The following is a 144,179-nucleotide window of genomic DNA, read 5'->3' as shown; positions in this document are numbered from 1 at the left end:
ATATTTTTAATGTAGTGTAAATATATAATTATAGATGTGTTCAATTTTTCTATAACTATTTTGTATTTTTGTGTGTAAAAATAATTCTAATATGTCACACTTATTTTTTTGTTTAATATAATAAATATATGATATTATACATGTGACTAAATGTTTTTTTTTTGCAAAATTTGTGTATTTTTTCATTTTTATATTTTTATATATTATTAAATTTATTATTTATTCATGACATTAAAGGTTAACATGTTTGACCCAAAATTTGAACTATTGGTCTTTTCCAAATTGTAAAATAATTTCATTTTTGGTCAGTTCTAAATTATGTATTTCATTTTCATTACTAATAAAAATAATTGTTGTTTATTGCACTTATTTTTTTAATTTGAGTAATAAAAATATCATAAATGTGTCTAATTTTTTTACATTTTTTGTAAGTTTCTATATTTATTTCTATTTTAAAAACTTTATTACCTAACTGTGACTTCGTAGGTTGATCAATTTGGTTCGAATGGTTGAATTGTTTAGTCACCACTTAGATTAAAATTGGTTTTGTTTTTGAGTCAATTTTAAAATATATGGGTTTATATTGTTAAAAATATTGACACAAATCTAATTTAGAGGGTGTTTGGTTCTGTTTACGTTTATTGAGTAAACATTTTATACTTGTGTGGTTGCAAAACCGAGAAAAGCAATTAATGAGGGTGTTTATGACACAGATGCCATTAGGCACCACATCAGCAAAGTGCCAATAAACGCCTAACCATTTTAGGAAGCTCCAAAATGAAGCTTCTTGAAACGGGAGAGACGCACAGAAATTGTTGTTTGCTTTTAATGAGGCATTTGCTAACGGGGTGCCTGTGTGGCAGTGTTTACTCAATAAACGTAAACGAAACCAAACACATACTTAATAAGAGAAAAAACATCAAAAAAATTTAATAAGATAAAATGGGAGTTAATAATTCAAGTATAAGACTTAATGAGAAGGGATTAAATGATATGGAAAGTAATAATTGAAGTTACATTTTCAACCTTACCATTAGAGATGGACTAAATACATAATTATGGGCATTTTAGTAGCCATAAAAAATGACATTAAAGATGTAATAAAATGACTTTCATACCCTTTCTCAAACAAAGAAGTAGAGGATAATTTTAGTCCAAACAAAATTTCACAGTGCATTCACATATATATATATATGCATGTATATGTGTGTATGTATGTATGTATGTATGTATGTATGTATGTATGTATGTATGTATGTATGTTGCATGTATAGTATATAGCATATAAGTATAGATATAAATTTTACAAGTGGCAGATTTTGATTCTGTGCGGTGGGTACTCAGAGGATAGGCAGCCTAAGTAATCTCTTTAGTGGAAAATTATTCAAAAAGCCCAAAGATATTGTCATTCAGCTAAAAAATAACTTTCCAATAACATCTTTTGGTAGCTTCATTGTTGAACATGGTTCAGTTGAAATTGCTCGATCAAAGTTTCAACCTTACCAAACACCCTTAATACAAAGGCCTATATTAAAATATCGATATAATACATCCTTTATAAAATTATAAACGATCTCACACTTCATGTAAAACCCTCTAAAGAAAGAATATCAACCATTTCAATACACATATGTATCCATAATTTAATCCTGTTTGTGTAAGAAAGAATTCAATCTATTGCACACCACTATTAAGGAGAATATGCTATTTAATTATTACATGGGGCAGTGGACCATGACCTACTTATATAATGTAGAAACTAATAGCAAGTTGCAATGGCAGTAGTAGAAAAGATCCCTGAAAGATAGCAAGTTGCAATGGCAAGTTGCAATCCAGTTTTGAAGGGAAGCACACAGACAAGCAGATTTTTATTTTATTTATTAAAATAAAAATCAAGCATCTGGTGGTCTCCCATCTCGACTATAGACATTCAATTTCTATCTGTGGATGGATGAGAAAAGGCCGAAATTGTTGAAAGATACAGAGGCTGCCTCTTTTTCATACTTAAACACGACATGAATCCAAGCATACAGAGTGGCAGAGAGCAAGTCAAAACCAATGAATTCCCGTCACTACCTCCATAAATTAATGACTGATCCCTTCCATGTATCTCAGATCCAAACTGGAATAGTCTCATTCCATCCACAGAGGAGAATTGAATATGGAACTTCGCAATAGTGCCTCGTCAAATTCTCTTTTCCACTTTCTCCTCCTCTTCCTCATTTCATCTTCTCTCCCATCTCTCACTCTCTCAGCCACCGTTCGCTGCAACCCACATGACAAATATGCTCTCCTAGCATTCAAGAAATCCCTGAACAATCCCAGCGACCTCGCTTCCTGGATTCCCAACACCGACTGCTGTAACTGGACCTACATTGAGTGCGACCCCAACACCAATCGCGTTACCCAGGTCTCCATCAATCGAGCTAGCATCTCCGGCGAAATACCAGCAGCCATCGGCGACCTCCCCTACCTCGATACCCTCGTCTTAAACAATATGAACCTCACCGGTTCAATCCCCTACTCCATTACCAAGCTTCAACACCTCAGACGTCTCACTATCAGCGAGACCACTCTATCGACCCGCATCCCTCAATTCCTCGGCCAAGTCAAAAGCCTACAGTATCTCATTCTCTCCGTCAACCAACTCTACGGTCCGATCCCGGCTTCCCTTGCAAACCTCAACAAATTGGTAAGTCTTCAACTGCAAGGAAACAAACTCTCGGGCAAGATTCCCAAGTCGCTAGGCAAGTTGAATCTCGACTCGATTATTCTGCTCAATAACAAGTTCGTTGGGGATGCATCCATGTTTCTTAGAGCCGACGCAGCAACAACGTGGATCAATTTGTCGAGGAACCGGCTCGATTTTGATCTGTCAAAAGTGGGGTTTCCATTGAACTTGACGTTCTTGGATTTGTCACATAACAGGATCCGAGGAAGCATTCCGAAGCAGATAACGGAGTTGGATTCGATACTGGTGATGGACTTCAGCAATAACCGGCTCTGCGGAAAGATTCCGTTCGGTGGAAAGATGCAGGATCAAGGTGAATACCCGTTTCTCCATAACCGGTGTTTGTGTGGCCCGCCTCTCCCCAACAGCTGTAAGTAGCCCGGCCAGCTTGACTGGGAGTTCGAATTTTCCGGTCCAGAAGTCATGACGCTGAAATTGAGATCCCAAAAGTGGCCAGTTAATCATTTTGATGTGATCTGTGCATTGGTTAGTCAGGGAAAGTTCGACTTTATATATCAGTTTGCAATATTCCATTCCCAATTTTCCCATCGAGTATTCCTGAGGCTTCCTATAATTGTTTAAAAGTATTTGAATTCGTCCAAATTGATTTTGGTTGGGACGGGGTCCAATTCAAAACCGGTTCGTTGACAGTTGACATCTTAAAACTGCAGTAAAAAAAATAAAATAAATGAAAAATTACTTATAAAGTGGGGACACAACTTTCAAGGATGACAACTAAGTAACTTGGTAGCTATAGTAGCGAGGGGCTCGTGTGAAAAGAAAAAGGGATTAGGGGAAAAATGGATAAATAAAATAGTAATATCCAATTCAATATAATGAAGAGAGATGCAAATGGAGTTATTATGGGAAGAAAAAAAATGTAAATGTTAATGAATAAAATACAACAATAAAATTGAATTACTCAAATTTAGATATGTTTGGTATGGCTTTTGTTTATTAAATAAATGTTTGTATTTGTTTTGTTTATAAAATGGAGAGAAAATGGTTGATAAATGTTTTTCTAGGATTTACTGACAACTAAACATCACTAGGCGCCACATCAGTGGAACAATAAATAAAAGTTTTTGCATTGGGGGAAGAGTTAAAAAGAATCTTCCCCAAACGGTTGGCTTGCATGTAAGTCAAGACAAAAATTTATCAACAAATATGTGTACGAAATAGTATGATGGAATAAATACTAATTTAATGATGACATGACACCGTTTATCAAATAAATGAAAGCCATACCAAGCACCCTGATAGTTTACAAAAAAAAAAAAAAAAATTCTACCAATAGTAGGCTCAAAAGCATCCCTTAACCTCGCTATCTACAGCTTCAATTCAAAGTTCTTGGCTATCAACCGCTGAACCAATTGCAATTTCTCGCATCTCAAACAATAACACTTGTACTCATCATAGTTTGAATCACCTACATGCACTTGAAAAATAGTTCTAATTGTATTAATAGCCTCTTTAGAAGCCACTTTAATAGATTCATCAACAATTTGCTAGCGTCCTCTACTGAAAGTGAAATTATCTCTGCCCGAAGTTGAGAACAATGATCGAGATAAAGTGCATAGTCTTTTGTTTGAAGCATTTGAAGTGAAATTATCCCTACCATTTCAACATCCTCTTCTCCCTCTTATTTTATCAAGCTGACAACACCTTCAAAAAGTCAAAAATACAAAGAGGAGTTGGGTCGAGAAGGATGATGACCTGTTCATGGGTCGAGTAGCCCAAGGGGCCAGCCAAGCCCGACTCGACTATTTTTCCGGCCAGGCTTGGGACTTGTCAAAAAAAGCTCAGCCCTGAGCCTAGCTTGGCCCAACTTTCTATAGTTTCTTCTAAACCCTAAATTCCTAGCCGACTAACCCTTTCCCATTTCCCTCTTTTCATCTTCCATCTTCTCAGTTCTCCTCACTCTCAGACTCTCAGGAACTAGCGACGAACTCAAGCACCATTCTCACTCTCAGAGGCGAACTCAGGCACCAGCACTAACAGTGAACTAGGTCGTTTCTCTCTCCAGCGGTGAGTCCTCTCTCTCTCTCGTTAAGTTTGCTCGCCTTTCCCATTTCCCTCTTGGCATCATTCTATCTTCTCAGTTCTCATTCTCACTCTCAGACTCTCAGGAACCGGCGAACTCAGGCACCATTCTCACTCTCAAAGGCGAACTCAAGCACTGGTAGACTCAGGCACTGGTGCCACCAATAAACTAGGCCATCTCCCTCTCCAATGATGAGTCCTCTCTCTCTCTCTCTCTCGTTAAGTTTTCCCACCGTTCCCATTTCCCTCTTTGCATCGTTCTATCTTCTTAGTTCTCATTCTCACTCTTAGACTCTTAGGAACTAACGAACTCAGGCACTGTTCTCACTCTCTTAGGCAAACTCAGGCACCGATGAACTCGGGCTTCGGGCTTTTTATGAGGGTTGGGCTCAAGCCCAAGTTGTAGGCCCATTGGTCAGGCCAGGTTCGGGCTCGGGCCTAAAAAAATTCTGTTAATGAAGCACATGCTCGAAGCATAGGAACTTCCAAAAGACAAGAATAGAAACCCTCCTAATTAGTAGCTACTCTTCCTCATCGCCCTTTTGACCATTGCTGACCTCCCCCGCGTCCTCATCTTCCGCCCCATCACCGCCCTCGCTAGACTCTTCCTTCAAAGTCGAGTCTCCTTGTCAACCTGCACAACCAATTCATTCGGTACTAATCTAATCGATATAGGGCTGAAGTCAAGTTGGGATGCAAGGACTTGAGGAAGCAATGACATATTTTAAATCCCCTCTTCATAGAGGGAACTACGAACCCGACCTTCTCTTGTTCAAATTGCGACAACAAACGAAATGCTTGACTGCAGCAACCTCAACACGATGGATGTCTCCACTATTCTTAGTCCACTACTCTTCTAGCTAACGTTCCTACGTTTGCACCTCGTCAGTCAGGGTGGTCATAGTCTCTTTAGCCTCCTCCAGCTCGTGTTGTATACTGGTACCGAGGTCACAAAAGCACTTATGATCCTCCTCCGTGCTGTGGTGAGCTACCTTACCGCTCAGGCGGGCTCCCTCTAGTTGAGCCTATAGGGCCTCTATATCCTCTTGCATCTCCTACTTCTTGCACTTCGACATGTCAACCTAATTCAACAAGACATGGCCCATAGAGTTTGTCTGCGAGCAACTAAAACAAGGGTAGTAAAGCTCGAATAAGATAGGAGCAAACATCAGAAACAACGACTACATACCTATAGAATGCATTGAGTCATTCTTGTGCTGATGTCGACGGGGTCAAGACCATTGTAGTATTAGAGGTCTTCAGGAAGGAGGATCCCCTCCCCCTCTGTAGAGCTATGAGAGGATCGATAAGGTAGTCAGTAATTGAGACGTCAATGTTGAGGAAAAATCGAGGTATTTCAGAGTTCAAAGGGCTAGCGGTGCATTCATCCGAGGAAACTTGGGATGATGAGATGGTTGAACCCAAGAAGACCTGGGCAAGCTCTACAAATTGAAGATGGTCGAACCCGACCACCTCGAGCATATTCTCAATAGGCCTAACCTCAGCATCGACCGATGAACCCTCCATCGATGACCAAATCGAAGAATCTGTTACCCTCCTCTTCTTGTTCAAGGGCCTCTTAGCAGCTGCCAAAAGGGAAACAATACTTTCCATCTCTGAGGAAACATGCAAGAAAACATAAGTGAGCCAATTCAAAGAATATCCTTCAACAAGCAACAACCAAGCCAACCTACCTATAGGACTCAAGCCAGCCCGAACAAGCATAGGCTTGATTAAGAACTGATCTATCATTAACCACCGACGTATAAAGTGCTGAACCTCACAACATAACTCTTCATCGAACTCAATGTTAGAAACCTTTCTCATCTCATGTTGCCAAATGGTGTCCGTGGGCCAACCGATGTCTCGAGAGATGAAGAAGTACCTATTCTTCCAATGCCTCAACTTTGTTCGGAAGCCCCCTAGAAGTTTATATCCACACCGGTAATAGGGCTCATTGGGAACTCTTTTTATATGTCATAGCTTTGAGAAGATGTCAATATCCAAAGGGAAATCAAGATGGTAACTAAGAGAGAGATGATCCCCACAATGGTCTAAATGGAGTTCGGGTGGAGTTGCCCCAAGTTGATGCCATCGTGTGAGAGCACGTCAACAAAAAAAGGGTGCAAAGGAAATTGGAGGCCGGTGACCAATGCCTCCTCAAAGACACAGGCCTTAGATTGGCTATGACTCCAGGGAATTTGATACAAGTCAGGCATAATATAGTTGAAGTCATTTGGAATATGGAAAGAAGATACTAGATTGACAATTGCTTTCCCACTCAGCTTGGTGGGACCAAAATGAAAGCCCAACTGTGAATCTTGTTGAGAAGTTGAGGTCCCTGTATGGGAACCTCGTCCCTCTCACACTGAAGTTCCTTCCTTGGCCCAAGTAGAGTAGGAAGAGCCCCCCCCCCCCCCCCCCCCCCCCCCTCCCCACCCCACCAACCCTTAGACTCACTTGAAGAAATGACTAAACAAGAAGGAAAAGGACTCACCAGCTTCTTAGGAAAAAAAGAGTGACTTCGCCTAATTGGATTAAGCTTACCGAACTGACTATGACCTCCCAACAAATCTCTCCTCTAATATCTCGTCCCACTCCTTTGCAAGAAAACTCAAAACAATATGAATGGGAACCCTACAGGGACCACCTATTTATAGCCAGGGGCATGGAAAATCGTCGGTCGAGAGAAATATGCTGCTTCAATAATTTGCGGGTGAATTTGAATTTCGAATTTGCGCACCCGACTTAAAATTCAAAATTGTTGTGCATGCCAGCCTACCCTTAGGCCAAGTCAAGTGAACAGATCGAGAAAACTACGAACCCACCAGACGAGTCACCCTGGGTCAAGGATTGACAGCGAGCTACTCCCTTCGCCGAACCATCATCAATTTGGGAGTGGGGAGCAATTGATGAGGGGTGATTTGGCTGTCTAGTGACATCATGACACGTGGTTCCACAAAACCGTCAGATGACAACTCAACTCCATGTAAGTAGATTTCGCGAGCATGACAGACACCTCTCATTCGTTGTGGACTCCTCAGCCCTACTGCGGCGAGTAGATCCTCGGCCCTACCTTGGTAGGTTAGATTGTAGATAAGCCTATCGGTGTCAGGTCAGTGTAAGAGGCGACCTACCTCTGTCAACCTAGTAGAGAATTAGCTAGTGGCTTGCATGGCATGACAGGTGACCTCCTCGTACGAGTTGTCGCCTCTAGTTTCCCTGGGATCATGACGCCACGTTGATGGAGTTAACTAATGCCCTGCCTGTTTCGAGTGTAACTAGATAAGCACTACCCGCTTACAAGAAACCTATCTCCGGGCGTGAAACCACCTCCGAACCAAATGGTCCAGAGATCTTGAACGCGCTTTGTGGAGTTCACAGTTGTTAGCCTATAACAAGGCATCCCCTTCCTCAGAAAAGGTAGGCATGATTCAGCACTAATAACTCTCTTGCTCTCAAGCTTTCCAATTCTCACAACTCATCGCTAAGTTAAGCATCAGAGTGTCCACCCTGAGTAAAGTAACATCTATAACTATTCCAAAAAAAATTAAAGAATAATTAACCACTAATTATTCAAATATAAATATTATGATTAATATTTGGGTATTTTTTATTGGACAATAAAAACCTAAAACTAATATTTGGTTATCATATTTTTAGTACTTAGTTATTGATATTTATTATTTTCAGAAATTTATAATTTTCAGAAATTAGTTATTCATATTTATTATTTATTTCAATATTTTCATTAATTAGTTAGTAATTTTTAAAATTACTGAAAATTTTCAGCAATTTATTAAAACCTTTCAACAATAATTGAAAAAACATTCAGATATTTATTAAAAGCTTTCAGTAATATCAAATTACTTTAATATGTACAGTAATTAGTTATTGATATTTTTCAAAATATTGAAAACTAATGTTTCAGTAATTATTGAAAATTTTCAATAACTTTTAGTGGAGATTAATTTCAGTAAAAATCAATTACCAAAAATTAATAATTAAAGAATATTGAGCATTTACTGATTAATTGTCGTTAAAAACTATTTTTTTTCAAAAATTTTAACAATTGTTCCTAAAATATCTCTTTTGCAATACATAATTGTTGCCAAATATTTTTTAACCACGGCTTTGTTAGAAACAATTGGTCCAGTTGTAATTAAAACATTTGACAACAGTTTTCTAGCTTTTGATAACAATTTTTTATTGTTGCCAAAAGTCGATTTTGTTGTAGTGATGTTTAGTAATTATTGGAGATACTTTACAATATCAATTCATATTTATTAGATATATTCAGTAAAAATCAATGATTCATATTTATTAGAGATATATTATTAATTATTCAATTCAGTAATTTACCTAAAATTAAATTATTCGTATTTAGCACTATATTATTATTATTATTATTATTATTATTATTATTATTATTATTATTATTATTATTATTATTATTATTAGTATTAGTATTAGTATTATTATTACTTTTATTGTTATTATTATTATTATTATTTAACGATAAATTTTCAGTAGTTTACCTAAAATTAACTTAATGTATTTTTGAAATTTAGTTATTGATTTTTAATTATTTAATTTATGTATTTTTATGAAATGATCAGTCAATATTTATCAAGTGTTAATTAATTATTTGGATTAATAATTACTGAAAATAATAATTAAAATTGATTGAATAATTACTGATTATGGTCCATTTATGTATTTAGTGATATCACTTGATTGTGGTGCTTAAATTGTGTTGAATTTATCCCTTGATTTTGAATTATTTGTGTATTTTGTTGTTTATTTTGTTTAGTGATATTTAGTGTTTAAATTATGGTGAATTATAGTAATTTAGTGATTTTTAGTGCTTAAATTGTACTGCATTTTCTGGGTAATTTACTAAAAATTGGAAATCCTGGGCCACAACCCAGTCTGCCATAACCCTAGCCCAGACCACTCCGCCTTGGTCCAGCCCATGCATAGGCCACTACCTAATCCACCCGAGCCAGGCCCAAACACAAGTCATACAATTTATATAAATTTGTCATGTTATTAACACTCCATACATCCTTTTGATCCTTTTTATATCAAATTGGACATTGCGTTTGGATTTTTCCATGCATCACATGGGTCCCACTAGTTTATACTAAAATAATTCAGGTCACGTCAAATTAGCAAGGCTTGTCTTCCTTTTCCCTCTTCTTTTCATTAGGAAACTAATAAAATCCATATAGTTAACACCTATTTTTTAGAAAAGATAGAAGCTAAGAGTCTTTTGTAAATCCAATACTTACTCCAATTTGTTCCTATCACCCACTATTCACCTATCTATTCACCCACTATTTATCCTCTCCCCCACCATTCACCTATAAAATTATGTAATTACTTTAAAATATTCATTAAAAGCACAAAACATAATTATAATATATTTATATAATTCATAATGTAACTATGTAATAACAATATAAATTATAATTTTATGAACTATTCAATTTAATAACTAAATCATATTTTACAAATCTCTGGGTTTTAGTCGTTAAACATGACCAAAGGATCTTAGAGGGGCAAAGTTGAGATTTAAAGAAAAACTTAATGTCACATTCATATCGATCTTATAGGAGAGGAGGTCTTTGTCTGATGACATCAATCAATAATGGTACGTTAGTTTCCGAGATAGGGAAGGGATGGGAAACATGTTGGTGGAATATTCCACCTTTCTAGTGTTTGATTGGCAAGAAACACTAGAAAGTGAGGGGGATGCGAGTTATCAAACGTTAAAATGTGGGGTCGCACCAAAACAGTAAGACCCCATTGAGAAGAGAAAATAGAATGTTTCAAGTGGGAAAATTTTGTCGTGCCAATCAAAGCACTAAACTTGTGCCTTCGTCTTCCAAATTCTGACTGTACATCCTCCAACGGTTAGTTTTCCGATGATGTTTCTGGCAGTTTCGTGCAGCATTAAGTACAGATTCGACATCCTCTCGCGTTTTACCTCTATTTTTGTATCATTTTTATGAGGTTTCGTTAATTTCTTCTCCTTCCACAATCCATTGATTCACCCTTCCAACCATTGTCGACCCGACTAGTTTTTCATCGCCGGAGAACTAAAACATGACACCAATGTTTCAGATATACTGCTATTACCCTCTGGTTTAACACCGGCACTCAAGATCTGGCAAGGAACATGTGTTTGTTCTATATCTGTTGTTTTTTCCATGGATTTGTTCCAAATCTGGTGAATTTCATATGTGTTTGTTCCATATATGTTACGGATTTTTTCCTCTTGATTATTATTTATTAAATGTGTCGTATTACTTATTCGATTAGTATTTGATGGGTTCAGTTGTGTTGCTTTATTTGGTTTCATGGATTTTTGTTTTAGTTTCTGTGTGACTAAATACTAGGACATACTTCATGAATCTTTAGTTTCGATTCCATTGTTTTGAGGGTTTTAAAGAGCATGAAGTTTGTTAAATTAAGCCAATGGTTTTTTGTACTATTTACATGAAAAATCAAGGGAGGTTTAAGTCTATTACCCTAAGAGAAAAAATAGATAATACAATAACACAAATCAGAAAAGTAAAGTAAAAATTTAATTAACTATGTGGATTTAGTTACTCTAAAATAATTAATATTATCCATTAAATACTTAATTAATTATATTTAATTAAATAGAGTTAGTAATTAATTACATAATTAATTAATGTTAAAATTTTCTCTTAAAAATTGATGAGTAATTATAAGTAATTAAATAACAAACTTTTTAAAAGATAATTTAATAGTAAATTACCTTATTTAATGAATTATTGAAAATTATAATAATTTTTATTTTAATTACTGCAAAATTATTTTACAATAATTATAATTTTATTATTGATAATTACTTCAATTATTAAGTATAGATATAATTAATAATTAAAATAGTTTCACATTTATTTATTTCGTAAGGTAAAATAATTTTACAATAATTAAAATAGCAGTAATTAAGCTCAACCCAGGCCCAACACTTAGAATTGGGTTTAAGGCCCAAGCCCAATGTCAAGCCAAATCTATCCAACTTGAGTCAAGCCTACACTAAAACTTGATGCACTTGGGTTGGGCTCGAAACTGTGTGTACAAATGTATATAGTTCAACTAGGCTTGAGTTGGGATAAGGTTGGGCTAGGCTCATGTTGCCCAAGGGCTTAGGCTTGGCCCCAAAAATTAAGAAAATCCAAATATTTAGGCCCACACAGAATCCAAGGACTAAAAATCCAAGCCCAGCCCATCTAAATTTGTGGGACCTAGCTGGGCTCACCAAAGTTGCATCTTCATGTGTAAGGGTATTATGACCCAATGGGTGGGGGTTACCCAAACCTAAACCGATTTGGATTAAATAAACCAGAATTCTAACCTAGCCTACACCCATTTAGTTTAAAAGAAAACATTAAAAGAAATTGTTAGGAGTTAGAAGTTAGACCAAATTAAAAGAATACTCTTTATATGTGTAGAGGTGTCAATTGGATTGGATTTGGTCCAAACCGATCCAATCCAATGTGAGTCCACTTACAAATGGACTAGACTCAATCTAGTCCAAATCCAATACAAATCGAATCCAATCTAATCCATTAAAATGTAAATGGACTAGATTGGATCCCAATCCAAACCGAATGAAATATCAAAAATTATATAAAAAGCCATAACACATAAAAAATTACGAAAATATATTAAAATGAAGAAAATATGAAAATTATAAAAATATACCCTTTGAAAAAGCACTTTTGTAAAAGATTTTTCATAAAAGAACTTTTATGAAGGTACTTCCGTAGAAGTGTTCATAAAAGTACTTTCGTATAAGTGCTTTAAAAGTATTTTTATAAAAGTACTTTCGTGGAAGTGCTTTTGTAAAAATGCTTTCGTAAAAGTATTTTCATAGAAGTGCTTTTACAAAAGTACTTTCATAAAAGTGCTTTCATAAAAGTTCTTTCATAAAAGTGCTTTTATTATAAAGGTACTTCCATAAAAGTGCTTTTGTAAAAGTACTTCCATAAAGGTACTTTTATAAAAGTACTTCAGTAAAAGTTATTTTGTAAAAGTGATTTCACAAAAGTGCTTTCATAAAAGTACTTTTGTAAAAGTACTTTTATAAAAATGCTTTCATAAAAGTACTTTTGTAAAAGTGCTTTTATTAAAGTGGTTTCGCAAAAGTGCTTTTTTAAAACTGCTTCTATAAAAGTACTTTCATAAAAGTACCTTTGTAAAAGTACTTTTCATAAAATTACTTTTAAAAAAGTTTTTTCATAAAAGTGATTTTATGTCGGCTTCAATTCGGTTTCAAATTGGACAAGGGTTTGGCCTCATGATCGGATTATTGGAAATTTGGTTTAGGTCCAATTTAGACCAATAAGAATATGGACCAATTTATTTTGGATTATCCCAATCCAATAATTATAATGGATCATCCAAATCGAATTTGATAAGGTTTGGATCGAATTAAATCCAATCCACAACTAATTGATTGACACCCCTATATATGTGTAAGAGTATTATGACCTAATGCCTTAGGTTAAACAAACCTACACTGGGGTTGGGTGGAATAATCAAAACTCTAATCTAACCCTACACTCATATAAGCCTAACCTTAACCTAACCTAACTATGTAGGGGTGAATCAAGTGGAATTTACCATTAAGGCGGAGTCTTTTTCATTTTTTTTTTTTTTTGGATTTTGAGAGGGGGAAAAGTTGGTCAATGGGATTTTGGTCCCCATTGAACAAGAATCTCATGTTCTTTTTTCAGATTTATGTGGGGACCAGGGAAAGTTTATTTTCTTGGGTATCACTTACACCCATCTCCTAGGTGGGTAAATAACTTTCCCACCTAGGGGGAAGTTGCCAACACTTGAATGGGACAAAAATATCATTTTCAATAATGATTTTTTAAGACTAAAATGATCATTGCCTTATTTACATGAGAAATAAAAGAACATAAGTAAATGTACTTATCAGGGTAAATGTTTCATAGAAAAAACTTACTCAATTAACTGCATTTACCCGGGTAAATAACTTACTAAAAAAACAAATGGGGCCTAAACTTCATCTATTGACATCATTATACAAGATTAACCACTCCCACTAATAGGGTTTCAATTCGGATTCTCATCAGAACAATTAAACATAACTCAAACCAAGGATTAATGTATCGATACGATACTCCCGATACGGGGAATACCGTATACATATCCATGATCATGGATACAGGATATGCTACGATTGGATACATATCCTATGAGTCATGCGTATCGATATGATACGCCTCCATATTGGTCTGTATCGCACCATATTGGTGGAATAGTCTAATACTCACCGATATAGAGGTGTATTCGTGTCTAGTTTGACAAAATTGTGCATTGAGTACTTTTGGATTGTTTTTCATTTTTAATACAAGTTAAAACATAGTATTATGAAAACTGAAATAAATAATTTAAGATTTAATTTTTCTAAAAAATAATAAAAACTAAAAATTATAAAAATAATATATTTCATCTACCTTAGATGATTTATATATTTTATCTTAAACATAATTATATGTTAAAAATGAAAACATAGTTATTATTTGAAAAAATAGAATTATTATATAAAAATACTAAATAAATAAAATTTCCCAAAAAATGAAAACATATTTATTATTTAAAAATAATTGTTATTTAAATAAATTAATAAATTAATAAATATTCCCAAAAATTAATAAAAATTGAAAATTATAATTATAAAATTAAAAGAGTGATAATTATTGTACAATGTTTGAATGCTCTAAGGTCTCGGTATTGTTTATTGTAATATTTCTCTTCATATAACCTATTGAAGTATGCATTTCTCATGTGTTTATATCTTATTCATAGTTAATTCAGCTTTTTGTTTAGCATGATTAATGTATTTATGTGATTTGTATGCGTTTCACTAGAGTATCCAATTGTTTCTATATCTTTTGTTCGTATCCATGCATTTCCAAAGCATATCTGTATCCGTATTCAACTTATCCAATACGATACCCAATACCGATAATTTGATCTTTAACTCAAACATATATTTATTTGAGCCGGATTGGATTGACTTGTCTAAATTAAAAATGTCAAAAGTAGGGGTGATCATTTTAGCCCGACTTGGCCTAGAAATTCCGGGTTGGGCCTGGGTTTTGTGTTCAGGCCTGGCCCTGGCCCGAGCCCACATCAGGCCCACAAATTTTAGGGCCGGGCTTGGGCTTAATACTTCAAGCCCGGCTCGGCCCACATATATTTAAACATACACATTTTGTGTATAATGTATACATATGTAACATGTTATTTTACATTATATTATATTTTTATATATAAATATTATAACATGACATGTATAATTTATATTATATGTAATATTTTATATTATATAATGTATAAAATAAGTTTATGTGCATGTAATGTCATTTAATATATAGATATATAATATTTTATATATGAGTGACATTAGCTCGAAATCAAGCCTATCCTGGCCCGGGCCCGTATAAACCTAAGGTAGGGGTTATGTTTCAGGCCCAGAACCCGGACCAATCTGGGCCCGAGCCTAACGGCCCATGATTACCTCTAGTCAAAAGCCTCTTTCTACTTCAATTCTTCCTAACAAGTTCGTGTATCGCAATGATTCAGAATAAAGAAATACTTAAACTAATAGAAGGTATCTAGGTAAATGACCCAATTGTTTATTTGTCTTATTTGACAAATAGCACCACTAGATTGACTTACTTTCTTTAGTCAACTGTCTGAACCCGTAAGACCGTAAAATTAAAAAATTGAAATTGACCGAATTTGCATCTTTCTAATTATTCAATTTCCTTGGATTTTGTTTAGGTTCAGTTTCGAAAAAGTATAAATATAAATATAAATACAAATATGTACAGTATAAATACATACAAATTAATACAAAATGTAAATATTTGTACTTCATCCAAACTGAGCCTTCAGGATATTTTTCAAGTAGCGGGTCTTCTGAGACTAGCTGCTAGCGTGGTTTCAAATTCTTGGTACAACAGTTGAAAACTGTTTTGGTTCGAGGGAGCTTCTTGTGGTGGAGGTGTTAACCGGAGAGAAAGAGATATTAGTCAAATGGATAAGCAAATTAATAATAACAAATCGACAATAATGAATCTCTCTCCACCGACTGATCAAACTGGAGATCGGGAAGTCGTAACGCGGCAAGCTTCCATCATTCTATAAATAGGACTCATCACCACGTCTCTGTTTTATTGTCTAAAGAGACAAAAGGAGTTCCACCAAGTATTCCATCATGGGCTCTCTCGTTTCACTCTCTCCACTGCTTCTCTGTGTCCTCTTCCTCTTATCTTCTCTCCCATCACCCATTCTCTCTGCTTCCGTTCGTTGCAACCCTGAAGACTACAAGACCCTCATGAGAATCAAGAAATCCCTCAACAATCCCTATCACCTTGCCTCCTGGATTCCCAACACCGACTGCTGCAACTGGTACTGCGTCGAGTGCGATGACAACACCAACCGCATTACCCAGTTCACCATCTTTCAAAGCAACCTCTCAGGCCAAATCCCTGCCGCCGTCGGTGACCTCCCCTACCTCGACACCGTTGTTTTCCGTAAGCTCCCCAACCTCTATGGTTCCATCCCGTCATCCATCACCAAACTCCAGAACCTGAAGATGCTCCGTCTAAGTTGGAACAACCTCTCCGGTCCAATCCCTGGGTTCCTGGGCCAACTCAAGAACCTCGAGTATCTCGATCTTGCTTTCAACCGGTTCTCCGGTCAAATCCCAGCTTCCCTCGCCGATCTCTCAAAACTGGCAGCTCTTCACCTCGACCGAAACAGACTCACTGGAGCCATACCCGATTCATTCGGGAGATTTAAAGTCGATACTCAAAAGAGTTTATATTCGGGTTTCTACCTCTATCTATCTCACAATCAGCTCTCTGGCGTGATCCCCAAATCGTTGGGAGAGGTGAACTTGATTACCGTTGACGTCTCGAGGAACAAGCTCGTGGGGGACGCATCGGTGTTGTTCAACCCGAACGGTACGACGCAGACGATCGATTTGTCAAGAAACCAGTTCGACTTCGACCTCTCGGGAGTGAAATTCCCCAAAACATTGATTGATTTGGAATTGTCGCACAACATTATCAGAGGGAGTATACCCGAAGAGATCACGGGATTGGAGCTGCTGCAGGGGCTTAATGTGAGTTACAATCGACTGTGCGGACAGATTCCGGTTGGTGGGAACATGAATCGGTTCGGTTATGATTCGTTCTTCCATAATCGGTGCTTGTGCGGTCAGCCACTCCCAAACTGTAAATAGTCTCTCCAGTGTAAACGGTGAGGAATGAGAATTTTTCGGTGGGCTCCCGTCTCCTTAAGCTAGAATTTCCCGGTGTGCTTTCCGATACCGTGTCTTCACTTTGTAAGCTGTACTTTCCAATGAATCTGTTAATCACAAAATAAGTGCATTTTGTACGTTTATCTTCTTTGTAATATTGAATGGATCGCAATGTTTTATTAATCCCTTATCAGCTATAATCCCTTAATTTATTAGCGGGGATTAGCGATCCGTGCGATGTACGGGCTAAACAATAGAAATATCTAAGCATATATAATTATTTTTATATTTTAATATTTTAATAATCAATCGAATTAAATTCGATCTATTTAGTTAATTTTCTAGTATTTTTAATTGACTTTGGTTCAGTAATTTCCAACTCGATTAATTATGTAAGTTTCATTTGACCAACATTGAATCGACTCCATCATAGATATATATTAATATTTTATATTTTAAATATAAATTTTTAATATAGGAAAGCTGAAAGTTTTCATATTTTTTAATCTAAAATCTTTTATATCATAAATTTAATTTTTTAATTTATTTTTTAATAATATAACTTTAACTTTATAAATATAAATTTAATTATTAAAGTTAACTCTTTTGAACAAACAAACCAAACCAAACCAAAAATATACCCAAATCGATATAACCCAAGTTGATGGGTTTTCATTAATGATCAATCGATTTTCAAGTGACAAACGCCCAACCTGACCAAGTCGACTTGGTTGGCGAAACAACTTGCAAGTGAGTTGAACTTATCTTTGAACATTCCTAATTTTAGCTAAATTAATAATCTAATCTCTAATATTCATAAAAAAAATAATCTAATCTCTAATAAATAACAATAGTTTAATATCCAATAATTATTGAAAATTTATACAAAAATATACAATTATAAAAAATAAATTTATAATGAAAATACGATAGATATCTAATAAAAATACAATAAATATTGAAAATATATTAAATTAGTCAATAAATAGTGTAATCTCAAATAATGGTTTATAATAAATATTAATCAATAAATTATTAAATTATAAGAAATAAATAATTACTAAAGATAAATTTATAACAAAAATACAATAAATTAAATTTCAAAAGTTAATTAATAGTTGTTTAGTCTCTAATAGTTATTGATAATTTTCTATTAAATAAAAAACAAAAATAGATTTATAAATAATTATTGAAAACATATTTATCAAAAAATACAATAAATACTAATTTTAGCATATATTAATATATAATGCATATACACTATTATTGTGAAATTATTACTAATATACATTAATTTAGAGGTATTGAAGCTTTCAAATAACAAAATTAGGTAATAACTTTTTTAAAAAAATTAATAGATACTAAAAAATAGAATAATAATTGCAATTTTTAATGTTCTAATAATAAAAACATTATTTAACTTATATCAACTAATAATTCTAGAAAATAACTTTCAGAAAATTGATATTTATTAATAATAATTTTAAAATCTTAATCTATATATATTATATATTTATATATACTAAAATTTATATTTATTGTATTTTTTGTAATTATTTGTTGTATTTTTGTGATAAATATATTTTCAATATTTATGTATAAATCAATATATATATATATATATATATATATATATATATATATATATATATATATATATATATATACACTAATGAAGAGCTTGCCATATAAGACCTAGAAGTTGTAAAGAGGGTGCAAGATTCCCTCTAGAAGCATTAGGAGTTGCCATGTCTGTGTGGTATTCTCCCCTTTTTCCCCAATAACTTAGAAAGGAAAACAAGAAAACAGGGCCAACTCAGCATCCAAATTTTATCACGACTCAACCCAAGCCCTTATAATCCTAATATCCCATAATTCCATTTATAAAATACCCCCAAATTGTCATAATCCAATTCCTAAAGTACCCCCCCAAATTCCCATAATCCTATTTGTAAAATATCTGCAAATTAAATTATTTTTAGGTGGTTGCCTTGGGGTAGGGAAAATTTAGAGATTCTCCATCCCTGATTGGGAATGGGTGTCTCACCTTGAACCCGCCCCACCACTGAGGACGAGGTGGGGAAGCAGTAGAGTGTCTTGGATATGGGAGTAGGGTACAAGGAGGAGTGCCACATCCCATGCATTGCATGGGCCCTGCTAGTATATATACTAAAGTAGAAACATGCCACATCATGGCTTGAGCTTTCTCCCTTACTCCAATCTAGAACTCTCAGACACTCTTCATTTTAGCCTTTTTGCTCTCTTATGAAGCCACAACATCACTCTCTTCTCCCTCTCTCATAATGAATTACTTAACTTATTTAATTAATTATTAGTATTAATTAACATTATTTTATGATATTTCTTTAACTATTTACTTTATTTAATTAATTAGCAGTATTAGCAATACACTATTTAATAGTATTTATTAATTAACTATGGTATTTATTTAATTAAATACCATAACTAATAAAAAATTTTGTTACACAAAACACATATGATATTGTTAAATCATTAAATAAATACAATAATTAATAAAAATATTGTTAATTAATGAATTACTAATTAATTATATCAAAATATTGTTAATTAATTAATAGTATTTTTATAAATACTATTTATTAATTAATTAAATACCATAATTAATAACAAAAGTATCATTAAAAAATACCGTAATTAATTATGGTATTTATTTAATTTATGTATTTTGGTACGTTTAGGGGGTATTTTAGTCAATTTGGGTCTAAGAAGGCCAAAACAAAATTCTAATCTAATGGTGGGTATTTTGGGTTAAAAATGAAGGGTGGAGATGGATTTGAGTATATACCATGGTTTTGCATATATGGGCCAATGAGATTGTCCAAAATGGAATCTTTTTATATGAAGGGCAAACAAGGGTGTTTTTGATTGAAAGTTTATAGGGTGGGGTTTTTATGCATTTTGAATCAAATTGGCCTAAATAGGCTTGGATTGGGCAGATCTAGAGGGGTAGTGATTCAGTTAATTTATTAAGTTTGAAACAGAATTTTGGTGTGATGGAGGAAAAAATGAAGGATTTTTTGTTGAAATTTGGAAGGGTGGTGTTTTTGAGCATTATGGGTTGATAGGTAGGGTTAGATTGGCCCAATTATGCCAAGATCGGGAAGATTTGGAAAGGACTTGATCTAGTCAATACAAAGCTTTGAAATGGAATTATTCTTGGTGTAATGAAGGGGAAAAGAAAGGTATTTTGGTCTGAATTTTTGTGGGTAGGTTTTTAAGGGTGTCTAGGGTCTTATGGAAACATCTTATTGATTTTGGAGGGACAAAATCACGAAAATTTGGGTCAACGAGAGCATCTGAAATGGAATATTTGTTCGATGATGGGGCAAATGAGATAATTTTAGGTTGAAAAAAGTATGGGTAAATGTTTTTGGTGTGTCTAGGGTTCAATTGTATGGTCTAAATGATTTAGAGGTGTTAGGATCAAGGAGATTTGGGTTGTTGGTGCTTCAGGCTAACGAGAGGGTTCGAAAGGGAATCTTGGTTTAGTAAAAGAATAAATGAAGGGGAATCTTGGGTTAAAGCTTCAGGGGTAGATATTTTAGGAGGTCCTAGGTCTAATGATGGTGTACGGGGATTTTTAGGTACTTCAGAAGGATCATAATGGTTTAATAAGGTGTTCGAGGTAAATTGGGGTTTCGACGATGAATTGAGCAAAAATCAGGTGTTAACAAATGGGATTTCTAAAGGTATTGGTCTCTTAGATCATTTGGTGGGGTTTGATTGGTCCATAAATGGTATGATCAGGGGCATTTAAGAATTGAATATCTTGTCCAATGAGATAGCCGAAATTAAAATCATAGTGTGATAAAGGTTAAATGGGGGATACTTATGATGAAATTAATTCAACAAGTAATTAATATTTTAAAATTTAAGTAATGATATTATTTAAATAAATAAATAATATTGTAAATAACTAATTTCATTTATACCAAGTAATAATTCTAGAATAACTTTCAAAAAAGTTATTGTTTATTAATAATAATTTTAAAAACTTAATCTTTATTTATTATATATTTATCTATGCTAAAATTAATATCTATTTTATTTCTATAATTATTTATTGTTTTTTGTGATAAATATATTTTCAATAATTATGTATAAATCTATTTTTGTTTTGTTATTCAATAGAAAATTTTCAATAATTATTGGAGATTAAACTACTATTATTTAGATTTTATATTTAATTTATTGTGTATCTGTGCTATAAATTTTTAATATTTATTCGATATTAAACTATAGTTCACAAGTTGGTTCAGTTCAGTTGTAGGTTGTTTGGCCAGTCAAATCGACTTGGTCAAGTTGGGGGGTTGGTCACTTAGGTTATTTGGTTTGGGTCAATTTTCAGTTTGGTTAGTCGGTTCAAGAGATTTAAACTTAAAAATTTTAATTTAAAAATTAAGTTTAAATTTTAAAAAATTACAATGGAATTATTAAAAAAATAAATTTCAAAATTAAATTTGTGATATATATATATATATATATGTATTGCTCAATTTTAGTCAGTTTATAAATGGCCAAAGCAAAACTAATCCAACCCAGTTGGGTTGGGAAATTGTTGAACCAAAGCCAACTGGAAATACTAGAAATTGGGTTGGTTAGTTTCATTAGTTTGAATCGAAATAGAAACAATCTCCCACAAAAATCCCCATCCATGTCCCCGTTCCCATCCTCGTCTCCACGAGAATCCCCACTCCCCGTGATTCTTTATAATGTCAACTATTATGTTTTTATTTTTTATTTTATTTAAAAAAATAAAATAATTAAAATTTACAATCCTATTAGAAAAGATTCAAACATATTCAACCATATTTTTAAAAATTTTAACATATAGACGTATGTGTACATATATACATATATAAGTGTATGCGTATATATACATATATATTAGCGGGGATCCCGTGGGGTGGGGATCGAGGCCCATGTGGGGTAGGGAGTGCTCTCCCCATCCCTGCCCCATTCAGGGAAAATCCCCATAAAAATAGGTGGAATGGGAAAAATTTCCATCCCTAAGTTTAATAAAAACCCTATCTAAAATTAATTATTATTATTATTATTTTTGTATTTTAAAAAATATTAAAAGTATTATATAAATATAAATTATTATTGTTATTATATAAAACAATTTTATATTCTTACATGTTTCTATTGTTTATCTTTAACTTAACAAATCCCATGCATCACATAGGTTCTCGCTAGTACAAATGTATAATAGTATACAATTGCTAACTCTTTGGTGGGCTGGTCTTAGTTATTTAGTTCAGGGTTGCCTAGTTCTTATTATTATTATTTTTTTCAGCTGGGTATCTTTAGTTTTGTAGTGATCTTTTCTTTTCTTTATAAATTTTTTATTTACTATGGAAGATTATTACTATTATTATTAACAAGTTATTGAAACACATTCCACACGAGTGAAACGGGTATTTATATGCGCATGTGGAATGCAGGTATTGTTGTAAAAAAACAAGGGCAAAATGGAAATTGAATTTTATAATTTGTTGTCTTACTATATCAGAGTATACAGCCTTTTGAACAACTAAATCCCTGAAATGCCAACTTTTTTGTACCAATTGATTTCAGCATAAAGATCTAATAAGAGAAAACAATGGGGGAATTGGGTGACGGGATCTACTCCTTAGGCGCCTCACACACACATCCACCGAGTAGTGGGAATATCTCTTGATGGTGCGTAATCCAGTCGATCCTAGTTGCCGGTTACCTCGCCTCTGATGGAATTGGTGGTGCCTGAAACAAGGAAGAACTTGGAGACTTCCGGGGAGGAACCCGGTTAGAACACTCCGAAGCTCAAGTTAGTGCTCTTGAGAAGGCAAGGGAAATGAAGAACTTCAAGAGCAGAAAGCGCAAGAATCACATACCTCCTTCTTTGAGAGGTGGGGGCTTTTTATAATCACCTTGTACACTTACTTCCATACCTCTGCCAGTTCGGGTATCATTACCTCTGCTAGATCGGGTGTCATTTCCCTTGCCAGATCGGGTGTCATAACCTCTGCCAATTGCTAGTTCGGGTGTCATAACCTCCATTTTTCCTTGTCAGGGCCATCTCTGCCACGTTTGAGATGGCGGTGGCAGGTGGCCGTTGGACGACGGCTGTCATGTGTCGGACCCCTAATCAGTCAGGTGCGCCGCCTCCGTGTACGGGCTTCCTAGGCGTCAGGTACGGTTGTTCAGTCAGACGACTTGGAGCCGAAGTGGTGTGCGAGGTGAAGTCTTGAGTTCGGATAGAAGCATGGCCCGAATTGCCCCTGGGTGGGCAATTCGGGTTTTGCCTTTTGTACTCCTCGTAAGGCTCAGGACCTCGAAGGGAGAGCTCGGGTTCCTCCTTGGGGAGCTCGGGACTCTTTAGCTCGGGGCTCGGGTTGTAGGTTCCTTCTTTGGGGGAGCTCGAGACTCTTTTTCGGTTTGGTTAGTCGGTTTAAGAGATTTAAACTTAAAAAATTAAATTTAAAAATTAAGTTTAAGTTTAAATTTAAAAAAATTACAATGGCATTATTAAGAAAATAAATTTCAAAATTAAATTTATGACATATATATATATATATGTATATATATTGCTCAATTTTAGTTAGTTTACAAATGGTCAAAGCAAAACTAATCCACCCCAGTTGGATTGGGAAATTGTTGAACCAAAGCCAACTGGAAATACTAGAAATTGGGTTGGTTAGTTTCATTAGTTTGATTCGGAATAGAAACAATCTCCCACAAAAATCTCCATCCATGTCCCCGTTCCCATCATCATCTCCACGAGAATCCCCACTCCCCGTGATTCTTTATAATGTCAACTATTATGTTTTTATTTTTTATTTTATTTAAAAAATAAAAATAAAAATAAAATAATTAAAATTTACAATCCTATTAGAAAAGATTCAAACATATTCAACCATAGTTTTAAAAATTTTAACATATAGGCATATGTGTACATATATACATATATAAGTGTATGCGTATATATACATATATATTAGCGGGGATCCCATGGGGTGGGGATCCAAGTCCATATGGGGTAGGGAGTGCACTCCCCATCCCCGCACTGTCCCTTCCAACGGGATGAAAATTTTCCCATCTCCATAATCGCGGGGAGAAAATAATCTCCATCCCCGCCCCATTTAGGGCAAATCCCCATGGGAATCGGGGAAATGGGAAAAATTTTCATCCCTAAGTTTGATAAAAACCCTATCTAAAAATAATTATTGTTATTTTTGTATTTTAAAAAAAATATTAAAAGTACTATATAAATATAAATGATTATTAATTATTATATAAAATAATTTTATATTCTTACATGTTTCTATTGTTTATCTTTAACTTAACAAATCCCGTGCATCACATAGGTTCCCGCTAGTACAAATGTATAATAGTATACAATTGTTTTATATTTTAACTATCAGGGACCCTAACATCTTTAAAAGATTGAATAATTTTATATACTATTAATTAATTCATAAATGAATAATAAAATTTTGTTGTTAATTAACTAAAAATATTCAAAATTAATGTTAATATTTAAAATATTAATAATTGTATTTTTATTTGATGTTTGTTTACAAAAATTAATTATTGTTAATTTAATAGGAATAAACATTTTTTAATAAATTTAATTTTATTAATCATCTGTATTAATTTTAATAATAGTTATTATTTTCATTATTTTTAAATGAAATTTTGATTTACTTTAAATAAATAAAAATAATTATAAAAGAAAACATTTAATTTTATTAATTTCACTAATAATGAATAATTATATAGGAATGGCAATAGGGCCAGTTCGGGGCGGGGCACCCCATCTTTGCCCCGTCCCTATTGTTGGGTGAGTTCAAGACAAGGAACCCACTCCCTATTAGGGATAGGGAATCCTCGAATTTCCCCACCGCATCCCCAGTGTTGGGCGAGTTTAGGGAATGGCACCCACTCATTGTTAGGGATAGGGAATCCTTGAATTTCCCCGCCCCGTCCTTGGTATTGGGCGGGTTCAAGGAAAGGTACCCACTCCTCATTAGGGATGGGGAATCCCTCGAATTTCCATGCCTTGTCCCTGATGTCGGGCGGGTATGGGGCAATGTACCCACTTCCTATTAGGGATGGGGAATCCATGAATTCTTCCCTTGAAATAAAAAAGAAAAAAATCATTTTTTGAAATAAATGTGTATTAGTGAATTTGATAGATTTAATTTAATATTATATTCTTCAATATTTTGTAAACAATATTTTTATTTTTTATAAATAAAAAATATGTTGTTATGAATTATTAATGTAAATTAAAATATTAATTAATAATTTTTACAAATATATAAAAAATTTAAAATGCATATCATGTGCAACTTAAATATTAAAATAATTATTTTATTATTAACATTTTATTTATATAATTTTATTGATATTAAAAATCATCTTTTAATATAAATATGGACTTAATAGATTATTTGTTCTATTAATTTATAAAATACTATTTTTGAATATTATTGTTTAGAATAGTTAGAATTGTTAAATATAAACAAGTCCTTTTTGTTTAAATTGTATACTGACACAAAAGAGTAATAAAATTTATTTGATTCTATTTAATAACACAAGAACAAGATAAAGCCTGACTTGATGGTTGAGGGTGTGGAGAAAGATAGCGCATCTGAATGAATTGGGTTTGAATTGGCATACTTATATTTTTTATGAAGTAGAGATTTGGCGTTTGTGCATATATCATCTCGTACCAGTGCATATCGTCCAATAGAATACGATACATACCGATACGGATTCGTATTAATACAATACGAATGACTTAAAAAATACATTTCTATTCGTTGCGTATCCTGTACCGTTGTGGTTTTTTTTGGCTTTAACTATTTATTTATTGTTTTTTAGTCAAGTCTCAGCTACATTGTATCAACGGTTCAACCATTGGTTTGGAAGCTTGGACAATCTGATCTATTCTGGTTAAACGGTCTGTTTTATTCCAACCCGATCTATTCGTTGATCATGTTTTCCTTGACAAGCACTCTATTAAATTTGCCTAGTAAGAGAAAAATCCAAACGCGTAGTTGTATTGGATAAGGCGTAGACTCAATTGTCAACATCTTTTGGTTTTAGTGGAAAACGCGTAATTAAGCTTCACAATGTCATTGTCGCCCTTTAACTTTAACTTTACCAACAAGAATGGCATTTTGTTTTATATCATATTGTCCTTGCAACTTTTAATATATAATGCACAATTGGACATTCCTCAAGTCTTAATGGCATTCTGTTTTTCTTTTCCTTTTTTGAAAAAGAGAAATCTTTATTTATACAAAAGGATAAAGCGGTGACCTTAACCCTCACAAGTACATCAGAGCAAAATTGCTAGAGTGAAGACCTTGTAGTCATTCATTAATTTTAATCTTCATATCATCAATGCATGCTCCCTCTAGATTGAATGGCACCACATTTACAGACAAAATGATATTCACCAATGTAGATTTTAAGAGCCTACATATGTCAATGGACCGGTTTTGGATTGGACCCTGTCCAGTCTAAAATTAATTTGGATGGACTAATAAGATATATTGAATTGGACCAATTCGGTTCAAAATATTTATTAGATTGGATTGCAACTGGTTCGTTCGTGACAAATTTATATTGGATTGGGTTAGATTAAGCCAATATCTAGTCCATTGATATAAGATAAGAACATATGTGTCAATGGACCGAGTTTGGGTTGAAATCAATCTAAATCAAAATGAATTTGAACAGATTGGACAGTCCAGACATTGAATCAGACCGGCTCAAATTAGAACAAAACATTCATTGAATTAGACTGGACCTGGTCCATTTATAATGGGCTCACATTGGACTGGATCGAATTGGACCAAATCCAGTCCAATTGACACCCCTAGTTTGAAGGAAGTGGACTTTGGCTACATTTGACCTTCCTTATTTTAAGGACTTATCTCCTTTTAATTTGTAGTTAAAAACCCAACGTCCATAGAGACATTTTAACAACAAAAAAGGAGATAAATCCTTAAAATAAGAAATTCCAAATGCAGCCTATAATTCAATGTTAATAAGGGAGCATTTTAGAAATGGAGACTTAGAGGTGGAAACCATAAAATTCAATATCGGTGAGCCTCCGGCTGGGAGGTATAAAGTTAAGAAGATCGGTAAACTTATATGAGTTCACATCTGCGCCCCACAAGGGGGTGTCCCACAACACATCCTCTCCGTGTATTGGGAACATCTCCCGATGATAGCAACAGAATTAATGATGACATCATCCAAAAATATTCCCAATATACGGCGGGGATGTGTTGTAGGACGTTGTGGAGTGCAGATCTGAACTCGACGACTTATATGTAGACATTTTGGTTATTGTGGCCCACGTGGCTCTAAAACTAAAAGTGTTGGGGGAAGTGGTAGAGGAAGAGGAAACACACTCGCAATTGTTGAATCTGAGATTGTTTAGTGAGGGTTGTCTTCTTTTTATCTGACTTTTGTTCTGCTGGGCTGTATGGTAGTTCTTTGGTGGGTTGGTGATGTAACCGTTTTTGGTCACGTACCAATTTTTGTGATGTATCAATTTTTTTAGCTAAGTACCTCGTCATTTGACCTACTCCTAGGAGAGGATGGTGGAGCTCCCTGGTGGTGAACTGCCTGGGGGAGGGCTATGCCGAGGTACCCGAGCTATGCCGAGCTGGGGAGAGCTATGTCGAGCTGCCTGAGCTATGCCGAGCTGGGGAGAACTATGCCGAGCTCCCTGAGCTATGCCAAGCTGGGGAGAACTATGCCAAGCTCCCTGATGGTGAACTGCCTGGGGGAGAGCTATGTCGAACTCCCTAATGGTGAGCTACCTTGGTGGACTTGTCATTTGACCTGCTCCTAGGCGGCCTGTAACTCAAAGGGTGGTGAAGCTCCCTGGTGTAGCGCAACCCAACTACCCTCTGCATGAGGTGATCTCCTCTCCTTCTCCCTGGTGGTGAGCTACCTTGATGGACTCGTCATTTGACCTGCTCCTAGACGGCCTGTAACTCAGAGGATGGTGGAGCTCCCTGGTGCAGCGCAACCCGACTACCCTTTGCATGAGGTGATCTCCTCTCCTTTGCAGGTGGCGGGAGCTGAGGGACCTACGAGAACTCCATCTTTTCCTCCTCTTTGTAGGCAGCGGGAGCTGAGGAACCTGGGAGAACTTAATCAGAGGACCCGGGGGTATTTACCCGGCGGGGACTCTCCGATGCCTAAGTTAGCATTCTGATTGTAGAGAGCTTGGAGAGAAATGAGAGAGCTAGAGAGCAGGGATTACCTCCATTTTTCCATTCTCTCCCCCCTTTGTCTTTGGGGGTCGGAGTCCTTATATAGCGGTGTCCAGTCAAATCAGGCGTAACCGCCTCTGTCAAGTTAGGCATAACCGCCTCTGTCTCTCTGCTGCAGCCATTACTGACAGAGCTGAGGTGGCGGGTGCAGGCAGCTGTTGCAGGGTATGGCTTTGCCAGGCAAGGGACAACTCTTAGGGTTGGCAGGCACGGCGCCGCCTGGCGAGAGACGTGGTCGCAGGTCTCCGGATCTGTCAGGTATGGTTGTCAGGCAGGAGATCTTCCTGCGATACGCTGAGCTGCCCCTAAGTGGCGAGCTACCTATGCCGAGCTGCCTGTAAGTGTCGAGCTCTTCGTAAGACGCCAGACTGCTTGTGGAGTGGCCGATTGCCTGTGGCGAGCTGCCTATGCCGAGCTGCCCCTAAGTGGCGAGCTACCTATGCCGAGCTGCCCCTAAGTGGCGAGCTACCTATGTCGAGCTGCCTGTAGGTGCCGAGCTGCCCCTAAGTGGCGAGCTCTTCGTAAGACGCCAGGCTGCTTGTAAGTGCCGAACTACCCCTAAGTGGCGAGCTACCTATGCTGAGCTGCCTGTAGGTGCCGAGCAGCCCCTAAGTGGCTAGCTCTTCGTAAGACACCAGGCTACTTGTAAGTGCCAAGCAGCCCCTAAGTGGCAAGCTCTTCGTAAGACGCTAGGCTGCCTGTAAGTGCCGAGCTGCCTGTAGGTGCCGAGCTGCCCCTAAGTGGCGAGCTCTTCGTAAGATGCCAGACTGCTTGTAAGTGCCGAACTGCCCCCAAGTGGCGAGCTACCTATGCCGAGCTGCCTGTAGGTGCCGAGCTGCCCGTAAGTGGCGAGCTCTTCGTAAGACGCCAGGCTACTTGTAAGTGTCGAAATGCCCCTAAGTGGCGAGCTCTTCATAAGACGCTAGGCTGCCTGTAAGTGCCGAGCAGCCCCTAAGTGGCGAGCTCTTCGTAAGACGCCAGGCTGCATGTAAGTGCCGAACTGCCCCTAAGTGGCGAGTTACCTAGTTGTCAAGAGGCTACACTTAATTGGCATGAGGTGCCAAATGTCATATTTTCACTGGAGGGCCAAATCCACCCTCATCAATTGGGCCTGACTATTTGCTCTCTTTAGTGGGCTGGTCTTAGTTATTTAGTTTGAGGGTTGCCCAATTCTTCTTCTTATTTTTTTTTCTGGCTGGGCATCTATAGTTTTGTAGTGATCTTTTCTTTTCTTTATAAAATTTTTATTTACTATAGAAGATTATTACTATTGTTATTAACAAGTTATTGAAACACATTCCACACGAGTGAAACGGGTATTTATATGCGCATGTGGAATGCAGGTATTGTTGTACAAAAACAAGGGCAAAATGGAAATTGAATTCTATAATTTGTTATCTTACTATATCAGAGTATACAGCCTTTTGAACAACTAAATCCCTGAAATATCTTCCACACGAGTGAAACGGGTATTTATATGCGCATGTGGAATGCAGGTATTGTTGTAAAAAAACAAGGGCAAAATGGCAATTGATTTTTATAATTTATTGTCATATTATATCAGAGTATACAGCCTTTTGAACAACTAAATCCCTGAAATGTCAACCTTTTTGTACCAATTGATTTCGGCATAAAGATCTAATAAGAGAAAACAGAGGGGGAATTGGGTGACGGGATCTGATCTCACAAATGGGCGCTTCACACGCACATCCACCGAATATTGGAAACATCTCTCGTGAATATTGATTAATAAGTACGGGAAATGTTTCGAAGGGTGTGAGTGTAAGATTCGGTCTCGGGAATTGGTGGTTGTGAGGCCTTCTTCTATTCATCCCAAGTCCTTATCCTTGTACTCTTTTGCTGCATTAAATCCTCCCTCTACAGTCTTTCCAGCTCATAAATTCCCACTTTTAGCATGCCCACAGTCATGAAATCCATATTTAGAGTTGGAGGACAACCATGATAAAGATAGCTTCGGATGTATCCACAAACGGGTATTAGGAACTGATGAAAACTTACTAAGTTCTGTACATTGGGCAGCCATTTTGGATAATTAGGTAAGGAGAAAAGAGAAAAATAAAATAAAAACTGATTAGGGAGCCCTGATTTCCTATTCATTCTCTACCCGTTGCAGCCATACATTTTACGGCAGGTAGAATAGAAAATCCCGACTGACTAGGATGAGATTTGGCTACTGGCTAAATAAAATTAATATTTAAACAAAGGCATAAGATTCTTAATTTTAAGAAAAAGATAAAGACTGAACCAAGACAGAGAAGATTGATCATGAAGCGCTTTCGCCACTTGAAGGGAGTCTGAGAATATGCTAATATACCCCGAGTTGAGATCGACTTTCCGTCAGGGCAAGCCCGTGCCTACACTGTTCCAGCCGCCTTGCATCGGAAAAATCTTCCCATGAAATAAAGCATATAAGCAGAGAGATATTCTCGATGCAAGGCTGTAAAGGATACTTGAATGGGCTTTGCCCTGACCCAAGCCGAATTCCCCCAAGTTAATAATCTGAGAAACAGAAAAGAAATCCCTACAAAATAGCATCCAATTCCGCTTGTTCCACACCTCTCATATTGGTGGATTTGCCTCCTATACCTAGACATAGGGGTGACAATGCACCGGTTCTGGATTGGACACCGTCTAAACCAAAATCAATTTGGACAGATTGGATAGACCAACAAAATATTGCATTGGACCAGCCTAGATTTAATGGTCCAACGTATTTATTGAATTGGATTGGACCTGCTCCATCCTTAATGAATTTATATTGAATTGGGTTGGATTGAGCTAATATCTGGTCCATTGATAGAAGATAAGAATATAGGTGTGAATGGAATTAATCTAAATTAAAATAAACTTTGAATAGATTGAACGGTCTAATAACTGGACTAATCCAAAATATTCATTGCATTGGATTAGACTTGGTCCATTTGTAATGGACTCATATTGAACTAGATCCAATGGGACCAAATGCGGTTGAATTGACACCCCTATCTAGACAGAGGAAAGAAGAAGAAAAATAAGTGTATCAAAAAATATACCGAAAAGTACAGACAAGCCCAATGCAGATTTCTGAATTTCACTGCAGAAAATGTCAAAAATCCCCACTCTATATATTAATACCCGCCCGTAAATTAGCATCAATTTTGAACTGACACCCACCCCAATTGTATTTTGGGCCTAAAAATTTCGACCCTACGCTGAACCGTCATTCTCCCAAAAATCTAAGTGATGTGTGATATAGTGCCTCGGCCAATGAGTAAAACAGCCTTTGTGTGAACCGGAAGCTGCTGAATCTGTTGAGAATCAGAAAGTGTATGACAATTCGAATTGAAATTAACAGTATTGCCATGAATAAAATTGATCCGAGCAATGTTCCAAATAATTCGATCTTTAAATAATTTTTGCATTCTTAAATAGCTGTATAATGTAAAGTCAAAGCATACCAACTTAAAACCGATGAGTTAAGATTACTATGAGGCTCAATTTGGAAGTACAAATGCAAATTTGTAGAGTGTAAAATTTTACATTTTCTATTATTCTGCATGTATTTTTTGTTTGATAAAACCAAAAGGGATACAAGACGGGGTAGCATGTTATCAAATATTAGCAACACAAGTAGAAAAAGAGGAAAACGAAGAGAAGCTAAATTAAGATTAACAGGGTGTTTGGTTCCACTTATATTTATTCGATAAATGTTTTGTACTTGTGTGACCGTAAAACCGAGAAACACATATTTAATGATATATAGGCACAATTAGGCATCACATCAACAAAATGCCTATTCGTTTCAGGAAATTTCAAAATGCCAATGAAACTTCTTAAAACGTGAAAAATGCACAAAAACCGAAATTTGTTACATACAAATACAATTAATAAAGCATTTACTGTCAAACATATACTAAGAAATTCTGTTAGAGCAGATAAAGCTTTATGCCAGCCAATCAGCTGTCTGATTTGCATCTCATAAATGACTCTGAATCTCCAGAACTCTGCCCATATCTTTCAACAATACACTACCTCCCATGAATGAATTGAAAATATCTCACCTTAGATAATACTACACAGAAAAGGCTGCAATAAACGGGGGCAGAGTTTGTGTGCGGAGGAGATCCAAATATGCTATAAGTCAGACCTCTTCAAAACTTGTCCTTCAACTTGATGCAGTTTCTTAATGAGCCTATTGTCTTTATCTCTGAGCGTGAGGAGGTGAGATATTTTACGAGGAATTGAACTAATTGTACCGGGGATAACATCGGGAACGTACAATCAGGATAAGATGTCGACTCGTAATGATTTGCTGATGTCAACGTATCCACTGCCCTTTCGCAGCATATGCGGACCTTCTTTGTTGGTTTGCGTTTGTTTGTTTTGTCGCTGCAGCCTGCGATAAGCTCCATCCATAATTTGTTACACGTGTTCCCTTTTTAGATCTTTTGCTTTTAGATTTTTCTCTTAAAAAATAGAAACCATTTGTACGGAGATTCAAATACAAGCAAACTTCCGCTGATCCGTGTTCCAATTGAATTGAAATAACATTTCAAAAATCAGAATTGAGTAGCAAAGGAGTCTTTTTATTAACTTTGTCAGATATAACAATGTTTTATTCTAAAAAGGGGGAATGAATACCTTTTAAAAAAGAGGGAATATTATAATATTTATGAGAAATGTGAAGGGAGTTTTAAGTATTTTATCCTATTCTTTACAAAATTTATAACGGGTTTTGGATTTTCAGAATTCAAATCATTTTTACACAAGAAAATGTAAAGTCCTTTTCGACCCATGATCCCCGCAAATCATTTTTATTATTTTTATTATATATAAATAATAAATAAGTAAAATGATATGAATAAAAGTCAAGATTTCAAATTAATTAATTAAACATACAAAATATACAAAAACTATTATTTTTTCATAAAAAAATTCAAAATATTATTACATTCAACACCTGGTATATAATTTCATATGATTTCCAATAATATACAAATAAGGAAGGATAAGTAGTATTAAGCCCACGCCTTCTTAGTAGCATAGTCTTATCTCTTGTTGTATGAGTCCTATCTGCTGTATAGTTGTTCTTGTTGTTCTTGGTTTGATTTTCCTTATTTGTTTAGGAGTTTGTATCCTAATCGCAAGAGGGAACTAACTTAACTCTACCTCTATATATAAATCTTGTAATCGGCTGATGGGGAGATATACAGAAAGAAAAGATTTCCCTTCCAACTCGAGTTTTTCCAAGTAGAAATGACAATTAGGCAAAGCAGTGCATGCCTCTTCATCGAGAATGAATTCAAATCTACCTTATCCCTGCCTCAAACCCTAGTCGGGCAAGTAATCTCAACCCTCCCTGAATTTGCCTAGCCCCATCCTTGATCCCCAAAGTTTTGGGTTTTCTCAAATCCTGTCTCAAACCCTTGTAAAAAAAATCCGTTGGGATGGATAGAGGCAGGGTATCCGCTGGACAGGGCATAAAATCTAGAATAAAGTGATTGGCCACATAAACAACGATAATGGAAAAAACAAGCAGAAAAATACACTACACCATACTACAGAATTTTGAATTTCATCGCAATCTTAAATAATTTGAAATTACAAATACCTCCACCTTAAAACACCAATACCTACTCGTGTATTAGCATTAATTCCGATCTAGCACCTACCCAACTAGACGATAGGCCTAAGAATTCTTAGGATGTGTTGAACAATCATTCTCCCAAAAACAAGTCATAACCTAATCTTCTCATATTCTCACAAGGCTGGCATACAAGTAATTTTCAATGGGTTTGGTATTAGATATAGTTCTTATAGTTATTTAGCTCATCATTCTATGTTATATGATGCTAGAAAAGGTATAACCATATGCTATAGCTCAATGTTTTAAAAAATGGAGTTGTGACACGAGATGTTCCACTATAAAAAGGCATGAGGCATGGTTCAAAATGCAAGAGGCGAGAAGAATAAAGATGCATAACATTAGTCTTTTCTTTTCTTCCCTTCCCTTCCCTTTCATTTACTTTTCTTTTTTTTTTCTTCTCTCTTTTTTACTTTGCCTTCCCTTTCTTCTGTTTTTTTCTTTTTTTTTTATTGCGTACGCCTCTAACATGCCTCGTGAAAAAAGCTAAAGAGGATTATTTATTACACCTCTTGCACCAACGCCTCTCACATCACGCCTTTTAAAACACAGTTATAGCTCATAGGTCCCAAACCAAACAGATTTTCTAAACCAAAACTCCGCACAGCTAGATATCATAATCATTTTCCCATGCAAATGCATACACCAGAACCACAGTTGTTGCTGTGCTTATAGTTAATTCTAAGATTTCCCAGTTAAATACTACACAAAGCACAGAACAGATGCACAGAAAGAAACATAAAAACACCAAGGTCCTAAGTTGGAAGCAACTTATTTCCTTATTTTTGTCTAAATCTCCGCTTCAAGATCCACCCAAGGATACTACTTCTGTTGCACTCATAGACTCTGCACGTCCGATTACTTGCATTTGCTCAGCGGCGGACCACACAAACACTGATTATGGGCAAACGAGGCAGCAGAGAACAGCTGCAACTGTCCACCCTGCGGAATCTTTCCACACAACTGATTATAGCTCAAATTCAACTTTTTCCACTTCATTTTAGTGGCCTGCTTCGGAATACTACCTCGGATCCTATTGCGTGACAAATCCAAATACGTCAAGTTCTTCGGAAATCTCACCTTGGAGAGATCGAAGTCCAGGAGGTTGTTTGACAAATCGATGAACGTCGCTTTTCCGTTCTGTTTGAACAGCATGGACGCGTCCCCCACCAGTTTATTACCAGACAATTCGAATGTCTCACAATCCAGTAACCGGCCGAGCGATTTGGGAATCTCACCTGATAGCTGGTTTTCATAAAGGGCCAACCTGTACAAGTTGCTCGTGAAGCTCCCAAATGAGACGGGTATGCTTCCAGTTAGCTTATTCCGACTGAGATCAAGATCTCGTAGTTTGCTCAGATTTGAAAGAGAAGCTGGGATGGGGCCGTAGAGCTGGTTCTGGTCTAGCTCTAGGTACTTGAGGCTTTGTATATGGCCGAGAAAGTCAGGGATGGAAGTGGAAAGAGGGCTGTTGTTGATACGCAGAAATCTAAGTCTGGGGAGTTTGGTGAGGGAGTAGGGGATGGGGCCGGTGAGGTTCTTGACCCAGCCGAACTGTAAGGAATCGAGGTAGGGGAGGTCGCCGACGGCCGAAGGGATTGGGCCATTGACGCTGATATCATAGATGAGGAGCTCCATGATGCGGTAGTTGCTGTTGGAGTCGCAGGTGACATGTTCCCAGGTACAGCAATCGGTTGTTGGATTCCAGGAGGAGAGGGTGTTGGGGTTGTTTAGTGATTTCTTGATACTGAGCAGAGCTTTCTTGTCATCTGGGTGGCAGTGGGTGGAGGCGGGGAGGATCGTAGATGGGAGTAATAAAGAGAAAAGGAAGAGGAGAGATAAAAGTGAGAGAGAATGAGGAACAAAGTGGAAGGAAGAAAATGCCATCTCTCTTCTTTCTCCTACCTAAAACCTTATTTATTGAATCTCTACATATGATCTAGTGATCTATTTATAAGATGCTGGATTGGATACTCTGTTTCTGTAATTTTATTTCTGTAATAGAAAAATTATAGAATTGTGGTGTAAAAAAGTGGTGAGTTGTGAGTGTCCACAGCAGAGGGCCTGTCAATTTGTTTCTTGTCGTAGAGGTGGAGCTACCAGCGGTGGTAGCTCTGACAGGCCACGTGAACTGCTGGCGCTATGCATAGAATTCGGATTCCCTACTAATTTTATGAGCCTGGATCCCCTGTCTACGAGAACCCTGCCCACGTTTATACGTTTATCTTAGTCACAAGAATATCTCATTCTCTACATAGTTCTCGTAGGCAGGAGATCCTGCACTCTAATTTTACTCCGCTCTTCTCCCAATTAAAATACACCACCTGTCACTACCCATACTGGAAGAGAATTAACAACTGATCAAACCTTAACCTCTATTAAAATATATTCTTATGTTTTATTTACCCACAAAACATTTCTTTTCCCTTTCTCTTTTGCACGCTAAGGACAAATTTCCAAAAATGCAAATTTCAAATCAAGTTATATAGATTCACACCAAATATTGAACATTCGATAGCTTCCAACTTCATTTATTTGGTGATTTTGTGCCCTTTTTCTTTCTTAGTATTGTGGATTAATGGAATAAAATAGTCATTTGCCAATTAAGGAAAAATTGCTTGGTTAAATAGGAATTTATTATTGATTTTCTTAAAAGACTTTCAATCAACGTTTTAAAAAATGACATGGAAACAAAACCGTTTTAGCCATCAATTTTCGAGTCAACAGTCCAACTGTTTGTTTTGAACAGATGCCTCATTTTGACAAACAAATTAAAAAAATAGTAATAAATTGTTGAATGGATTGACGGTTCGACTGTTCAAGTCAACGAGTTATTGACATTTTCAACAGTTTTGACCAAAATCGGGTTTGGGGTAAAACGGAATTGGTTGCTTGGACGGTTCCTGGGCTGAACAGTCCAACCGTCCAGGTCAACGATGGTTCGAAAACCTTACTTTCAATTGAACTAAAGGGCATATATTAGCACAAGAAGCAACCTGTTCATCTTTATTTGAATTAAGAACATTGAACGTTGACACTGTTATAGGTTTGAGGAGCTTCAAACTGGAACTTCATAGGGCTAATTTTGAACATTGCACTTAGTATCATCCACAAAAAATGAGTCATTTTGATCGTTTATCATGTTATTTGTCAAATTTATCAATTTCTGGGTTGAGAAATGGAAATGGGGAGTAAATTCCTCAATTGGGCCAAATAGATTTATATATTGTGGAGAATTCAATTAGGGATCTGTAATATTTTCTTGTAGAACATTACCAGCAACTTGGGAAGAATATCAAATGCAATGAACTAGAGTTCGTATCTTCAATAGATAGTTTTTACCTTGAGAATTCTAAACTGAAGAGAAACATAAAAGTTGATAACAAATCATGTTATGTTTAATGGCTAGAAGGAATGTTTTTAAAACCGACCTAAAGAACAAACCGATCAGGGGTCCGGTTCTTGGGTCGAATGGTCGGCCCGTTCTAATAAAAAAATAAAAGAAAGATAAAAAAGGTCAAAACTGTTGAACGATTTCAACGATTCAACTGCCCATGTCAATAGTTTGTTAACCAAATCAACATTTTTTGGCAAAAATCCGGTTTTGAGGAAAATTGGAACCGGTTACCTTCCTAGTTTTTTTAGTTTGATCATCCGGTCCGGTCCGGTTTTGAAAACCATGGCTAGAAGTTTTAAGATGCAAGATGCTAGTTAGTGGGTTGTTGGAAGGCTAATCTCTTGTAACATGGGTAGGGACAAGTGGTATATTTTAATTGGGTTAGTAGAGTGGAGAGTAGATTAAAGTTAGAAGGAAATCCGAAGATTTGCTACTGATATGTGGGTTTGAAGCATTGTTTTCTGAAAAAACGGGTTTTTTTTTTGTTTGGAAACATTGTTGTTAGGTAGGACGTTTCCCGGAGCAACAACAACGTTTTTTGTTTGATACCAATGCTAGAGGAAACGTTTTCAGCACTGGTACCTATTATTCAGTGCTTCTACTATGTATATATTATCTTACATCCAATGGTGGAAAAAAAATACCTATTTCATCCTATAGTCCCAATTGTTCAGTAGATTATAAAACAAAAAAAAAATTCAGGAAATCATGAGGAAAATGGCAAAAAAATCTGAAAATTACATGGAAAAAACAGAAAAATTCATACACTAAAATAGAAAAATTTTAAACAAATGGAAAAATATAGAACAAAGTATCAAAATCAGAAATTGAATGAAATTACATGAAAAAATAGAATATAGATATATATATATATTCTGATTTTCGTACTTTGTTCATATTCTAATTTTCATAATATATAAATACAAAAAAAATTCTAGATAAATGGAAAAATATAGAATAAAGTATGAAAGTCGGAAAATTGAATGAAATTGCATGGAAAAAAACAGAATATATATATATATATATATAAATACATATATTTATATAAATATATATAAACATAAATAAAATATATATTTATATATAAATATAAATCATGTTTTAACACATATGAATTTAAACTGTTTATCTTTTAACATTTCCATCGATGTGAGTATCAAGATCAATCGACTTGAAACAATTCCAAACTGAAGTCTCCTCTGTTCAAAACTGATGTCATCTCAAAGATATTCTTAATTATTTTACTTATAGTGAAAAAATGAAGAAGAGCAAACTGAAGTCTTCTCTGTTCAAAAATTATGAATTTATATATACAAAAATTAGGAAAATGGAAAAAATAGTGATGAAAGAGCAAATTGAAATCTCATCTGTTCAATAACATGATGATTAGAATGATAGAATGGTGATGGAAACACGGATATGTTTTTCCAAGTGATGAAAGAGCAAACATCATACTATTGGCCCAAAAAAAAAAAAAGAAAGAAAAAAAACTCAGAATGCTTGAAGAATACAGACCTGGTATCTTTGGCGACTAAACAAAACAGTGACTAAAAAAAAGAACTCGAAGAACATAGACTTCCAGTGAATGAAAAAAGTCCGGTGACAAAACAGATAGTAGAACTGATCTTCGGCGTTTTGTTTGATTCTCCAGTGACTAGCTGCGCAGGTAGACCTCCGTTGACTAGTTGCATAGATGGCCTCTGGTGACCGGCTGCAGTTGACCTCCAAAGGATGAAAAAATGCAAAAGAGAGTTAGGGTTTGTTAAAAATAGAAGAGAAACATTTATGATATAGTGCATTGCGATGCACCATATCAATTCAAATAAGGACCATGCCTCGTCACTGCCATCTCATGTCCTTGTTGGCAGCAATGAGCTGCAGTTCCAGGAAATGCTAAATTTGATATTGCTCTAAGCCAGGCCTTCCTAATTTCCAAGGTCTGACTTGGAGTACCGTTATTTTTTGGATAAATGGTTCCAAACAAATGCCCCGTTTCCTCGAGCACCATTTTATTTATTTTATTTTTTTCGACATGATGCTTATGTGGCACAGTTTTCTGGAGCAAGGACAACGATGTCAAATAAACGCTTCAATTGACTCTTCTTGTTCATATAGACCGGGTCGAAGCCAACACAAAATTTCGGTGCACTGGCGGCAATAGGAACGAATCAAGCACCACTAGCGGCGACTGGCGAGGGCTGCAGTGGGTTTAGAAGCTGCTGTCCTGCCATTGGATGCAAGCTTCCTCTCGTCTTATCCAATGGTCCAAATTAACAAGTAGAATCGTTGATAAGCCAATAGAGTTAGCAGGGAAATTAAAATCGTCGTAGATCGGTCGAGTTGAAGCACACAGAGAAAATGTCGAAGTTAGAGCAAAGCATTCAGTCCAGTCCCTCTGTGGGCTAGTCAAACTAGATTTACGTATATATTGACAACCTCGTCCATCCATCTCTTCATGCCTTTTCTCATGCATGTGAATCACCACAAAATGGATACTCACACACTCCGTCTTGTGCTTCTCTCTGTCTTCCTGGTCTCGTCCTCTCTCCCGTCTCCCACTCTCTCCGCCTCATCCGTTCGCTGTAACCCTAGCGATAAAAGAGTCCTCCTCAAAATCAAGAAATCCCTCAACAACCCTCAATCACTTACCTCTTGGAACCCCAACACCAATTGCTGTGATTGGCTGGGCGTGAGCTGCGACCTCCAAACGAACCGCGTCATTACACTCAGCTTCAATGGTATCAGCATCCCAGGCCAAATCCCGGCTGCCATCGGTGATCTTCCATATCTCGACACCCTCGATTTCGTAAATGTTGCCGATCTTACCGGCCCCATCCCCTACTCCATCATAAAACTTTAAAACCTGAAAATGTTACGTACCTTGTTGACCAATATGTCTGGCCCCATCCCAGAATTCCTCCACCAACTGAAGAACCTTTGGTTACTTGATCTATCGTACGGCAATTTCTCTGGTCCAATTCCAGCTTCCTTAGCAAATCTGCCCAAACTTGAAGTTCTTGAACTAGGAGGTAATAAATTGACCGGAAACATTCCTGACTCACTTTGGGTATCCCAAAATCGCTTCGTTGTATTGGACCTTTCCCAGAACCAGCTTTCTGGTAAAATTCCCAAATCGTTAAGCCATTTCAATGCCGATTCAATCAATCTTAGAAATAACAAGTTTACAGGAGATGCATCGGCGTTGTTCAAAACAAACGGAACGTTGTCGCGTCTGGACTTGTCATGGAATGAGTTCGACTTTGATCTCTCCAGGGTGAAGCTTCCCGAGAGCCTAGAATATATGGACTTATCGCATAACCGGATCAAAGGGAGTATTCCCAAGGAGATCACTGGATTGAATTTGTATTGGCTAAACGTGAGCTATAATCGACTGTGCGGAGAGATACCGTTTGGCGGGAAGGTGCAGGAGTTTGGTGCAGACTCTTTCTTCCATAACCGTTGTCTGTGTGGTCAGCCACTCCCCAAGTGCAAGTACTCGGTTCATCGTGGGTGGCGCGGCAAGCCGGCAACGTAATGGGCTTTGTGGGCAGGGAAAAAATGGTTGCAGGTCAATGTACTTTGTTAATTAGGTTTTCTTGTGTTCGTTTCTGGTTTGTTTCTGGGTGGATTAATGGTTGATGCACTCATCGATCAACTTAATCCTTGTGTTCATCTTTTCTTCTCTATATATTGTACCAAAATCATAGTTTGAATGAATCAAGCCTGCCAAGATATATATTTATTAAAACCTCTCTCTCACGCTCTGAGAACTACATTTAATATTAAGTTGATCAACACCAATTTCTTATATTGAGAGGTGTTCATCGAGTCATGAGACACTTTTCTCCATGAACCCATTTACATATTCTTTTCGTCAACCCTGCTTGTGATTAAAAACAATAACTTGTTAATTGTCGCAAGATATTACAATTGAAGGAATTATTGAAGACTCTCTAGGATCAACACTTTGTTTTGGCCTAGTGCTGTTCTACCACGTACGTTTCAAAAAACGATTTAGAAGACAAAATTGGTGGGCCTTGGATTGCATATAAAGCAATGATGCACATGTTTTATTTTTGTTTTTAGGTTAGAGATTTTGGCTGTGTTTGGTTGTAGTGCAATTTTACTTTCAGTAGCACAAATGCATGGGAGTGCAAATGAAAAAAAACTTTAAATTCTCGTTTAATTTTATTCTGGTTTAACTTTATTTTGCTTCATGTCTTAATTTACTTCATTTGTACCGTAATCAAGGCTATGTAAAAAAGTAATGATTACCAGATCAAAAATATATTTTTGTACCTATTTTTTTGATACAATTTTATGTTCTTTTGATAATTAACTTTTTGAACAAAGTTAAGGCTATAGCTTAGGCCCGGTCCATGTTCTTTTGATAATTAACTCTGTAAAGATAGCATTAGGTGATCATGTGCTGGGCCTGGACCAGGCTTTGCACTTATGGAAACTGATATAGCTTAGGCCCAGGCCTGGCCCAATCCGAGGTTCCGAGCTTGAAACATAATCCCTAGCCTAGGTCTATACGGGCCCGGGCCGGGCCACACCTGATTCTGGGCCAATGTCACTAATATATAAATCATTATATATCTATATATTAAATGACATAACATGCGTATAAACTTATGTTATACATTATATAATATAAAATATTACATATAATATAAATTATACATGTCATGTTATAATATTTATATAATATAATGTAAAATAACATGTATACATTATACACAAAATGTGTAAGTTTAAATATATGCGGGCTGGGCTGATCCCGGAACGGGCTGAAATAATCACCCCTAGTTAAGGCATTGGAGCATAAGATAGTTGAAGCATTTAATGATGGCTCACATTTTGCACCCAGAGGCAAAAACGGTTTAGGCTCCAGGTTGGTTTTTAAAACATTGGTCTAAACATTTGTATGTATTTATTCATTAAATATTTCATAAATTGTTGTTGCTTGTTTCGATTTTTAATTTATATTTGAGAAAGTGTGAATGTAATTAATTTATATCATAGTAATAGATGGTATATGCACTTTAACATTTCAATATAGTATTTAAATTATATTTGTTTTTTATTCAGGTATGCATCATGTTATTTGGGCTTTCTAATTAGGGGTGCAACTTGGGTGGGCCCAGCCCAAGCCCGAACTGGCCCAACCTGGAATTTTGCATGGGTTGGGCTTGGATTTTTGGTCCTCGGGCTGGGTTCGGGCCCAAGAAGTCAGATTTTTTTATTTTTCGGGCCGGGCTCAGGCCTAGCCCTTAGGTAGCCCAAGCCCAGCATGGCTCAATTATATATATTTATACATATATGTGTGTATATATGTAAATGTTTGATACATATTTACATACATACATAACTATATGAATATATATTTACATAAATACATTTATATATGTATAATTTTAGAGTGGGTTCATTGACCAATCCGAACCCGACCCAGCCCCAAACCCAACCCAACCCAAGTGCATCAAATTGTAGGGCGGGCTAGGCTTAGGCTGGGAAATTCGGGCTTGACCTCAGGATTGAGCCGGATTGGACTTTAAGCCCAAATTTTAAGGCCAGGACTGGGTTGACCATAAACTCGGCCCAACCCGCCCAACTTGCACCCTATTTCTAATTAAGCCTAATAGAGTGGCCCAAACTGGATTAAAAACTAGATCAAACGTAATACATTAATGGTTCCGTAATACAATGGTTTGATCTGATTTTATTTTTATTACTAAAAATGTTTGATTTGGTCTTAAAAAATTTCAAACAATAATTTATTTGTTTCATCTGAAGTTTTCTCTAAACGAAAATAAATATTTATTTCAAACGAAAACAATGGTTTGAACATGGATTAATGCCGGGAAAAGCAAATATTATTTTAATATATCCATTTTATTGCTACAATTAACCAATGTTTTATTTTGTTGTAGTGTCAGCATAGCAAAGCCCCATCGCATTTGCATGATGAAACCGAAGAAAGTTTGTAGTCAAAACACAGGAGAACAAGCCATGGTTTTTTATAATCCTGTGTTTGACATCAAGCACATAGACAAAGAAACTAAGGGAAACCATATTCCATTTTCTTTAATCAGTAGCGTAATTTTCCATACAAGCTGCACATGCACCAATATGCATGCATTCTATAAATTCAAACTCTCTTTCGCTCTTTGTTGTCATTTCTGGTTCTGAATCATCACCAAGCTAGTTTTGAAGATGAAGTCTCTCTGCAGCAACACCCGTTCAGTAGTCTCTCTTTTCCATCTCTCTCTCCTCCTCGTTTCAGCTTCTCTCCCATCTCTCACCCTCTCCTCTTCTGTTCGTTGCAATCCGCATGATAAGAAGGTCCTTCTGAGAATCAAGAAATCCATAAACAATCCCAACGCCCTTCTCCCCTGGGATCCCGAAATTGATTGCTGTGATTGGGACTACATCGTCTGCAACCCTCAAACTTACCGAGTTACCCAACTCGCCTTCTTCCAAGCCTACATCCCCGGCCAAATTCCATCCGCCATCGGTGACCTTCCCTATCTTGAAACCCTCTCCTTTGATGAAGTCACCCAGCTCAATGGTACCATCCCCTACTCCATCACCAAACTTCGGAACCTCAAATTGTTTCGTCTCAACTGGACTCCATTCTCCGGCCCCATCCCTGAATTCCTCGGCCAACTCAAGAACCTGGACTACCTCGATTTGGGTTACAACCAATTCTCTGGTCCAATCCCGGCTTCCCTCGGTGATCTCCCAAAGCTGGAAAACCTTTACCTCAACCGGAACAACCTCACCGGAAAAATACCAGACTCTCTGGGAAAACTCAAGAGCAATCTTACTTGGTTCGACCTCTCCCATAACCAGCTTTCAGGTAAGATACCGAAGTCGTTGGGCGAAATGAACTCCAAGGCGATAATTCTATCCAATAACAAGCTGGTAGGAGACGCGTCCATGGTGTTTAAAGCGAAGGGAACAACGGAGCAGATCGATTTGTCATTGAACCAGTTCGATTTTGATGTATCCAGAGTGAGGTTTCCGAAGACTTTGACATATCTAGACCTGTCACACAACAGGATTCGTGGGAGCATCCCCAAGCAGGTCACCGAATTGAATCTGCAATTCATGAATGTGAGTTATAACCGGTTGTGTGGGAAGATTCCGGTGGGTGGGACTCTGCAGCAGTTTAGTGTGGACTCGTTTGTACACAATAAGTGTTTATGTGGCACCCCACTGCCCAAATGTAAATAATTAGTGTGGATTCTTTGAAGCTTTGTCTCTTTACAATTTTACCTGCTCTGTAAAATTATGTTTAAATTTTATTTAATGAATATTTGTAATTTTTACGTACGTTGTATTTTTTATCTGTAGTGCATACGAAAGAAATTAAAATTTAAATCCTCAAAACAAAATAAAATAAAATAAAATCCAAAGCAAAAATAAATGAAAACTTTCTAATTTCTCTTTTGTATGGTGCTTCCATACAAATGAAATTGTGTTGATGTTGGATGCTGCCACTTACAAGGCAAGGTTTTTAAAATCAAACCGGACAGGGAACTGTTATGGGTCTGTCCCAGGTCAAATGGTCCAATCATTCGAACTGAACAGATGGCCTGTTCTAATAAAAAAAATAAAAAAAATAAAAAAGCAAAAATGGTAAAAAGTCGTTGTCTGAGTTGACGATTCAACCAGTTTTGGTCAATGGTTCATTTACCAAATCAACGGTATTTGGACAAAAAACAGTTCTAGGGTGAAATGGAAGGTAACCGATTTCCAATTTTTTCAGTCCATTCGACCCGTTCCAATTTTAAAACATTGCAGCAAGGAGATTAGAACTGAAAATTCTATTGATGACCTAGGCATGGGTGTTGATCTTCTAAATACATAGAAACATTAGAGGCCCCAAAGTGGATTCCAAGGGGACAAACCCTCCCACGGGTCAAGTTAGTAGGGTTGGAACTTGGAACTTGGAAGTAAGGGCAAGCTGAGGAGCTCAGTGAATAGACCAAAGTGAGAGGTGGTGCTGTTATATATGTTTGATAGGTAGACTTAACAAAAAGTTGACCCAACTTGTGAATCCAATCCAATCCGAAAGAACAGAATTTGATTGGTGAAATATATTTTAAGAATATTTTTAAGTAATCAAGACAGGAATATTCTGTATTCTAGGTTTACTCATTGGCTTAATGTTCTTATGTAATCCAAACAATTAATATATATTTATGCCCAATAAATTCAACTATAGATTAAAAAGAATAATATTGAAAATTAATATTTTGTAAACTAATAGAATAAATAATCACTAGAATCCACATTTATATCAAGAGGTGGCTTTTAATACCAAGAAATTTATATAAATAAAAATATTAATAACAAAATAATTATTTTAATACTTACAATTTATAAATTATTTATTAATATTTTAAATAACAATATATTTATTATCTCCAATATTAAATATTATTTATAAAATATTTAAAATATAATATAAATTAAATTTATCAAATCTACTAATCTAATATGAGAACTAAAGCTGACGTATTCACTGTAATTTGTTATAGCTAGACCTGTTCGTGGGCCGGGCCGGGCTCGGGCCGGGCTTTTAGTCTTCATTAACGGAAAAATCATAGGCCTGAGCCCGAGCCCAGCCCGACCAACAGGCCTAGAACTTGGGCCCGAGCCTGGCCCTAATAAAAAGCCAGAAGCCCGAGCCCGAGCCCGAAGCCCGACCTAATAAAAGAAATTAAAATTTTTCTCTACATTATCTATTTTAATTCAGATATTTTTCCCCTATTTAAATAAACACAGTTTTACATTCTTAAATCAAAAAATTTATTCAAATGGACATCACATAACCCATTTTAATTTCATTCTTTTTTTCTTACAATCAAGTGAATCAACAACCTTCTTTAAGGTTGTTTAATATATTCCCTGTTGTTTGGTTGTTTGTTTCTATACAACCAAAGCAAACCTGAAATAAAACACATAAGAGCAAATCATATAGGTTCATATTCCTACAAATAGCATCACACACTAAAACTAAATTCATATAACTTCAAGTTCATGTTCCTCCAAAGCCATAAAAAAAATAATCTGAATAAGACAAATAAAATCCATAAAACATGTTTTCCATCCATTCTTGAATTCACCAACAAGATGGAATATTCCAACTCTCAAGTTCCAAGCCATTCTTAAAAATAAAATAAAAGACCATTGCCCATATGACCATATCAAATAAAACATGTTCTAGGCTTCTAGCCATCTCCATTCATTCTTGAATTCACCAACAAGATTGAACATTCCAAGTTCCAAGTTCTAAGCCATCCTACAAAAGAAAATAAGAGATAAATTCAGTACCCATGTCACATATGTAATTTGCTATCATGTCAAATGACAAATAAATAATGGAAATATATGTTACTATAATACCTAAAACATATCATCAATTTCAACATTTTCATCATCATCATCACTACTATTTGATTCTCCATCATCTTCTAACAAGCTTGATCCTGAAGAAGCCCCTAACAAGCTTGATCCCCCTGCATACAATTGGAAAATTTATTAGAAAAAATTCAATGAATCATATATTTTAATAAACAATAAATAAAAAAATTACCTGATACAAGGCCTTGTGCACGAAGCCAATCTTCAAGACAAACCAAAGCTTGAATTGTCTTAGACTTAAGTGAACTTCTCCAAGGATTGATCACCTTCTTTCTAATGCTAAATGCAGATTCGGATGCAACTGTGGAAATAGGAATAGCCAAAATATCTCGAGCCATTGATCCCAATTCAGGATACCTAAGTGAACTCTTATTCCAATACTCCAAAACATCAACATTTGCTTTGATATGAAGGTTTTGTTCCTCCAAGTAAAGGTCTAACTGAATTTTTTCACTTTGAATCTTTCTTTTTGAATTAAAAAATTGCTCATAATCCTCAAACCCATCACCATCATCATTTCTCTCACTCATGTCAAATTGACTAGAAGATCCAACAAAGGAGGTAGAGGAAAATTTTTCTTTGTATTTATTAAACAAATCATGGAGAGTTTTAGTTATAGCATTAGCATGCTCCTCAGCTTCATCCCTATAAAGCAGCACAAGATAAAATCATACTATATTCAACCCAATATTTATCAAATATCTCTTTCATTTTCCTAACCATGTCAGTCATAAAATTCTAAGGTTCCTTACTCACTAACATCAAATGTCTATGAATCATCCACACTCCCTTGAAGTAAATGTTTGTATCCTGACACCAAAAGAGTTTGTATCATGAGGCAGCGCACCTGACTGACTTAGGATCTGATGCTTGACAGCGGCACTTCAACGGTCACCTGCCACCGCCACCTCTAGTTACAGAGACGGCTCCGACAAAGAGAGCAGTGGCGGTTGTCTGCCCTAGTAGAGGTGATGACACCCGAACTGGCAGAAGTGCAGAGGTAATGATACCCGACCTGATAGAAGCTTGGGAGTGAGTGCACGAAGTGGTTATAAGAGGCCCCCTTCCCCCCAAGAAGAGAGGTACGTGATAACTTTGCGCCATCTGGTTTTTAGCTTGCCTTTGAGAAAATACTAACTTGAACTTTGGAGCACTCTCACCGGGTTCCTCCCCGAAGACTACTCAATTTCTTCCTCGTTTCAGGCACCTTTTGCTCCAGTTAGAGGCAAGATTGTTGACAGCTAGGACCGACCGGATTGCGCTCCATCAATTGGCGCCGTCTGTGGGAAACGCTTCTAAAAGCCTCCCTCTGAAACTTTCATAGCACCTTTTTTCCAAAAAACCCCAATACCCATGGCTTCTTCCAGCAATGCCGGACGTAGCACAGAGATGAACGCCACCGGGGAACAACTCCAAGTCCCCGTGGTGTGCATCAGACAGTTCACCATCCCCCTTCCGGTGGATGGGATCCCCAGCCTGAATGTGCCACGAACAGTGGTGCCCGTGAATCTTCCTGCCATGAACGTCCCCCTTCCTCCCTCTATTGGAACCACCTCTGCTGAACCAACCATTGTTCCCCCGGCAACTAGCTAGAACCAGCTTGATGACCTGGTGCATGGCATGTGGGCCATCCAAGCCCAAATGCAGCAGCTTCAACAACAACAAATCTACCAGCAGTAGATGTTGCACCATGTATCCCAATACCACTACCAGTAGCAGTTCCCCCAACTGCCTCAAAGTCAGCCACAGCTCCCACCTCGGCACCCCGCCGTTAGGCGAGCCAAGCCCTCCCCTCAAGGCGGGCTCCCACCAGGAGGCTTCCCAAGCTCGGGCCTCCCAGGCTTGGAGCCCCTTTAGAAGCCAGGCTTCATCCCCCGACAAGAGAGAGAGAGAGCGGTTGCCCCCACCTCGCCACGCGCCGGCGGACCAGGAACCCGATCCATCAAGTTAGCATCACCTCGGCGCTCTCAGGACGGGCCCCTGCACACCGAAAACCGGTTCAGTGCCTTAGCCGCGGACTACCTCTAGTAGTCCAGGCCCATCGAGCTCGGGAGCACCGAGGCAAGCAGTGCCAACGCCGGGCCTTCCAAGTAGCAGAGGCGCCGCCGGTGAAGCCGCCAAACTGCAACCCGCGTCTTGCCCGAGCTCCAAGGTGAAGAAGCGAGCTCGGACGAGGTAAAGGCTACCCCTATCCTCTCAGTCTCTTCCCCCGTCATCAGAACTCCTTGCAGTTTCTATGCCCAGAGACTTCAAACTCCCACCACTCGACAAGTATGATGGGTCCTTTGACCCCAGCGACCATGTCGATGCCTTCCAGTCCCAGATGCACCTGGCTAGGGCCAGCGAGTCCTGTATGTGCGTAGCCTTCACTACCACCTTCAGAGGAGTGGCTCGCACCTGGTACGGGAACCTGGCCCCTGGGTCAATAAGGAGTTGGGCCCAGTTCGTGCAGGTCTTCACTGCGCACTTCGTCACTAGCAAGCGGTGCCCTTGAACTGAGGAGAGCCTCCTTGGCATGGTCCAAAAGGAAGGGGAGCCCATCCACAGCCACATCAAGCGATTTAACGATGCATGCCTACAGATCCCACGCCTGGACCCTGCAGTTCAGCTCGCGGCGGCCAAGATGGGGGTGACACATAAGGAGTTCAAGTGGCCCATAGTGGCCAACCAGCCTACGAGCATTGCTGAGTTCCTTAAGCTCGCGGACAAGTTCATGCGAGCGGAAGAGGAAACCAACCAAAGGATTGGGGGCGGGTTTGAAAAAAGAAAGAGAGAAGAACTCCCCAATCAAGGAGACAACCGGAAGGATCCAGCTCGGGCGCCGAAACCAAGCCAGCCGTTCCGAGCTCCCATGGCAGGTCGGACAGACTACACGCCCTTGAACACGAAGCGGGTTGAGATCTTGATGACGATCAAAGACACCCCGTACGTGAAGTGGCCACCACGCCTAAAAGGGAACCCAAACGAGAGGAACAAAAACTTGTACTGCAGTTTCCATAGAGACCATGGTCATAGTACCAAACATTGTAATAATCTCTACGACGAGATAGAGGGACTCATTCGTCATGGGTACTTAAGAAGTTTTATACAACATAATAATAATAATAATAATAATAATAATAATAATAATAATAATAATAATAATAATAATAATAATAATAATAATAATAATAATAATAATAATAATAATAATAATAATAATAATAATAGTAAGACAGGTCGACAAGGGGAGCACGGTAAGGAGGATCCCAAGTCTAGTAGCAGGCTGGTCGAACAGTCACAAAGACAGCCTCCAGAAGAGAGGCCAGTTCGGGAAACCATCCACGTGATAGTGAGAGGTTCGGTAGTAGCGGGTTGTACTTCGACAACGGACCGGGCGTCAGTTCGCGAAGCTGTTCGAGAAGAGTAGAACCCTCTAAAGAGGCCGAAGATGGAGGAACCAATTTTCTTCACAGAAGACGATGCGCGAGGGGTCCACTACCCCACGATGATGCGCTTGTCGTAAAACTAAGGATCAACGACTTCGAAGTCAGGCACGTGCTTGTTGATTCAGGCAACTTGGCGGACATTCTCAAGTCGGCATTTGACCAGCTTCAGTTGCGGAGAAGCGAGTTGAAGCCCGCAAACACTCCTCTGGTGGGCTTCAGCGGAGAGGAAGTCAGGCCCCTCGGGAAAATAACAGTACCTGTGGAAGTCGGCACATGGCCCTGTGCGGTCAGACTCAACCACGATTTCTTGGTGGTCGCGACCCCCTCCCCATACAATGCCATAATAAGGCGGCCAATCACTCATGTCCTATGAGTAGTGGTCTCCAACTACTACTTGGCAATGAAGTTTCCTACAGACTTCGGTGTGGGAGTAGCGTGGGGCGACCAGCTCGAGTCCCGCAAGTGCTATGTTGCCGCTTTGAAGGGAAAAACCAAGGTAGCCGACGACCTCAAACTGGAGCGGCCTACGGAGCAAGGCGAAGAACGAGCTGCGCCCACAGAAGAAACGGCCGCGATCCCAACTTCAGTTGCGGACCCAGCTTGGATGCTACAGATCGGTGCTTCCATCCAGGAACCTTCAAGAACCGATCTGGTACGTTTCTTACTTCAAAATTTAGATATTTTTGCATGGTCCGCGACCGATATGCCCGGTATTGACCCCAGCCTTATAACTCACAAACTTAATACTGACCCTGTAGTCAGACGCGTTAGACAGAAGAAACGCAACTTAGCCCCAAAACGCTGGAAGACGGTCGATGAATAGGTCGAGAAGCTCCTCACAGTAGACTTCATAAGGGAAGTTCATTACCCGAGCTGGGTAGCCAACCCAGTTCTGGTAAAAAAGGCAAATGACAAGTGGCCCATGTGCGTTGACTACACCGACCTGAACCGAGCTTGCCTGAAAGATTGCTTCCCCCTCCCCAGAATTGACCGCCTAGTGGACGCGACCTCGGGACACGAGTTGCTAAGCTTCCTGGATGCCTACTCGGCCTACAACCAAATCAGGATGGACCCGTCCGACGAGGAAAAAACCACCTTCATAACCGAGTTCGGTCTGTACTGCTACAAGGTCATGCCCTTCGGACTGAAGAATGCTGGGGCGACCTTCCAAAGACTTGTGAATAAGCTGTTTCAGCCCTTAATAGGCACGAAGATAGAATGTTATGTAGACGACATGGTCGTTAAGACACAATTTTCGCATGAACTAATACAAGACTTGCACTCTGTCTTCCAAATTTTGCGTCAATTTAGCATGAAACTAAATTCAAACAAGTGTGTCTTCGGTGTCACCTCGGGTAAGTTCCTAGGGTACATCGTCAACCGGCGCGGTATTGAGGCCAACTCGGACAAAATAAAGGCCATCCTAGATATGTGACCACCCCAAAAATAAAAGAGGTTCAAAGGCTAAATGGCCGCATAGCCGCCCTGGGCCGCTTTATGTCCAAATCAGCAGACCGCTGCTTGCCTTTCTTTAAAGCAATTAAAGGCAAAGGGTTCGAATGGACCCGAGACTGCTAGCTCGCGTTCGACGAGCTAAAGGACTACCTTGCTAGTGTGCCGGTCTTAACTAGGCCCGATGAGGGCGATGTCTTAGAACTGTACCTCTCGGCAAGTGACGAGGTGGTCAGTTCGGTACTAATAAAAGAAGTAGATCGGGTTCAACGACCCATCTATTATGTTAGTAAAATTTTCCAAGGAGTAGAGACAAGATACCCGCAGATAGAAAAGTTGGCATACGCATTGATAATTGCAGCTCGAAAACTTCGCCCATATTTCCAGGCTCACACTGTCATCGTCTTAACTGACAAACCTCTGAGGCATGTCTTACTCAAGCCCGAGGTTTCCGGTCGGCTGACGAAGTGGGCCATCAAGCTCAGCGAGTATGACCTTCAGTATAAGCCACGAACTATTATTAAGGCCCAAGCCTTAGCAGATTTCATCGCCGAGTGCACATTCGGCTCCGAGGTCCCTAGGCCGGTTGAGCCTGAGATCCCCAGTTCGGGTGAGCCCGGAGCTCCCAGGCCAATAGAGTCCGAACCCCATGAGGTAGCAACCAAGGTGACGTCTCTCCTATTTAGGCCAAACGCGAACTAGGATGAGGAGCCCTGGATCCTTCACGTAGATGGCTCCTCGAACCAACAGGGCAACGGGGCTGGAATAGTTCTACGCGGCCCGGGTGGCACGAAATTGGAATACGCGCTACGCTTTGAGTTCGTGGCATCCAACAACGAGGTGGAGTACAAGGCATTGATAACCGGGCTGGCCCTAGCGTAAGAGGTAAGAGCGAAACACATAGTTATCTGCAGCGATTCCCAGCTTGTGGTAAGTCAGGTTACGGGCGAATATGAAGCACGCAAGCTAACTATGATCGCCTACTTGGCAAAGGTAAAGGAGGCTCTGCTCAACTTCCAGTCACACTTCATCAAGCAAATCCCGAGGTCAGATAACACTGAGGCCGACGCCCTGTCCTGGTTAGCCAGCACCAGTCACAACGCTAGGAGAACCGTGTACATAGAGGACTTTTTTCGGCCTAGCATTCTCGGGGAGGCAGAGGAGGTCGCTCCTGTCCTTGAAGCAGAGCCGAGTTGGATTTACCCACTCGCGAGCTTCTTGCTAGATGGGACCCTCCCTGCAGATCGCAATGCAGCCAGAAGGGTGCAACGCCAGGCAGCCAAATATGTCATAATAGACGAACGGCTGTATCGACGATCCTACACGCTCCCCTTCTTGCGTTGCTTGCGATTTGCTGAAGCCGAGCTCGTACTCCGCAACACTCATGAAGGTTTGTGCGGCGGACACTTGGGGGGCAGGGCCCTCGCCCAGAAGGCACTTCGACAAGGGTACTACTGGCCAACGATGAAGGTAGAAGCCATCGAGCTCGTTAGAAAATGCAACAAGTGCCAGAGGCACGCCAATATCCACCATCAGCCTGCCGTCGACCTCAAGTATCTCACCAGTCCATGGCCCTTTGCGCAATGGGGCATCGACCTCCTGGGGCCATTCCCGCCAGCAACAGGTGGGAGGAAGTTCCTAGTGGTGGCAGTAGATTACTTCACAAAGTGGGTAGAAGCTGAACCTCTCGCAATAGTCACAGCTTGAAACGTACAAAACTTCCTTTGAAAGAACATAGTATGTCGCTTCGGGTGACCTCGGGTACTGATCTCCGATAATGGCAAGCAGTTTGCAGACATCAAATTTCAGGAATGGTGCCAAGATATGGGGATTCGGAAGAACTTCACATCAGTCGTGCACCCACAAGCAAACGGTCAAACAGAAGTTATGAACAGAGCTATCCTCCGCGGGCTGAAAGCGCGACTAGACCGAGCTAAAGGGATGTGGGCGGACGAGCTACCTAGTGTTCTATGGGCCCACCAAACTATAGAAAAAACCGCTACGGGAGAGACCCCCTTTAACCTCACCTACGGCACTGATGCGGTAATCCCAGCGGAGATCGAAGTACCTACACTGCGACTAGAAGCATATGACGATCAGACAAATGGAGATGAGCTACGTACCAATCTCGATCTACTCGACGATGTAAGAGACCTCGCGTACATCCGGACCGCAACTTACCAGCAAAGAGTAGCTCGATACTACAATGCCAGAGTAAAAAAGTGAAACTTCCGCATTGGCGACCTGGTTCTCCATAAGATCATGGCACCCGAGCCATACGAGCTCGAAACATTAGAGGGCAAACAAGTACCCCGAGCGTGGAACATCGTTAACTTAAGGCGATACTACCTATAAATCACCAAGTGAAGTGGACTAGGAGTCGCTACCAAAGCCTAACGGCTAGAATGCCAAGCTAACAAGGACCTTGGCACCATAAGACTTAGTCACCTCTTCGGCATGGGCACGCAAAGGTAAAATGCTAACACCAAGCCTAAGTGCTAACAGTGAGCTGATAAGGACCTCAGCACCTCATCATTAGAGGCATATAGTCAGTTCGGCAATATAGTCAGTTCGGAAAAAAGAGGGTGACAGAACAACACTTAACCAAAAGGAGGACATTTCATTACAGCATACTCTGTTTACATTCCAAAAAAAAAAAAAACATTCCAGCAGTCCGACAATCTCAGTCCTTACCCTCGGAAGGCACTTCAACGATACCCGAGGGTCCTACCTCATCCTCAGAATCTGGTTCACCATCAGCCGCGTTGGCCATCTCCTGAGTAATGCGCGAAGTAGTTATGGCGCTGATGTCAAGCTCGGGGTACATGTTCCTGATCATCCATCGCCTCAATTTAAAACCCCTTCTGTACGAGCCCACCATCAGGTCGTCAAAGCACGGCGAGGCGATATAGTCTTCAATGGCCTTTTTCTTGGCATCTTCGATGCCTTGAGAAAAGATCTCTGTCCTCTCCCTAATATCCTCCTGAAGGTATTCGACCTGATGCTGTAGGTTCAGCCTCAGGTCCGCCATGTGCTTCACCACCACTCCCATGGCCTCGGTGTCTCTCTGAAACCTCGCCAGCCTGGCCTGTGCCGCGCGAGAAGCCGCTTCAGTAGTGCAGGAAGCCTCTTTAGTAACTCGTGCCCGCCTCAAGCTCCTTTCCACTTGAGCCGCTATGGCATGGATGGAGGAGTTCACCTACCAAAAGGAAAAATAACGAGAATGTTAAAAGAGCAATAACGAGAAAGGTAATGACAAGGAGCCCGACAAGAAGTCGCTGACTTACCACCATGGCATAAGAGGCAGCATGCCCGGCTACGTGGTTCAAAGGAAGCTCGGTCCACGCCGCGACCTCCTTATGGTAAACGGCCTCCCTACTTTTTTGAAGAGCGTGGTTCGGCAACAACACACTCCTGAACTCGCCTTGGCCTCCCGAGCCTAAAGACCCAACCCGGGTATAAGCAGCCTCGGCGTAAGGGGCCCCTGCTGCTTCTTGTATTGGAGGGGCCATCTCGGGCTCCCTGGGCAAATCCATTGGTGAAGAGCTCGGTACCTCGAGCTCTGCATCTCGAGGCAATTCAGCACGAGTCTGTTTGGCAACTCGCTTCATCCTTTTCATGGCATGAAATAGGTTCCCACCGTGAGTCTTTTCTGCATCCATCACACCTGCAAAAAGAGCTCGACATCAGGAAGACGAAAGAATGGAAAGCAAAACAAAGGCAAGCCTTTGAGCAAGGAACCTACCCGAACTCAGGTCGGCCTGGATGAGATTGGCCTCCTTCAGATAATGGTGGCATTTTAGCCCGAGCCGGGCCCAGTCCCGGAGGCCCTTCGCCATCTCCCTATCTAGCGTAACACCGGGGTCAGGGGCAGCCAACCCCCACCCGGTTTGGAACGGCCACCCTGTTGCACTTCGTACCCCGAAGTAGTCCCATTTCCACGCCAGGACCTTGTTGGGAAGATCGTGTAAAAGCTTGAACCCCGGGCGAGGAGACATGTAGTACGCCCGCCTACACCCGGGAAGGGGACCTGCTTACTTCTTAAGCATGAGAATGGAAGAGAAGATCTCCAGGTCTAAAGGCAGAATGTGTTTGCAAAAGAGGGAGATAGTCCCAACCAAATTGCGGATAGAATTCGGGTGGAGCTGACCAATGGTGATGCCGAAGTGGTTCATAACCTCGACGATGAGAGGGTGGAAAGGTAGGCGCAGCCCGGCGACGAGCTGCTCCCGAAATATCACGATTTCGTCAGGACCGTGTTCCCAAGGGAAGTCGCCCGAGGGTATAAATTAAGTATACTCCCCAGGCAAGTTGAACTAGGTGATAAGGGAGTAAAGCCCCTCAGGCGTCATGGTTGAGGGCCCAAACTTGTCTAACGTCCGACCTCAACAGGAAGACGCCAAACTACCCGAGGTGACCTGGCCTACGGGTTCGAACTCTTCCTTGAGCTCTTTCTCGAGCTCTACCTCGGGCTCACTAAGGCCGTTGGGGGATGCAGCTCGGTTCGTGGAACCTGCATCTGACCCCCTCAAGAAGCTGTCTAAGCTGTTCAAGCTAGACATTGGGAGGAAAGAAAAACTAGGAAGAGAGTACTGACTCACCCGAAATAAGCAAACGGACTACAGAAGGTTGACGCGAGCTAAAACTTGGACACGAGCTCAAGAAGCGAACGCAGGAGAATAGCGATGGAAAGCGACTGGGGGTCCCCCACTATTTATACCCACAGTGACCGAAAACTGATGGCTCTGATCAAGGCAAATCCAACGGCCCACGATCAAGCTGACCGCACGCCTCTTAAGACCGAGACGTGACTGGCCACACGTCTTTGGAAACTGAACCAGCGCCGGCGCATGTCTCCCAACATCGAAGGCAGCAGCGGCGCATTTTTTCAAATTTGAAATAACGCCCGCTGTCATGTCTCCCAGCATTGAAGGCAGCAGCGACGCGTTTTATCAAATTTGAAATAACGCTTGCTGTCACGTCTCCCAGCATTGAAGGCAACAGTGGCGCATTTTTTGAATTTGAAATAACGCCCGCCGTTATATCTCCCGGCATTTAAAGACGGATTGGCGCGTTTTTTGACTTTTTGGCACTCGAGGAATCCAGAAATCTCCTGACGTACGCACACTACACACCATCAGTCAACCGGTTTGAAGTATGAGTCAAATCCACCCGTCACCTCGCGAACTCCCCGCGCTAGGGCAAGACCCTTAGCGCGAGGAGTGGGAGTCAATTGATGGAGGATGATTTGGCCCGACCTCTTGGCCACCCAACACGTTCTAGCAATCGAGGGTGACCTGGCAGGAGCAACAGCTCAACACGGTAGTATGCTCAAGGCGCGAGCTCCGAGAGGAACCAGTGGTCCGAACTCCCCAAAAAGAGCCTGAACTCTCCCTTTGACCCCGAGCCTTACAAGGAGCGCAAAGGGCAACAACCCAAACTGGCCCACCCCAGAGCAGTTCAGGCCACACTTCTATCCGAACTCAAGACTTCACCTCGCACACCACTCCGGCACTTCGTCTCTAGGCCGCTAAACTAAACAACCGTACTTGACACCAAAGGAGTCCGTATCCTGAGGCGGCGCACCTGACTGACTTAGGAGCTAAACTAAACAACCGCACTTCAACAGCCACCTGCCACCGCCACCTCCAGTTACAGAGATGGCTTTGACAAAGAGAGCAGTGCGGTTGTCTGCCCTAGCAGAGGTGATGACACCCAAACTGGCAGAAGTGCAGAGGTAATGATACCCGACCTGACAGGAGCTTGGGAGTGAGTGCGCGAAGTGGTTATAAAAGGTCCCCTTCCCCCCAAGAAGAGAGGTATGTGATAACTTTGCGCCATCTGCTTTTTTATCTTGCCTTTGAGAAAATACTAACTTGAGCTTCGGAGCACTCTCACCGGGTTCCTCCCCGGAGACTACTTGCTTTCTTCCCCATTTTAGGCACCTTTTGCTCCAGTCAGAGGGAAGATCGTTGACAGCTAGGACCGACCGGATTGCGCTCCATCAATAATCAATATAAATCAGAATTTATTTACATTAAAAAAGAATATAAATTCAATATAAATTTTGAATTCAATAATCAATATAAATCAGAATTTATTTACATTAAAAAAGAATATAAATTCAATATAAATTTTGAATTCAATAATCAATATAAATCAGAATTTATTTACATTAAAAAAGAATATAAATTCAGTATAAATTCTAAATTCAATAATCAATATAAATCAGAATTTATTTACATTAAAAAGAATATAAATTCTAAATTCAATAATCAGTATAAATCAAAATTTATTTACATTAAAAAATAATATAAATTCTGAATTCAATAATCAATATAAATCAAAATTTATTTACATTAAAAAAATAATATAAATTCTGAATTCAAGACAAAATAATATAAATCAAATTTTATATAAATTCTAAAGGAGAGAAGACCAACATTACCTAGTAAATTTCTATTTCAAGACAAACAATAGCATTCAAGCAAGATGATTGCATTCGGCTATCACTATTGTTTCTTTGTGCATGTGAAGACTAACAGATTTTCACTTTTCCTCTTCTTCTAAATCCAATCCACCCAAGCCTGCCCAATTGCCACCCCCCCATACATAGCGTACAACCAATGTTTAAATATGCATAGGCAAAAGACAAGGTGCTAGGACCGACCTTTAGATGCATGAAGCATAACCCTTGAGGTATGATGCTTAAGTCCCATGGGTTATAGAATTTTCAAGAAAAATGACAATCAAACTTTATTAGTATTGTGATAAAGATGCTGTACAAATAGGAAAAGCCAACATTTTCCTCGTATTGGGCCAACACCTGCTACCCACCCATACACTGCCTTTTTGGGAAATAAACTATCAGTACATTTGCTCCCTTCCCACCCCTTTTCTTGCAGGAGAATCAGCCACACAATTGGCTGATCTTGGTACCCATCTATAGTTAATTCTCAAATCTCTAGTCATTATTTTAATGTTTCTCATTGCATGTCTATACTGCCATGAACCTCCATTATCATTTCCTAATCAACCAACAACTACTTGAGAATAGATGGCGGGTGTTGTTCACATTCGATCAGTATTCTGATGTAGTTTCAACAGGAAAACCAAAAAGAAATAAGGGAAAAAAAGAAGAAAGAAGAGAGGAAGAGAAGGGAAGAGAATAGAAGAAGAATGAGAAGAGAAAAAGGGCACAGATCTTAATTAGTTTTTGTCACTACAACATTTTCATATTTTTTAATAGCAGTTCTGATACTAATAGAATTTGTAATGTAGAGGCAAACCTGGTGGTGGAATTACGTTTCACATTTTCATATTTTTTAAGTAATTATGATAACACCCATTTTTTTCTGCATAATTCAGATAACGATTATGTTTCACATTTGATGGATCATGGCTGGACAAACCTGGTGGTGGAATCAGACTCCCAATCGACTGGAAGTTGTAGAAGTTTATAATATATTATCTCCAACAGTTATAAAACTAGTAAACACTAAAGATTGTAATAGAATAAAATGGTAAAGAGGACTCATTGCCGCCACCGGTGATTGTATTTGCTGGAGAGTTCGCGGTGAGTCGGTGACTGTGGTCTGTGAGCTGCGAGCCTAACCTGCGATTTTGACAATGATCACTTGATTAGTTTGCATCTGAGAAAGAGAGAGAGAGAGAGAGAGAGAGAGAGAGAGAGAGAGAGAGCTCATCGCCGCCGCCGGAGTTGTTGCGCCGATGAACGTTCGCCGCCTCCCCGGTTGTGGCTGCCTAAGAGTGTGAGGATGAGAACTGTGGAGTGTGGAGGATGTGGAGATTGGAGATGAAGGGTTCGACTGGAAAAAAGAATGGGAAGAGGCAAAGAGGTCTCGACTAGGGTTTTTACTTAGGTTTAACTATAGGTCGGGCCGGGGCCGGGCTCCAGCTTGACTATTTTGGCAAATCCCGAGCCTGACTCGAATTTATTGTAGGCCGGGCTTTTTGGCCCAAGGTTAAACCCTCAGGCCCATATACCTGTTCAAGCCCATTTGGGGGCCGGGCCGCCCGGCCCATGAACAAGTATAGTTATAGCCCGTTGCACACAGTTGAGACATGGGAGAAGAGAAGATCAGGCCCATAGGTTCCGACTTGTATGTTTTTCAGGGCTCACAATTAATTATATGGGCCCTAACTAGTACATATAATCTGACCCAAAAGAAAGCATACATTTAATTATACATATTTAGATTTTGTAACAGATAATTGCTTGAAAACTTGGCTGAGCAAAATTGGTCTGCATCACCTTCTCCATGACAAATTTTCTCCGCGTAGCAAGAATTATGAATGCGACATGCCCATGGCGTGGACAGATATATAAAAATGACTGACCCAAATAAAAAATAAATAAATTCCCTGAAACCTCTACTGAGTTTTTGACAGTTGCTGAAACTTATCTTGACATTTGGTAATTGCAATTAGTTTCTTTTGGGCTCAGTTTGGAAATAGTACAAATACAAATTTGTAGAGTGCAAAATCTTCTATGTATTTGCACTGTATATATTTGTATACCAGAAATTGAATACGACCGGAGCACACAGACTTCCAATGAGGATTAAAAGATGAACGAGCTCATCTTAGTTGACTACCAGCCCACAATTTCCATCTATTTATACACACACGTAGGACTCTCCCTTTTGTCGTAGAAACAAAACTCATATCCATCTCGATTAGAGAAATGGATACTCCTCACCGTGGCGCCTCTTTTCTCTCTGTTCTCTTACTCTTCCTCCTCGTCTCTTGCTCTCTGCCATCTCTTATCTCCGCTTCCTCTTTCTGCAACCCATCTGACAGAAGAGCGCTCTGGAAAATCAAGAAATCTCTAAACATCCCCCATTACTTCGACTCTTGGAATCCATGGAAACTCAGTATCGATTGCTGTAGATGGCATTACGTTGACTGCAACACCGCCGGCCGTGTCACCCAACTCTCCTTCTACACAATCCACGCCCCTTTCCACATCCCGGAGGCCATCGGAGACCTCCCGTACCTAAACTATCTCGTATTCAAAGACATCACCAATTTCACTGGTTCCATCCCCTACTCCATCACCAAACTTCACAACCTCGAATTTCTAGAAATACAGAACACCAGCCTCTCGGGTCCTATCCCTGAATTTCTCGGCCAACTCAAAAATCTCAACTCTCTCTTCTTGGGTTACAACCAACTCTCCGGTCCACTCCCGGCTTCTCTCGGAAATCTTAACAGGCTCGAAGTTCTTGACGTTCGGTCGAACAAACTCACCGGAAGCATCCCCGACTCATTTGGGGGATTCAACAACGACTTTGAAGACGGTTTCTTTCTCTTTCTATCTCACAATCAGCTTTCCGGCAAGGTTCCCAAATCGCTTAATATCTCAAAGGTCGACCTGTCGTATAACAAGCTCAGTGACGCGTCGGAGTGGTTGAGGGAGGATGGAGCGGCAAGATACGTCGATCTATCTCACAACCAACTGGACTTTGATCTGACAAAGGTGAGATTTCCAAGGAGCATTGAAGTTTTACATATGTCCCACAACAAGATTCACGGCAGCATTCCGGAGCAGGTGACAGAGGTGAATGTCCAGCTTTTGGATTTGAGTTATAATCGGTTGTGTGGAAAGATTCCGGTCGGTGGGAATGTGCAGGACATGGGTGCCAAAGCCTTTGCACATAATCGGTGTTTGTGCGGTCCACCGCTCCCGAATAAGTGCAAGTAGATCAATCGGCATCAACTCTTGAGATTAAGATGATAATAATAATAATAATAATAATATATTCCTGATTCAACTTGTAAGAAGTTGCTGGAACCAGCGGTTATGGCCTATGGGTACATTGTTCTTTTTTTCCACTGAATAATCTTGAGTTTTTTTTTTCTTTTTCTTGTTATTATTTGTAACTTTTTCTTTGTAATACCACTTCTTTGTTGTCGTATCATACAAAATGAACAGTGTTTTCATTACGCTAAGAATTTATCTTTTAATTTTGGGAAAATAATTGAAATCAGACTGATTCAGTACTTGGTGTCGTATCAAACAAAATGGACCGAGTTTTGGTCCAATTTGGTCAAGTCCGGTTTAAAATCTATTAACGAACTATCCAAATCCGATCCAAGCCAAATCCAAGATAAAGTCCAAAGTCCAAACGAACCCATTTTTACTGCAAATGACTTGATTGGATCGACCTGATCTCTTCTACTCCAAACACTTGATCACTTTTAGATCGTCTCTAATAAGGAGTATTGGACGGCTTTTTGTAGAAATGCAAATGGATCAGATTGGGTTTGAATAAGGGTATATCTGAATCTGGATTCTGATCCGATCTGATTCAAATTCTGAAAATTTTAATAAAGTATTAAAAGAAGATAAGCATAACAGTTTATATAAAGAAAAACAAAAAATATAAATAACTTTGCAACTATTTTCATCATGATATTAATATATACACGTCTTTTTATAAAAAAATTACAAAAACTGTTATATAAATATATTTATAAATAAATATCCAACAAAGGGCTATCTAATCCAATCAAATCCTATTATCCTATCCGATCCAATCTAAAAATACAACAGAGGGCTATCTGAATCCGACAAAAATAGGATCGGGTTCAAATTGGGTTGGGTCATGATATGATCCATTTGCACCCTTAACTTTTTGAGAGAAATGGAAAAAGAAGGTATTATCTCAATCATCAGAGCAGAGCTGAAGCTCAATTGAGCTAAAAACATGAGCTCAAATTCAGCTTGACTCAAAGGCTTGTATAGAGCTCAGCTCAATTCAAGCTCCACAAAGAGCCAAGTTTTATATAAAAAATTCAAAATTACACATATAAGAAATTAAAAATATTATATATAATACAAATGATTAGGCTCACAAATTTTACAAGCTGAGCTCTCAGTTTAGAATAAACTGAATCATGCTTTTCATGAGTCGAGTACAAATAACTTGTAAAAAACTTGTTTTATATCAAGAGGAAGAGACAGGTGAAAAGATGAAAAAAACTATAGTGAGGATAAACGAAGTTGAGAAGAAAGTATCAAGGGGAAGGGGGAGGAGAAATGAAGGTAGAACTGAACAAAGGGTAAGGATGCAAGCGATGCGGATTAGGCCCAGTTTAAGGTTAACACAAGCCAAACCCTATGGTAGAGCTTGATTTGTTCAACCTAAGCATAGCCTATACTAAAATATGATGCACTTGAGCGGGGACTAGGTTTGGATTAATCAATTAGCCTACACAAATGTATGTATGCATGCAAGCAAATAATGTGTTTTTATGTACATACATGTATGTATATAATTGGGTCGAACTCAGTTTGGGATAAAGGTCAGGCTGGGTTTGAGTTACCCAAGGGCTAAACTTGGCCTTTGCCCGAAAATTAAGAAAACACAGACTTTTAGAATTAGGTCTAATTCGAAAACTGAAAATCCAAACCTAACCCGTAAAAACTTGTGGGCTGGATTGGCCTAAGTATGGGTTGGGCTTGTCCCAAGTTAAGGAAAATGCACGTAATGTTATATTATACACCCTATATCAAATGTATTGTATGGTATCGTTAGGGTTTCAATACACTTATTAAAAAATGTTTTGATAAACCCATTTATTTTATTTATTAAATAATTTAAAACATTTATAAAAATTTGAAAAAAATTATAAAATTAAAAAAATAAAAAACACATGAGTTAAAATTTGCAATGGTTGAAATTTGCAAGCCCATAACTTCCGGCCACACATTTACCTACCAGAGCCCACCGTTAATTATATGGGCACTAACACTAACTAGCACATATAATCTGATCCAAAGTATAGATACGTTTATTATTTGGAAATTGGAATTTCAAAGAGTGGCTGAGCCAGAAATCGTCCTAATCTCTATGTCCTCTTTTCTCCGCGTAGGAAATGCCCAAACTATCACAAAGATCTGTCCCCTTTGCATAAATATTAGAAGAAACTCCAAATTATCACAAAAATGAAAAATCTGTTAGTGGGTCCCGCTCTATGCCTATCCCATGGGCATTATTGGCAATATCTAGGGCCTGAATTTGACTATATGACCGAAGCCACAGATTTCCAATAAGGATTAAAAGAACAAGTGACGTGGATCTCATCTCCATTGACTACTCAAACCTTTCTCTCATACTATATATATAGAGAGACGAGAACGATTCTCCTTTTCGTCGTAAAATTTATCTCTCAACCAGAGAAATGGATTCTAGTGCCTCTTTTCCTATGCTCTCTGTTCTCCTTCTCTTCTTCCTCGTTTCCTGCGCTCTCCCATCCCTTACGCTCTCTGCTTACCCTTTCCTGGAATCCCAGTACCGATTGCTGTAACTTGAACTACGTCGGATGCGACCCTTCAGACCGTGTCACCCAACTCCGCTTCTACAACATCCACACTCCTTTCCAGATCCCGGAGGCCGTCGGTGACCTCCCGTACATGAACATTCTCGACTTCAATGATATCCCCAATTTCACTGGTTCCATCCCCTACTCCATCACAAAACTTCAGAACCTCGATACTCTCAGCATATGGAACACCAGCCTCTCGGGTCCTATTCCTGAATTTCTAAGCCAACTCAAAAATCTCAGGTATCTCTCTTTGGGCTACAACCAACTTTCTGGTTCAATCCCAGCTTAATGAAATTTGTTTTAGTGGAACTCATTTTCCAGTCGTGATTCAGACTTTAATTTCTTGTCTAGTCCATCAGTGAGAAATGTCTTTTTTTAATACTTTTTTAAATAATTTCTTTTAATTGTGGAGAAAAAAGCTAATAAACCTGCTGAGAAAAAAAATATATATAGAGGTAATGGCAAGTTCTTTGATTGTCAATCTATTTTAAGTGATTCAAATGTAAAAGATGAAATGAAGAGGTGGAATTTCATTAAATGAAGCAGTAAAATTTTCTTGAACAACAACAACATCCTCTCGTTTCCTAAATGTACCCAAATAAAAATCCCAGAAGTTATGATTAGTTCTTCACTTATTAATGGCGAATTAGAGCAAAACCTAATACAGTAAATCAGAAAAATAACTTTAACCTGTTCGAAGTCTACTATCCTATCTACATATGCTTCAAGAGTTTTTACTAGTACAAAGAATGAAAGTCTACATGCTTTAAGATTCAAGAACAAAGGTAAAAAGTATTAACCTTTATGAAGATTTATCAGTTTGATCTGGGCTTCCCTCTACTCAACTGAAATCTGAAAGTCTCCACTCTTCAAACCAATACAAGATGATTTGTTTTTTCAGTGGTTGAATGGAGAATGGAGAATGGAGAGGGACAGTGAGGGAGAAGAGAATACTCCTATACAGTAACCTGCTGAGTGAAGAAAAGTTGATGGTGGGCGTGATTACTCCTAGACGGTGAGACCAAAGAAGCAGAGCCTGAGCGGCAGACCAGAGTTGAGAGTTGACAGTGTCCCCAAATCTCCTTTCGTTTGCCCTTTTGGTAGATTGGAGAACGCAATGGTCATTTTTGACATCTATTAATATAAATATTACATATATTATTCAGCTTATATAATATATATAATTACACATATGCCCGGGTCGGGTCTTAATCGGTTCAGGACAGGGTGGAATTGGTAAATTCTAATCGAATCAGGCAATATCTGAATTCAAATCTGATTAGAAAATCCGATATCTAAATTCGATTCAATATCCGACGGATATTGAAAATTAATATCCAAATTCAAATCCGATTAAATATTCAAATATTCAATTCGATTCGAATTCAATTAATTAATTATTTTAAATAATTAATAAATATAAAAAAATAAATATTTTATTGATATAAAGTATATAAATATATAAATTATATAAAATATTTTATATATTGTATATAAGAATTAAATAATCGGTTGAATTTGGATATTTATCGAATCGAATCAGGTCATATCCGAATTCGACCGATTATATATTCGAATTATCTGAATTCGATTCAATTATTTCGAATATCTAATTCGAAATCGGATTTTCGAATACCATTGACACCCCTAAAATTAGGAACTGGAACCAACCCATTGGGGCAAATACTAGAACCAAAACCAATCTGATCGATTTGGTTCCGTCGGGTCCATTGGGTCGGACCCGACCAATTGAGAATAAAATGATAAAAACATATTTATGTGGTATTGTTCACGTTTTAAAAGACATCTTAATAAAGTTAATTAAGTAAATTAAATAAACTACACTAATTAAGATAATTAAATAAATTAATCCAATTACTATGTAAGTTAAGAAATTGAATAAGTAAATTAGATAAATATGTAAACTAAATTACTTAAGTAAATTAAATAAACAGAGTTAATCGATTTAAATAAGTAAATTAAGCCAATTGAGCAATGGTTTAAAAGCCAACCTGAAAGCAAAACCACTTTGGCCATCAACTTTTGGGCTAAGGGTGTGATTGCCTGGTCCAAATGGATCAACCCACAACATTTTAAAACATTAAAAAAAATACCCGAAAACCATTCACCAGGAGTTTAATGGTTTAATCGTCTGGTTTGCTACCTAAGTCAATGTTTTTTTATTTTTTATTTTTGGAAAATTTTGAGCTAAGTATAAAATAGAATAAAATAGTTGATTGATTCGTAGGTCAAACGGTTAGACTGCCCATGTCAACAACAATTTTAAAACCATATAATAAAATGAATTAACTAATTGATTAAGTAAATAAAGTAATTAAATAATCAAAGATAATTAAGGCAATTAGGCAAATTTTTAAACAAATAAAATAATTAAAGAAACTAAGTAAATTAATGTAATTAAGTAAATTGAGTTACTAAGTTAATTAAGTAAATTAAGTGATTGTTAGTTTCCTATTAATTAAGCCAATTAAGTTAATGTTTATAGTAATAATTTACTCTTATTTTTTTGTTAATTTAATGACTCTAATTTGATAATTAAAGTCCTTGAAGTAATTTACTTAAAGGTTAATAAAATTTATCTCTTAATTAATTAATGGATTTTTTAATACCTAAAGTGGCCTTTTCAAACTTGAGAGGTGCATGTTTTAATTGGATTGGAAGTTGGAGTAGAATACATGGTATATTGTTTACAAGGTTAAGAAGTTAAGATCAACTGTATGGAAGTTTACCTATCAACACTAAAATAACTATTACACGGGCAAAGAAGATGAAGCAAATGGGTTATTTTTGACCCGTTTGACAATCAAATAGAAATAAAATTTCACTGAAACACCTGACCGAATTATTACTCATTCAGATGTATTACCATTTATAATTTTTCTTGGCTTGAGACTAAGAAAGAAAAAGTATGAGAAAATTAAGCAAAGTAATTTTAGGTTAATTAAGGTAAAAAAATTTAATTAATATATGTTATTTCATTATTATATTAGATTATTAAATGACAATTAGATTTTTATTTTTATTTTTCATTAAATGATAGAAAATTTATTAAATGAAGCATACATTGTTTAACAATTAAATTGAAAATGAAATAAAATGAATGTAAATTAATAAATGTGTTTACAAATTTCAAAATGATTAAATTATTAACATATGCTTAGTTAAACACTAGAATGATTAAATAATTGGGAAAATAGTTAAATAATTAAAAATAAAATGATTTGATAAAATTGATTAAAAAATTAATAAAATTGTAAAGGTTAAAATTAATTAATATTAAGGGAAAATTTCTGATAGGTACCCTATACTTTAGGTCGTGTGTCAATTTAGTATCTAAACTTTATAGCGTAACAATCTAGTACCCAAACTTATGAAATGCAACAATCTAGTACCTATCGTTAATGAACCATCGATTACCATTGATTATGTATATCACGTGATCTCATGTACAATTTAAGACTTTTGAAAATATCAAAATTAACCTTAAACACTGTTCATCATCTTTGTCTAAAAAATGAAAGAGAGCCCAAACTCTTAACAGTGCATCGTCGTTTCATGACAAAAATCCAAGAGCCCAAAATAAGGGTTCGTAGCTCGCTATCCTCCAAGAGCCCAAAATAAAGAAGCGACAAACTCATGTTTTTAAAACCCAAACTTCTATCAGAGTCCGAATCTGCTGAACCTTTTTTTCTTAACTCTCGTTTCTGCCAGAGGCATATTCGAATTGGGTTTTTTCACTCCTGGTAATTCTACCAACAACCGGTACCTGGGGATTTGGTATCGTGGTGTGTCTCCTCAAACGCTTGTGTGGGTCGCCAACAGAGACCGCCCAATTCCAAATTGGAATGGAGTGTTTACCATCTTCGGGGATGGAAACCTCCAGATTTTAGATGAAGGAAAAGTAGTTTGGTCTACAAAGGTTGCAACTGCAACCACTAACACCACCTCTATTCTCTTGGATTCTGGGAACCTTATCCTGACGGCAGGAGGAAGAGGAGGAGGAGGAGAGAATGGGAATCACAACCCGATATGGCAGAGCTTCGTTTATGATGAACGCAACCCATCGAATACGTTCCTCCCAAGAATGAAGCTGGAGGCAAACCAGATGTTAAGATCATGGACAGATGAGTATGATCCAGCACCAGGAGCATTCACATTTGAGCATCATGGTAATGGATCAACCGTCTATTGGAGAAGTGGATCATCGGATGGATTATCTTTCTTAGTGATCTACTTGCTATCAAATTACAGTGCCGATGCCATTGATTATTCCAATGGAAATCTGTTGGACCAACTCACAAGGAAAAGTATTAACCCATCCCAAGTCAATAGAAGCGTAACGAAATTCAATTACAGGAACACGAGGCTGAGAAGCCATAAGTGGGAATTGTTATGGTCGTTACCGAACGACAACTGCAACGTCCACAAAGTATGTGGTGCCAACGCTGTTTGCAACGTCAATAATACGCCGGCATGTGAATACTTGCCTGGGTTCCGTGCCCAATCGCAGGAAGATTGGGATTCCGGCAACCATTCCGGTGGGTGCACGAGAACCACTGCAAATAACGAGGTATGGAAGGAAGACTTCGCCCCTTTTAATATATTAAATGTAAAGGAAGCAGAGTCGTCGCAGTTTGAAGCTAAGAATGAGGCCGAGTGCAGACAAGAATGCGTTAACAGAGGCTGCAAAGCTTATTCGTTAACCCAATTTAATATATATATATATATATAAGATTACTGTAATAATAATTACTGATTATCACAGTAATTTAATAAATATATAATTAGTGATTACTGTTATTATAAATATTGTTAATAACTAGATATTTACTTTAATTTTACTTTAAATTAAAATTATAAATATTATTATTAAAAAAGTACTCTTAATAAATTTAGTAATCCAATTTTAATAATTACTGAATATTACAGTAATTTAATAAATATAAATTAGTTATTATAATTAATAATTACCTTTATTATAAATGTTGTTAATAAATAGATATTTACTTAAATTTTACTTTAAATTAAAATTATAAATACTGTTAATAAATATAGTAATTATTGCTATATTCAAAATAAATAAAAATGTTATTAAAAGTATTGTTATTGATTATTTAATAAAATATTATAATTACTAACTATTACTAATAAATACTGTTAATTTAATTTAATTTTGGTAATTATTAATTTAATGAATATTGTTAATAAATCCTATTCATAAATTTAATAATTAATGTTATATTAAAATTAACTAAATAATATTATTAAAATTATCATTAATGATTATTTAATTAAATAGTATAATTACTTACTATTATTGATAAATGTTGTTAATAACGTTCTGACAACCAACTCTTTGAACATTTAGTTCCAACGGGTGGCCCATTCTGACAACAAAAATTACAAGAAAAAAATTATGGAACCACTCTGGCCACCGGTTTTTGGATCAACAGTTCGAACAGATAGTCCATTCTAACAACAAAAATTATAGGCAAAAAATTGATCTTGTAAGGTCCATTAAGTAGTATCATACGTGTTATGTCATTTGAGTGTGTGACTCATATAACTCGAAAACAGAACTGTTTTGGCCATAGGTTTTTGGATCGATGATTCGACTGTTCGGTTCGAATGGAGGACCCGTTTTGACAAAAAAATTATAAGCAAAAATTTATGGAACCATTTTAGCCACCAGTTTTCAAGTCAGCGGTTTGATTGTCCAATTTGAATGGACAGTCCGTTTTGACAACAAAAATTACAGGCAAAAAATTTAGTATGTGAGGTCCATTGAACAGTATCATACATGTTATGTCATTCAAGCGTGTGACTCATACAACCCAAAAATGGAACCGTTCTAGCCACCGGCTTTCGGGTCAACGATTCGACCGCCTGGTACAAATGGACGACCCGTTCTGACAACAAAAATTAAAAAAATAAAAAAACCAAAAACCATTGAACAGGTCAGTGGGTTAACGATTCGACCACTTAGGTCAATGGGTCATTGACCGATTCAATGGTTTTTGGCCAGGGACTAGGATTGGGGTAAAACGAAACTGGTTGCCTGGATAGTTTCCAATTAAAAAAAAAAAACGATGACCCATTCTGACAACAAAAATTACATGCAAAAAATTGAGTGTGTGAGGTCAGTGGGTTAACGATTCGACCACTTAGGTCAATGGGTCATTGACCGATTCAATGGTTTTTGTCCAGGGACTAGGATTGGGGTAAAATGAAACTGGTTGCTGGATAGTTTCCAATTAAAAAAAAAAAACGATAACCCATTCTGACAACAAAAATTACATGCAAAAAATTGAGTGTGTGAGGTCCATTAAGCATTACCATACGTGTTATGTCATTCGAGCATGTGACTTATACAACCTAAAAACGAAACCGTTCTGGCCACCGATTTTTGGGTCAATGGTCCAACCACCTGGGTCAATGGGTCATTGACTAATTCAACGATTTTTGGCTACAGACCAAGATTAGGATAAAACGGAACCAGTTGCCTAGATGGCCGATTAAAAAAATAAAACACATCCAAAAACCATTGAGCAGGTCAACGGATCAATAATTTGACTGCTTAGATCAATAGATCATTAACCGATTCAACGATTTTTAGCCAAATACCAAATCAACGGGTCGACAGGTTGAGAATTCCATTCCAGCCCCTACGAAGCAGGGCCCCTCTGCTAGTTTAAAATTTAATAAAACAATTCATAAAATGATTAAACAAATGGTAAGTTACTAAATAATACTATAATTTGTATTATGAATGAAATATAAGTGATATATAGCAATTACTTATTTATTAATAATTTTTATGGGTAAATAACAACTAATATTTATTAAAATTAGTAAAATTTCATACATAACAGCAAATTTCCTCATTCTTTATTACGGGATCATTCACTAGAAAGCTTCTCTATCAAATACATGCGATCCTATTGTTTCAAGAACTAGAGAACTAGTATCCAAGAAGTGGATAGTTCCACTCCTAAACTTTCTTAAAAGAAAAATTCTGTAGTTTTGACACATGTATATCCACATATATACAATTAAATATAAGCATGGGACCCATTAAAAAAACTTAATTAATCTAATAATTTTTATTTCGTTGTAAGAATAGTTAAATAGTTATGTTATAAATGTTATTTCATTAATTAATAGAAATTTATTAAATAAAACATAAAACGATTAAATAGATAAATAAATAAAAGTATGAGAAACGAATTTATAAAAAATAAAATGGTTCTCTTTGAAACCAAAGGGCTTTCTAGTCACCTGATTTATTTTTTTTTCAATTTAATAGCAATCTCAAATTAAATATAACAAATAAAATTTGAATCTTGACAAAATTATATAAAGGTACAATGTATGGGGTCATTCGCTAGTTTTGTCACCTAGCCCGGATATTTTCCCAAAAGCCATTAATCTGTCAGCAATCAGATGGTTAAACCACTAAACCGCTCAATTAACCCGGGCAACAATTCGTGGTTCAATAATAAAAAATCATAATTATATTTTAAGAACTAAAATGACAAAAAAATGTTAAAAATAAGAGGAGGGTTGAGAGAGAGATTTGAGGGAGGAGTCAACAGCCGTGGCCTCCTTCTCTCTTCCTCCTCCTCCCTCCTTCTTAACCACTCTTCTCACTTGCTTGTCTCTCCTCTTCTATCTTACCCTGATATTATAGTCGAAAGGCTAAGACGTATACATGTTATACTTAACTCAATGGGTTGTGAGCAGCCATGCATGTTACAGAACCTGGATGAACTATAAAAATAATAATAATAATAATAATAGACAGATCGAAAAAAGAATTATACCAACAAACAATCTGTCTAATAGTGCATTTGTAATGGTATATAAACCATGGGCATTGTTGGAATATCAATGATGCTGGAAATTGAGCATGATCAAAGCACACGGGTTTCCGATAAGTATTAATCATTAAATGGTCAAGAGACGTGGAGCTCATCTTCGTTGACTTCCCAAACCAATGCTCTGATAGCGATACATAGCCCACAATTTCACTGGTTCCATCCCCTACTCCATCACAAAACTTCAGAACCTCGAAATACTCCGTATATCGGACACCAGCCTCTCGGGTCCTATCCCTGAATTTCTAAGCCAACTCAAATGTCTCTGGAGTCTCTATTTGACCTACAACCAGCTTTCTGGTCCAATCCCGGCCTCTTTGGCAAGCCTTAACAAGCTGCAAATACTAATGCTATATTCGAACAAACTCACCGGAACCATACCCGATTCATTTGGGAGTTTCAAAGACGGCGAATACGGCGGTTTCACTCTCGATCTATCTCACAACCAGCTCTCCGGTGGAATCCCAACATCGATTAACGTCTCAAGCATCGACCTGTCGCATAACAAACTCAGTGGGGACGCATCAATGTTGCTGAGGGAGAATGGAGCAGCGGAATGGATCTACTTATCTCACAACCAACTCGACTTTGATCTGACGAAGGTGAAGTTTCCAAAGAAGATAAAAGTTTTAGATTTGTCCCACAACCAGATTCACGGCAACATTCCGAAGCAGTTAATTAATAAGTTGGATTTGGAAAGCATGGATTTGAGTTATAATCAGCTGTGCGGAAAGATTCTGTTCGGTGGGAATGTGCAGAAGATGGGTGCCAAATCCTTTGCCCATAATCGCTGTTTGTGCGGCCACCACTCCCGAACAAGTGCAAATAAACCAGTCTGCATGCAGTGAAAGAAGACACCTTGCATCACTGCCTGAGAATTTTGATTTCAACAAGAATAATTTCTTGTAATAAGGAATTTGCTGGAACATGCAGATATATATGAATGCTGTTCTCTTCTTTTTAATTTTTTTTAGTGAATAGCTGAGATAAAGTTCTTTTCAGTTTTACATGGTTTTCAAAACCGGACCGGATCGGAAAGAGACCGGAAAAATTGGGAACCGGTCACCTGATCTGACCAGTTTTATTTTTCCTCCAAAACTGTTGATTTTGGTCAGCAAACTACTGAACCGACCAATTAATCATTTAAACCATTTAAACGATTTTAATCATTTTTCAATTTTTAAAATTTTTTTGTCAGAATGGACTGGCCATTTGGGTCAAACGGTCAGACCATTCAAACCAGTAACCGAAACCCTGAATGATTCGATTTTAAACACCATGCTGTTTCATGTTGTAACTTTTCTTGGTGTCATGTCCATGGTTTCATGCCAGCTTTAAGAAATGTTTTGTTTTGCCTGCAAGGAAATTAATTTCAATGGTAACATAGGTTCGTGGTTTGATGAAATTCGTTTAGTGGAACTAATTTGCTAGTCATGATTTAAAATTTTCTTGTCCAGTTCAACAGTGAAAAATGTTTCTTTTGAAGGATTCAAGTTGGGTTGGATTTTATTTCGAAGGATTCACCACTTACCGTCTATCAAATAATACTGTACAAATTATATATACATAGGCATCTATAGATTTAAGTATTCAACTCTTTCGCTTCACTCCGTTTTTCATATTTCTGTAATATTCAATAAATAAAAAAAATGGTTAATAAAGAGAGAGATTTGAATTTTTTTTGGAAATTGTAAAATAATCCATATATAAATTAAAGGGCTGTATTTTAATATTTTATTTTGAATTTCGTTTTAAGCTCTTATCATCATGAATTAGGGTTAAGTCGGATTGTCAAAGTCAGAATTTCAAATTGCATTGAGAGGTTCAAGCTCATAAAGAGAATGAGAGAATGATTGATCAGCCCACATCAAATCAGAATTTGTGTTAAACGTGTCATTTCGGAATTAATGCTAATTTACGGGCAGTCATTGATGCATAAAATATAGGTTGTGGATCAGAAAGATTTGACAAAGCCGTACTTTTCGATAAAATAAATTTGCCAATGCCATCGTTTCTCCACGTAGCAAGAATTATAGCAAGGATATGTCTGTCTGTCTCGTAGTGCATTAATGGTTGATAATAGATTGTCGTCATCCCATCCCATGATGTCGACAAGCATATATAACAATGACTGATCAAAATAAATAAAAAATTATCAAAGACAAGTCGGTGGGTCCCTTTTTATGGCCATTCAATAGCGATAGGCAGTTTGATATAATTGGCAATATCAGTGACGCCTTAAATTGACTATGACCAAAGCCACACGGAAAAAAAATTGGGAAATGACCTTTCAGCCCACGTCAGAATTGATGGGCCTAAACTACAGTTGGGGTGGGTGTCAATTTAGAATTGATGTTAATTTATGGGTGGATATGAGTGTATAGGGTGTGGATTTTGACCTTTTGAATGTTTATAGAGTTGTTGCATAATTCAGAATTCTATATTAGGCATGTCTGTACTCTGAAAAAAATTTGGCTGATGATTCCTAATAATGTTTGAATTTGTTGTTCTCTCTTAGAAGGCAATTCAAACTTTGGACTAGCTATGTGGTCGGGTTGAACCGTAAGAGAAAAAGATCAGAATGCTCTAAGATGTTTTACTCGGTGTGGGCGTTCTGATGCTTAAGTTAGCATTGGAGATTTGGGAGAGTTGATAGCTTGAAAGTGATTGAGTGCAAAAGCTAAATCACACGTACCTTACGAGGGTGGAGGTGAAGCCTTTATATAAGCAAATTGTTGTGGGCCTCACGATGTGTGTCTGAAATCACTGGCCCGTCTAACTCGACGTTAGCTTCGCACCCGAGGATGGGCTCCAATTAAGCTGATAAGGCTTATCTAGGTTTGTCCGAATTGGATGGGGTGAAGATAAGATCCGTTGACATGCACCATAATTCCAAGGAGATCAGAGACAGTTGGCTTACTTCTAGAAGGAGGCTACATGGCACCTCGATAGGTCGATGGATGTAGTGAGCTGCTCGGGCCTCAGTCTTGGCTGAGTGACCCGAGGTGACTAGGACTATTGAGGTGTCCGAGATTGTTACAGTGTCGCCATATCACTCAGTCATTCCACGTGTTGTCTCATCATTGGACGGGCCAAATTATCCCTTATCAATGGCCCCCCACTCCCGAGCCTAACGTAGTCAACTCGGGGCGGGAGTCTCAACGAGTTGAATGGATTTGGCCCGGTCTCTGATTCAGCCACACTCCAACCAATGGTTCAGACCTGTTCAACTCAACTAGCTCAACCTTAGGGGGGGAAGTCGTGTCTCGAGCACGTACGAATGTCATGCGAACATTAAGCTCCGTAGACGTGAAAAACGTGCTCAACAGATTTTTGCCTCAAAATATGAACAATCACACCCCTGGGAGTCATCGGATCTATTCGATCTGGTCCGTTCGTGGTCAGTTAAGGCGCCTATAAATAAGGCCCTTGGGGACCCATTTACTTTGTCCATTTTTGAGCTCTAGTGCATTTGGAGGTCACAAAACACTTTGTTGTCGATATCTTCAGTTTGGTTGGCGAGGTCAATTGTTTTCTCCCCTTCAGTGAGTCGTCCTCCTTTTCCTTTATTTCCTTGTTCATTTTAGTTATGTTGAGTAGTGAGTTTGGTGAGGTGAGGGTAAAATCCTGTCAGGCCAAAGAGAGGGCCTCAATCTAAAACTAACAAGGTTCACATAGAGGGGCTTCATCTTCTCGTCAGCCATCTAGGCCCAGGGTGCCGAATCACTTTGTTCCTACTGAGTTGTCTGCCAAGGAGATCCATAGCTTGGTAGCTCGATATAGGTTTCCAAACCATTACGATTACTCCCTTCCTACTAGTGCTTTCCCTTAGGATCACGACAAGGACGAAGTGGTCGTCTTCGAGGAGGCTCTGAAGGTAGCTCTCTGGTTTCCGCTCCACCCCTTCATTCCCAAGGTCCTTAACTACTACAATGTTAGCCTCAACCAGTTGCATCCAGACTCCATCCGTACCCTAGTTAGTACAATTTCCCTTTTCTTTCACCTCAGCCTTACCCTTGACATCAAGACCTTTGCCGGACTCTACCAAATCAAACAAAACCCTTCTAGCACCTCGGGCAAGGTCAGTTACTACTTGTCTTACCGGCTTGGGAACAAACTTCTTCGAGCTTCTTGTGCAGGAGACATGCCAGGTGTTTTGACTTTGGAGTTCCTCCAAAACATGAGGAAGAGGAAGGTGTCTCACAAGGACGCACCTCGAGCATCAACTCTTGAGCCCGCTGCACCAGTTGCTGCTGAGGAAGTCCTAGTGGTCGACCTAGTCAGGGAAGATCAACCGGAGAGGCCCTCACATGAGACCGAGGTGGCCCAATCGTCCGAGGCGCACCCTCTACAATACAAGGCCCAAATATCTAAGGACACTCCTAGGGAGAGAAGGTCCATCATGGACTTCAGGATTGCCCTGATCAAAAGCAAGGAGGACATCTTTTCCAAGGAGGTCTCCGACCTCTCTGAGTTGCGATCTGGTGAGCTCGACACCAAAGCCATGTGTTTCCTCATGATGGTAAGCTTCTAACCTCCTCAACGTTCTATTCCCGAGTTGTGTCTTTGTACTTAAACTTATTCTTTCCTTTATAGACGAACACCATAGTTCACTCCCTAGTCAAGCAATTTGAGCAACACTTGACAAGGGCTGACAATGCTGATGCGGCGGTGAGTGAATCTCAGTCTTGAGTGTAGCAAGCTGTCGACGTCATCGGCAAGTTAAAGGGAAAGATGGTGAACAAGAGTAACCACATTGGGGAGCTAGAGCTTCATGCTAAGAAGCTCAAGAAAGAGCTTTAGGAGAAGGATGCTCACCTCACTGAACGCAAGGCCCAAGCTTCCAAGGCCCGTGCCGTTGAACAGTTCAAGGTCTCGCCAGGCTATTTGCAGGAGAGGGAGGAGTTCGGCACTGTGACTTTCCATTAGGGTTTCAAACTCTATTGGATGTTGATGAGATCGATATACCTTGAGTTCAACCTAACGCTCACCAAGTCGTCGGCCTGCACCAATTAGATGTCAGATCAGGTCAATCTGGAGATGGATTCCAAGAACGAGGAAGACGAGACTGGCAAGGGAGCTGAGGTGGGAGCCGAAGTAGACGTTGCCAGAAAGGATGCCACCATAGGAGAAGGTGCCAAGGGGGAAGCTACTGAAGTGGTTGGTGATGGAGACAATGAGACCCAAGATGTTTGAATCCTTTGCTTCTTTTCTTGGACCCCTCATGTAAAAATGTAAAGTGTCGAGCTTCAGATGTCGGTCTAATAGAATTTTCTTCTTTTTTTTCTTACAACAATGTAATCAATGTTTATCCTCAATGAATAAACTTTTTATTTTGCACACCTCGTGTCTTTCTCTTTTAAACCTAAAACTTCACAAAAATAAACTAAGTATAGGATTAACCTATGCCTAGCTCCCGAAGCAACTAGGCATAGTATGAGATTAACCCATGTTGTCTATATGCCAAAGAGACTAGGCATAGTATGGGATATAACCCGAATTGCCTATGTGCCGAAACGACTAGGCATATCGAATTGCTGACATCGTTGCCAAGTTGGCATAGGGAGCCTTTAGGTTTAAAGTGACTTGGTGTCCCCTTTTGAGGTGTAATTTAGCCGATGTGCTCCATACTACAAGACAACTTGACCAAGTTGTCGAGGCGAGTGGTCTTTTCTACTTAGTGAAATTTCAAGAACTTGGTGAAGTTGCAGATGCTGGACTCCTGAGCTCATAGGTAGTACCTTCATAGATTATCCATGTTCCAAGCATGGGGCACCTGCCTCTCCTCCAACATCTCGAGCTCATTCGTTTCTTCACCAATTACCCATAGCACTCTGTAGGGACCTTCTTAGTTTGGCCCTAGCTTACCAATATTGAGCTCAGGTACCACAACTTTTTGAAATACAAGGTTGCCAACTCGGAAGTGGCGTCTCTTGACTCGGGCATTATAGTACCAAGCTACTCGTTGTTGGTAGGCTGTGGTCTGAATATAGGCTAGGTCTCGAACTTCTTCCATCAGGTCGAGGTTGCTTTGCAACTCGTCGTCGTTGGCCTCCTTGTCATTTGCCTCTAACCATAAGGTGGGCACTTCGATCTCAACAGGGATGACAGCCACTGTCCCGTACGTTAGATTGAATGGGGTCTCTCCGATCGCCGTTTTATTGTAGTTCGGTAGGCCCAAAGGACACTAGGTAGCTCGTCTACCCACAAACCCTTAACTCGGGAAAGTCGAGCTTTAAGTCAGCGGAGGATTTCCTTATTCATCACCTTGGCCTGTCCATTCGCTTAGGGATAAGCTACTGAAGTGATATTTTGCTAGATCCCCATCTTGGCACACTAATTCTAGAACTTGATGTCCTCGAATTATTTCTCGTTGTTGGATATCAACACCTTTGGGAGTCCGAATTTGCACATTATGTTCCTCTAGAAGAAACTTTGTACATTTCAGGTTGTGATTACCACCTATGGCTCAACTTCTACACACTTCGTGAAATAGTCAACCGCCATGACCAAGAACCTTCTCTATTGGTGGGAAAGGACCGAGGATGTTAGCATGCCTCTAGAAGTTGTCACACCTCCGAATGAGCTTGAGTGCATCTTCCTTCATTGTGGGCCAATAGTAACCTTGCCTTAGCGGTTGAGGGGGGACCCCGCCACCAGAAGCAAGAATGTGTATTGTGACTTTCACAAAGATCACGATCATAATACCGAAAATTGTAGAAACCTCCGCGACGAGATTGAATAACTCATCCGTTGTGGATACCTAAAAAATTTCATACAAAAAGAAAATAAGAACCAAGCAGATTGGCAGGAGGAGCAAAGAAGAAATGCTCCCAAGTCCAGTAGCAGGCAGAATGAGGAGTCGCAGAGGCAGTTACCAAAAGAAAGGCCGATCCGCGGAGTAATCAACATGATTACTGGCGAGTCCATCATCGTGGGGTGCACCTCAGCAACGAGTAAAGCTTCAGTCCGCGAACTAGAGCATGAAGAGCATAATCCACCTCAGCTGGTTTCATGAGCCATCTACATTGAGAGTCCATACTGGGGGTAGTGGGGCCGGCTCCTCAATGGTAAATGTACATTCTGCGATGAAATTCGCCAAGGTCTGGGCTTTGATCATCGGTCGGGGTGCGTACTCGATACTCCACTTGACTAGGTGGTCCGATACTTTCAGTCTTTGTAGCACCTGCTTAAGGGGATGGTTGGTGAGTACTCGAATGTTGTGGGTTTGGAAGTTGGGTCTGAGTTTTCTGGCCACGGTGACGAGGGCTAGAGCCAACATTTCAAGATTGGAGTACTGGGTCTCTGCACCACTGAGGACCTTACTGGTGTAGTAGATAGGCCTCTGTACCCGATCCTCTTTTTTGACCAGTACTGAGCTAACGACCTCATCTCCGACAGAGAGGTAGAGCAATAGCTCGTCCCTTGGGCTTGGCTTACTTAGGAGGGATAGTGAGGTCAGGTACTGCTTCAGTTCTTGGAAAGACTGCTCACACTCTTCTGTCCAGTGGATTTGGACATAAACCTACCAAGGGCGGCTATTCTCCCGAAGAGCCGTTGCACCTCTTTATGTGTCCAGGGGGATGGCATGTCAAGGATGGCATTTATCTTCTCTGGATTTGCTTCGGTTCCTCTTTGTGTTACCATGAACCCCGAAAACTTGCCGGAGCCAACCCCAAAGGAGCACTTGGTTGGGTTTAACCTCATCTTCTACTTTCTTAGTGTGTTGAAGACTTCGCGGAGGTTGGCTAGGTGTTGTTCAACCTTTTTGCTCTTCACGAGCATGTCGTCAACATATGCCTCCACGTTCCTACCGAGTTGTTCTTTGAATACCTCATTCACCAACCGTTGATAAGTGGCGTCGGCGTTTTTGAGGCCAAAGGGTATTACCTAGTAGCAATACAGGCCATGGTCAGTGATAAAGGCCGTTCGCTCCTAGTCGTCCGGGTCCATCCAGATTTGGTTGTAGCTTGAGAAGGCGTCCATGAAGCTTAGGAGCTCATGTCCTGCTGTTGCGTCAATGAGTTGGTCGATCCTTGGCAGGGGAAAGCTGTCTTTGGGACAGACCTTATTCAGGTCAGTGAAGTCACTACAGATTCTCCACTTTTCGTTGGCCTTCTTCACCATCACTACGTTGGCTAGCCAATCAGGGTATTTGATTTCCCGAATGAAGTTGGCGTCGAGTAGCTTTTGCACTTCATCAGCGATTACTTTCCACCGCTCTACGGCGAAGTTTCTCTTCTTCTGCTTCATAGGTCGATAACGGGGGTCGACATCCAGCCGATGTGTGATAACTTCGGGGTCGACATCCAGCCTATGTCCTCTTCCAACCAAGCAAATATGTCGGCATTATTCCTCAGTAGTCGCACAAGTTCCTCTCGGAGGTGGTCACCTAGCAGGGAGCCAACTTGGACCGTCTTTTCGGGATCATCTTCAAATAGGGGGACTTGGACGAGGTCTTTCACGGGTTGGTCGCGCTGTGCCTTTACCTCATCACGCAAGTCATATGCTTCCGCCATCAACGTCTTGGTTGTTGGACGTGGTCCTCGACAGGATAGTTGATAGCAATGTCGTGTTGTTTTCTGGTCTCTACATGCCACCCCTCTACCATACTTGGTTGAAAATTTCATTGCGAGGTGGTATGTTGAGACTATGGCCTACATGGCATTGAGGGTCGGCCTGCCGAGGATTACGATGTAAGAGGAGGGGCAACGCACCACGATAAAGTCTATCGTGGCCGTTGCAATGACATCGCCATCTCTGATCAAGAGGTGAAGAGTTATCCTCCCAGTGGGCTGGAGGGATTCTCCCAAAAATCCCATCAAGGGAGTGCTAGCTGGTGTAAGCCGTTCTCTGTCAATGCCGAGATTTTCGAATGCATCTTCAAACAATACGTCGGTAGAGCTTCCTGTGTCACTAGGATCCACTGCAACTTGAAGTTGGCCACTTTGGCTATGATGACCAAGGCATTGCCGTGCGGTGTTTGGACCCCTCGGAGGTTATCATTAGTGAAGGTGATAAATGTGCCGTGCCTTCTTCCATGACCTTGGTCGTCGATCTTGTATAGTCGAGCATATTTTTTCCTACCCAATCTGCTTTACCCTCCAGCGACGGTTCCTCCTGATATAACGTGCCTTCTCCGTGTCGTGGTCGTGGTCCTTGTGGAACTTGCAATATTTGTCTCGGTTCCTCTTGTTGCTTTGCATCTTCATCTTCTCGGACCACCTGACGTAATTGTGGTCGCGGATTTGCATCAGGATTTCAGACCAAGGAATATTAAGCAGCATGAAATTCTAATAGGTTGGCGGAGGGGTCCGAGGTCTATGGTCGGTCCGACGATCCTGTTTCTTGTGATCTTTGTCCGACCTCTCGGACTTTCGCTAGTCGATCTCTCTCCTCTTTCTGTCGGGCTTCTCATCCTCGTCTCTGAGTTGTGCCTGGACCTTTTCAGCATTGATATAGTTCTGCGTGTGGCCCACTAGTGCGGCCAATGTCTGAGGAGGATTTTTGGAGATGGAGAAGTTGAATGGGGAAGGGAAGAGTCCATATTGTATGGCTGTCGCCACAACTGATTGGTTGAAGTCCCTGACTTGGAGTGCTTCTTTTTTGAACCTAGCTAGGTAATCTCTAAGAGACTCCACCTTCTTCTGTCGAACCTGCATAAGGCTGGCTAAAGTTTTCCAATGCTTCTGACTGGTGGTGAACTGTGCCAGGAACTAGGTCTCTAGCTGGGCCCATGATTTTATGGACCTTGACGTCAGAGAGGAGTACCATACCAAGGTTGGGCCCTACAACGTGGTCACAAGGGCTTTGCACGTTAGTTCCTCCGACGCGTTGTGTAGCATCATCTGGGCTTTGAGCACCGCAACATGGTCGAAAGGATCGGAGTTCCCATCGTACTTGTCGAATTGGGGGGCTCGCAATCTAGTAGGGGTTATCTCGTCTACGATGTCCTGGACGAAGGGCGGCTCCTTGGTGATATGCACGGTGGCTTGCACAGGTTGGTCTATGGCGAGAGTTATGCTCTTGTGGATTGGAGTGCATTCTAACTCTTCCAAATGTTGCCAGAGCTCTTTGATCTCAGCATCTCTGTTGTTTGGGGCTGCAGTGTGTATGGCCTCCCTCTTGGGTCATATGGGGTGATCCTTGACCGAACTTGACTTGGCGATAGAGACCATAAAGGGCGGCGTCCTTTTGCCGAGACTTTCTTTGGCAAGGATGCGCACAGACTGGCGTGTCTGGCTTTGGTGGTCTTGTCCACAGGAGCGAGCAGTAGAGGCGGGCCTTTGGGTCGTGTCTTGCCTCATACGCTCAGACCGCTCTCCCCTTACATATGACCGGTGCGCTTTGGGGTACTCAGTCCGAGGATCGTCCTTCATGCGCGTCGGGGCGTGAGGGGGACGACCCGATTGGGTGGCGCAATAGACCCCAGTGTCTGCATGAACTCGAAGATCTTATCGACCTTCTCCTTCATGGTTCGGAATTGCATTGAATCTACTATGGCCGAAGGTTGAGGGGCTTCTTGATGCTAGGAGTCACGGTGTTGGTTCTCTCGAGATGGGGAACGACCTACTGATCGCTCAAACTGGTTCTTAGGCATCTTAATTGGCTTTGAAGCAGGGTGGCGAGAAATTTTTTTGGAGAGCTTTTTGTTAGTTCCCACAAACGGCACCAATCTGATGCTGCTCAATCCGAGGTGGTGCACGAACTGCGGAGGGCAACTAGATAGTTCTTAATGGCAAGGCAGGGCCGAGCTTCAAGGATGAGGCCGCGCTTCAAGACCTGTGATCAAGGAAGAAGTCAGAGGCCCGAGGAGTTATCCCCGGGTAAGTAATTTGACGCTCAAGTCAATAGGAGGTGGTGGATGGTCGGGCCGAGCTATGAGGGTGCTGGTCCGAGCTAAGTAGCAGTATGGGTGTCAAAAGTTGGGGATCCCTTACCTCGAGCATGGAGTACATTTTTATAGTCGGAGGGTCCGTATCCTGGTCAAAGTAGGGTTCCAGGGAAGATAGAGTTCCCCGCCGAGTTTACAGGGGGTAAAGTCCTACTCCTCGGTGGAGTTGTCTTCCCATCCTTATCTGCTAGGCGAGCTTATCTGTGTGGCATGTAACTAACGTAGTTGGCGGGATTACAATAATATCGAAGCTCGGCCGAACTACACCGATGTGGTTGAGCTGTGACAGGTGGTCGTGGGCCTCTAGGCCAGCTCAGCCATGTCCCCAACACTATCCAAATGGAGTGTAAATTTCGGTTCAGAGTAAATTTGCACTTTGGTTTATTTTTGCCTATGTTTGATAACATTACATTATTGACAAATGATACATCAATGTATGTTTAAATTAATAGTAAGATTTAAAAGTACATTAGTAAAAAAGAAGTAAATCTGCATTCAAGTGGGCTTTTGATAAGAAAAAACATATGCTTTATTAGAATTCGTGTTTGCATCCATTATATTTAAAAGTCTATTTAGTAAGAAGGTAAATTTATCGATACAAAACTAACCCAACTTTATAATTTATATGAACCGTTTTAAGATGGTTTGAAGTTTGAACTCAGATGAGATAAATTGCACTACTGCTCACATGTACGTTAATTCAACGGTTTTAGTAATGGGTTTGGAGCTGTTGGCAGCAACAAGACCATGTCAAATGGTTGATGGGTACAGATCTTTAGAATGCTGATGAGGAAGGAGTCGATTGACACAATACAAGCAAAGTTAGAGCGAGTTTGTATGGAGATTCAGCCTTCTTTTTCCGCTGATCATGAGATTAGGAGATCCGTCTCCCAATTGAATTGAAATAACATTTCAAAATTGAGTAGAAAATTATTGAAAATTTAATATATATATATATATATATATATTTAAGGGTAAAGGAGTCTTTTTGTTTACTTTGTCAGATATAACAATGTTTTATTCTGAAAAGGGAGGTTTAAATCCTTTTAAAAAAGAGGGGAGATTATAGTATTTATGAAAAATCTGAAGGGAGTTTTAAGTCTTTTATCCTATTGTTTACAAAATTTATAATGGGTTTTGGATTTTCAGAATTCAAATCATTTTTACGCATGAAAATGCAAAATGCAAAATCCTTTTCGACCCCATGATCCCCGTATTTGAGGGTAAGGTAGATTGGCTTGGCAGGTTGAATTTAGAACCTATATATAGTTTTTTATTATTTTTATTATATATAAATAATAAATAAGTAAAATGACATGAATAAATATCAAGATTTCAAGTTAATTAATTAAACATATAAAAAACACAAAAACTATTATTTTTTCCAAAAAATTCAAATTATTATTACATTCAACACCTACTATATAATTTCATAATACTTCCAACAATATGCAAATAAGGAAGGATTAGTAGGAATTACAATTAGGTGAAGCAGGGCCGGGTTTTGCATGCCTCTTCATCGACAACAAATTCAAATATACCCTATCCCTGCCTCAAGCCCTAGTCGAGCTGGTAATTTCAACCCCATCCCTGTCCCTGAATTTGCCTCGTCCCATCCCTGATCTCCAAAGTTTCGGGTTTCCTTGAATCCTGCCTCAAACCCTTACAAAAAAAAATCCATTGGGATGGATAGAGGCAGGGTATCCGTTGGACAAGGTAGACAATCTAGAACAAAGTGACTGGCTACACAAACAGCAAGAATGGAAAAAACAAGCAGAAAAATACACTGCACCACACTATAGAACTCTGAATTCTACTATAATCCTATACAATTCAAAATAACAAACACCCCCACCCTAAAACACTAATACCCGCTCGTGTATTAATATCAATTCCGAACTAACACCTACCCCAACTATACGGTGGATCTAAGAATTCTTAGGGTGTGCTGAATAGCCATTCTCCCAAAAACAAGTCATAACCCAAACATTAGATTTGGTTCAATTCTCATTATTTTTCATTTTTACCCAAGATGAAATTCTAAGATGGAAAAAAATGAATAAAAATAGGAAAATCCTCTTTTCTTTCCTTCCCTTCTAGCATGCCTCGTGAAAAAAGCGTAAGAGGATTATTTATTACGCCTCTTGCACCAGCGCCTCTCACATCACGCCTTTTAAAACACTGGTGTATAGCTCATAGGTCTCAAACCAAACAGATTTTCTAAACCAAACTCAGCACAGCTAGATATCATAATCATTTTCCCATGTAAATATATACACCAGAACCACAGTTGTTGCTGTGCTTATAGCTAATTTTAAGATTTCCCAGTTAAATACTATACAAAGCACAGAACAGATGCACAGAAAGAAACATAAAAACACCAAGGTCCTAAGTTGGAAGCAACTTATTTCCTTATGTTTGTCTAAATCTCCGCTTCAAGATCCACCCAAGGATACTACTTCTGTTGCACTCATAGACTCTGCACGTCTGATTACTTGCATTTGCTCAGCGGCGGACCACACAAACACTGATTATGGGCAAACGAGGCAGCAGAGAACAGCTGCAACTGTCCACCCTGCGGAATCTTTCCACACAACTGATTATAGCTCAAATTCAACTTTTTCCACTTCATTTTAGTGGCCTGCTTCGGAATACTACCTCGTATCCTATTGCGTGACAAATCCAAATACGTCAAGTTCTTCGGAAATCTCACCTTGGAGAGATCGAAGTCCAGGAGGTTGTTTGACAAATCGATGAATGTCGCTTTTCCGTCTGTTTGAACAGCATGGACGCCTCCCCCACCAGTTTATTACCAGACAATACGAATGTCTCACAATCCATTAACTGGCCGAGCGATTTGGGAATCTCACCTGATAGTTGGTTTTCATAAAGGGCCAACCTGTACAAGTTGCTCGTGAAGCTCCCAAATGAGACGGGTATGCTTCCAGTTAGCTTATTCCGACTGAGATCAAGATCTCGTAGTTTGCTCAGATTTGAAAGAGAAGCTGGGATCGGGCCGTAAAGCTGGTTCTGGTCTAGCTCTAGGTACTCGAGGCTTTGTATATGGTCGAGATAGTCAGGGATGGAAGTGGAAAGAGGGCTGTTGTTGATACGCAGAAATCTAAGTCTGGGGAGTTTGGCGAGGGAGTGGGAGATGGGGCCGGTGAGGTTCTTCACCCAGCCGAACTGTAAGAGATCGAGGTAGGGGAGGTCGCCGACGGCCGAAGGGATTGGGCAATTGACGCTGATGTCATAATGAGGAGCTCCATGATGCGGTAGTTGCTGTTGGAGTCGCAGGTGACATGTTCCCAGGTACAGCAATCGGTTGTTGGATTCCAGGAGGAGAGGGTGTTGGGGTTGTTTATTGATTTCTTGATACTGAGCAGAGCTTTCTTGTCATCTGGGTGGCAGTGGGTGGAGGCGGGGAGGATCGTTGTTAGGATTACAATTAGGATTGAATTAGGAGTCTCCGTTGTGATTGAATTAGGAGTCTCCGTTTATCTTCTTTGTATACATCTTCTTATCTGTATTCATATATATATATATATAGGCATTCTCAATGAATAAGAGCAGAAAAGCAGAAACCAGAAAAGCACTGGTTTTACATGGTATCATAGCCTCGAAACAGGAGCAAGAGGTCGGTGTTCCAAGACCTCTGGAGATCAGCGGCGGCAGCAACGATTGTTCGGCGCCGGCAAAGGACCAGTGATCAGCGGGGACACTCTTTCTCGTTTCGTTGAGGTTGCCTGCACCCGTGATTTCTGAACTGTTCATCGTCTCCCTCATTGAACAGTGGCAGCAATCCTTGTTTCGTTAGGGTTGCCTGTTCCTGTGAATTCTGAACTGTTCACCGCCACTATTCATTGTTTCCTTCGTTGAACAGTGGTGGCACTTGTAAAACGGACTAGTGATCAGCGGCGGGCAGAGACGATTGTTCGGCGCTGGCAAAGGACAAGCCTTGCGCACCAGATATAGTTCGGCACTGTGTTTCAAGAACTCGTTCTCCTTTCTACAGAACTTCTGATCTTCGCCTTCTTCAGCGTCTTCATCCACTTCTGAAGACAGTTCGACACTATATGTTTTTTGCAGAGCTCTTCCGACGGTTCTTCTTGTGCATAACAGAGAAGACTCCGGCGAGTCCACGTTTTTCTTGTGCATAACAGATTCAATCCGGCGCTGCATTTTTCGCAGAGCAGATTCAGTTCTGCACTGTGCTTTTCACAGACCAGATTCAGTTCGGCACTGTGATTTTTGCAGACCAAATTCAGTTCGGCACTGAGATTTTTTGCAGAGCTCTTCCGGCGAGTCAACATTCTGCGGCAGTTTTTTTCTTTGAGCCATACAGAGTTTTTCAGTGAGCAGTGAGTAGTGAGCGAAATTATTTGTCTTTTTTCAGAAATTTTACCTTTCTCGTGAAGAAGAAAGAGAAAGGTTTGTCTTCTTCGCGCGGCGGGAGAAAAAGGTTTTCATTCTCTGTTCCTAACGAACAGAGAAAAAGGCTTTCGCGAGACAAAAGTTTGGATTTTCGCCTCACCAGGTAAGAGTAGAGAACTCGGGGGTTCATTCTCGATCAGAACGTCCTGATCTTTAACAGGTTTCTGGCGAGTCGAAGTTCTACGGCAGATTTTAGGGAGATTCGGAGATCGGTTCTCTGTCTTTTGTGGCAATTCTGTTGCCTATTATGGGCTTTTAGATACAATAGACGACATTACTGAAAACAGAGAAAAAGGAGCAGGGGCAAGAGGAAAAGGTCGTGGCGGCCAAGTCAAGGCCAATACAGCCAAAGCCTCTATGCAAGGCAATGCGTCTCAAGGATAATCAATTGATCCAGCCAAGACTGGGTTAAATGGATTGAGTAGTGAGCAGTGGAACATGTTGTTCAACCTTTTGAACACACAGAAAGAGGGGAGTCAACGACTAAGTGGTAAGCAAAAACTGTCAAAATGGATAATAGACACAGGGGCCTGTCATCATATGACAGGAAGCCTTGAGTCAATGAGAGACATAAAGAATGTCATTCCGTGCTCTGTCGGGCTACTAGACGGGAAAACGACAATAGCAGAGAAAGAAGGCACAATTGCACTGGATGGTCATCTGAAACTGACTAGTGTTTTATATGTGCCTAATTTGAATTGCAACTTACTTTCTGTACCGCAATTGATTGAGGAATCAAATTGTATTGTCCAGTTCACTAATAAATTCTGTGTGATACAAGACCGCACTATGAGGATGCTGATTGGAGTGGGTGAGCAACGAGAGGAACTCTATTATTTCCGAAGCATTGCATCAACAAAAGCAATGAAGACTACAGAGAGCAGGACGTGTGATATTTGGCATCAAAGGTTAGGGCATCCTTCTTATAGAATTGTTAAGTTGCTGCCTTTTATTAGTACTGAGAATAATAATGATGACAGTATTGAAGGTTGTGATGCATGCTTCCGAGCTAAGCAATGTCGAGAAGAGTTTGTTTCTAGTAATAATAAAGTATCCGATATTTTTGAGTTAATTCATTGTGATTTGTGGAGTCCTTATAGAACTGCAGCTTCTTGTGGTGCTCATTATTTCTTGACCATAGTAGACGATTTTTCTAGAGGCGTTTGGATTTATCTTCTGGTTGATAAGACGGAAGTGAGACGAGTTCTTCGAAATTTTTTTTCTATGGTTCAAAGGCAATTTAACAAACCTGTAAAGGTGATCCGCACTGATAATGGGACTGAGTTTGTATGCTTGGCTAATTATTTTGCTGAAAGTGGTATTATTCATTAAACCACTTGTGTCGGGACCTCTCAACAAAACGGGAGGGTTGAACGCAAGCACTGCCACATACTCAATGTTGCCCGAGTTTTGCGCTTTCAAGCCAGCTTGCCTATTGATTTTTGGGGGGAATGAGTCATGACCGAATGTTATTTGATCAATCAGACACCGTCCATTCTGTTGAAGGGAAAGACTCCCTATGAAATGTTATTTGGGCGACCTCCTTCTTATGATAATGTGCGCATTTTTGGTTGCTTAGCATATGCGCACAATCATGGACATGGAGGGGATAAATTTGTCAGTTGAAGCAGATGGTGTGTTTTTGTTAGGTATCCTTTTGGAAAGAAAGAATGGAGCTTGTATGATTTAGAGTCTGGCATGTTCTTTGCATCAAGAGGTGTTACTTTCTTTGAGCATGAATTCCCGTATGCACACAAAGAGGATGCACAACCGAACAAAGCACAAGGTCAAATTAATTGTGGAATAAGTGGGACAGATGAGGTGTTAGTACCATCCACTTATTCACCTGGACTAGCAAATGGCGAGATGGAGACTAATCAGCGAGGTGAACTCGCTGAAGGAGTCAGTGTAGAAGAAAGAACCCACGTAGACCCGAATGCAAATACTAGTGAACCCATGCATTCTTCTGACATCACCACAGAAAATGCAAGCGAAGACAGTCCTGACGTCAGGGGGGGTGGCAATGTTGAGCAATAGCAGCACTCTGATTCTCATTTGGGGCGTGGGCATCGACAGAAACAACAGTCCACAAGGTTAATAGACTATGTGCTTGACACCACACAACGCTTGAGTCCCTCTCCGTGTCCCTTTGCGACCTCACTCGGCCAATCACATTCTGCAGGTAGTTCTTACCCCAGATAACTATGTGAACTGTAACAATTTTTTTTGTCGACATCGTGCTTTCTTGGCAACTATTACTGCAGGGGTTGAACCTACTTCTTTTGTAGAGGCCGTAAAGGATGGAAAATGGAGGGATGCTATGCAGAAAAAAATACAGGCACTTGAAAATAATCAGACATGGACTGTGGAGCCTTTGCCATCCGAAAAACGAGCCATAGGATGCAAGTGGGTGTATCAAATCAAATATAACGCTGATGGGATAGTGGAAAGATATAAAGCTCGTCTCGTGATTTTTGGGAACAAGCAGGTTGAGGGAATTGATTATAATGAAACTTTTGCCCCAGTTGCAAAAATGGTTACTGTTCGTACCTTCCTTGCAGTCGCAGCAGATAGAAATTGGGAGCTTCATCAAATGGACGTACATAACGCATTCTTGCATGGTGACCTTCATGAGGAAGTTTACATGCGAATGCCTCCGGGTTTCCAGTCAAATAAACCAGGTATGGTGTGTCGGTTGCGAAAATCTCTGTATGGCTTGAAATAAGCGCCGAGATATTGGTTTGCTAAATTAACCGCAACCTTGAAGACATATGGGTTTCGGCAATCATGTTTAGATTACTCCCTCTTCACCTTTCGTCAGGATAGGGTGCATGTGCTTGTTCTCGTGTATGTGGACGACATTATCGTGTCAGGTAATGATCATATGGCAATTCAAGTCTTCAAGAAATATTTGAGTGACTACTTCCATATGAAAGATTTGGGATCATTGAAATATTTTTTGGGCATTGAAGTTGCCCGAAACTCAACAGGAATTTTCCTGTCTCAACGTAAGTATGCTTTGGATATTATCTCTGAAGTTGGATTAGTTGGTGCAAAACCTACTCTTTTTCCCCTAGAGCAGAATCACAATCTCGCCTTGACAGATGGGCCCCTCTTATCTGATCCTGAGCGATACAGACGCTTGGTGGGGAGGCTTATTTATCTCTCAGCAATGCGTCTAGAGTTGTCTTATTGTGTGCATGTTCTGTCCCAATTCAAACACCAACCGGAAGAAAGACATTGGGAGGCTGCATTACGAGTGGTGCACTACTTGAAAGGAAATCCTGGTCAAGGAATTCTCTTGCGCTCAAATTGTGACTTGCAGTTATATGCATGGTGTGATTCAGACTGGGCGAGCTGTCATTTGTCCCGACGTTCTCTGTCTAGGTGGTTTACTATGCTTGGGAAATCACCGATTTCCTGGAAAACTAAGAAACAACACACTGTGGCTCACTCTTTAGCGGAAGCAGAGTATTGGTCTATGGCCACGACCACGTGTGAATTAAAATGGCTGAAGAGACTATTATTGGCTCTTGGAGTTACGCATTCAAACCCAATGCGATTATATTGTGATAGTCAGGCAGCCTTGCATATTGCAGCAAACCCAGTGTTTCATGAGCGTACAAAACATATTGAAGTTGATTGCCATTTTGTACCGAATGAGATTCAAAATGGTTGCATATGTCCTGCTTATGTGTCGACTACCGTTCAACTCGCTGACATTTTTACAAAGGCACTGGGTCGCAAAGAATTTGAGTACTTTCTCCGCAAGTTGGGCATTCACAATCTGCATGCTCCAACTTGAGGGAGGGGTCTCCGTTGTGATTGAATTAAGAGTCTCCGTTTATCTTCTTTGTATACATCTTCTTATCCTTGTAAACGTAGGAGGCTCAACTATATTCATGTATATATATATAGGCATTCTCAATGAATAAGAGCAGAAAAACAGAAACCAGAAAAGCACTGGTTTTACGATCGTAGATGGGAGTAATAAAGAGAAAAGGAAGAGGAGAGATAAAAGTGAGAGAGAATGAGGAACAAAGTGGAAGGAAGAAAATGCCATCTCTCTTCTTTCTCCTACCTAGAACTTTGTTTATTGAATCTCCACATATGATCTAGTGATCTATTTATAAGATGCTGGCTTGGATGCTCTGTTTCTGTAATAAAAAAATTATAGAATTGTGGTGTAAAAAAGTGGTGAGTCTGTGAGTCTCCACAGCAGAGGGCCTGTGAACTTGTTTCTTGTCGTAGAGGTGGAGGTACCAGCGGTGGTAGCTCTGACAGGCCACGTAAACTGCTGGCGCTATGCATGGAATTCGGATTCCCTACAAATTTTATGAGCCCGGATCCCCTGCCTACGAGAACCCTGCCCACGTTTATACATTTATCTTAACCACACATGGAGAATATCTCATTCTCTACATAGTTCTCCTAGGCAGGAGATTCTGTGCTCTAATTTTACTCTGCTCTTCTCCCTATTAACCCAATTAAAATACACCACCTGTCACTACCCATACTGGAAGAGAATTAATCTTCCAACAACTGATCAAACCTTAACCTCTATTAAAATAAATTCTTATTTTTTAGTTACCCACAAAACATTTCTTTTCCCTTTCTCTTTTGCACGCTAAGGACAAATTTCCAAAAATGCAAATTTCAAATCAAGTTATATAGATTCACACCACATATTGAACATTCGATAGCTTCCAACTTCATTTATTAGGTGATTTTGTGCCCTTTTTCTTTCCTAGTATTGTGGATTAATGGAATAAAATAGTCATTTGCCAATTAAGGAAAAATTGCTTGATTAAATAGGAATTTATTATTGATTTTCCTAAAAGACTTTCAATCAACGTTTTAAAAAATGACCCGGAAATAGAACTGTTTTCGCCATCAGTTTTCGAGTCAATAGTCCAACTGTTTGGTTTGAACAGATGTCTTGTTTTGATAAACAAATTAAAAAAATAGTAACGAATTGTTGAATAGATCAACGGTTTGACTGCCCGGGCCAACGGGTTGTTGACTTTTTCAACGGCTTTTGACCAAAATTGGGTTTGGGGTAAAACGGAATTGGTTGCCTGCATGGTTCCTTGGCTAAACAGTCCAACCGTCCAGGTCAACGATGGATCGAAAACCTTACTTTCAATTGAACTGAAGGGCTGTATTAGCACAAGAAGCAACTTGTTCATCTCTATTTGAATTAAGAACATTGAACGTCGTCACTGTTATAGGTTTGAGGAGCCTCAAACTGGAACTTAATAGGGCTTATATCATCCACAAAAATGAGTCATTTTGATCGTTTATCATGTTATGTTATCAAATTTATCAATTTCTGGGTTGAGAAATGGAAATGGGGAGTAAATTCCTCTACTGGGCCAAATAGATTTATATATTGTGGAGAATTCAATTAAGGATCTATAATATTTTCTTGTAGAACATTACCAGCAACTTCGGAAGAATATCAGATGCAATCAACTGGAGTTCTTATCTTCAACAGATAGTTTTTACCTTGAGAATTCAAAACTGAAGGAAAACATAAAAGTTGATAACAAATCATGTTTTGTTTAATGGCTAGAAGCAATGTTTTTAAAACCGACCCGAAGAACAAACCAATTAGGGGTCCGGTTCCTGGGTCGAACGGTCGGCCCATTCTGATAAAAAAATAAAAATAAAAATAAAAATAAAAGATAAAAAAAGGTCAAAACTATTGAACGATTTGAACGATTCAACTGCCCATGTCAATAGTTTGTTTAACCAAATCAACGTTATTAGGCAAAAGTCTGGTTTTGAGGAAAATTGGAATCGGTCACCTTCCCAGTTTTTTTAGTCTGATCGCCTAGTCCGATCCGGTTTTGAAAACCATTGCTTGAAGTTTTATGATGCAAGATGCTAGTTAATGGGTTGTTGGAAGGCTAAAAGACTTTCAATCAACGTTTTAAAAAATGACCCAAAAATAGAACTATTTTCGCCATCAGTTTTCGAGTCAATAGTCCAACTGTTTGGTTTGAACAGATGTCTTGTTTTGATAAACAAATTAAAAAAATAGTAACAAATTGTTGAACAGATCGACGGTTCGACTACCCGGGTCAACAGGTTGTTGACTTTTTCAACGGCTTTTGACCAAAACCGGGTTTGGGGTAAAACGAGATTGGTTGCCTGCACGGTTCCTGGGCTGAACAGTCCAACTGTCCAGGTCAACGATGGTTCGAGAACCTTACTTTCAATTGAACTGAAGGGCGTGTATTAGCACAAGAAGCAACCTGTTCATCTCTATTTGAATTAAGAACATTGAACGTCATCACTGTTATAGGTTTGAGGAGCCTCAAACAGGAACTTAATAGGCTTATATCATCCACAAAAATGAGTCATTTTGATCGTTTATCATGTTATGTTATCAAATTTATCAATTTCTGGGTTGAGAAATGAAAATGGGGAGTAAATTCCTCAAATGGGCCAAATAGATTTATATATTGTGGAGAATTCAATTAAGGATCTGTAATATTTTTTTGTAGAACATTACCAGCAACTTCGGAAGAATATCGGATGCAATCAACTGGAGTTCTTATCTTCAATAGATAGTTTTTACCTTGAGAATTCAAAACCGAAGAAAAACATAAAGTTGATAACAAATCATGTTATGTTTAATGGCTAGAAGCAATGTTTTTAAAACCGACCCGAAGAACAAACCAATTAGGGGTCCGGTTCCCGGGTCGAACGGTCGGCCCATTCCGATAAAACAATAAAAATAAAAATAAAAGATAAAAAAAGGTCAAAACTATTGAACGATTTGAACGATTCAACCGCCCATGTCAATATTTTTTTAACCAAATCAATGTTTTTAGGCAAAAGTCTGGTTTTGAGGAAAATTGGAACCGGGCACCTTCCTAGTTTTTTTAGTCCGATCGCCCAATCCGATCTGGTTTTGAAAACCATTGCTTGAAGTTTTAAGATGCAAGATGCTAGTTAATGGGTTGTTGGAAGGCTAAATTTCTTGTAACATGGGTAGGGACTGGTGGTATATTTTAATTGGGTTAGTAGAGAGGAGAGTAGATTAAAGTTAGTAGGAAATTCGAAGATTTGCTACTGATATGTGGGTTGGAAGCATTGTTTTCTGAAAAAAACAGGTTTTCTTTTTTGTTTGGAAACATTGTTGTTAGGTAGGACGTTTCCCGGAGCAACAACAACGTTTTTTGTTTGATACCAATGCTCCAGAAAACGTTTTCAGCAATGGTACCTATTATCTAGTGCTTCTACTAGGTATAAATTATCTTACATCCAATGGTGGGAAAAAAAAAACCTATTTCATCCTATAGTCCCAATTGTTCAGTAGATTATAAAAAAAAAAAGAAATTCAGGAAATCATGAGGAAAATGGCAAAAGAATCTGAAAATTACATGGAAAAAATAGAATATATATATTTACATTTATATATATATATATATATATATATTTATATAAATATACATAAACATAAATATAAATATATATAAATATAAATCATGTAACACATCTGAATTTAAACTGTTTGTCTTTTATCAGTTTTATCGATGTGAGTATCAAGATCAATTGACTTGAAATAATTCCAATCTGAAGTCTCCTCTTTGCAAAACTGATGTCATTTCAAAGATATTCTTAATTATTTTACTTATAGTGAAATAATGAAGAAGAGCAAATTGAAGTGTTCTCTGTTCAAAAATTATGAATTTATATATACAAAAATTAGAAAATGGAAAAAATAGTGAGGAAAGAGCAAATTGAAATCTCATCTGTTCAAAAACATGATGATTAGAATGATATAATGGTGATGGAAACACGAATATGTTTTTCCAAGTGATGAAAGAGCAAACATCACACTATTCCACCAAAACAAAAAAAAGAAAGAAAAAAAAAACTCAGAATGCTTGAAGAATACAGACCTGGTATCTCTCGCGACTGAACAAAACAGTGACTAAAAACTGATCTTCAGCGTTTTGTTTGATTCTCCAGTGACTAGCTGCGCGGGTAGACCTCCGTTGACTGGATGCATAGATGGCCTCTGGTGACTGGCTGCAGTCGACCTCCAACGGCTGAAAAAATGCAAAAGAGGGTTAAGGTTTGTTAAAAACAGAAGAGAAACATTTATGATATAGTGCATTACGATGCACCATATCAATTCAAATAATGACCACGTTGGCAGTAACGAGCTACTTTGATATTGCTCTTCTTGTTCATATAGACTGGGTCGAAGCCAACACAAAATTTCGATGCACCGGCGGCAATAGGAATGAATCAAGCACCACTAGCGGCGACTGGCGAGGGCTGCAGTGGGTTTAGCAGCTCCTGTCCTGCCATTGGATGCAAGCTTCCTCTCACCTTTCTCACCGTCACACGGCGGGGATTCTCGGGTAGTATCGACTGGTTTCCGTTAGTGATGACCACCGCTTTTAAAGGTTGTAGCGGTGACGACGGTGGCTTCGTTGATGTCCCATTGTGTGCGAACGAGGTGAAGATAGAGAGAAGGGTAAAACTGACATTTTATCCCTTTCATCAATATTTACGATAATGATATTTTGTATAGTCAATTAGCTCCCAAAAAACTGTGGGAGATGAAGTCTCAGTCCAACAACTTTATCCCATCCATAAAAAAAAATAAAATATAAAAAAAAAATGAAAACAACTTTATCTCGTACAAGTTGAAACTGCTGGAAAGTCAAGGACATCACTCTCTCGTCTTATCCAATGGTCCAAATTAACAAGTAGAATCGATGATAAGCCAATAGAGTTGGCAGGGAAATTAAAATCGTCTTAGATCGGTCGAGTTCAAGCACACAGAGAAAATGTCGAAGTTAGAGCAAAGCATTCAGTTTAGTTCCTCTGTGGGATTTACGTATATATTGACAACCTCGTCCATCCATCTCTTCATGCCTCTTCATATGCATGTGAATCACCACAAAATGGATACTCACACACTCCGTCTTGTGCTTCTCTCTGTCTTCCTGGTCTCGTCCTCTCTCCCGTCTCCCACTCTCTCCGCCTCATCCGTTCGCTGTAACCCTAGCGATAAAAGAGTCCTCCTCAAAATCAAGAAATCCCTCAACAACCCTCAATCACTTACTTCTTGGAACCCCAACACCAATTGCTGTGATTGGCTGGGCGTGAGCTGCGACCTCCAAACGAACCGCGTCATTACACTCAGCTTCAATGGTATCAGCATCCCAGGCCAAATCCCGGCTGCCATCGGTGATCTTCCATATCTCGACACCCTCGATTTCGTAAATGTTGCCGATCTTACCGGCCCCATCCCCTACTCCATCACAAAACTTCAAAACCTGAAAATGTTACGTACCTTGTTGACCAATATCTCTGGCCCCATCCCAGAATTCCTCCACCAACTGAAGAACCTTTGGTTTCTTGATCTATCGTACAGCAATTTCTCTGGTCCAATTCCAGCTTCCTTAGCAAATCTGCCCAAACTTGAACTTCTTGAACTAGGAGGTAATAAATTGACCGGAAACATTCCTGACTCACTTTGGGCATCCCAAAATCGCTTCCTTGTATTGGACCTTTCCCAGAACCAGCTTTCTGGTAAAATCCCCAAATCGTTAAGCCATTTCAATGCCGACGCAATCTATCTTAGAAATAACAAGTTTACAGGAGATGCATCGGCGTTGTTCAAAACAAACGGAACGTTGTCGCGTCTGGACTTGTCATGGAATGAGTTCGACTTTGATCTCTCCAGGGTGAAGCTTCCCGAGAGCCTACAATATATGGACTTATCGCATAACCGGATCAGAGGGAGTATTCCCAAGGAGATCACAGGATTGAATTTGTATTGGCTAAACGTGAGCTATAATCGACTGTGCGGAGAGATACCATTTGGCGGGAAGGTGCAGGAGTTTGGTGCAGATTCTTTCTTCCATAACCGCTGTCTGTGTGGTCAGCCACTCCCCAAGTGCAAGTAGTCGGTTCATCGTGGGTGGCGCGGCAAGCCGGCAACGTAATGGACTTTGTTGGCAGGGAAAAAATGGTTGCAGGTCAATGTACTTTGTTAATTAGGTTTTCTTGTGTTCGTTTCTGGTTTGTTTCTGGGTGGAATAATGGTTGATGCACTCATCGATCAACTTAATCCTTGTGTTCATCTTTTCTTCTCTATATATTGTACCAAAATCATAGTTTGAATGAATCAAGCCTGCCAAGATATATATTTATTAAAATCTCTCTCTCATGCTCTGAGAACTACATTTAATATTAAGTTGATCAACACCAATTTCTTATATTGAGAGGTGTTCATCGAGTCATGAGACACTTTTCTCCATGAACCCATTTACATATTCTTTTCGTCAACCCTGCTTGTGATTAAAAACAATAACTTGTTAATTGTCGCAAATATTACAATTGAAGGAATTATTGAAGACTCTCTAGGATCAACACTTTGTTTTGGCCTAGTGCTGTTCTACCACGTACGTTTCAAAAAACGATTTAGAAGACAAAATCGGTGGGCCTTGGATTGCATATAAAACAAGGATGCGCATGTTTTATTTTTGTTTTCAGGTTAGAGATTTAGGTTGTGTTTGGTTGTAGTGCAATTTTATTTGCAGTAGCACAAATGCATGGGAGTGTAAATGAAAAAAATTGTAAATTCTCGTTTAATTTTGTTTAGGGTTTAACTTTATTTTGCTTCATGTCTTAATTTATTTCAGTTGTACGGTAATCAAGGCTCTGTTTGTTTGATATGTAAAAAAATAATGATTACCAGATCAAAAATGTATTTTTTGACACTTGTACTTTGTAAAGATAGTAATTTTGTGTTCTTTTGTTAATTAACTTTTTAAACAAAGTTAAGGCTATGGGTGATCATGTGTTGGGTCCGGACCAGGCTTTGCACTTATGATAACTGATATAGCTTAGGCCTGGGCCCGGCCCGATCCGAGGTTTCGGATATGAAATATAATCCCTAACCCAGGTTTTACTTGCTCTGGTATAAAAGTATGAATAAATTTTATTTAATGAATATTTGTAATTTTTACGTAACGTTGTACTTTTTATCTGTAGTGCAGACGAAAGAAATTAAAATTTAAAACCTTAAAACAAAATAAAATAAAATCCAAAGCAAAAATAAATGAAAAATTTCTATGGTGCTTCCATACAAATGAAATTGTGTTGATGTTGGATGCTGCGACTTAGGAGGCAAGGTTTTTAAAAACTAACTGGACAGGGAACCGTTATGAGTCTGTCCCAGGTCGAATGGTGCAATCATTCAAACAGATGGCTCGTTTTGACAGAAAAAAAAAATTAAAGAAAAATAAAAAAACAAAAATGATCAAAAATCATTGTCCGAGTTGAAGATTCAACCATTTTTGGTCAGTGGTTCACTGACCAACTCAGCAGTATTTGGACGAAAAACAGTTATGGGTGAAATAAAGGGTAACCGGTTTTCAATTTTTCCAATCCTCGGAGATTATAACCGGAAATTCTATTGATGACCTAGGCATGGGTGTTCATCTTCTAAATACATACAAACATTAGAGGCCTCAAAGTGGATTCCAAGGGGACAAACCCAAAAGAAAGCATACATTTAATTATACATATTTAGATTTTGTAACAGATAATTGCTTGAAAGCTTGGCTGAGCAAAATTGGTCTGCATCACCTTCTCCATGTCATATTTTCTCCGCGTACCAAGAATTATAAGTGCGACATGCCCGTGACGTGGAAATAGTACAAATAATTGCTTGAAAACTCGGTAGAGTTGGTACAAATAATTGCTTGAAATAATACAGATAATTGCTTGAAAACTTGGCTGAGTTTTTGACAGTTGCTGAAACTTCTCTTGACATTTGGTAATTGCAATTAGTTTCTTTAGGCTTAGTTTGGAAATAGTAGTGCAAAATCTTCTATGTATTTGCACTGTATATATTTATATTTATAGTCCTTTTAAATTGAGCTTAAATTTTTTTTATACAGTTGCAAATAGACCTCCTTTGTTAGAATCGTCGAATAAGAAGTAAAAATTTCTAAAATAGGCATGTAATTACTTTCGAAGGCTGGTTTCTACGGAAAAAATAAACAATACAAAATTTATAAACATTTGAAAAAAATAGAAAACTTTAAATTCGAGCTATTGATATAAAAGGCAAATTTAAAAAATAAATCAATTTAAAAAAAATAGATTGAAATGGTTTGAACTAATGATTCACATGAAGAAAAAATTTGAAAAATAAACAAACATTTTAATAATTGTATAAGTATTTTAAACATTTCCGTATTAGAGAATTTTAATAAAAAAAGTCGACTTACATTTTACAATTATGTGAAAAAGTTTAGAAGAAATGACTAATTATGAAACTTGATGGAAGATTTCAGCCCAGAGAAAGCCAGAGAGACTTCAACAATTTACCCTAAAAACATAAAAATGTTGGTGGATCCGTCTCATTCTCTATGCTTATCGCCTCATCCCATCCGATGGACATCGACAATATCTACGATACCAGAAATTGAATACGACCGAAGCACACAGACTTCCAATGAGGATTAAAAGATGAACGAGCTCATCTTAGTTGACTACAAGCCCACAATTTCCATCTATTTATACACACACGTAGGACTCTCCCTTTTGTCGTAGAAACAAAACTCATATCCATCTCGATTAGAGAAATGGATACTCCTCACCGTGGCGCCTCTTTTCTCTCTGTTCTCTTACTCTTCCTCCTCGTCTCTTGCTCTCTGCCATCTCTTATCTCCGCTTCCTCTTTCTGCAACCCATCTGACAGAAGAGCGCTCTCGAAAATCAAGAAATCTCTAAACATCCCCCATTACTTCGACTCTTGGAATCCATGGAAACTCAGTATCGATTGCTGTAGATGGAATTACGTTGACTGCAACACCGCCGGCCGTGTCACCCAACTCTCCTTCTACACAATCCACGCCCCTTTCCACATCCCGGAGGCCATCGGAGACCTCCCGTACCTAAACTATCTCGTATTCAAAGACATCACCAATTTCACTGGTTCCATCCCCTACTCCATCACCAAACTTCACAACCTCGAATTTCTAGAAATACAGAACACCAGCCTCTCGGGTCCTATCCCTGAATTTCTCGGCCAACTCAAAAATCTCAACTCTCTCTTCTTGGGTTACAACCAACTCTCCGGTCCACTCCCGGCTTCTCTCGGAAATCTTAACAGGCTCGAAGTTCTTGACGTTCGGTCGAACAAACTCACCGGAAGCATCCCCGACTCATTTGGGGGATTCAACAACGACTTTGAAGACGGTTTCTTTCTCTTTCTATCTCACAATCAGCTTTCCGGCAAGGTCCCCAAATCGCTTAATATCTCAAAGGTCGACCTGTCGTATAACAAGCTCAGTGACGCGTCGGAGTGGTTGAGGGAGGATGGAGCGGCAAGATACATCGATCTATCTCACAACCAACTGGACTTTGATCTGACAAAGGTGAGATTTCCAAGGAGCATTGAAGTATTACATGTGTCCCACAACAAGATTCACGGCAGCATTCCGGAGCAGGTGACAGAGGTGAATGTCCAGCTTTTGGATTTGAGTTATAATCGGTTGTGTGGAAAGATTCCGGTCGGTGGGAATGTGCAGGACATGGGTGCCAAAGCCTTTGCACATAATCGGTGTTTGTGCGGTCCACCGCTCCCAAATAAGTGCAAGTAGATCAATCGGCATCAACTCTTGAGATTAAGATGATAATAATAATAATAATAATAATATATTCCTGATTCAACTTGTAAGAAGTTGCTGGAACCAGCGGTTATGGCCTATTGGTACATTGTTCTTTTTTTCCACTGAATAATCTTGAGTTTTTTTTTTCTTTTTCTTGTTATTATTTGTAACTTTTTCTTTGTAATACCACTTCTTTGGTGTCGTATCATACAAAATGAACAGTGTTTTCATTACGCTAAGAATTTATCTTTTAATTTTGGGAAAATAATTGAAATCAGACTGATTCAGTACTTGGTGTCGTATCAAACAAAATGGACCGAGTTTTGGTCCAATTTGGTCAAATCCGGTTTAAAATCTATTAACGAACTATCCAAATCCGATCCAAACCAAATCCAAGATAAAGTCTAAAGTCCAAACGAACCCATTTTTACTGCAAATGACATGATTGGATTCGACCTGATCTCTTTTAATCCAAACACTTGATCACCTTCATATTCTTCCACTCTCTCTTCCTAGATCGTCTCTAATAAGGAGTATTGGACGGCTTTTTGTAGGGATACAAATGGATCAGATTGAGTTTGAATAAGGGTATATCTGAATCTAATATGGTAATACATATCCAAGGTCCAATCTAATTTGAAGATTGGATCGGATCTCACAAATAGTAATTCGAAATCTGAATCTGTTAAGAATGTTGGATTCTGATCCGATCTGATTCAAATTCTGAAAATTTTGATAAAATATTAATAGAAAATAAGCATAACAGTTTATATAAAGAAAAACAAAAGATATAAATTACTTTGCAACTATTTTCACAATGTATATTAATATATACACGTTTTTTTATAAAAAATTTACAAAAACTGCAATATAAATATATTTATAAATAAATATCTAACAAAGAACTATCTAATCCAATCAAATCCTATTATCCTATCCGACCCAATCTAAAAATACAATAAAGGGCTATCTGGATCCGACAAAAATAAGATCGGATTCAAATTGGGTTGGGTCATGATATGATCCATTTGCACCCTTAGCTTTATGAGAGAAATGGCAAAAGAAGGTATTATCTCAATCATCAGCCCCATTGTGAAAATGTCTCTTTATTTTCACTTTTCTCTTTTGTATATTGGAACTAACCTGCAATTGATCAATTGCACCAGAGGGTGGTGGATTTAAGCTGAGCGGAGCTGAATTTTTCAGCTACTCGAGCTCAGCTTGGTAGAAAGCATGAGGTTTGCATCTGGGCTCAAGCTCAATTGAGTTAGAAACATGAGCTCAAATTCAGCTCAACTAAAAGGCTCGTATATTTGAATAGAGAAGATAAGCTAAGTTAAGAAGAAAGTATCAAGGGGGAGGGAGAGGGGTAAGGATGCAAGTGATGCGGATTAGGTCAAATTTAAACTTAACACAAGCCCATTAATCAATTAGCCTACACCAAAAATTAACATAAATGCATACATTTATGTATATATGCATGCAAGTAAATAATGTATCTATATATACATGTATGTATATAATTGGGTCAAAGTCAGTTTGGGATAAAGGTCAGGATGGGTTTGAGTTACCCAAAGGCTAAACTTGGCCCTTGCCCGAAAATTAAGAAAACCCAAACTTTTAGACTTAGGTCTAATTCGAAAACTGAAAATCCAAAACCAGCCCGTAAAAACTTATGGGCTGGATTGGCCTAAGCATGGGTTGGGCTTGCCCCAAGTTGAAGAAAATGCACGTAATGTTATACTATACACCCTATATCAAATGTATTGTATCATATGGTTAGGGTTTCAATACACCTTTTAAAAAGTGTTTTGATAAACCCATTTATTTTATTTATTAAATAATTTAAAACATTTATAAAAAATTGAAAAAAATTAAAAAATTAAAAAAAATTAAAAAACACAGGAGTTAAAGCACCGATACACCCTTGCTGATAAACAAGGTGTATCATATTTTTCCAATGGTTGAAATTTGCATGGCCCATAGCTTCCGGCAACACATTTACCTACCAGAGCCCACTGTTAGTTGTATGGGCACTAACTAGCACATATAATCTGATCCAAAGTATAGGTACGTTTATTATTTGGAAATTGGAATTTCAAAGAGTGGCTGAGCCAGAAGTCGTCCTAATCTCTATGTCCTATTTTCTCCGCGTAGGAAATGCTCAAACTATCACGAAGATCTATCCCCTTTTCATTAATATTAGAAGAGACTCCAAATTATTACAAAAATAAAAAATCTGTTAGTGGGTCCCGCTTTATGCCTATCTTATGGGGAGCTGTTAGACAGTTTTGTATGTCCTTACCTTCAATCTGATTTGATGTACTTTTGATATTTAGTATAAATGAATAAAGTATATATTTGATTCATGTTGTTTGGTATAAATCTATGTAAGACTCTAAAATTGGACACTTATTGAGACTCGTGTTATTTTTAAATGTTCACAGCCATTGGATAAGTCTGGGGAGATTTATCCTACCAAGGCTAATACTGGTGTGCCACAAAGTGTTGGGATGGCCTATCTCGGCCACCGGGGTAAGACCCAAGGCACATGCAATATGGAATTACTTGAATCCTTGAACCGGACCACATTTCTAGTATTGTCCCGGACCTTGGAGACAGATGGGCAAAACTGGAAAGTTACACCTGACCCCTAGACTCGATTATCATACTTCACTAGGTGTCGGATCGGACTGTCTTTGATATGCTAATCGCTGAGATCCTTAGCGGGGGTCAAAGCCCGGGCATGTTGGGGCAGTCCGAGAATTCATCCCGAGTAGGTGATCATAGTGACAGGATCAGCCCTTTGTCGGACAAAGGTAATGATCGGGAATGCACTCTCTCCCGATAAAACCAATTTGCTGGCAGTTGATTTCAATCGTTGGAATTTTGTTTTGCAAAATTAATATATATATATATATATATATATATATATATAAATATTTCAAAATGTTTGCAAATGGTTTTAATTCCCAAGATCCATGTGAGTGGAGAGTGCAACACTGTTCCTTGCAGCCGAGGGAGAGGTCATCTCTTGTCGGGCGGTGCTTGATCATTATGGGCTGAGAGGTTAAGTGTAAGACCATTTAGGATAGTATCTCGATGGGCTAATCTTGCACTTGCCCACAGTCCTTGGGATTTTATAAGATGGCTTGGCCCAGGGACCACTTAATGTAAGAGTTGGGCCCATAGGGTCCATATGATGGGCTCAAGGGGTTCATTGGGCTTCTCAATGAATTCGGCTAGGCCTTGTAATAAAGGCTGAGCCGAACCCATGTGGCTGGTGTGTAGATCAATGCTTGGGTCCCACGCTATACAAAGAAGCCCAACTGGGCAGTAGATTGGAAACTAGTTAAGCACTGAACACTTAATGGGCCAAAAGCCCATTTCGAGCTGGGCTGATATGATCACCCATCTATGGGGCGAATCTGGGATTAAAGTTAGCAAAAGGATTGGGCCTTTAACCTTATCCACTCTAGGAGACCAAATTCAAATCAGATTTGAATCTGGTAACCTCCCCGATAAGATCGGAGTAAGCTAACTTAATCTGCAGATAGGATTAAAATTATCCTCTATCCAAATACTGATTTGGATTGGGATAACTCCTAATTAGGAGGTTTCTTAATCAAGAAGAAAAGAGGAGAAACCCTAAGAGATCATAATCAGATTTCGAACAAGGGGTTTTGGGTGCAAGAAATCATCCTACGAATTGAGATTGGATCTCATACCCACTCCAGAGAGAAGAGAAGCAATTCAGCCATCTTCGTCTCAGGAGTTCTTCTCCAACCGCCGCCATTCTTTCCCGACAAGATTTGATCTTTGAAGAAGAAAGAAATCAAGAAATCAGTTCTTGATATCCGTTTTGCAGGAAAGACTGAAAAGATTTGGTGCTCGGAGTTTCTAGAGGGTTCTTGCGAATGATTCAGTGTGTAGGACGCACTTTGCTGGTTCCGTTCCATTCATTGCTGTGTCGCCTTCAGCAGGAGCGGTTATTGGTGTCCTCTTTGGGCGTGAACACCAACTTTGGGAGATATTGCTTCTCTGGATCAGGTATAATCCCTCCCTTGTCTTTGGTTTAGATCTGGTTTGATTATGGTTCAAGTAGGATCCTTGAATATTGTATTCTAAATTTAGGGAATATGATTCCCAATTGGAAGAAGGTAGGAAAATTTTTTAAATTCACCCACCCATTTTGCAACCTTTTGTGGCGTCCATACGATGGATCCTATCATTCTTTCATATCCCATGGGCATTATTGGCAATATCTAGGGCCTGAAATTTGACCATATGACCGAAGCCACAGATTTCCAATAAGGATTAAAAGAACAAGTGACGTGGAGCTCATCTCCATTGACTACTCAAGCCTTCCTCTCATAGTCTCATACTATATATAGAGAGACAAGAACGACTCTCCTTTTCGTCGTAAAATTTCTCTCTCAACCAGAGAAATGGATTCTAGTGCATCTTTTCCTATGCTTTCTATTCTCCTTCTCTTCCTCCTCGTTTCCTGCACTCTTCCATCCCTTACGCTCTCTGCTTACCCTTTCCACTGCCATCCAGCCGACAAAAGAGTCCTCTGGAAAATCAAGAAATCTCTCGTGAGAAAAACAAAGGAAGCTCCCAAAATGATGATCCTTTCCATTGAACTTTATAGTATTTATATACATACAGAGGGGTTCCTTGTTCCCCAAGACTTTCTAAAACAAAGTTTCCTAATCCAGAAAGGAAAGAGACTTCCTATACAAATTAGTATGGGTACAGATGACTTTTAAACCGGGACTCTCGCGAGTCTTCTTATCTTCGTCCAATACTCCCCCTCAAGGTGGTGCATGAGGATTGCGAATGCCCAACTTGGGAAGGAAGAAATCAAACTGTTGTTGTCTGAGGGCCTTGGTGAAAATATCAGCAAGTTGTTCATCGGTACGGACATAGGCAAGTGCAATAGTGTCGGCTTGGAGCTCATTGCGAATGAAATGACAATCAACTTTAATATGTTTGGTCCGCTCATGGAAAACAGGGTTTGTGGCAATGTGCAGAGCAACTTGATTATCATAGAACATGCGTATAGGTTGAGGATGAGAGATACCCAAAGATGATAGCAGACCTTTTAGCCACTTCAACTCACAACTAGCAGTAGCCATTGACCGGTATTCAACATCGGCAGAGGAACAAGAGACAAGATGTTGTTTCTTGGTTTTCCAGAGATGGGGGAATGTGCGAACATGATAAATTACCCAGTAAGAGAGCAACGAGTGAGAGGGCAACTCGCCTAGTCGAATCACAGTAGGCATATAATTGCAGATCACTATTAGAGCGCAAAAATATTCCTTGACCAAGACGTTCTTTTAGATAACAAACCACACGTAAGGCCGCATCCCAATGATCAACTCAAGGACTCTGCATAAATTGAGCTAGGACATGGACGCAATAACCGAGCTCCGGTCGTGCAATGATTAAATAAATCAAATGGCCCACAAGACGTCGATACCATTCTGGGTCATCCAAGAGCTTGCCGTCGGCAAGAGTAAGTTTATGATTCCCGAGTAATAGGAAGGTGAGCAGGTTTGGATCCCAATAAGCCAGCTTCCGTAATAATATCAAGTGCATATTTTCTTTGGCAAAGAAATATCCCCGATGATCCGCGAGTCACTTCGATGCCCAAAAAATATTTAAGAACACCCAAGTCCTTCATGTGAAAACATCGGTTCATATACTGTTTAAATTTGCGTATGAACTTTGGGTTATTCTCACAAACGATTACGTCATCAACATAAACCAGGACGTGCAAGACAACCCCATCCTTGCAATATGTAAATAAGGAATAATCGAAATAGGACTGTTCAAACCCAAAAGTTTTCAAGGCAGCACCTAACTTAGACAACTAGTTCCGAGGGGCTTGCCGCTAACCATACAACGATTTTCGGAGTTTGCATACCTTTCCAGTTCTAGAGGCCGAAAAACCTGGAGGAGGTTTCAAATAAACCTCCTCATGGAGATCATTGTGTAGAAAAGCATTGTGGACATCCATCCGATGCAATTCCTAATGTTGGGCCGCAGCAACTGCTAAGAAGATTCGAACTGTGACCATTTTAGCCACAAGGGCGAAGGTCTCATTGTAATCAAGACCTTCAACTTGAGTGTTGCCCAGGACTACCAACCGTGCTTTAAATCATTCAATGGATCCATCAGAGTTGTACTTGATTTTGTAGACCAATTTACACCCGATTGCCTTTTTTCCAGGTGGGAGGTCTTCCAAGGTCCATGTTCCATTGTCTTCCAAAGTCTGTCTCTCTTGGCGCATAGCCTCTCACCACCGAGCATCAATCATTGCCTCAGAGAAACGAGTAGGTTCTCGGCCTACAAGAACAGCTGCTAAGAAATGTTTGTGTTTCATAGAAAAATTATCATATGTCATATAATGAGTTATGGGATAAGGAGTACCCGAGGACTGAGATGATGCAAGAGAAACAATGGAGGGGTCTAAGCGACGAGTTGAGTGTGTGACAAAGTCTTGTAAATAGTTGGGGGTCCGCTTTTCTCAATGTTCGCGGCCTAATGCCTCTGTGGTGGGCTGAGGAGCAATTGGAGTTTTATTATCTCTGTAATCTGTCGGGCTCCTTGTCTCATCAAGGGGGACCTGCCTCCTCATCATTACCCATGTTCGGATGTCCTTCTTCATTGATCGTGTCACTCCCCCCGACTTCTATATGAGGTGTCTCGGATACCATGTCGGGAGGAGTGGCCCAAGGCAACCCAATATTTTCTTTGGCTACGGGAGGACTGGTTACGGAGGGTTGAAGTTCCGGAGTGGCAAAGGGAAACTCGGCCTCACTAAACACCATGTCTCGTGAGACGAAGTAATCACCAGACTCAAGGTCGTACAATCTCCACCCCTTTTTCTCGAAGGGTACCCAACAAAGACACATTTCCTACTCCTAGCGGCAAACTTTTCACGGTCCCTAGTATGCGAGAAACATAAGCAACCAAAAACTCTGAGACGTTTGTAAGAAGGACTTTGTCCAAATAACATCTCGTAAGGTGTTTTACCACCAAGAAGGGTCGAAGGTGTCCGGATAATCAAGTATCCTGCGGTCAAAACACACTCACCCCGGAAATTGATCGGAAGATGTGCTTGAAACCTAAGTGCTCTGGCTACATTCAAAATGATGCTTTCTCTCCACACGACCATTTTGTTGTGGTGTCCCAATGCAAGAAGTTTGAAATAAAATTCCTTGCTCGCCAAAATATGGCTTCAAGCATTTAAACTCTGTTCCATTATCACTTCTTACTACCTTAACCTTCTTATTAAATTGCCGTTCAATCATGACACAAAAATTTTTGAATGTTTTACCAACTTCACTTTTTTCAGCTAGCAAATAAATCCAAACCGCTCTAGAATAATCATCAATAATTGTCAGAAAATATACCGCACCACAAGATGCAGGAACTCTATAAGCACCCCATAGGTCACAATGAATTAATGCAAAACAATCAATCGCCTTATTGTTGCTGTGAATAAAAACATCTCTAGTTTGTTTTGCCTTCAAACAAACATCACAGGTTTTGTTCTTACTGTTATTGAGAATAAGAAGTGAGCTAACCGTTTGATAAGAAGGGCGTCCTAATCTCCGATGCCATAAATCGCATGACCCAATTCCATCTGTCTTGTAAGCTCGAATCGGTGCCACACCCTTGAAGACATAGACCCCATCAAGTTGTTCACCCACACCAATCGTAGTCCTTGAGATGCGGTCCTATATCACACACAACTTATTAGTAAACGTCATAATATAATCTATGTCACGAAGTAACCGACCTACTGACAACAAATTACAATTGAGTTTTGGAACATATAATATGTGCAACAATTTAAAATTATTTCCATGTTCAACGGTGACTTCTTTCACGGCCTCAGTGTGCACACTATTGGGTAACCTAACAGGACAAGGTGCAACATCATAGGTGTCGACGATCACATTTAAATTCCCTAACATGTGATGTGATGCCCCGTAGTCAACAATCCATTCAGTAGAGTAAGTCTTACCAGAGAGTTTTTCATTAGTCCTGGTTTTGTAAGCATCAAGCATGCTTACAAGAGTCTACCATTGCTCGTCATTAAGCCCGTTTAGACAGGTCTTGTCTCCGTCGGTTATGGTTGCATTAGTAGCCACCTCACGCCCTGCCGATGATTGAGCAGCATGAGGTTTTGCTGAACCTCGGTCACGTCCACCAGAGGGTCCACCCCCTTTTCCCACCCCCTTTTCCTCGACCTGCTCCATGCCCGGTCGACGTACCGCGGGGTCTGTCTCCCCACCATTCCGACTTACTTGTGCTCTCACCGTTCCTTTCATTGTTGGCAGCCATGGTAACCGATTAGCAAGACTTGTCAGCAAAAATATCGAGAAGAAACAGTAAGAAACACGACAGTCTTTGATTATCCTCTGAATCGTCAACAAACCCTCGTAATTCCAACCTTCGAAGCTCACTGCAGCTCTTGATCTTCGATTTGGAACAACCAGAGATATTTACTTTACTTCAAGGATTTGACATCTATAGGCATCAACAATCATGTCTTGCGTCGACCCCAATTCAAATTCGAAGCCCATCATAATACGGGAAGTTTGGTCCGACAACCTCGAAGCCGAATTCGAGTTGATCCAGATCCGGGCAGCACATACCCCTTCTTCTTCTCTCGATGGCTTCTCGAATGATCCATAACTAGAATCCAACTTCTCAAAAGCAGACTTTGTCCGGATGATGAACCGACCAAGATGCCCACTAGGAGCAAGCTTAAGTAGGTTAAGCCTCTCAACATTGGCGACTTCGATACTAGGAATGTTACAGAAGACCTTCACGACCTTGGAACCGATATAGGCAGCACATACCCCTTCTTCTTCTCCGATGGCTACAAAATTCCCCGGCATCATTTTCCGTCCCGGGGGCAGAAATGCAAAGTTTTACTACCGGAAGCCGGCTGACCATTACCTCGTCTTAAAAACCAACATGGACTACTTGAATCTCATCCAGGTCGGCTTCACCTCCGATGCCAACGGTAACCTTCCGGATTTGGGCACCAGTAACCGGTACATTTGTGAATTCAACTTCCGCGACTTCGATGTCTCCCGTGACGTGCACGCACCAAGTTGATGCACCAAGTTGGGTGGATTTTGAGGCAACAGGGGGTGGATTTTGAGAAGAACAATGAGAAGGGAATCAATTCGAGTCGATTCACCAAGTTGATGATGTCGTCGGGACTCGTTTGCAATGATTTGGTAAGTTGGGTGACGTTTCACAGTGTGTACGATTTTGGGTACCTGGTGAAGATCCTGACCAGCCGGAGCCTACCGAAAGAGTAGGGGAGAGAAGACGATGCCGATGCCGCTTAATGTGGTGTTGTTCTCAGCAACTTCGTTACTGCTACTAATCCCTGGATCTTAGAGCACAGACTTTTTGCTCCCGTTTGTTATGGCTCTGATACCACGAGAAAAACAAAGGAAGCTCTCAAAACGATGATCCTTTCCATTGAACCTTATGGTATTTATATACAGAGGGGTTCCTTGATTCCTAGAAACAAAGGAAGTCCCGTTTGTTATGACTTTCAAACCGGGACTCTCGCGAGCCTTCTTATCTTCGTCCAATACTCTGAAAATCCCCCATTACTTTGATTGCTAGAATCCCAGTGCCGATTGCTGTAGCTGGAACTACGTCGGATGCGACCCTTCAGACCGTGTCACCCAAATCCTCTTCTACAACATCCACACTCCTTTCCAGATCCCGGAGGCCGTCGGTGACCTCCCGTACCTGAACACTCTTGACTTCAATGATATCCCCAATTTCACTGGTTCCATCCCCTACTCCATCACATCAGAACCTCGATACTCTCAGCATATGGAACACCAGCCTCTCGGGTCCTATTCCTGAATTTCTAAGCCAACTCAAAAATCTTTGGTATCTCTCTTTCGGGTACAACCAACTTTCTGGTTCAATCCTAGCTTCTCTTGGAAATCTTGACAACTTGCAAAGTCTTGATCTCCATAAGAACAAACTCACTGGAAGCATACCTGATTCATTTGGGAGATTCAAAGACGACGTACACGGCATTTTCACTCTCTATCTATCTCACAACCAGCTCTCTGGTGGAATCCCCAACTCGATTAATGTCTCAATCATCGACCTGTCGCATAACAAACTCAGTGGGGACGCGTCAATGTTGTTGAGGGATAATGCAGCGGTAACATCGATCGACTTATCTCAGAACCAGTTCGACTTTGATATGACGAAGGTGAGGTTTCCAAAGAATTTGCAGAGTTTAGATTTGTCCTACAACAAGATTCATGGCAGAATTCCCAAACAGGTGATTGAGTTGGATTTGCAAAGAATGGATTTGAGTTATAATCAGCTGTGCGGGAAGATTCCTTTGGGTGGGAATGTACAGCAGCTGGGTGCTAAATCAATTGCCTATAACCGGTGTTTATGCGGTCAGCCGCTCCCTAACAAGTGCAAGTAAACCAGTCGGCATCCAGTGAAAGAAGACACCTTCAATCACTAAAATATGGTTCTTGTCTTGTTGTTTTCTGTTAATCGTCTTTGTATCACTTCTTTTGTGCCAGGGCCATGCCAGCTGCTTTAAGATATTTTGCTACTTCCCACCAAATATATTCTGAGGTTCATTTCGGTTGAAATTTCTACGATACCTTTCATTCTATATATCCACGGCTTAATATAGAGGTAATGGTAAGTTCTTTGATTGTCAATATATTTTAAGTGATTCAAATGTAAAAGATGAAATGAAGAGGTGGAATTTCACTAAATGAAGCAGTAAAATTTTCTTGAACAACAACATCCTCTCGTTTCCTAAATGTACCCAAATAAAAATCCCAGAAGTTACGATTAGTTCTTCACTTATTAATGGCGAATTAGAGCAAAACCTAATACAGTAAATCAGAAATATAACTTTAACCTGTTCGAAGTCTACTATCCTATCTACATATGCTTCAAGAGTTTTTACAAGTACAAAGAATGGAAGTCTACATGCTTTAAGATTCAAGAACAAAAGTAAAAAGTCTAACCGGATTTTTTTCTAAATAAAAAAAAAACAATTAATCAGTTAGCAATCAGATGTTTGAACCACTAAACTGCTTGACCCGGGCAACAATTTATGGTTTGATAACAGATCATGTTATGTTTAATGGCTAGAAGCAATGTTTTTAAAACCAACCCAAAGAACATACCGATCAGGGGTCCGGTTCCTAGGTCGAACAGTCGGCCCGTTTTGTTAAAAAAATAAAAATAAAAAAAAAGATAAAAAATGGTCAAAACTGTTGAACAGTTTGAATGATTTAACTGCCCATGTCAATAGTTTGTTAACCAAATCAACGATTTTTTGGCAAAAATCTAGTTTTGAGGAAAATCGAAACTGGTCACCTTCACATTTTTTTTAGTCTGATCGTCCGGTTCGATCCGGTTCTGAAAACCATGGCTAGAAGTTTTAAGATGCAAGATGCTAGTTAGTGGGTTGTTGGAAGGCTAAATCTCTTCTAACGTGGGTAGGGACAGGTGGTATATTTTAATTGGGTTAGTAGAGAGGAGAGTAGATTAAAGTTAGTAGGAAATCTGAAGATGTTCTACTGATATGTTTTTCCAAGTGATGAAAGAGCAAACATCACACTATTCGACAAAAACAAAAAAAAAAAAAGAAAAAAACTCAGAATGCTTGAAGAATACAAACCTGGTACCTCCGGCGATTGAACAAAACAGTAACTAAAAAATAAAGAACTTGAAGAACACAAACTTCCAGTGAATGAAAAAAGTCCGGTGACAAAACAGACGGTAGAACTGATCTTCGGCGTTTTGTTTGATTCTCCAGTGACTAGCTGTGCGGGTAAACCTCCGTTGACTGGTTGCATAGATGGTCTCTGGTGACTGGCTGCAGTCGACCTCCAACGGCTGAAAAAATGCAAAAGAGGGTTAGGGTTCGTTAAAAATAGAAGAGAAACATTTATGATATAGTACGTTGCGGTGCACCATATCAATTCAAATAATGACCACTTTGATTGACTCGTGACTGCCATCTCATGTCCTTGTCGGTAGCAATGAGCTGCAGCTCCAGGAAATGCCAAATTTGACATTGCTCTAAGCCACACCTTCCTAATTTCCAAGATGTGACTTGGAGCACCTTGTTTTTGGATAAATGATTCCAAACAAATGCTCATTTGGTGGAGCACCATTTTTGTCGACATGATGCTTTTGTGGCACAGTTTTCTGAAGCAAGGACAACGATACCAAACAAACGCTTCAATTGACTCTTCTTGTTCATATAGACTGGGTCGAAGCCAACACAAAATTTCGGTGCACCGGCGGCAATAGGAACGAATCAAACACCACTAGCGGCGACTGGCGAGGGCTGTAGTGGGTTTAGCAGCTGCGCAGCTGCTGTCCTACCATTGGATGCAAGCTTCCTCTCACCTTTCTCACCGTCACACGGCGGGGATTCTCGGGTAGTATCGACTGGTTTCCGTTAGTGATGACCACCGCTTTTAAAGGTTGTAGCGGTGGCGACGGTGGCTTCGTTGATGTCCCATTCTGTGCGGACGAGGTGAAGGGTAAAACTGACATTTTAGCCCTTTCATCAATATTTACGATAATGATATTTTGTATAGTCAATTAGCTCCCAAAAAACTGTGAGAGATGAAGTCTCAATCCAACAACTTTATCCCATCCATAAAAAAAAAAAAGAAAACAACTTTAGATCGGTCGAGCTCAAGCACAGAGAGAAAATGTCGAAGTTAGAGCAAAGCATTCAGTCCAGTCCCTCTGTGGGCTAGTCAAACTAGATTTACGTATATATTGACAACCTCGTCCATCCATCTCTTCATGTCTTTTCTCATGCATGTGAATCACCACAAAATGGATACTCACACACTCCGTCTTGTGCTTCTCTTTGTCTTCCTGGTCTCGTCCTCTCTCCCGTCTCCCACTCTCTCCGCCTCATCCGTTCGCTGTAACCCTAGCGGTAAAAGAGTCCTCCTCAAAATCAAGAAATCCCTCAACAACCCTCAATCACTTACCTCTTGGAACCCCAACACCAATTGCTGTGATTGGCTGGGCGTGAGCTGCGACCTCCAAACGAACCGCGTCATTACACTCAGCTTCAATGGTATCAGCATCCCAGGCCAAATCCCGGCTGCCATCGGTGATCTTCCATATCTCGACACCCTCGATTTCGTAAATGTTGCCGATCTTACCGGCCCCATCCCCTACTCCATCACAAAACTTCAAAACCTGAAAATGTTACGTACCTTGTTGACCAATATCTCTGGCCCCATCCCAGAATTCCTCCACCAACTGAAGAACCTTTGGTTTCTTGATCTATCGTACAGCAATTTCTCTGGTCCAATTCCAGCTTCCTTAGCAAATCTGCCCAAACTTGAACTTCTTAAACTAGGAGGTAATAAATTGACCGGAAACATTCCTGACTCACTTTGGGCATCCCAAAATCGCTTCCTTGTATTGGACCTTTCCCAGAACCAGCTTTCTGGTAAAATTCCCTAATCGTTAAGCCATTTCAATGCCGACGCAATCTATCTTAGAAATAACAAGTTTACAGGAGATGCATCGGCGTTGTTCAAAACAAACGGAACGTTGTCTTGTCTGGACTTGTCATGGAATGAGTTCGACTTTGATCTCTCCAGGGTGAAGCTTCCCGAGAGCCTACAATATATGGACTTATCGCATAACCGGATCAGAGGGAGTATTCCCAAAGAGATCACAGGATTGAATTTGTATTGGCTAAACGTAAGCTATAATCGACTGTGCGGAGAGATACCATTTGGCGGGAAGGTGCAGGAGTTTGGTGCAGACTCTTTCTTCCATAACCGCTGTCTGTGTGGTCAGCCACTCCCCAAGTGCAAGTAGTCGGTTCATCGTGGGTGGCGCGGCAGCGTAATGGACTTTGTTGGCAGGGGAAAAAATGGTTACTGGTCAATGTACTTTGTTAATTAGGTTTTCTTGTTTTCGTTTCTGATTTGTTTTGGGTGGATTAATGGTTGATGCACTCATTGGTCAACAAAATCCTTGTGTTCATCTTTTCTGTGTTGTCCCTCTTCTTCTCTATATATTGTACCAAAATCATAGTTAATGAATCAAACCTGCCAGAGATATATTTAGGTTTTAATTTTGCATCTTTTCAGGTTAGAGATTTAGGCTGTGTTTGGTTGCAGTGCAATTTTATTTGTATTAGCATAAATGCGTGGGAGTACAAATGAAAAAAAATATACTAATTTTCCTTTAATTTTGTTCTGGGTTTTACTTTATTTTTCTTTTTATTTGTATCGCAATCAAACAAAAAAAAGATTAAATTTAAAATAAGTACAGGACCATGATTTACACTCAAACCATTTGCACTGCAATAATTTTGGATCAGTGTAAATTCATTTGCATTGCAACAACACAGCCTTAGGTTTGGATTAAGCGTAGCCTGTACTAAAATATGATGCACTTCAGCGGGGACTAGGTTTGGATTAATCAATTAGCTTACACTAAAATTTAAATGTATTGTATCATATCGTTAGGGTTTCAATACACCTATTAAAAAGTGTTTTGGTAAATCCATTTATTTTATTTATTAAATAATTTAAAACATTTATAAAAATTTGAAAAAAAGTTAAAAAATTAAAATAAAAATAAAAAACACGTGAGTGAAAGCACCGATACACCCTTGCTGATAAACAAGGTGTATCATACTTTTCCAATGGTTGAAATTTGCAAGGCCCATAGCTTCCGGCAACACATTTACCTACCAGAGCCCAGCGTTAATTATTTGGAAATTGGAATTTCAAAGAGTGGCTGAGCCAGAAGTCGTCCTAATCTCTCTGTCCTCTTTTCTCCGCGTAGGAAATGCTCAAACTATCACAAAGATCTGTCCCCTTTGCATTAATATTAGAAGAGACTCCAAATTATCACAAAAATGAAAAATCTGTTAGTGGGTCCCGCTCTATGCCTATCCCATGGGCATTATTGGCAATATCTAGGGCCTGAAATTTGACCATATGACCGAAGCCACAGATTTCCAATAAGGATTAAAAGAACAAGTGACGTGGAGCTTATCTCCGTTGACTACTCAAGTCTTCCTCTCATAGTCTCATACTATATATAGAGAGACGAGAACGACTCTCCTTTTCGTCGTAAAATTTCTCTCTCAACCAGAGAAATGGATTCTAGTGCATCTTTTCTTATGCTTTTTGTTCTCCTTCTCTTCCTCCTGGTTTCCTGCGCTCTCCCATCCCTTACGCTCTCTGCTTACCCTTTCCGCTGCCATCCAGCCGACAAAAGAGTCTTCTCGGAAAATCAAGAAATCTCTGAAAATCCCCCATTACTTTGATTCCTGGAATTCCAGTACCGATTGTTGTACCTAGAACTATGTCGGATGCGACCCTTCAGACCGTGTCACCCAAATCTTCTTCTACAACATCCACACTCCTTTCCAGATCCCCGAAGCCGTCGGTGATCTCTCGTACCTGAACGCTCTCGACTTCAATGATATCCCCAAAAACCTAAAAATGGAACCGTTATGGCCACCGATTTTTGGGTCAATGGTTTGACTGTTTAGTTCGAACAGATGGCCTATTCTCGATAATAAAAATTAATAAAAAAATAAAAAATGACAAAAAACCATTGAATGAGTCAATGGTTCAACCGCCCGGGTCAATGAGTCATTGATTAATTCAACGATTTTTTGCTACAGACCAAGATTAAGATAGAACGGAACCAATTGCCTAGATGGCCGATTAAAAAAATAAAAAGCATCCAAAAACCATTGAGCAGGTCAACAAATCAATAATTTGACTGCTTAGATCAATAGATCATTAACCAATTCAACGATTTTTAGCCAAAGACCGAATCAACGGGTCAACAGGTTGAGAATTCCATTCCAGCCCCTACGAAGCAGAGCCCCTTCGCTAGTTTAAAATTTAATAAAACAATTCATAAAATGATTAAACAAATGGTAAGTTACTAAATAATACTATAATTTGTATTATGAATGAAATATAAGTGATATATAGCAATTACTTATTTATTAATAATTTTTATGGGTAAATAACAACTAATATTTATTAAAATTAGTAAAATTTCATACATAACAGCAAATTTCCTCATTCTTTATTACGGGATCATTCACTAGAAAGCTTCTCTATCAAATACATGCGATCCTATTGTTTCAAGAACTAGAGAACTAGTATCCAAGAAGTGGATAGTTCCACTCCTAAACTTTCTTAAAAGAAAAATTCTGTAGTTTTGACACATGTATATCCACATATATACAATTAAATATAAGCATGGGACCCATTAAAAAAACTTAATTAATCTAATAATTTTTATTTCGTTGTAAGAATAGTTAAATAGTTATGTTATAAATGTTATTTCATTAATTAATAGAAATTTATTAAATAAAACATAAAACGATTAAATAGATAAATAAATAAAAGTATGAGAAACGAATTTATAAAAAATAAAATGGTTCTCTTTGAAACCAAAGGGCTTTCTAGTCACCTGATTTATTTTTTTTTCAATTTAATAGCAATCTCAAATTAAATATAACAAATAAAATTTGAATCTTGACAAAATTATATAAAGGTACAATGTATGGGGTCATTCGCTAGTTTTGTCACCTAGCCCGGATATTTTCCCAAAAGCCATTAATCTGTCAGCAATCAGATGGTTAAACCACTAAACCGCTCAATTAACCCGGGCAACAATTCGTGGTTCAATAATAAAAAATCATAATTATATTTTAAGAACTAAAATGACAAAAAAATGTTAAAAATAAGAGGAGGGTTGAGAGAGAGATTTGAGGGAGGAGTCAACAGCCGTGGCCTCCTTCTCTCTTCCTCCTCCTCCCTCCTTCTTAACCACTCTTCTCACTTGCTTGTCTCTCCTCTTCTATCTTACCCTGATATTATAGTCGAAAGGCTAAGACGTATACATGTTATACTTAACTCAATGGGTTGTGAGCAGCCATGCATGTTACAGAACCTGGATGAACTATAAAAATAATAATAATAATAATAATAGACAGATCGAAAAAAGAATTATACCAACAAACAATCTGTCTAATAGTGCATTTGTAATGGTATATAAACCATGGGCATTGTTGGAATATCAATGATGCTGGAAATTGAGCATGATCAAAGCACACGGGTTTCCGATAAGTATTAATCATTAAATGGTCAAGAGACGTGGAGCTCATCTTCGTTGACTTCCCAAACCAATGCTCTGATAGCGATACATAGCCCACAATTTCACTGGTTCCATCCCCTACTCCATCACAAAACTTCAGAACCTCGAAATACTCCGTATATCGGACACCAGCCTCTCGGGTCCTATCCCTGAATTTCTAAGCCAACTCAAATGTCTCTGGAGTCTCTATTTGACCTACAACCAGCTTTCTGGTCCAATCCCGGCCTCTTTGGCAAGCCTTAACAAGCTGCAAATACTAATGCTATATTCGAACAAACTCACCGGAACCATACCCGATTCATTTGGGAGTTTCAAAGACGGCGAATACGGCGGTTTCACTCTCGATCTATCTCACAACCAGCTCTCCGGTGGAATCCCAACATCGATTAACGTCTCAAGCATCGACCTGTCGCATAACAAACTCAGTGGGGACGCATCAATGTTGCTGAGGGAGAATGGAGCAGCGGAATGGATCTACTTATCTCACAACCAACTCGACTTTGATCTGACGAAGGTGAAGTTTCCAAAGAAGATAAAAGTTTTAGATTTGTCCCACAACCAGATTCACGGCAACATTCCGAAGCAGTTAATTAATAAGTTGGATTTGGAAAGCATGGATTTGAGTTATAATCAGCTGTGCGGAAAGATTCTGTTCGGTGGGAATGTGCAGAAGATGGGTGCCAAATCCTTTGCCCATAATCGCTGTTTGTGCGGCCACCACTCCCGAACAAGTGCAAATAAACCAGTCTGCATGCAGTGAAAGAAGACACCTTGCATCACTGCCTGAGAATTTTGATTTCAACAAGAATAATTTCTTGTAATAAGGAATTTGCTGGAACATGCAGATATATATGAATGCTGTTCTCTTCTTTTTAATTTTTTTTAGTGAATAGCTGAGATAAAGTTCTTTTCAGTTTTACATGGTTTTCAAAACCGGACCGGATCGGAAAGAGACCGGAAAAATTGGGAACCGGTCACCTGATCTGACCAGTTTTATTTTTCCTCCAAAACTGTTGATTTTGGTCAGCAAACTACTGAACCGACCAATTAATCATTTAAACCATTTAAACGATTTTAATCATTTTTCAATTTTTAAAATTTTTTTGTCAGAATGGACTGGCCATTTGGGTCAAACGGTCAGACCATTCAAACCAGTAACCGAAACCCTGAATGATTCGATTTTAAACACCATGCTGTTTCATGTTGTAACTTTTCTTGGTGTCATGTCCATGGTTTCATGCCAGCTTTAAGAAATGTTTTGTTTTGCCTGCAAGGAAATTAATTTCAATGGTAACATAGGTTCGTGGTTTGATGAAATTCGTTTAGTGGAACTAATTTGCTAAGTCATGATTTTAAAATTTTCTTGTCCAGTTCAACAGTGAAAAATGTTTCTTTTGAAGGATTCAAGTTGGGTTGGATTTTATTTCGAAGGATTCACCACTTACCGTCTATCAAATAATACTGTACAAATTATATATACATAGGCATCTATAGATTTAAGTATTCAACTCTTTCGCTTCACTCCGTTTTTCATATTTTCTGTAATATTCAATAAATAAAAAAAATGGTTAATAAAGAGAGAGATTTGAATTTTTTTTGGAAATTGTAAAATAATCCATATATAAATTAAAGGGCTGTATTTTAATATTTTATTTTGAATTTCGTTTTAAGCTCTTATCATCATGAATTAGGGTTAAGTCGGATTGTCAAAGTCAGAATTTCAAATTGCATTGAGAGGTTCAAGCTCATAAAGAGAATGAGAGAATGATTGATCAGCCCACATCAAATCAGAATTTGTGTTAAACGTGTCATTTCGGAATTAATGCTAATTTACGGGCAGTCATTGATGCATAAAATATAGGTTGTGGATCAGAAAGATTTGACAAAGCCGTACTTTTCGATAAAATAAATTTGCCAATGCCATCGTTTCTCCACGTAGCAAGAATTATAGCAAGGATATGTCTGTCTGTCTCGTAAGTGCATTAATGGTTGATAATAGATTGTCGTCATCCCATCCCATGATGTCGACAAGCATATATAACAATGAACTGATCCAAAATAAATAAAAAATTATCAAAGACAAGTCGGTGGGTCCCTTTTTATGGCCATTCAATAGCGATAGGCAGTTTTGATATAATTGGCAATACCGGGTTCAGTGACGCCTTAAATTGACTATGACCAAAGCCACACGGAAAAAAAAATTGGGGAAATGACCTTTCAGCCCACGTCAGAATTGATGGGCCTAAACTACAGTTGGGGGTGGGTGTCAATTTAGAATTGATGTTAATTTATGGGTGGATATGAGTGTATAGGGTGTGGATTTTGACCTTTTGAATGTTTTATAGAGTTGTTGCATAATTCAGAATTCTATATTAGGCATGTCTGTACTCTGAAAAAAATTTGGCTGATGATTCCTAATAATGTTTGAATTTTGTTGTGTCTCTCTTAGAAGGCAATTCAAACTTTGGACTAGCTATGTGGTCGGGTTGAACCGTAAGAGAAAAAGATCAGAATGCTCTAAGATGTTTTATCTCGGTAAGTGGGCGTTCTGATGCTTAAGTTAGCATTGGAGATTTGGGAGAGTTGATAGCTTGAAAGTGATTGAGTGCAAAAGCTAAATCACACGTACCTTACGAGGGTGGAGGTGAAGCCTTTATATAAGCAAATTGTTGTGGGCCTCACGAATGTGTGTCTGAAATCACTGGCCCGTCTAACTCGACGTTAGCTTCGCACCCGAGGATGGGCTCCAATTAAGCTGATAAGGCTTATCTAGGTTTGTCCGAATTGGATGGGGGTGAAGATAAGATCCGTTGACATGCACCATAATTCCAAGGAGATCAGAGACAGTTGGCTTACTTCTAGAAGGAGGCTACATGGCACCTCGATAGGTCGATGGATGTAGTGAGCTGCTCGGGCCTCAGTCTTGGCTGAGTGACCCGAGGTGACTAGGACTATTGAGAGTGTCCGAGATTGTTACAAGTGTCGCCATATCACTCAGTCATTCCACGTGTTGTCTCATCATTGGACGGGCCAAATTATCCCTTATCAATGGCCCCCCACTCCCGAGCCTAACGTAGTCAACTCGGGGCGGGGAGTCTCAACGAGTTGAATGGATTTGGCCCGGTCTCTGATTCAGCCACACTCCAACCAATGGTTCAGACTCTGTTCAACTCAACTAGCTCAACCTTAGGGGGGGGAAGTCGTGTCTCGAGCACGTACGAATGTCATGCGAACATTAAGCTCCGTAGACGTGAAAAACGTGCTCAACAGATTTTTGCCTCAAAATAATGAACAATCACACCCCTGGGAGTCATCGGATCTATTCGATCTGGTCCCGTTCGTGGTCAGTTAAGGCGCCTATAAATAAGGCCCTTGGGGACCCATTTACTTTGTCCATTTTTGAGCTCTAGTGCATTTGGAGGTCACAAAACACTTTGTTGTCGATATCTTCAGTTTGAGTTGGCAAGAGGTCAATTGTTTTCTCCCCTTCAGTGAGTCGTCCTCCTTTTCCTTTATTTCCTTGTTCATTTTAGTTATGTTGAGTAGTGAGTTTGGTGAGGTGAGGGTAAAATCCTGTCAGGCCAAAGAGAGGGCCTCAATCTAAAACTAACAAGGTTCACATAGAGGGGCTTCATCTTCTCGTCAGCCATCTAGGCCCAGGGTGCCGAATCACTTTGTTCCTACTGAGTTGTCTGCCAAGGAGATCCATAGCTTGGTAAGCTCGATATAGGTTTCCAAACCATTACGATTACTCCCTTCCTACTAGTGCTTTCCCTTAGGATCACGACAAGGACGAAGTGGTCGTCTTCGAGGAGGCTCTGAAGGTAGCTCTCTGGTTTCCGCTCCACCCCTTCATTCCCAAGGTCCTTAACTACTACAATGTTAGCCTCAACCAGTTGCATCCAGACTCCATCCGTACCCTAGTTAGTACAATTTTCCCTTTTCTTTCACCTCAGCCTTACCCTTGACATCAAGACCTTTGCCGGACTCTACCAAATCAAATAAAACCCTTCTAGCACCTCGGGCAAGGTCAGTTACTACTTGTCTTACCGGCTTGGGAACAAACTTCTTCGAGCTTCTTGTGCAGGAGACATGCCAGGTGTTTTGACTTTGGAGTTCCTCCAAAACATGAGGAAGAGGAAGGTGTCTCACAAGGACGCACCTCGAGCATCAACTCTTGAGCCCGCTGCACCAGTTGCTGCTGAGGAAGTCCTAGTGGTCGACCTAGTCAGGGAAGATCAACCGGAGAGGCCCTCACATGAGACCGAGGTGGCCCAATCGTCCGAGGCGCACCCTCTACAATACAAGGCCCAAATATCTAAGGACACTCCTAGGGAGAGAAGGTCCATCATGGACTTCAGGATTGCCCTGATCAAAAGCAAGGAGGACATCTTTTCCAAGGAGGTCTCCGACCTCTCTGAGTTGCGATCTGGTGAGCTCGACACCAAAGCCATGTGTTTCCTCATGATGGTAAGCTTCTAACCTCCTCAACGTTCTATTCCCGAGTTGTGTCTTTGTACTTAAACTTATTCTTTCCTTTATAGACGAACACCATAGTTCACTCCCTAGTCAAGCAATTTGAGCAACACTTGACAAGGGCTGACAATGCTGATGCGGCGGTGAGTGAATCTCAGTCTTGAGTGTAGCAAGCTGTCGACGTCATCGGCAAGTTAAAGGGAAAGATGGTGAACAAGAGTAACCACATTGGGGAGCTAGAGCTTCATGCTAAGAAGCTCAAGAAAGAGCTTTAGGAGAAGGATGCTCACCTCACTGAACGCAAGGCCCAAGCTTCCAAGGCCCGTGCCGTTGAACAGTTCAAGGTCTCGCCAGGCTATTTGCAGGAGAGGGAGGAGTTCGGCACTGTGACTTTCCATTAGGGTTTCAAACTCTATTGGATGTTGATGAGATCGATATACCTTGAGTTCAACCTAACGCTCACCAAGTCGTCGGCCTGCACCAATTAGATGTCAGATCAGGTCAATCTGGAGATGGATTCCAAGAACGAGGAAGACGAGACTGGCAAGGGAGCTGAGGTGGGAGCCGAAGTAGACGTTGCCAGAAAGGATGCCACCATAGGAGAAGGTGCCAAGGGGGAAGCTACTGAAGTGGTTGGTGATGGAGACAATGAGACCCAAGATGTTTGAATCCTTTGCTTCTTTTCTTGGACCCCTCATGTAAAAATGTAAAGTGTCGAGCTTCAGATGTCGGTCTAATAGAATTTTCTTCTTTTTTTTCTTACAACAATGTAATCAATGTTTATCCTCAATGAATAAACTTTTTATTTTGCACACCTCGTGTCTTTCTCTTTTAAACCTAAAACTTCACAAAAATAAACTAAGTATAGGATTAACCTATGCCTAGCTCCCGAAGCAACTAGGCATAGTATGAGATTAACCCATGTTGTCTATATGCCAAAGAGACTAGGCATAGTATGGGATATAACCCGAATTGCCTATGTGCCGAAACGACTAGGCATATCGAATTGCTGACATCGTTGCCAAGTTGGCATAGGGAGCCTTTAGGTTTAAAGTGACTTGGTGTCCCCTTTTGAGGTGTAATTTAGCCGATGTGCTCCATACTACAAGACAACTTGACCAAGTTGTCGAGGCGAGTGGTCTTTTCTACTTAGTGAAATTTCAAGAACTTGGTGAAGTTGCAGATGCTGGACTCCTGAGCTCATAGGTAGTACCTTCATAGATTATCCATGTTCCAAGCATGGGGCACCTGCCTCTCCTCCAACATCTCGAGCTCATTCGTTTCTTCACCAATTACCCATAGCACTCTGTAGGGACCTTCTTAGTTTGGCCCTAGCTTACCAATATTGAGCTCAGGTACCACAACTTTTTGAAATACAAGGTTGCCAACTCGGAAGTGGCGTCTCTTGACTCGGGCATTATAGTACCAAGCTACTCGTTGTTGGTAGGCTGTGGTCTGAATATAGGCTAGGTCTCGAACTTCTTCCATCAGGTCGAGGTTGCTTTGCAACTCGTCGTCGTTGGCCTCCTTGTCATTTGCCTCTAACCATAAGGTGGGCACTTCGATCTCAACAGGGATGACAGCCACTGTCCCGTACGTTAGATTGAATGGGGTCTCTCCGATCGCCGTTTTATTGTAGTTCGGTAGGCCCAAAGGACACTAGGTAGCTCGTCTACCCACAAACCCTTAACTCGGGAAAGTCGAGCTTTAAGTCAGCGGAGGATTTCCTTATTCATCACCTTGGCCTGTCCATTCGCTTAGGGATAAGCTACTGAAGTGATATTTTGCTAGATCCCCATCTTGGCACACTAATTCTAGAACTTGATGTCCTCGAATTATTTCTCGTTGTTGGATATCAACACCTTTGGGAGTCCGAATTTGCACATTATGTTCCTCTAGAAGAAACTTTGTACATTTCAGGTTGTGATTACCACCTATGGCTCAACTTCTACACACTTCGTGAAATAGTCAACCGCCATGACCAAGAACCTTCTCTATTGGTGGGAAAGGACCGAGGATGTTAGCATGCCTCTAGAAGTTGTCACACCTCCGAATGAGCTTGAGTGCATCTTCCTTCATTGTGGGCCAATAGTAACCTTGCCTTAGCGGTTGAGGGGGGACCCCGCCACCAGAAGCAAGAATGTGTATTGTGACTTTCACAAAGATCACGATCATAATACCGAAAATTGTAGAAACCTCCGCGACGAGATTGAATAACTCATCCGTTGTGGATACCTAAAAAATTTCATACAAAAAGAAAATAAGAACCAAGCAGATTGGCAGGAGGAGCAAAGAAGAAATGCTCCCAAGTCCAGTAGCAGGCAGAATGAGGAGTCGCAGAGGCAGTTACCAAAAGAAAGGCCGATCCGCGGAGTAATCAACATGATTACTGGCGAGTCCATCATCGTGGGGTGCACCTCAGCAACGAGTAAAGCTTCAGTCCGCGAACTAGAGCATGAAGAGCATAATCCACCTCAGCTGGTTTCATGAGCCATCTACATTGAGAGTCCATACTGGGGGTAGTGGGGCCGGCTCCTCAATGGTAAATGTACATTCTGCGATGAAATTCGCCAAGGTCTGGGCTTTGATCATCGGTCGGGGTGCGTACTCGATACTCCACTTGACTAGGTGGTCCGATACTTTCAGTCTTTGTAGCACCTGCTTAAGGGGATGGTTGGTGAGTACTCGAATGTTGTGGGTTTGGAAGTTGGGTCTGAGTTTTCTGGCCACGGTGACGAGGGCTAGAGCCAACATTTCAAGATTGGAGTACTGGGTCTCTGCACCACTGAGGACCTTACTGGTGTAGTAGATAGGCCTCTGTACCCGATCCTCTTTTTTGACCAGTACTGAGCTAACGACCTCATCTCCGACAGAGAGGTAGAGCAATAGCTCGTCCCTTGGGCTTGGCTTACTTAGGAGGGATAGTGAGGTCAGGTACTGCTTCAGTTCTTGGAAAGACTGCTCACACTCTTCTGTCCAGTGGATTTGGACATAAACCTACCAAGGGCGGCTATTCTCCCGAAGAGCCGTTGCACCTCTTTATGTGTCCAGGGGGATGGCATGTCAAGGATGGCATTTATCTTCTCTGGATTTGCTTCGGTTCCTCTTTGTGTTACCATGAACCCCGAAAACTTGCCGGAGCCAACCCCAAAGGAGCACTTGGTTGGGTTTAACCTCATCTTCTACTTTCTTAGTGTGTTGAAGACTTCGCGGAGGTTGGCTAGGTGTTGTTCAACCTTTTTGCTCTTCACGAGCATGTCGTCAACATATGCCTCCACGTTCCTACCGAGTTGTTCTTTGAATACCTCATTCACCAACCGTTGATAAGTGGCGTCGGCGTTTTTGAGGCCAAAGGGTATTACCTAGTAGCAATACAGGCCATGGTCAGTGATAAAGGCCGTTCGCTCCTAGTCGTCCGGGTCCATCCAGATTTGGTTGTAGCTTGAGAAGGCGTCCATGAAGCTTAGGAGCTCATGTCCTGCTGTTGCGTCAATGAGTTGGTCGATCCTTGGCAGGGGAAAGCTGTCTTTGGGACAGACCTTATTCAGGTCAGTGAAGTCACTACAGATTCTCCACTTTTCGTTGGCCTTCTTCACCATCACTACGTTGGCTAGCCAATCAGGGTATTTGATTTCCCGAATGAAGTTGGCGTCGAGTAGCTTTTGCACTTCATCAGCGATTACTTTCCACCGCTCTACGGCGAAGTTTCTCTTCTTCTGCTTCATAGGTCGATAACGGGGGTCGACATCCAGCCGATGTGTGATAACTTCGGGGTCGACATCCAGCCTATGTCCTCTTCCAACCAAGCAAATATGTCGGCATTATTCCTCAGTAGTCGCACAAGTTCCTCTCGGAGGTGGTCACCTAGCAGGGAGCCAACTTGGACCGTCTTTTCGGGATCATCTTCAAATAGGGGGACTTGGACGAGGTCTTTCACGGGTTGGTCGCGCTGTGCCTTTACCTCATCACGCAAGTCATATGCTTCCGCCATCAACGTCTTGGTTGTTGGACGTGGTCCTCGACAGGATAGTTGATAGCAATGTCGTGTTGTTTTCTGGTCTCTACATGCCACCCCTCTACCATACTTGGTTGAAAATTTCATTGCGAGGTGGTATGTTGAGACTATGGCCTACATGGCATTGAGGGTCGGCCTGCCGAGGATTACGATGTAAGAGGAGGGGCAACGCACCACGATAAAGTCTATCGTGGCCGTTGCAATGACATCGCCATCTCTGATCAAGAGGTGAAGAGTTATCCTCCCAGTGGGCTGGAGGGATTCTCCCAAAAATCCCATCAAGGGAGTGCTAGCTGGTGTAAGCCGTTCTCTGTCAATGCCGAGATTTTCGAATGCATCTTCAAACAATACGTCGGTAGAGCTTCCTGTGTCACTAGGATCCACTGCAACTTGAAGTTGGCCACTTTGGCTATGATGACCAAGGCATTGCCGTGCGGTGTTTGGACCCCTCGGAGGTTATCATTAGTGAAGGTGATAAATGTGCCGTGCCTTCTTCCATGACCTTGGTCGTCGATCTTGTATAGTCGAGCATATTTTTTCCTACCCAATCTGCTTTACCCTCCAGCGACGGTTCCTCCTGATATAACGTGCCTTCTCCGTGTCGTGGTCGTGGTCCTTGTGGAACTTGCAATATTTGTCTCGGTTCCTCTTGTTGCTTTGCATCTTCATCTTCTCGGACCACCTGACGTAATTGTGGTCGCGGATTTGCATCAGGATTTCAGACCAAGGAATATTAAGCAGCATGAAATTCTAATAGGTTGGCGGAGGGGTCCGAGGTCTATGGTCGGTCCGACGATCCTGTTTCTTGTGATCTTTGTCCGACCTCTCGGACTTTCGCTAGTCGATCTCTCTCCTCTTTCTGTCGGGCTTCTCATCCTCGTCTCTGAGTTGTGCCTGGACCTTTTCAGCATTGATATAGTTCTGCGTGTGGCCCACTAGTGCGGCCAATGTCTGAGGAGGATTTTTGGAGATGGAGAAGTTGAATGGGGAAGGGAAGAGTCCATATTGTATGGCTGTCGCCACAACTGATTGGTTGAAGTCCCTGACTTGGAGTGCTTCTTTTTTGAACCTAGCTAGGTAATCTCTAAGAGACTCCACCTTCTTCTGTCGAACCTGCATAAGGCTGGCTAAAGTTTTCCAATGCTTCTGACTGGTGGTGAACTGTGCCAGGAACTAGGTCTCTAGCTGGGCCCATGATTTTATGGACCTTGACGTCAGAGAGGAGTACCATACCAAGGTTGGGCCCTACAACGTGGTCACAAGGGCTTTGCACGTTAGTTCCTCCGACGCGTTGTGTAGCATCATCTGGGCTTTGAGCACCGCAACATGGTCGAAAGGATCGGAGTTCCCATCGTACTTGTCGAATTGGGGGGCTCGCAATCTAGTAGGGGTTATCTCGTCTACGATGTCCTGGACGAAGGGCGGCTCCTTGGTGATATGCACGGTGGCTTGCACAGGTTGGTCTATGGCGAGAGTTATGCTCTTGTGGATTGGAGTGCATTCTAACTCTTCCAAATGTTGCCAGAGCTCTTTGATCTCAGCATCTCTGTTGTTTGGGGCTGCAGTGTGTATGGCCTCCCTCTTGGGTCATATGGGGTGATCCTTGACCGAACTTGACTTGGCGATAGAGACCATAAAGGGCGGCGTCCTTTTGCCGAGACTTTCTTTGGCAAGGATGCGCACAGACTGGCGTGTCTGGCTTTGGTGGTCTTGTCCACAGGAGCGAGCAGTAGAGGCGGGCCTTTGGGTCGTGTCTTGCCTCATACGCTCAGACCGCTCTCCCCTTACATATGACCGGTGCGCTTTGGGGTACTCAGTCCGAGGATCGTCCTTCATGCGCGTCGGGGCGTGAGGGGGACGACCCGATTGGGTGGCGCAATAGACCCCAGTGTCTGCATGAACTCGAAGATCTTATCGACCTTCTCCTTCATGGTTCGGAATTGCATTGAATCTACTATGGCCGAAGGTTGAGGGGCTTCTTGATGCTAGGAGTCACGGTGTTGGTTCTCTCGAGATGGGGAACGACCTACTGATCGCTCAAACTGGTTCTTAGGCATCTTAATTGGCTTTGAAGCAGGGTGGCGAGAAATTTTTTTGGAGAGCTTTTTGTTAGTTCCCACAAACGGCACCAATCTGATGCTGCTCAATCCGAGGTGGTGCACGAACTGCGGAGGGCAACTAGATAGTTCTTAATGGCAAGGCAGGGCCGAGCTTCAAGGATGAGGCCGCGCTTCAAGACCTGTGATCAAGGAAGAAGTCAGAGGCCCGAGGAGTTATCCCCGGGTAAGTAATTTGACGCTCAAGTCAATAGGAGGTGGTGGATGGTCGGGCCGAGCTATGAGGGTGCTGGTCCGAGCTAAGTAGCAGTATGGGTGTCAAAAGTTGGGGATCCCTTACCTCGAGCATGGAGTACATTTTTATAGTCGGAGGGTCCGTATCCTGGTCAAAGTAGGGTTCCAGGGAAGATAGAGTTCCCCGCCGAGTTTACAGGGGGTAAAGTCCTACTCCTCGGTGGAGTTGTCTTCCCATCCTTATCTGCTAGGCGAGCTTATCTGTGTGGCATGTAACTAACGTAGTTGGCGGGATTACAATAATATCGAAGCTCGGCCGAACTACACCGATGTGGTTGAGCTGTGACAGGTGGTCGTGGGCCTCTAGGCCAGCTCAGCCATGTCCCCAACACTATCCAAATGGAGTGTAAATTTCGGTTCAGAGTAAATTTGCACTTTGGTTTATTTTTGCCTATGTTTGATAACATTACATTATTGACAAATGATACATCAATGTATGTTTAAATTAATAGTAAGATTTAAAAGTACATTAGTAAAAAAGAAGTAAATCTGCATTCAAGTGGGCTTTTGATAAGAAAAAACATATGCTTTATTAGAATTCGTGTTTGCATCCATTATATTTAAAAGTCTATTTAGTAAGAAGGTAAATTTATCGATACAAAACTAACCCAACTTTATAATTTATATGAACCGTTTTAAGATGGTTTGAAGTTTGAACTCAGATGAGATAAATTGCACTACTGCTCACATGTACGTTAATTCAACGGTTTTAGTAATGGGTTTGGAGCTGTTGGCAGCAACAAGACCATGTCAAATGGTTGATGGGTACAGATCTTTAGAATGCTGATGAGGAAGGAGTCGATTGACACAATACAAGCAAAGTTAGAGCGAGTTTGTATGGAGATTCAGCCTTCTTTTTCCGCTGATCATGAGATTAGGAGATCCGTCTCCCAATTGAATTGAAATAACATTTCAAAATTGAGTAGAAAATTATTGAAAATTTAATATATATATATATATATATATATTTAAGGGTAAAGGAGTCTTTTTGTTTACTTTGTCAGATATAACAATGTTTTATTCTGAAAAGGGAGGTTTAAATCCTTTTAAAAAAGAGGGGAGATTATAGTATTTATGAAAAATCTGAAGGGAGTTTTAAGTCTTTTATCCTATTGTTTACAAAATTTATAATGGGTTTTGGATTTTCAGAATTCAAATCATTTTTACGCATGAAAATGCAAAATGCAAAATCCTTTTCGACCCCATGATCCCCGTATTTGAGGGTAAGGTAGATTGGCTTGGCAGGTTGAATTTAGAACCTATATATAGTTTTTTATTATTTTTATTATATATAAATAATAAATAAGTAAAATGACATGAATAAATATCAAGATTTCAAGTTAATTAATTAAACATATAAAAAACACAAAAACTATTATTTTTTCCAAAAAATTCAAATTATTATTACATTCAACACCTACTATATAATTTCATAATACTTCCAACAATATGCAAATAAGGAAGGATTAGTAGGAATTACAATTAGGTGAAGCAGGGCCGGGTTTTGCATGCCTCTTCATCGACAACAAATTCAAATATACCCTATCCCTGCCTCAAGCCCTAGTCGAGCTGGTAATTTCAACCCCATCCCTGTCCCTGAATTTGCCTCGTCCCATCCCTGATCTCCAAAGTTTCGGGTTTCCTTGAATCCTGCCTCAAACCCTTACAAAAAAAAATCCATTGGGATGGATAGAGGCAGGGTATCCGTTGGACAAGGTAGACAATCTAGAACAAAGTGACTGGCTACACAAACAGCAAGAATGGAAAAAACAAGCAGAAAAATACACTGCACCACACTATAGAACTCTGAATTCTACTATAATCCTATACAATTCAAAATAACAAACACCCCCACCCTAAAACACTAATACCCGCTCGTGTATTAATATCAATTCCGAACTAACACCTACCCCAACTATACGGTGGATCTAAGAATTCTTAGGGTGTGCTGAATAGCCATTCTCCCAAAAACAAGTCATAACCCAAACATTAGATTTGGTTCAATTCTCATTATTTTTCATTTTTACCCAAGATGAAATTCTAAGATGGAAAAAAATGAATAAAAATAGGAAAATCCTCTTTTCTTTCCTTCCCTTCTAGCATGCCTCGTGAAAAAAGCGTAAGAGGATTATTTATTACGCCTCTTGCACCAGCGCCTCTCACATCACGCCTTTTAAAACACTGGTGTATAGCTCATAGGTCTCAAACCAAACAGATTTTCTAAACCAAACTCAGCACAGCTAGATATCATAATCATTTTCCCATGTAAATATATACACCAGAACCACAGTTGTTGCTGTGCTTATAGCTAATTTTAAGATTTCCCAGTTAAATACTATACAAAGCACAGAACAGATGCACAGAAAGAAACATAAAAACACCAAGGTCCTAAGTTGGAAGCAACTTATTTCCTTATGTTTGTCTAAATCTCCGCTTCAAGATCCACCCAAGGATACTACTTCTGTTGCACTCATAGACTCTGCACGTCTGATTACTTGCATTTGCTCAGCGGCGGACCACACAAACACTGATTATGGGCAAACGAGGCAGCAGAGAACAGCTGCAACTGTCCACCCTGCGGAATCTTTCCACACAACTGATTATAGCTCAAATTCAACTTTTTCCACTTCATTTTAGTGGCCTGCTTCGGAATACTACCTCGTATCCTATTGCGTGACAAATCCAAATACGTCAAGTTCTTCGGAAATCTCACCTTGGAGAGATCGAAGTCCAGGAGGTTGTTTGACAAATCGATGAATGTCGCTTTTCCGTCTGTTTGAACAGCATGGACGCCTCCCCCACCAGTTTATTACCAGACAATACGAATGTCTCACAATCCATTAACTGGCCGAGCGATTTGGGAATCTCACCTGATAGTTGGTTTTCATAAAGGGCCAACCTGTACAAGTTGCTCGTGAAGCTCCCAAATGAGACGGGTATGCTTCCAGTTAGCTTATTCCGACTGAGATCAAGATCTCGTAGTTTGCTCAGATTTGAAAGAGAAGCTGGGATCGGGCCGTAAAGCTGGTTCTGGTCTAGCTCTAGGTACTCGAGGCTTTGTATATGGTCGAGATAGTCAGGGATGGAAGTGGAAAGAGGGCTGTTGTTGATACGCAGAAATCTAAGTCTGGGGAGTTTGGCGAGGGAGTGGGAGATGGGGCCGGTGAGGTTCTTCACCCAGCCGAACTGTAAGAGATCGAGGTAGGGGAGGTCGCCGACGGCCGAAGGGATTGGGCAATTGACGCTGATGTCATAATGAGGAGCTCCATGATGCGGTAGTTGCTGTTGGAGTCGCAGGTGACATGTTCCCAGGTACAGCAATCGGTTGTTGGATTCCAGGAGGAGAGGGTGTTGGGGTTGTTTATTGATTTCTTGATACTGAGCAGAGCTTTCTTGTCATCTGGGTGGCAGTGGGTGGAGGCGGGGAGGATCGTTGTTAGGATTACAATTAGGATTGAATTAGGAGTCTCCGTTGTGATTGAATTAGGAGTCTCCGTTTATCTTCTTTGTATACATCTTCTTATCTGTATTCATATATATATATATATAGGCATTCTCAATGAATAAGAGCAGAAAAGCAGAAACCAGAAAAGCACTGGTTTTACATGGTATCATAGCCTCGAAACAGGAGCAAGAGGTCGGTGTTCCAAGACCTCTGGAGATCAGCGGCGGCAGCAACGATTGTTCGGCGCCGGCAAAGGACCAGTGATCAGCGGGGACACTCTTTCTCGTTTCGTTGAGGTTGCCTGCACCCGTGATTTCTGAACTGTTCATCGTCTCCCTCATTGAACAGTGGCAGCAATCCTTGTTTCGTTAGGGTTGCCTGTTCCTGTGAATTCTGAACTGTTCACCGCCACTATTCATTGTTTCCTTCGTTGAACAGTGGTGGCACTTGTAAAACGGACTAGTGATCAGCGGCGGGCAGAGACGATTGTTCGGCGCTGGCAAAGGACAAGCCTTGCGCACCAGATATAGTTCGGCACTGTGTTTCAAGAACTCGTTCTCCTTTCTACAGAACTTCTGATCTTCGCCTTCTTCAGCGTCTTCATCCACTTCTGAAGACAGTTCGACACTATATGTTTTTTGCAGAGCTCTTCCGACGGTTCTTCTTGTGCATAACAGAGAAGACTCCGGCGAGTCCACGTTTTTCTTGTGCATAACAGATTCAATCCGGCGCTGCATTTTTCGCAGAGCAGATTCAGTTCTGCACTGTGCTTTTCACAGACCAGATTCAGTTCGGCACTGTGATTTTTGCAGACCAAATTCAGTTCGGCACTGAGATTTTTTGCAGAGCTCTTCCGGCGAGTCAACATTCTGCGGCAGTTTTTTTCTTTGAGCCATACAGAGTTTTTCAGTGAGCAGTGAGTAGTGAGCGAAATTATTTGTCTTTTTTCAGAAATTTTACCTTTCTCGTGAAGAAGAAAGAGAAAGGTTTGTCTTCTTCGCGCGGCGGGAGAAAAAGGTTTTCATTCTCTGTTCCTAACGAACAGAGAAAAAGGCTTTCGCGAGACAAAAGTTTGGATTTTCGCCTCACCAGGTAAGAGTAGAGAACTCGGGGGTTCATTCTCGATCAGAACGTCCTGATCTTTAACAGGTTTCTGGCGAGTCGAAGTTCTACGGCAGATTTTAGGGAGATTCGGAGATCGGTTCTCTGTCTTTTGTGGCAATTCTGTTGCCTATTATGGGCTTTTAGATACAATAGACGACATTACTGAAAACAGAGAAAAAGGAGCAGGGGCAAGAGGAAAAGGTCGTGGCGGCCAAGTCAAGGCCAATACAGCCAAAGCCTCTATGCAAGGCAATGCGTCTCAAGGATAATCAATTGATCCAGCCAAGACTGGGTTAAATGGATTGAGTAGTGAGCAGTGGAACATGTTGTTCAACCTTTTGAACACACAGAAAGAGGGGAGTCAACGACTAAGTGGTAAGCAAAAACTGTCAAAATGGATAATAGACACAGGGGCCTGTCATCATATGACAGGAAGCCTTGAGTCAATGAGAGACATAAAGAATGTCATTCCGTGCTCTGTCGGGCTACTAGACGGGAAAACGACAATAGCAGAGAAAGAAGGCACAATTGCACTGGATGGTCATCTGAAACTGACTAGTGTTTTATATGTGCCTAATTTGAATTGCAACTTACTTTCTGTACCGCAATTGATTGAGGAATCAAATTGTATTGTCCAGTTCACTAATAAATTCTGTGTGATACAAGACCGCACTATGAGGATGCTGATTGGAGTGGGTGAGCAACGAGAGGAACTCTATTATTTCCGAAGCATTGCATCAACAAAAGCAATGAAGACTACAGAGAGCAGGACGTGTGATATTTGGCATCAAAGGTTAGGGCATCCTTCTTATAGAATTGTTAAGTTGCTGCCTTTTATTAGTACTGAGAATAATAATGATGACAGTATTGAAGGTTGTGATGCATGCTTCCGAGCTAAGCAATGTCGAGAAGAGTTTGTTTCTAGTAATAATAAAGTATCCGATATTTTTGAGTTAATTCATTGTGATTTGTGGAGTCCTTATAGAACTGCAGCTTCTTGTGGTGCTCATTATTTCTTGACCATAGTAGACGATTTTTCTAGAGGCGTTTGGATTTATCTTCTGGTTGATAAGACGGAAGTGAGACGAGTTCTTCGAAATTTTTTTTCTATGGTTCAAAGGCAATTTAACAAACCTGTAAAGGTGATCCGCACTGATAATGGGACTGAGTTTGTATGCTTGGCTAATTATTTTGCTGAAAGTGGTATTATTCATTAAACCACTTGTGTCGGGACCTCTCAACAAAACGGGAGGGTTGAACGCAAGCACTGCCACATACTCAATGTTGCCCGAGTTTTGCGCTTTCAAGCCAGCTTGCCTATTGATTTTTGGGGGGAATGAGTCATGACCGAATGTTATTTGATCAATCAGACACCGTCCATTCTGTTGAAGGGAAAGACTCCCTATGAAATGTTATTTGGGCGACCTCCTTCTTATGATAATGTGCGCATTTTTGGTTGCTTAGCATATGCGCACAATCATGGACATGGAGGGGATAAATTTGTCAGTTGAAGCAGATGGTGTGTTTTTGTTAGGTATCCTTTTGGAAAGAAAGAATGGAGCTTGTATGATTTAGAGTCTGGCATGTTCTTTGCATCAAGAGGTGTTACTTTCTTTGAGCATGAATTCCCGTATGCACACAAAGAGGATGCACAACCGAACAAAGCACAAGGTCAAATTAATTGTGGAATAAGTGGGACAGATGAGGTGTTAGTACCATCCACTTATTCACCTGGACTAGCAAATGGCGAGATGGAGACTAATCAGCGAGGTGAACTCGCTGAAGGAGTCAGTGTAGAAGAAAGAACCCACGTAGACCCGAATGCAAATACTAGTGAACCCATGCATTCTTCTGACATCACCACAGAAAATGCAAGCGAAGACAGTCCTGACGTCAGGGGGGGTGGCAATGTTGAGCAATAGCAGCACTCTGATTCTCATTTGGGGCGTGGGCATCGACAGAAACAACAGTCCACAAGGTTAATAGACTATGTGCTTGACACCACACAACGCTTGAGTCCCTCTCCGTGTCCCTTTGCGACCTCACTCGGCCAATCACATTCTGCAGGTAGTTCTTACCCCAGATAACTATGTGAACTGTAACAATTTTTTTTGTCGACATCGTGCTTTCTTGGCAACTATTACTGCAGGGGTTGAACCTACTTCTTTTGTAGAGGCCGTAAAGGATGGAAAATGGAGGGATGCTATGCAGAAAAAAATACAGGCACTTGAAAATAATCAGACATGGACTGTGGAGCCTTTGCCATCCGAAAAACGAGCCATAGGATGCAAGTGGGTGTATCAAATCAAATATAACGCTGATGGGATAGTGGAAAGATATAAAGCTCGTCTCGTGATTTTTGGGAACAAGCAGGTTGAGGGAATTGATTATAATGAAACTTTTGCCCCAGTTGCAAAAATGGTTACTGTTCGTACCTTCCTTGCAGTCGCAGCAGATAGAAATTGGGAGCTTCATCAAATGGACGTACATAACGCATTCTTGCATGGTGACCTTCATGAGGAAGTTTACATGCGAATGCCTCCGGGTTTCCAGTCAAATAAACCAGGTATGGTGTGTCGGTTGCGAAAATCTCTGTATGGCTTGAAATAAGCGCCGAGATATTGGTTTGCTAAATTAACCGCAACCTTGAAGACATATGGGTTTCGGCAATCATGTTTAGATTACTCCCTCTTCACCTTTCGTCAGGATAGGGTGCATGTGCTTGTTCTCGTGTATGTGGACGACATTATCGTGTCAGGTAATGATCATATGGCAATTCAAGTCTTCAAGAAATATTTGAGTGACTACTTCCATATGAAAGATTTGGGATCATTGAAATATTTTTTGGGCATTGAAGTTGCCCGAAACTCAACAGGAATTTTCCTGTCTCAACGTAAGTATGCTTTGGATATTATCTCTGAAGTTGGATTAGTTGGTGCAAAACCTACTCTTTTTCCCCTAGAGCAGAATCACAATCTCGCCTTGACAGATGGGCCCCTCTTATCTGATCCTGAGCGATACAGACGCTTGGTGGGGAGGCTTATTTATCTCTCAGCAATGCGTCTAGAGTTGTCTTATTGTGTGCATGTTCTGTCCCAATTCAAACACCAACCGGAAGAAAGACATTGGGAGGCTGCATTACGAGTGGTGCACTACTTGAAAGGAAATCCTGGTCAAGGAATTCTCTTGCGCTCAAATTGTGACTTGCAGTTATATGCATGGTGTGATTCAGACTGGGCGAGCTGTCATTTGTCCCGACGTTCTCTGTCTAGGTGGTTTACTATGCTTGGGAAATCACCGATTTCCTGGAAAACTAAGAAACAACACACTGTGGCTCACTCTTTAGCGGAAGCAGAGTATTGGTCTATGGCCACGACCACGTGTGAATTAAAATGGCTGAAGAGACTATTATTGGCTCTTGGAGTTACGCATTCAAACCCAATGCGATTATATTGTGATAGTCAGGCAGCCTTGCATATTGCAGCAAACCCAGTGTTTCATGAGCGTACAAAACATATTGAAGTTGATTGCCATTTTGTACCGAATGAGATTCAAAATGGTTGCATATGTCCTGCTTATGTGTCGACTACCGTTCAACTCGCTGACATTTTTACAAAGGCACTGGGTCGCAAAGAATTTGAGTACTTTCTCCGCAAGTTGGGCATTCACAATCTGCATGCTCCAACTTGAGGGAGGGGTCTCCGTTGTGATTGAATTAAGAGTCTCCGTTTATCTTCTTTGTATACATCTTCTTATCCTTGTAAACGTAGGAGGCTCAACTATATTCATGTATATATATATAGGCATTCTCAATGAATAAGAGCAGAAAAACAGAAACCAGAAAAGCACTGGTTTTACGATCGTAGATGGGAGTAATAAAGAGAAAAGGAAGAGGAGAGATAAAAGTGAGAGAGAATGAGGAACAAAGTGGAAGGAAGAAAATGCCATCTCTCTTCTTTCTCCTACCTAGAACTTTGTTTATTGAATCTCCACATATGATCTAGTGATCTATTTATAAGATGCTGGCTTGGATGCTCTGTTTCTGTAATAAAAAAATTATAGAATTGTGGTGTAAAAAAGTGGTGAGTCTGTGAGTCTCCACAGCAGAGGGCCTGTGAACTTGTTTCTTGTCGTAGAGGTGGAGGTACCAGCGGTGGTAGCTCTGACAGGCCACGTAAACTGCTGGCGCTATGCATGGAATTCGGATTCCCTACAAATTTTATGAGCCCGGATCCCCTGCCTACGAGAACCCTGCCCACGTTTATACATTTATCTTAACCACACATGGAGAATATCTCATTCTCTACATAGTTCTCCTAGGCAGGAGATTCTGTGCTCTAATTTTACTCTGCTCTTCTCCCTATTAACCCAATTAAAATACACCACCTGTCACTACCCATACTGGAAGAGAATTAATCTTCCAACAACTGATCAAACCTTAACCTCTATTAAAATAAATTCTTATTTTTTAGTTACCCACAAAACATTTCTTTTCCCTTTCTCTTTTGCACGCTAAGGACAAATTTCCAAAAATGCAAATTTCAAATCAAGTTATATAGATTCACACCAAATATTGAACATTCGATAGCTTCCAACTTCATTTATTAGGTGATTTTGTGCCCTTTTTCTTTCCTAGTATTGTGGATTAATGGAATAAAATAGTCATTTGCCAATTAAGGAAAAATTGCTTGATTAAATAGGAATTTATTATTGATTTTCCTAAAAGACTTTCAATCAACGTTTTAAAAAATGACCCGGAAATAGAACTGTTTTCGCCATCAGTTTTCGAGTCAATAGTCCAACTGTTTGGTTTGAACAGATGTCTTGTTTTGATAAACAAATTAAAAAAATAGTAACGAATTGTTGAATAGATCAACGGTTTGACTGCCCGGGCCAACGGGTTGTTGACTTTTTCAACGGCTTTTGACCAAAATTGGGTTTGGGGTAAAACGGAATTGGTTGCCTGCATGGTTCCTTGGCTAAACAGTCCAACCGTCCAGGTCAACGATGGATCGAAAACCTTACTTTCAATTGAACTGAAGGGCTGTATTAGCACAAGAAGCAACTTGTTCATCTCTATTTGAATTAAGAACATTGAACGTCGTCACTGTTATAGGTTTGAGGAGCCTCAAACTGGAACTTAATAGGGCTTATATCATCCACAAAAATGAGTCATTTTGATCGTTTATCATGTTATGTTATCAAATTTATCAATTTCTGGGTTGAGAAATGGAAATGGGGAGTAAATTCCTCTACTGGGCCAAATAGATTTATATATTGTGGAGAATTCAATTAAGGATCTATAATATTTTCTTGTAGAACATTACCAGCAACTTCGGAAGAATATCAGATGCAATCAACTGGAGTTCTTATCTTCAACAGATAGTTTTTACCTTGAGAATTCAAAACTGAAGGAAAACATAAAAGTTGATAACAAATCATGTTTTGTTTAATGGCTAGAAGCAATGTTTTTAAAACCGACCCGAAGAACAAACCAATTAGGGGTCCGGTTCCTGGGTCGAACGGTCGGCCCATTCTGATAAAAAAATAAAAATAAAAATAAAAATAAAAGATAAAAAAAGGTCAAAACTATTGAACGATTTGAACGATTCAACTGCCCATGTCAATAGTTTGTTAACCAAATCAACGTTATTAGGCAAAAGTCTGGTTTTGAGGAAAATTGGAATCGGTCACCTTCCCAGTTTTTTTAGTCTGATCGCCTAGTCCGATCCGGTTTTGAAAACCATTGCTTGAAGTTTTATGATGCAAGATGCTAGTTAATGGGTTGTTGGAAGGCTAAAAGACTTTCAATCAACGTTTTAAAAAATGACCCAAAAATAGAACTATTTTCGCCATCAGTTTTCGAGTCAATAGTCCAACTGTTTGGTTTGAACAGATGTCTTGTTTTGATAAACAAATTAAAAAAATAGTAACAAATTGTTGAACAGATCGACGGTTCGACTACCCGGGTCAACAGGTTGTTGACTTTTTCAACGGCTTTTGACCAAAACCGGGTTTGGGGTAAAACGAGATTGGTTGCCTGCACGGTTCCTGGGCTGAACAGTCCAACTGTCCAGGTCAACGATGGTTCGAGAACCTTACTTTCAATTGAACTGAAGGGCGTGTATTAGCACAAGAAGCAACCTGTTCATCTCTATTTGAATTAAGAACATTGAACGTCATCACTGTTATAGGTTTGAGGAGCCTCAAACAGGAACTTAATAGGGCTTATATCATCCACAAAAATGAGTCATTTTGATCGTTTATCATGTTATGTTATCAAATTTATCAATTTCTGGGTTGAGAAATGAAAATGGGGAGTAAATTCCTCAAATGGGCCAAATAGATTTATATATTGTGGAGAATTCAATTAAGGATCTGTAATATTTTTTTGTAGAACATTACCAGCAACTTCGGAAGAATATCAGATGCAATCAACTGGAGTTCTTATCTTCAATAGATAGTTTTTACCTTGAGAATTCAAAACCGAAGAAAAACATAAAGTTGATAACAAATCATGTTATGTTTAATGGCTAGAAGCAATGTTTTTAAAACCGACCCGAAGAACAAACCAATTAGGGGTCCGGTTCCCGGGTCGAACGGTCGGCCCATTCTGATAAAACAATAAAAATAAAAATAAAAGATAAAAAAAGGTCAAAACTATTGAACGATTTGAACGATTCAACTGCCCATGTCAATATTTTTTTAACCAAATCAATGTTTTTAGGCAAAAGTCTGGTTTTGAGGAAAATTGGAACCGGGCACCTTCCTAGTTTTTTTAGTCTGATCGCCCAGTCCGATCTGGTTTTGAAAACCATTGCTTGAAGTTTTAAGATGCAAGATGCTAGTTAATGGGTTGTTGGAAGGCTAAATTTCTTGTAACATGGGTAGGGACTGGTGGTATATTTTAATTGGGTTAGTAGAGAGGAGAGTAGATTAAAGTTAGTAGGAAATTCGAAGATTTGCTACTGATATGTGGGTTGGAAGCATTGTTTTCTGAAAAAAACAGGTTTTCTTTTTTGTTTGGAAACATTGTTGTTAGGTAGGACGTTTCCCGGAGCAACAACAACGTTTTTTGTTTGATACCAATGCTCCAGAAAACGTTTTCAGCAATGGTACCTATTATCTAGTGCTTCTACTAGGTATAAATTATCTTACATCCAATGGTGGGAAAAAAAAAACCTATTTCATCCTATAGTCCCAATTGTTCAGTAGATTATAAAAAAAAAAAGAAATTCAGGAAATCATGAGGAAAATGGCAAAAGAATCTGAAAATTACATGGAAAAAATAGAATATATATATTTACATTTATATATATATATATATATATATATTATATAAATATACATAAACATAAATATAAATATATATAAATATAAATCATGTAACACATCTGAATTTAAACTGTTTGTCTTTTATCAGTTTTATCGATGTGAGTATCAAGATCAATTGACTTGAAATAATTCCAATCTGAAGTCTCCTCTTTGCAAAACTGATGTCATTTCAAAGATATTCTTAATTATTTTACTTATAGTGAAATAATGAAGAAGAGCAAATTGAAGTGTTCTCTGTTCAAAAATTATGAATTTATATATACAAAAATTAGAAAATGGAAAAAATAGTGAGGAAAGAGCAAATTGAAATCTCATCTGTTCAAAAACATGATGATTAGAATGATATAATGGTGATGGAAACACGAATATGTTTTTCCAAGTGATGAAAGAGCAAACATCACACTATTCCACCAAAACAAAAAAAAGAAAGAAAAAAAAAACTCAGAATGCTTGAAGAATACAGACCTGGTATCTCTCGCGACTGAACAAAACAGTGACTAAAAACTGATCTTCAGCGTTTTGTTTGATTCTCCAGTGACTAGCTGCGCGGGTAGACCTCCGTTGACTGGATGCATAGATGGCCTCTGGTGACTGGCTGCAGTCGACCTCCAACGGCTGAAAAAATGCAAAAGAGGGTTAAGGTTTGTTAAAAACAGAAGAGAAACATTTATGATATAGTGCATTACGATGCACCATATCAATTCAAATAATGACCACGTTGGCAGTAACGAGCTACTTTGATATTGCTCTTCTTGTTCATATAGACTGGGTCGAAGCCAACACAAAATTTCGATGCACCGGCGGCAATAGGAATGAATCAAGCACCACTAGCGGCGACTGGCGAGGGCTGCAGTGGGTTTAGCAGCTCCTGTCCTGCCATTGGATGCAAGCTTCCTCTCACCTTTCTCACCGTCACACGGCGGGGATTCTCGGGTAGTATCGACTGGTTTCCGTTAGTGATGACCACCGCTTTTAAAGGTTGTAGCGGTGACGACGGTGGCTTCGTTGATGTCCCATTGTGTGCGAACGAGGTGAAGATAGAGAGAAGGGTAAAACTGACATTTTATCCCTTTCATCAATATTTACGATAATGATATTTTGTATAGTCAATTAGCTCCCAAAAAACTGTGGGAGATGAAGTCTCAGTCCAACAACTTTATCCCATCCATAAAAAAAAATAAAATATAAAAAAAAAATGAAAACAACTTTATCTCGTACAAGTTGAAACTGCTGGAAAGTCAAGGACATCACTCTCTCGTCTTATCCAATGGTCCAAATTAACAAGTAGAATCGATGATAAGCCAATAGAGTTGGCAGGGAAATTAAAATCGTCTTAGATCGGTCGAGTTCAAGCACACAGAGAAAATGTCGAAGTTAGAGCAAAGCATTCAGTTTAGTTCCTCTGTGGGATTTACGTATATATTGACAACCTCGTCCATCCATCTCTTCATGCCTCTTCATATGCATGTGAATCACCACAAAATGGATACTCACACACTCCGTCTTGTGCTTCTCTCTGTCTTCCTGGTCTCGTCCTCTCTCCCGTCTCCCACTCTCTCCGCCTCATCCGTTCGCTGTAACCCTAGCGATAAAAGAGTCCTCCTCAAAATCAAGAAATCCCTCAACAACCCTCAATCACTTACTTCTTGGAACCCCAACACCAATTGCTGTGATTGGCTGGGCGTGAGCTGCGACCTCCAAACGAACCGCGTCATTACACTCAGCTTCAATGGTATCAGCATCCCAGGCCAAATCCCGGCTGCCATCGGTGATCTTCCATATCTCGACACCCTCGATTTCGTAAATGTTGCCGATCTTACCGGCCCCATCCCCTACTCCATCACAAAACTTCAAAACCTGAAAATGTTACGTACCTTGTTGACCAATATCTCTGGCCCCATCCCAGAATTCCTCCACCAACTGAAGAACCTTTGGTTTCTTGATCTATCGTACAGCAATTTCTCTGGTCCAATTCCAGCTTCCTTAGCAAATCTGCCCAAACTTGAACTTCTTGAACTAGGAGGTAATAAATTGACCGGAAACATTCCTGACTCACTTTGGGCATCCCAAAATCGCTTCCTTGTATTGGACCTTTCCCAGAACCAGCTTTCTGGTAAAATCCCCAAATCGTTAAGCCATTTCAATGCCGACGCAATCTATCTTAGAAATAACAAGTTTACAGGAGATGCATCGGCGTTGTTCAAAACAAACGGAACGTTGTCGCGTCTGGACTTGTCATGGAATGAGTTCGACTTTGATCTCTCCAGGGTGAAGCTTCCCGAGAGCCTACAATATATGGACTTATCGCATAACCGGATCAGAGGGAGTATTCCCAAGGAGATCACAGGATTGAATTTGTATTGGCTAAACGTGAGCTATAATCGACTGTGCGGAGAGATACCATTTGGCGGGAAGGTGCAGGAGTTTGGTGCAGATTCTTTCTTCCATAACCGCTGTCTGTGTGGTCAGCCACTCCCCAAGTGCAAGTAGTCGGTTCATCGTGGGTGGCGCGGCAAGCCGGCAACGTAATGGACTTTGTTGGCAGGGAAAAAATGGTTGCAGGTCAATGTACTTTGTTAATTAGGTTTTCTTGTGTTCGTTTCTGGTTTGTTTCTGGGTGGAATAATGGTTGATGCACTCATCGATCAACTTAATCCTTGTGTTCATCTTTTCTTCTCTATATATTGTACCAAAATCATAGTTTGAATGAATCAAGCCTGCCAAGATATATATTTATTAAAATCTCTCTCTCATGCTCTGAGAACTACATTTAATATTAAGTTGATCAACACCAATTTCTTATATTGAGAGGTGTTCATCGAGTCATGAGACACTTTTCTCCATGAACCCATTTACATATTCTTTTCGTCAACCCTGCTTGTGATTAAAAACAATAACTTGTTAATTGTCGCAAATATTACAATTGAAGGAATTATTGAAGACTCTCTAGGATCAACACTTTGTTTTGGCCTAGTGCTGTTCTACCACGTACGTTTCAAAAAACGATTTAGAAGACAAAATCGGTGGGCCTTGGATTGCATATAAAACAAGGATGCGCATGTTTTATTTTTGTTTTCAGGTTAGAGATTTAGGTTGTGTTTGGTTGTAGTGCAATTTTATTTGCAGTAGCACAAATGCATGGGAGTGTAAATGAAAAAAATTGTAAAT

The 144,179-nt window shown here is 39.8% G+C and overlaps 8 protein-coding genes and 6 pseudogenes across 8 annotated transcripts; 11 read left to right on the top strand and 3 right to left on the bottom strand.

Moving 5' to 3' along the window:
• The first annotated feature begins 1,805 nt into the window (after positions 1-1,805).
• LOC104603471 (polygalacturonase inhibitor-like) lies at positions 1,806-3,271 on the top strand. Its single transcript, XM_010267515.3, has one exon. It carries the CDS (start codon positions 2,162-2,164, stop codon positions 3,107-3,109), a length of 948 nt encoding a protein of 315 aa, XP_010265817.1. The 5' UTR covers positions 1,806-2,161; the 3' UTR covers positions 3,110-3,271.
• A 12,748-nt stretch (positions 3,272-16,019) lies between these two features.
• On the top strand, positions 16,020-17,448 carry LOC104603472 (polygalacturonase inhibitor-like). Its single transcript, XM_010267516.3, has one exon. The coding sequence runs from the start codon at positions 16,071-16,073 to the stop codon at positions 17,100-17,102; it is 1,032 nt and encodes a 343-aa protein (XP_010265818.1). The 5' UTR covers positions 16,020-16,070; the 3' UTR covers positions 17,103-17,448.
• A 17,210-nt stretch (positions 17,449-34,658) lies between these two features.
• On the bottom strand, positions 34,659-36,029 carry LOC104603579 (polygalacturonase inhibitor-like). Its single transcript, XM_088898511.1, has one exon. The coding sequence runs from the start codon at positions 35,979-35,981 to the stop codon at positions 34,953-34,955; it is 1,029 nt and encodes a 342-aa protein (XP_088754637.1). The 5' UTR covers positions 35,982-36,029; the 3' UTR covers positions 34,659-34,952.
• Positions 36,030-39,964: 3,935 nt separating this feature from the next.
• Positions 39,965-41,026, top strand: LOC148802731 (polygalacturonase inhibitor-like; annotated as a pseudogene).
• A 2,540-nt stretch (positions 41,027-43,566) lies between these two features.
• LOC148802730 (polygalacturonase inhibitor pseudogene) lies at positions 43,567-44,773 on the top strand (annotated as a pseudogene).
• Positions 44,774-60,458: 15,685 nt separating this feature from the next.
• On the top strand, positions 60,459-61,781 carry LOC148802729 (uncharacterized). Its single transcript, XM_088898512.1, has one exon. It carries the CDS (start codon positions 60,517-60,519, stop codon positions 61,534-61,536), a length of 1,020 nt encoding a protein of 339 aa, XP_088754638.1. The 5' UTR covers positions 60,459-60,516; the 3' UTR covers positions 61,537-61,781.
• Positions 61,782-85,282: 23,501 nt separating this feature from the next.
• LOC148802728 (polygalacturonase inhibitor-like) lies at positions 85,283-87,137 on the bottom strand (annotated as a pseudogene).
• A 9,143-nt stretch (positions 87,138-96,280) lies between these two features.
• Positions 96,281-97,552, top strand: LOC148802727 (polygalacturonase inhibitor-like). Its single transcript, XM_088898510.1, has one exon. It carries the CDS (start codon positions 96,290-96,292, stop codon positions 97,328-97,330), a length of 1,041 nt encoding a protein of 346 aa, XP_088754636.1. The 5' UTR covers positions 96,281-96,289; the 3' UTR covers positions 97,331-97,552.
• A 2,411-nt stretch (positions 97,553-99,963) lies between these two features.
• LOC148802726 (uncharacterized) lies at positions 99,964-101,289 on the top strand. Its single transcript, XM_088898513.1, has one exon. The coding sequence runs from the start codon at positions 100,022-100,024 to the stop codon at positions 101,039-101,041; it is 1,020 nt and encodes a 339-aa protein (XP_088754639.1). The 5' UTR covers positions 99,964-100,021; the 3' UTR covers positions 101,042-101,289.
• Positions 101,290-109,618: 8,329 nt separating this feature from the next.
• LOC148802725 (putative CCR4-associated factor 1 homolog 9 pseudogene) lies at positions 109,619-110,406 on the top strand (annotated as a pseudogene).
• Positions 110,407-113,873: 3,467 nt separating this feature from the next.
• LOC148802724 (polygalacturonase inhibitor-like) lies at positions 113,874-115,125 on the top strand (annotated as a pseudogene).
• A 3,419-nt stretch (positions 115,126-118,544) lies between these two features.
• Positions 118,545-119,045, top strand: LOC104603473 (polygalacturonase inhibitor 3-like). The gene has a single exon (XM_088897965.1). The coding sequence runs from the start codon at positions 118,545-118,547 to the stop codon at positions 119,043-119,045; it is 501 nt and encodes a 166-aa protein (XP_088754091.1).
• A 12,410-nt stretch (positions 119,046-131,455) lies between these two features.
• Positions 131,456-133,309, bottom strand: LOC148802723 (polygalacturonase inhibitor-like; annotated as a pseudogene).
• Positions 133,310-142,451: 9,142 nt separating this feature from the next.
• LOC148802722 (polygalacturonase inhibitor-like) lies at positions 142,452-143,723 on the top strand. The gene has a single exon (XM_088898661.1). The coding sequence runs from the start codon at positions 142,461-142,463 to the stop codon at positions 143,499-143,501; it is 1,041 nt and encodes a 346-aa protein (XP_088754787.1). The 5' UTR covers positions 142,452-142,460; the 3' UTR covers positions 143,502-143,723.
• Positions 143,724-144,179: the final 456 nt, after the last annotated feature.

The sequence above is a fragment of the Nelumbo nucifera genome, chromosome 2 (genome assembly GCF_055504915.1).
Source record: "Nelumbo nucifera cultivar China Antique chromosome 2, China Antique-T2T, whole genome shotgun sequence".
Classification (NCBI taxonomy): Eukaryota; Viridiplantae; Streptophyta; class Magnoliopsida; order Proteales; family Nelumbonaceae; genus Nelumbo; species Nelumbo nucifera.
Note: the sequence above shows the minus strand (reverse complement) of the source record. Positions and strands in the feature narration are given on the sequence as shown.

Coding starts and splice junctions, on each gene's coding strand:
- LOC104603472 (XM_010267516.3), top strand. CDS start 16,071: ATGGGCTCTCTCGTTTCACTCTCTCCACTGCTTCTCTGTGTCCTCTTC.
- LOC148802726 (XM_088898513.1), top strand. CDS start 100,022: ATGGATACTCCTCACCGTGGCGCCTCTTTTCTCTCTGTTCTCTTACTC.
- LOC148802727 (XM_088898510.1), top strand. CDS start 96,290: ATGCCTCTTCATATGCATGTGAATCACCACAAAATGGATACTCACACA.
- LOC148802722 (XM_088898661.1), top strand. CDS start 142,461: ATGCCTCTTCATATGCATGTGAATCACCACAAAATGGATACTCACACA.
- LOC104603473 (XM_088897965.1), top strand. CDS start 118,545: ATGCTATATTCGAACAAACTCACCGGAACCATACCCGATTCATTTGGG.
- LOC148802729 (XM_088898512.1), top strand. CDS start 60,517: ATGGATACTCCTCACCGTGGCGCCTCTTTTCTCTCTGTTCTCTTACTC.
- LOC104603579 (XM_088898511.1), bottom strand. CDS start 35,981: ATGGCATTTTCTTCCTTCCACTTTGTTCCTCATTCTCTCTCACTTTTA.
- LOC104603471 (XM_010267515.3), top strand. CDS start 2,162: ATGGAACTTCGCAATAGTGCCTCGTCAAATTCTCTTTTCCACTTTCTC.